Here is a 126,477-nt window from a genome sequence, read left to right on the forward strand (position 1 = left end):
TTTCCGTGCAAAATATTATAGTTTAATTTCATTTTAGGGTACCTGAGGATTACATAGAATCATATTTTTACTTGTTTTAACAAAGTTTAGCGGTAGATTTTGGATTCCTTTCTCTGCACGTTGAACGAGTGGGTTACTCAAATCGATGGTGCCTACTAAACTGACTTTTTGGGATATAAAGAAGGATTTTATCTAACAAAACAACCATGCATGTTGTAGCTGGGACCCTTTTGGATCTCAAATCAGAGGAAGATTTCAAAATGTAAGTGAATATTTAATCGCTATTTGTGATTTTATGAAGCCTGATAGTGGGTTGAACAGGCAAAATATTTTGATGTGGGGCGCCATCCTCAAACAATCGCATGGCATGCTTTCGCTGTAAAGCTTATTGTAAATCGGACAATGCAGTTAGATTAACAAGAATTTACGCTTTGAACGTTCTATGTACGTAGAACCCCAAATAACAATTTTTTCCTAAGAGTACAGTCTAGAACAGAGTAGAATAAAGTAGATTCCAGACTACTGCAGTTTTTGCAAGAGTCAAATTACATCTGGGAAGAAGCATCACACCAGAAAATAACTTATTTTATACAATTACAATGGTCTCAAAATGAATAAAAGTGCATTTCAACTGAAGACAAAACTTTAAACAGAATAAAAGGTATGCATTGAGAATCAATCAAGAACATCATCAGGAAAGTTATATTTATTATTAACAGAAAGAAGTATCCTTTCATGAAACAATAAAACAAATGTCAAAAATAAGTGTGTCTTCTTTACTCTGTTTACAGGCTTTGGTGATCCAACACAAATGTAGGTTAATATAAATTATTCCATGTGAAACAGTCCACTACTGTCATGGGATTTAAATACTCATGGGGAATGTAATCAAACACCTCAATATACAGTTAACACAAACTGTTGAGAGCTGACATTTAAGACAAATAAGTGAAATGGCATAAAGTCTTTGTCACTCGCTGTGAATGTCAAGCCTGTGAAAATGTGTTCATCTATAATACTGCGCTTAGCCATCGATAGGTTACATCTCTAAGAAAAACTCTCAGTAGAAATCCACCTGGATAACGTAAAAGCCAGGTGTCACTTTCAAATATCAGAGGCACTTTGCCACTAACTTTACATTTCTAACCATTTCAGATTGTCTTAATTTACACTTTCATACTGGCCTTTTCTTAACCTTCCCATCCCCTGGCCTATATTGCTCTGTGGATGGACTGCCTATACTGGCCCATACCTAGCTTATACTGCTCTATAGACATGGAAGCATTCTACTACCTCTAAACTTCCTTTAGGTCATTTAGACTTGTGTCAAGCCATCGTCATTTAAGCTTCTAAGGAAGAGTAGGCATATTATCAGTACAGATAACAACATTGTTAAATAATATATTAGAATTTTTGGAGCAAGACTTTTATTTTTTTCTAACAATAAAACTTCTGATAGAGGGTGAAGACCGTTCTACCATTTTAACACTGCGTTTATAACTTAATTATGGAATCAAAGTGTAGTCTATCTATTATAATATATTATTTGCCCAGTTATACCATACACAAAACAATTTGACTATTGTAGATAGTCTTTGTTTTATCTCTTAATATAATTTAATGTTAAGGACTCTTGGAAGATTAGTCCAAATGGGGACTAAAAGAGATCCTAATAAAATCAAATCAACAACATTGAGAAATATGTTGGACACTGTATCCATATTTTCTCTCAGGACCATAACATGTTCCCTATACCTCTGTCACGCCCTGACCATAGAGTGCCATAGTTTCTCTATGGTTTAGTAGGTCAGGGCGTGACTAGGGGGTGATCTAGTATACCTATGTCCATGTTGTGTTCTAGTTTATTTTTCTATGTTGGTGTTTTGTATGATTCCCAATTAGAGGCAGCTGGTAATCGTTGTCTCTAATTGGGGATCATATTTAAGTAGTTATTTTTCCCACCTGTGTTTGTGGGATCTTGTTTATGTGTAGTTGCCTGTGAGCACGCCATTGTCTTCACGTTTCGTTCATTCTTCATTGTTTTTGTGTGTTTCAGTTAATAAACATGTGGAAACCATATCACGCTGCACCTTGGTCCGAATATTCTTACGACAAACGTGACTCCCTCATAGCTGCCTGCTCAAACAGCACACCATAATACCGCCCAAAAAATTCTCTATATTTATTTTGACCCTTCAAACTACACTCTTTTGTTTGTTGATGATAAAAAAGCACATAAAAGCACTTGTAGGATTAGTTAAACTCGTGAAAAAGCAGTACACTATAGATGTAGGATCTTAATTTGATCTGTGTTGTCACAGCAAAATAATCCTGCAGCAGTCCACAATGTTGCTTGATCGGTGGTTTGGCTATCAACTGGCCAAAAGTAGGCTACATGAAAAGTGCAATACTGTTAATATAACCGTGTATTAACCTCGTTTATACCTGGTTCTAACTTGCGTAATTTGTCCTGATTTTGTCCACATTCTGATTGTGCACAAAGGACCCATGTTAGCACCAGGTGTAAACAGGCTAGAGTTGGGGTTTTCTGTGAATTTATGTAACTCACAAAGCCCATATGCATTTGCTGCAGTGCAGGAAAATTATCAGCAACAAAGGAGTGATCAAATTAGGTTAGTACATCTGTATATTGATTCTGTGGAGCTTGAGAAATAATGAATATCTAATAGCTTCCATGTACCTCCATTGTTGCCATTGTCTCTCTACATAACCCTCAGTAATGCCTGTTTTAATGTATTGATTGATCATCAGTTCTGAGGAGAGTCGCGTAACCAGCTGACATGACTTCAGATTAAAGAGTATCCTCATTCCATTCAGTCATGCTGTTCTCTTCCAGTCCACAAGGTGTCTCTAATAGGCTACAGAAAAATCTAGTTCTACTCTTTATCTAGCCTTCAAGAAAGACCAGCAGATGCCACATCATGATTCTCAAAACCAGCTGTCAGTCAGTCAACACGGGGCACATGATTTTAAACAAAATACAGAGGAGCAGTCAAGTCTTTCTGCTGCTCCTTTTGACTCTCACTGTTGTTTTTACAGTGCTCTCCCATCTTCAAGATACGACAGGTGCCTTAGCTGTGTTTTATATATCCATTTTGCCATCGGAGGATAAAATCGAGTGTTTTTCCTCTGTAGTGAGTCAGTATTGTTGTCATCAGTTCACAACAATAGATCTCTGTTCTGTTGTTGTTTCCCCCTCACTGTCTCTGACTGCCATACTGTCATGCCCTCCTCCTGTAGTCTAGAGTCCTGTGTGACTCCCTCATCATGTCTTCATCATGTCTTCTTGGCAGGGTTTAGCCTCTGGGGTTTCTGCTTGTGCAGGTGTGCCTCGATCTCGTGTCGGAAGAAGAGCATGCCCAGCTGGCCGTGCGAGGCCTCGTTCATGGCCTTGGACTGCATGCACATCCTGTACTGTTCCGGGGGCAGCTCGTCCGCGCAGCGCTTCTCATGCCACAGGTGGAAGAGGCCCCTAGATGGGGACCGCACCACCAGCAGGTTGCTGTGAAGGTATTTCCTGTAAAGGTGCACGTCCTCGCCGCCCCAGCCTTTGATGTCCACGTCGAAACCACCTGGAGGAGGGACAACATGAACTCATCAACTCACTGCACATATATAACAGAGGAGGGAGATCAGGGGTGCGGTCAGTAGGACGTTGTGGAGCGTTCATATAGAAATATGTTATGTGGAAATACAATTAAGCCTCTCTTAAATGCAGAATGTAGTAAAATAAATCATGCCGGCTCTTTTCATTACATTTCTATTTGCAACATTGCACAACAGTTTCCCACTGAACTATGCCCCTGATTGATTGATCAGGTCAAACAGGGGTCAGAGGTCAAATCCTGATGACAGGGTTCTGTTTTTGTCATGATGACAGCTTGTTAAATTAATATGTTAATGGAAACACATCCGGTTTGTTAGGATCTGTTCTACATGCATAATGTCTGGGGTCTGTTGCTATTTCACTGTAAGGTCTACTACACCTGTTGTATTCGGCGCACGTGACAAATAAACTTTGATTTGATTTGATTTATGACCGCAGAGGAGTGATGAGCTATTGGGATAGAACCTCAGGACATGTCCTAACTCAGAGAGGAAGAGGTAAAGCGGGAGGCTCTGTCCATGTGAGAAAATAGCAATAAGCAGACCAAGTGAGGATTTTCTGTATGGAGTTCTATGAGAGAGGTTCAGATTTGGTCAACAACTTTTTTTATTTCTAATTTGCTAACTGAGGCTTATTTGATCGAGTAGAAGTTAGGAAATGTTTAGATTGTTACGAATGTACTGATATAAGTGGATGCACGTGGCATCTCAGCAACTTTGAGAAAAACTATTTTATCTCGGAATTGTGTCCGTTGTTCTAATGCGTAATTGCCCTCTCATTGGCTAGAATGTTCCCATCTGATCTCACCTCTTCCCGCCTGCCTTTCCAGGTTTGTGACAACGACTCCCATTGTTAGGGCGGAGACAAGACCATTTTGTCATTATAGAGTATCTCTGTCTAAGACGACTTTCAGAGGAATTAAGATGCTGACATCAGTTCTTTCAAACCATCTGGACTACATTCTCCTCATGCCCTAGGTGACACATGTTTTGTTCATTTATGCAGGAGTGTGTTTTTCTTCCTTTTTCTCTTACTGCAGACTGCTCAGTGCTCAACCATAGACAGAAACTGCTTGTCCAATAGAAATCCCTGATCACACTTTTAGGCGATGTCATGGTGACATTAGCTAGCTAAGCTCATGCGCAGAAACAAGTCGTCGGGTCTAATGGTCGTGTAGCGCCAAACTGCGTATGTGCAGACCGTAAAATCAAATGCATCGATATAAAATAGTTTTGATGAAAATGAAAATGTGTCAATTTGTTTTTTTCACTTGGTTTTAGTGATGAGGTGTGACAAATAAAATTGGATTTGATTTGAAAGTTTCAGACACTAAAGACATCAAATCTAGTTTATGTAATCAGAAAAATAAAATGTACAGAAAATAAACAACTAAAGCCTGGCGTACACTATTTTTGATCTGATTTAGCTGTCCCAGTGCTGCTGTTACCAACGCTTGTTTAATGTGAGCGGGTCTGAAACGCAATCTGAGGACTACTGATCCCGTCTTTGAGCCTTCCCAGACGTCCTGATATTTTGAAATAGGTTTGATTTTATCGGCACAAAATCTGCAATGCTCTTGTAAATGTGAGATGTGCAATGACAAGTTTTGAGAACCATTATCAGCGATTGTTTGTATGCTGGGACCTAAAAATGTCCTCTCTGTTTGAACTCATTCTGTCTCTTCATCTCACTGGGAGAAGCAAATTGTCTATATTCCTCCCATCTTCCCCCCACCCTCTCTCTCTCTCTCTCTCTCTCTCTCTCTCTCTCTCTCTCTCTACTTTGGGTGAAAATCTCAACACATGGATCAATTATTTATTAATTACTATTCACATCTAATATGAAATCACTCAGCCAAAGAGTTGCAAGGACTATTTTACGTACATATATTATAGGTAGTTTTAGATCATGAGGTGGACAGTGATATAATGTATCTCTCTCCTGAGAGCCTAAGGTCAGACAGATGCTGTACCTCTGTCTCCCACCGCAGTAATATCAATGATTTATGTTGGGAATAAGGAAGGTCTCTGGACAGTATCTGCGTCCCAAATTACACACTATTCCTTATATAGTGCATTACTTCTCCCTATGGGCCCTGGTAACAAAAATAAGAGTGCACTATAAAGGGAATAGGGTGCCATTTGGGACAGCCAGACACGGATACAGAAAAGGTCCTTATTCCCACCATAGTTTATAGCCTCTGATTTCATCTAATGGCCTCAACTGAGGTGGAAAATCGTGTTGAGGCATAACCTGTCCTGAGAGCCAATATACCTGAATCCATAATGATATTGCTGGTGGTTTGGATATGAATGGATATACAGTGCATTCGGAAAGTATTCAGAACCCTTCCCTTTTTCCCCACGTTGTTACGTTACAGCCTTATTCTAAAATGGATTAAATAAAACATTTTCCTCATCAATCTACACACAATACCCCATAATGACAAAGTGAAAACAGGTTGAGAACTTTTTGCTAATTTATAAAAATAAAAAACAGAAATACCTTATTTATGGAAGTATTCAGACATCCAAGACAACGCAGGAGTGGCTTCGGGACAAGTCTGAATGTCCTTGAGTGGCCCAGCCAGAGCACGGACTTGAACCTGATCGAGCATATCTGGAGAGACCTGAAAATAGCTGTGCAGCAATGCTCCCTGACAAGCTTGAGAGGATCTGCAGAGAAGAATGCGAGAAACTCCCCAAATACAGGTGTGCCAAGCTCGTAACATCATACCCAAGAAGACTCAAGGCTGTATCGCTGCCAAAGGTGCTCAACAAAGTACTGAATAAAGGGTCCGAATACTTTATATAAATGTGATATTTCAGTTTTTTTTCTTTTTTTTCTTCTAAAAACCTGTTTTTATTTGTCATTATGGGGTATTGTGTGTAGATTGATGAGGGGGAAAAAAACAATTTAATCAATTTTAGAATAAGGCTGTAACGTAACAACATAATCTGAATCTGAATACTTTCCGAATGCACTGTTTATGTTTCTCTTAGCACAATTTGCATTACCATTAATATGAAGGCATAATTGACCAGCGATGAGTTAACATGGTCTTTACCTATGTTGATGAAATCTGATCGGTATTGGCATGTCATTCCGAAGCCAAAGTCTCTCCAGAATCCTGTATCCTTTTTAATGACCTATTAAACCAGAGGAATACAGCACAGGCAAATGCAATGTGAGAAAACATGCTGTTGTACCATGTATGTGGTATCTCTTAACCTTTAAGAAGAGTCATTTAGAGGACATCAGTGAAAACATGCTGTTGTACCATGTATGTGGTATCTCTTAACCTTTATGAAGAGTCATTTAGAGGACATCAGTGAAAACATGCTGTTGTACCATGTATGTGGTATCTCTTAACCTTTACGAAGAGTCATTTAGAGGACATCAGTGAAAACATGCTGTTGTACCATGTATGTGGTATCTCTTAACCTTTACGAAGAGTCATTTAGAGGACATCAGTGAAAACATGCTGTTGGACCATGTATGTGGTATCTCTTAACCTTTACGAAGAGTCATTTAGAGGACATCAGTGAAAACATGCTGTTGGACCATGTATGTGGTATCTCTTAACCTTTACGAAGAGTCATTTAGAGGACATCAGTGAAAACATGCTGTTGTACCATGTATGTGGTATCTCTTAACCTTTACGAAGAGTCATTTAGAGGACATCAGTGAAAACATGCTGTTGTACCATGTATGTGGTATCTCTTAACCTTTACGAAGAGTAATTTAGAGGACATCAGTGAAAACATGCTGTTGTACCATGTATGTGGTATCTCTTAACCTTTACGAAGAGTCATTTAGAGGACATCAGTGAAAACATGCTGTTGGACCATGTATGTGGTATCTCTTAACCTTTACGAAGAGTCATTTAGAGGACATCAGTGAAAACATGCTGTTGGACCATGTATGTGGTATCTCTTAACCTTTACGAAGAGTAATTTAGAGGACATCAGTGAAAACATGCTGTTGGACCATGTATGTGGTATCTCTTAACCTTTACGAAGAGTAATTTAGAGGACATCAGTGAAAACATGCTGTTGTACCATGTATGTGGTATCTCTTAACCTTTACGAAGAGTAATTTAGAGGACATCAGTGAAAACATGCTGTTGGACCATGTATGTGGTATCTCTTAACCTTTACGAAGAGTCATTTAGAGGACATCAGTGAAAACATGCTGTTGTACCATGTATGTGGTATCTCTTAACCTTTATGAAGAGTAATTTAGAGGACATCAGTGAAAACATGCTGTTGTACCATGTATGTGGTATCTCTTAACCTTTAAGAAGAGTCATTTAGAGGACATCAGTGAAAACATGCTGTTGTACCATGTATGTGGTATCTCTTAACCTTTACGAAGAGTCATTTAGAGGACATCAGTGAAAACATGCTGTTGTACCATGTATGTGGTATCTCTTAACCTTTATGAAGAGTCATTTAGAGGACATCAGTGAAAACATGCTGTTGTACCATGTATGTGGTATCTCTTAACCTTTATGAAGAGTCATTTAGAGGACATCAGTGAAAACATGCTGTTGTACCATGTATGTGGTATCTCTTAACCTTTACGAAGAGTCATTTAGAGAACATCAGTGAAAACATGCTGTTGGACCATGTATGTGGTATCTCTTAACCTTTACGAAGAGTCATTTAGAGGACATCAGTGAAAACATGCTGTTGTACCATGTATGTGGTATCTCTTAACCTTTATGAAGAGTAATTTAGAGGACATCAGTGAAAACATGCTGTTGTACCATGTATGTGGTATCTCTTAACCTTTACGAAGAGTCATTTAGAGGACATCAGTGAAAACATGCTGTTGTACCATGTATGTGGTATCTCTTAACCTTTACGAAGAGTCATTTAGAGGACATCAGTGAAAACATGCTGTTGTACCATGTATGTGGTATCTCTTAACCTTTACGAAGAGTCATTTAGAGGACATCAGTGAAAACATGCTGTTGTACCATGTATGTGGTATCTCTTAACCTTTACGAAGAGTCATTTAGAGGACATCAGTGAAAACATGCTGTTGGACCATGTATGTGGTATCTCTTAACCTTTACGAAGAGTCATTTAGAGGACATCAGTGAAAACATGCTGTTGTACCATGTATGTGGTATCTCTTAACCTTTACGAAGAGTCATTTAGAGGACATCAGTGAAAACAGCTTTCTTACCAGTTGCTGCTCCACTGGAGGGATGTCGTCGTGGTTACCGTAAATCAGGGTTGGGTTGTACTGGCTGAACAGAACAGGATAGAACACCTTTTTACCTACGGAAGAAAGGTATGCAAATGTTATCAAACAAATCAAAAGATTCCTGATGTATTTATTACCCATGTTAAATAAAGTTGAAGTTGAACATGTTGTTAGAGCCTCCCACTCTGAACACAGCACTGATGTGGGTTTGTTCAGTCAAGTGTAGTAACCTCACTCACCAGGTTGAGTGTTGAGTCGGCAGGTGTTGAGGAAGTCAGCGGTGAAGTAGATGTCGACATCACAGAAGAAAAGGAGAACGTTCCCTCCTTTCCACGCCCTGGCACCCACATCCAGGCCACGCCCCCGGGAGAACTCCTCATTCAGCTGGAGCAAAGTGAAGTTCTTAAAGTTGATCTCCCTGTGAGGTGGGAAAGGGAGAGATTTTATTCATTAGATTTGTGGACAATGAAAAAACTAATTTCAGCTACACGTGAATACACTGTATTTGAAATCATCAAGAATAACACAATAACGTTTAGAGATCCAATTCAGATGTTTTTATTTCAACGTCAAATTATTTCTGGGTAATAATTAAGTACCATACTGTGATTGTTTTCAATTAAAATAGTAAAAAATAAAATAAAAATAGCTTCTTAGCAAAGATACATTTCTCAAGCAAGAATTGTGCTAGGACTGTCTGGGAGTGTTCTGAGTGGGGAGGGGGAAACTGAAAACTAGCTGTTATTGGCAGAGAGGTTTGGAACACAGACACCCTCTGGAAAAATGTAACTGTCTTTGTTATTGGTCTATTAACTCATTTATCGCCTAATTCGTTAATATGGCTTAGATCCTGCTAATGGGATCGATATAACAACAGCTAGTGAAAGTGCAGGGCGCCAAATTCAAAACAACAGAAATCTCATAATTAAAATTCCTCAAACATAGAAGTATTTTACACCATTTTTAAAGATAAACTTGTTGTTAATCCCACCACAGTGTCCGATTTCAAAAAGGCTTTACGACAAACGCACACCAAATTATTATGTTAGGTCTGCACCTAGTCACAGAAAAACACAGCCATTTTTCCAGCATAAGAGAGGAGTCACAAAAAGCAGAAATAGAGATAAAATGAATCACTAACCTTTGATCACAATACATGTATGTTTTGTTCGATAAAGTTCATATTTATGTCCAAAAATCTCAGTTTACTTTTACGTTCCATAATGTTTTGCTTCCAAAAAATCTGGTGATTTTGCAGAGAGCCACATCAATTTACAGAAATACTCATAATAAACATTGGAACATGGAACTTTAGATAAACTTCTCCTTAATGCAACCGCTGTGTCAGATTTCAAAAAAGCTTTACCGAAAGAGCAATAATCTGCAATAATCTTAGTACAGCGCTCAGACAACAAAACAAGCCATACAGATATCCGCCATGTCAACAAAGTCAGAAATAGCATTATAAATATTCACTTACCTTTGATGATCTTCATCAGAATGCACTCCCAGGACCCAGTTCCACAATAAATGTTGGATTTGTTCGATAAAGTCCATCATTTATGTCCAAAAACCTTTTTTTTTTTTTGCGCGTTTAGTACACAATACAAACTCACGACGTGCGGGCAAGTCCAGGCGAAAAAGTAATATTACAGTTCGTAGAAACATGTCAAACAAAGTATAGAATCAATCTTTAGGATGTTTTTATCATAAATCTTCAATAATGTTCCAACCGGAGAATTCCTTTGTCTGTAGAAATGCAATGGAATGCAAGCTAACTCTCACGTGAGCATGCGTGATCAGCTCATGCCACTCTGGCAGACCTCTGACTCATTCAGCTCCCATTCCCCCCTCCTTCACAGTAGAAGCATCAAACAAGGTTCTAAAGACTTGTGGAAGTGGACTAGTGGAAGCCTTGGGAAGTGCAATATGACCCCATAGACACTGTATATTCGATAGGCAATGACTTGAAAAACTACAAACCTCAGATTTCCCACTTCCTGGTTGGATTTTTTCTTAGGTTTTTGCCTGCCATATGAGTTCTGTTATACTCACAGACATCATTCAAACAGTTTTAGAAACTTCAGAGTGTTTTCTATCCAAATCTACTAATGATATGCATATATTAGCAACTGGGCCTGAGTAGCAGGCAGTTTACTCTGGGCACCTTATTCATCCAAGATACTCATTACTGCCCCTGGCCATAAGAAGTTTTTAATAGACCAATAATAAAGACAGTTAATATTTTCCAGAGGGTGTCTGTGTTCCAGACCTCTCTGCCAATAACAGCACACATTTTTGACTGTATTGGACCTTTAAAAAACATATTGCTGCTGTGGTCCTCTGAGAAGAGGAGGTAGAGAAAGAGAGAAGAAAGGAGAGGGAGAGGACAAGAGAGGAGAAAAAAGAAACCCAACCCAATGGATACCAGAAAGAGGGAAACCGCATGGCTCCTCAAGAAATTGCTCAAAAAGTGAATTAGCTTATTTGGTTCAAAGTTAACTTAGTAGAGTGAATGGGACCGTCTTAATTGATCAGTGTCTAATGGGTGTTATGAGAGCAGAGAGGGCAGAGGACCCAGCTGAGCCTGGATACAGGCACTACATAAAATACACACAGCTCTGTCTTTGTACTGTACCATTAACTACAGTGCACACACACACACACACACACACACAGACACACACACACACACAGACAGACTATCCAGCATATTGTAGTGAACGTAATTTCCCCTCTGACAGCAGCAGGACTGATAAGATCAGGCTGTAAAGTGGCTACATGATGGTTGTGTCCCAAATGGATCCCTATTCCCTACATTCCTACACTACTTTTGACTAGGGCACTTACTTAGGGCTCTGGTCAAAAGTAGTGCAATATATAGGGAATAGTGTGAATTGTGAATTGTATGATGAGAAGTAAGGTTTGTTAATATATATGCTGCTCACTGTCAATGTGGCAAATGTATTTTAACATCTCAGCCTCTTTTAGGCATCATCCTCCACCCACGGTAAACATCCACTGACTGCTGTTCCTGTATTAGTGAGGGATTACTTCCCTGCTGGATAGTGTCAGCGACTGAATGGCACCTTGGGGGATCAACTCAAACACAAGCCTGCTAACTGTACAAGACCAACAGAGAGAGATAGAGAGAGACGCATGGAGAGACTGAGGTCTGCCACACACGCACACGCACACACACACTGCAGGATCCAGCAGGATAAATTATACATTAAATCCTAACCTTGGGCCTTGTACTAGGGGGAATTAGCTAGAATCTCCAAACAACATTGCAATTAATCGTTTGAGATGTGAACACTATAAAATTGCTAATGCATTATTAACAAACTCTCTCAAATGAACATAATCACAGATTCATGCCCATAATAGATCATAACACAAACTTTTTCCAGTTAAAAGGAGAACATCGTTAGTAATCTGTGACATAGTTGAACCAAGTCTGGAACCAACAGGACCCTAAACAGCTTCTAGCCTCAAGACTGCTGTAAGAGTACGCGACAACTGCTACATACTTAACCATGGACTATATGCATTGCACCTTTTTGCTATAACTGTTTTGACACATACGCTGCTGCTGTCACTGTTTATTATCTATCCCATTGCCTTATCACTTTGTCCCTACCTACACTGTATAAGTATTCCAGGTGACTACCTCATGAAGCTGGTTGAGAGAATGCCAAGAGTGTGCAAAGCTGTCACCAAGGCAAAGGGTGGCTACTTTGAAGAATCTCAAATATAAAATATATTTTTATATATTTAGCACTTTTTTGGTTACTACATGATTCCATTTGTGTTATTTCATAGTTTTGATGTCTCCACTATTATTCTACAATGTAGAAAATAGTCTAAATAAAGAAAAACCCTTGAATGAGTAGGTGTGTCCAAACTTTTGACTGGTACTGTATATCAATATAAGGCTATGGCTAGTGTGACATTGGCTGTCATTCACACTCTACAGGTTGTAGGCTCTTCCCAGTGCTGAACAGTCCTCCCATCTCCCTAGCAGCAGCTGAACCAGATGGAAGGGCTTCCTGTTGCCTCTCTGGGGACTCTGGCTCTGGAAACGATGAGCTGGGTGTTTCATTTCAGATCAATCTGTACGGAGCCTTATTTATATCTGCTGTCGGAAAGAAAATGTTGATTTAGGACCCGTATACTTGTACTTAATCCTGTTTAGACACAGATACACCCACGAATTGGCTGGTGTAGCCAAAGCATTAACACGCACCAAGAAATACAGACTGGCTGACAAACACAGACACACACAAACGCAAAAGCAAACACACAACACACACACGTCTACCATTCAATTGTACTAAAATTTATCAGAAAAGAGCCGAATGTCCTTTTAAGGGCTGCCACCAGAATTCTCAGCCTGTGGTTTTTCCAAGGTGCACAAAATCTTGGGACACGAAAACATTGCTCACCAAGACCCATGGGAGTTGTTTTGCATTGGATAAATACCTTTCAAACCACTAATTCCCACAAAAATAAGCACACACAATGTATGTGGGCCAGCAATCCTGTGGGATTCGGAGTAGTTAAAAGTAGGCAATCAGGATTTTATTTCAATCACATTAAGAGAGAGTAGGAGTGTCCTGAAACGGTCATGAAAGAACTTCATTGGACTCTATGTAAACTGGAAACCACATATCCTGAGGCTGCATTTATTGTAGCTGGGGATTTTGACAAAGCTAATCTGAAAACAAGGCTCCCTAAATTTTATCAGCATATCGAATGTGCGACCCGGGCTGGCAAAATTCTGTATCATTGCTACTCAAACTTCCGCGACGCATACAAAGCCATCCCTCGCCCTCCTTTTGACAAATCGCCCTCCTTTTGGAAAATCTGACCACGACTCCATTTTGTTGCTCCCAGCCTATAGACAGAACCTAAAACAGGAAACGCCCGTGCTCAGGTCTGTTCAACGCTGGTCCGACCAATCTGATTCCACGCTTCAAGATTGCTTAGATCACGTGGACTGGGATATGTTCCGGATCGCCTCAGACAACAACATTGATGTATACACTGATTCGGTGAGTGAGTTTATTAGCAAGTGCATCAGTGATGTTGTACCCACGGTGACTATTAAAACCTTCCCCAACCAGAAACTGTGGATTGACGGTAGCATTCGCGCAAAACTGAAAGTGCAAACCACTGCTTTTAATCATGGCAATGTGACCGGAAACATGACCGAATGCAAATAGTGTAGCTATTCCCTCCGCAAGGCAATCAAACAGGCAAGCTAAGCTTAAGTATAGAGACAAAGTAGAGTCACAATTCAACGGCTCAGACACGAGAGGTATGTGGCAGGGTCTACAGTCAATCACGGATTACAAAAAGAAAACCAGCCCCGTCGTGGACACCGATGTCTTGCTCCCAGACAAACTAAACAACTTATTTGCTCGCTGTGAGGATAGTACAGTGCCACTGACATGGCCCGCTACATAAACCTGCGGGATTTCCTTCACCGCAGCCAACGTGAGTAAAACATTTAAACGTATTAACCCCCGCAAGGCTCCTGGCCCAGATGGCATCCCTAGCCGCATCATCAGAGCATGCGCAGACCAGCTGGCTGTGTGTTTATGGACATATTTAATCAATTTCTATCCAAGTCTGCTGTTCCCACATGCTTCAAGAGGGCAGCCATTGTTCCTGTTCCCAAGAAAGCTATGGTAACTGAGTTAAACGACTATCCGTCACTTCCGTCATCATGAAGTGCTTTGAGAGACTAGTCAAGGATCATATCACCTCCACCCTACCTGACACCCTAGACCAACTCCAATTTGCTTAACGCCCCAATAGGTCCACAGGCGACACAATCGCAATCACACTGCACACTGCCCTAACCCATCTGGACAAGAGGAATACCTATGTAAGAATGCTGTTCATCGATTACAGCTCAGCATTCTATCATTAAGCTTGAGACCCGGGGTCTCGACCCCCGCCCTGTGCAACTGGGTTCTGGACTTTCTGACCGGCCACCCCCAGGTGGTGAGGGTAGGAAACAACATCTCCACCCCACTGATCCTCAACACTGGGGCCCCACAAGGGTGCATTCTCAGCCCTCTCCTGTACTCCCTGTTCACCCATGACTGCGTGGCCAAGCACGCCTCCAACTCAATCATCAAGTTTGCATACGACACCGCAGTGGTAGGCTTGATTACCAACAACGACGAGACGGCCTACAGAGAGACGGTGAGGGCCCTCGGAGTGTGGTGTCAGGATAATAACCTCACACTCAACGTCGACAAAACAAAGGAGATGATCGTGGACTTCAGGAAACAGCAGAGGGAGCACCCCCCTATCACATCGTGGAGAAGGTAGAACATTTTAAGTTCCTCGGCGTACACATCACAGACAAACTGAAATGGTCCACCCACACAGACAGCGTGGTGAAGAAGGCGCAAAAGCGCCTCTTCAACCTCAGGAGGCTGAAGAAATTTGGCTTGTCACCAAAAAAACACTTTTACAGATGCACAATCGAGAGCATCCTGTCGGGCTGTATCACCGCCTGGTATGGCAACTGTTCCGCCCACAACAATAAGGCTCTCCAGAGGGTAGTGAGTTCTGCACAACGCATCACGTTGTGGGGCAAACTACCTGTTCTCCAGGATACCTACACCACTTGATGTCACAGGAAGGCCAAAAAGATAATCAAGGACAACAACCACCCAAGCCGCTGCCTGTTCACCCGCTATCATCCAGAAGGTGAGGTCTGTACAGGTGCATCAAAGCTGTGACCGAGAGACTGAAAAACAGCTTCTATCTCAAGGCCATCAGACTGCTAAACAGCCATCACTAACATTGAGTGGCTGCTGCCAACATACTGACTCAATCTCTAGCCACTTTAATAATTAAAAATTGGATGTAATAAATGTATCACTAGTCACTATAAACAATGGCACTTTATATAAAGTTTACATACCCTACATTACTCATCTCATATGTATATACTGTACACTATACCATCTACTGAATCTTGTCTATGCCGTTCGGCCATCGCTCATCCATATATTTATATGTACATATTCTTATTCATTCCTTTACACTTGTGTGTATAAGGTAGTTGTTGTGAAATTGTTAGATTACTTGTTAGATATTACTGCACGGTCAGAACTAGAAGCACAAGCATTTCGCTACACTCGCTTTAACATCTGCTAACCATGTGTATGTGACCAATAAAATTGGATTTGATTTGATTTGAGTGGGTTTAGTTCAGGATCCAGGCAGTGATTCAAGAAGCCCCAAGACTCTGGTATTTCCTTTTGTGATCCTGTTTGCTCTAAAGGTCATGTCTATCTGGTGCAGGTCTGGGACAGCTCCCCCTCTCTCTGTCTGTCTGTCTGTCGGTCTGTCTGTCTCTCTCTTCTCTCTCTCTTCTGTCTGTCTGTCTTAGTTACTAATTATACCCTGCTGAGTCTCACTTTCTGCATTATTAACTGTTTATACCCTGATGAGTCTCACTTTCTGCATTAGTGACTGTTTATACCCTGATGAGTCTCACTTTCTGCCTTAGTGACTGTTTACACCCTGATGAGTCTCACTTTCTGCATTAGTGACTGTTTATACCCTGATGAGTCTCACTTTCTGCATTAGTGACTGTTTATACCCTGATGAGTCTCACTTTCTGCCTTAGTGACTGTTTATACCCTGATGAGTCTCACTTTCTGCATTAGTGACTGTTTATGCCCTGATGAGTCTCACTTTCTGCATTAGTGACTGTTTATACCCTGATGAGTCTCACTTTCTGCATTAGTGACTGTTTATGCCCTGATGAGTCTCACTTTCTGCATTCGTGACTGTTTATACCCTGATGAGTCTCACTTTCTGCCTTAGTGACTGTTTATACCCTGATGAGTCTCACTTTCTGCATTAGTGACTGTTTATACCCTGATGAGTCTCACTTTCTGCCTTAGTGACTGTTTATACCCTGATGAGTCTCTCTTTCTGCATTAGTGACTGTTTATACCCTGATGAGACTCACTTTCTGCATTAGTGACTGTCTATACCCTGATGAGTCTCACTTTCTGCCTTAGTGACTGTTTATACCCTGATGAGACTCACTTTCTGCATTAGTGACTGTCTATACCCTGATGAGTCTCACTTTCTGCATTAGTGACTGTTTACGCCCTGATGAGTCTCACTTTCTGCATTCGTGACTGTTTATACCCTGATGAGTCTCACTTTCTGCATTAGTGACTGTTTATACCCTGATGAGTCTCACTTTCTGCATTAGTGACTGTTTATACCCTGATGGGTCTCACTTTCTGCATTAGTGACTGTCTATACCCTGATGAGTCTCCCTTTCTGCATTAGTGACTGTTTATACCCTGATGAGTCTCACTTTCTGCATTAGTGACTGTTTATACCCTGATGAGTCTCACTTTCTGCATTAGTGACTGTTTATACCCTGATGAGTCTCACTTTCTGCATTAGTGACTGTTTACACCCTGATGAGTCTCACTTTCTGCATTAGTGACTGTTTATACCCTGATGAGTCTCACTTTCTGCCTTAGTGACTGTTTATACCCTGATGAGTCTCACTTTCTGCATTAGTGACTGTTTATACCCTGATGAGTCTCACTTTCTGCATTAGTGACTGTTTATACCCTGATGAGTCTCACTTTCTGCATTCGTGACTGTTTATACCCTGATGGGTCTCACTTTCTGCATTAGTGACTGTTTACACCCTGATGAGTCTCACTTTCTGCCTTAGTGACTGTTTATACCCTGATGAGTCTCACTTTCTGCATTAGTGACTGTTTATACCCTGATGAGACTCACTTTCTGCATTAGTGACTGTTTACGCCCTGATGAGTCTCACTTTCTGCATTCGTGACTGTTTATACCCTGATGAGTCTCACTTTCTGCCTCTAGTGTTTTAAATTACTCTGGACAGCTAGGACCTCTAGTGTTTTAGGGGACTCTGGAGTTAGGACCTCTAGTGTTTTGTAGGACTCTGGACAGCTAGGACCTCTAGTGTTTTGGAGGACTCTGGACAGTTAGGATCTCTAGTGTTTTGTAGGACTCTGGACAGTTAGGACGTCTAGTGTTTTGGAGGACTCTGGACAGTTAGGACGTCTAGTGTTTTGGAGGACTCTGGACAGTTAGGACCTCTAGTGTTTTAGAGGACTCTGGACAATTAGGACCTCTACTGGTTTAGAGGACTCTAGACAATTAGGACCTCTAGTGTTTTAGGGGACTCTAGACAGTTAGTACCTCTAGTGTTTTAGAGGACTCTAGACAGTTAGGACCTCTAGTGTTTTAGGGGTCTCTGGAGTTAGGACATCTAGTGTTTTAGGGGACTCTGGAGTTAGGACTTCTAGTGTTTTAATGTGGAAATACTGAAAGAACATGGGACACACTCTTTTCAGGCCACTTCGCTACAAAGTTATTTTCGTAGCAGGTTAAGCGAGCATTTTCACTAACCCTAACTCTTTTCCAAACCTTAACCTCAGTCTCCTAACCTGCTGCGTTAATTCTACTAACCTGCTGCGTAAGTTCTCCTAACCTGTTACGAAAAAGTTACTTCGGTATCGAAGTGGCGTGAAAAGAGTGCTTCCCAAAAGAATACACTCCGGCCAAAATGCCACACTTCGCTGTGGTGTAGGTTTTTTGACAGTAGGCAGTGCTCTGTCTGTCTGCCTGAGGAGCTGATCCATATGTGGAGATGGTGCATTGGTATTCATTGTGAGCTGGTAGCTGGTGGGCTGGTGTTTGTGCTCTGAGGGCTTCTGCCGTTCACTGGCGTTTAGCTATCACCCTGGGCTCAAAATGGTCTCCTCTCCTCTCCTCTCCTCTCCTCTCCTCTCCTCTCCTCTCCTCTCCTCTCCTCTCCTTCATCGATACTAATTATTCATGTCTATCGATTTCACCACTCTTCAAACAGCTGTGTGCCTGGTTAAAGAGTGTTGGAGATAAGTATGTTGTTGTCTGGTACAGCTCTCTAAGATACAAAATAAGGAGTTGAACTTTACTTTAACTTGCCCTGCCCATCACAGCATAAGGCAGGGTTCGTCAACTAGGTTTGACCTCCGGCCAATTTTTTTCTGAGCTAATATCCAGAACATAATTAGTATATAATATTAGCACAATTAATTGCCCTACGTTATAAATTGAACATAATTTTTAACACATCTGATTAGTACATAATAAATTCAGTGCAATGACATAATCATTTAGATCTGATGAAAATCATAATATCACCATGTCTGTATTCAGTTTTTATTTTTGTCTATTTCTCTGTGCGTTGATTGGTGGGGAAAACCAGGTCTACGTAGCCTACTGCAGTCTACACTACTTTGTCTAACGTCAACTTTCCTTCAGATCAATTAGCTTTATAGCAAGAAAAATGTCGCTCTCAAAAGGTATCAAAAGAAAGGTGGATAATGAAAATGGAAGTTTCAGCGAAGAATGTACAGAGAGAAATGTGTTCATCTTACCATATTTTCCCAATGCCAAGCCAGTGTGTCTTTATTTACAATGACAATGTCGCTGTTTGCAAATAATGAAATCTCAGACGTCCATCTCAGATTCATCTCACCCTACATCCACAATATCGTGTCCGAGGGGAAAGGCAACTTTTCCCATTGAGTAAGTAACATAGTGGCCTATATGACTGTATTTAGTAAATACTAACATTATTGCGAGTGCTTATACAGAGATGTTTAGGTCTCAAGCTGACAGTATTTTCTGATTGTTGTTTGTGAAGTCAAATAAAAATGAAAATTATTGTTGAAATTAATTACTCGACCGGTGTAGTTTTCCTCCATATGTTGCTGTGCAACACTTGCATAACAAGTTATCTATATTTTCAGAACCTGGTGCTGTTCACTTCCTATTGATTGCACTGTGGTTGCAGCTTTACGTTTCAGCAGCACCACAAAATGTTCTGCTGCCTGCTTTATTAGTTGATTGTCTCCTGCATTCTCACTCCTTATTGATGAAGTTAAAACATATCGTTTGCATTATTTAGGTAGGGTAACTTCCTTCTAGGGACATTGCATTTCGGGGTTTTTGCTTCTCATAATTCATTTGGGGGCTTTGGGAGTCCAAATAATATTTCTGGCAGGCCATGTTTGGCCCGCGGGCCGCCAGTTGGGGAACCCTGGCATAAGGAGTTGAACTTTGATTCAACTTGTCCCGTCCCTATAGTTTACTAGCTTGGATACAGTACTTGCCCTATGAATGTGAACACATACATGTACAGTGCAAAAGGGGTAAAATGCGTTTGGATATAGCATAAAAATGATCCACATGCTGTCTGCTGTTGGAAACAGATATTGACGCAGGCAGAGGCAGTCTATGTGGAGCTACAATGAGGGCAGGCAGGTTCAGGATTCAGGTCATCGACAATGGCAAAAGTCTACCCAACCCTCCCCCAATTCTCCACCGTAAATAATCCATAACCATTCAGACCAAATCAACAGAAAAAGGAAAAAGATTAGAGTTTGGATGTTGTGCTCTTTCTCTCTCTAACAGATCAGTGCTTGATTAAATGGGCTGATACTGAGTCAGATAAAACGTTAAGTAACCATGGCGATTGAATGCATTGACTCAGACTGAGCTGTTTATAAGGTAACATGAGGACAGACCAGGACACATAGATATGTTTGGTGTCATGTGAGCTCAATCCTGAAATGTAGCAGACCTGGATTGAAATAGAAATACATTGAACGGTTGATTGAGCATGCCTGGAATGCTGGACAAACGGACTAACGCAGCTAAATCAATACTATCAAATACTATTCTTAACCTGGTCTGATGTAAAGTGAGCTCAACTCTGGGACGGATCAGGACTATTATGATAATCACTGGCAATGTAATTGTGGTACAAAAAGCTAGCAAGAACAAGGGACTGTTTAGAGAGCAGATGTCAAAACATGTCTTGCTGGGCATATGCTGTGTCTAAGGTATTTGCTGGGAACAAAGTGAACGAATTCTCCAAGGCCTAACACAGTTCTTTCCCAATGCTGCAGCTTCAACCCCATGCACAGTGAGACAGGTTATTAGAGGAGGTCACTGAATGTACAAGGATATTGTCTTGTATTTCTCTCTTTCTCGCTATTCAAACCATCACAGACAAACCGCCAAGGCCATTCCCAGAGACAGCAGAGCTGTTGAGAATGAGGTGCCTTTGAGTGAAAGATGAGAGAGAACCAGAGAGAGAAAGCGGTGGCATGACATCTGAATCCAGCTCAAAGCCCAGCATGAGATCTCTCGCTCTGTCTGTCTGTCTGTCTCTTTCTCTCTCTCTCTCTCTCTCTCTCTCTTTCTCTCTCTCTCTCTCTTGATTCCCCTCTCTCCTTCTTTCTCTTTCTACCCCTGCAAACCATTCGGCCAGGTATACCTTAGGCTAAAGTGTCTCCATGGAAACCTGCCAGACAATCAGCAAAGTACCAGAGTACCATGTGAACTAATCTCACCCACAACACCATCTCAAACTGACCCTGGACCTGTAATCTTCTATGCAGGCAAGACGTCAATGTGACACTAATTTCACCGCGGCCACTATCAGCCTTGACCTGTAAAATCGAGAGAGAGAGAGAGAGAGAGAGAGAGAGAGAGAGAGAGAGAGAGAGAGAGAGAGAGAGAGAGAGAGAGAGAGAGAGAGAGAGAGAGAGAGAGAGAGAGAGAGAGAGAGAGAGAGAGAGAGAGAGAGAGAGAGAGAGAGAGAGAGAGAGAGAGAGAGAGAGAGAGAGAGAGAGAGAGAGAGAGAGAGAGAGAGAGAGAGAGAGAGAGAGAGAGAGAGAGAGAAGGAACAAGAGAGAGAGAGACCACCCACCTAGATGTGTTCTCCAGCGTGCTCCTGACTTCGTTAATTTGGTCCTTCCCAAAGTACACCACAGTTAGGTGGATACGCCCGTCCTGCCGCACACACACCTCTCTGCAACAACAAACAAACACAGATGAAGAAATAATTAATCACACAAAGCAGAGGACTCAACACATAACCCAGTGGGTAACACGGTTGATTTAATTGGTTTTCTTGACTTTAGTTGCGTTTGATGAAGCCTGCCTGTCCAAACCGATGGAATAATCCCCAAAGTGCAAACCCTGCCCACTGGGCACTGAAGGTAGCCTGAAACCAAATGTTCAAAGTATTTGATAGAAAACATATTCGGTATCAATAACAGAGGTCAGTTCAAAAGGGGTCACTTTATGTTATGTATGATGTACATTTGCTATGTACATATGTTATGTTGCTAAAGAGACACACTGTGATGACTTGGTAACAGACAGAATCCCTGAGGAGTGATCCATCTCCAGCCCTGGTGTGACATTCCAGAACTCGAGCACCAGAGGTTCTAATGGAGACATGCCAAATGTACAACGCTAATGCAGAGGAGCCGGTGGGCAGCTCCTCTCCTCCTCTTCCTCCTCCTCCTTTCCTCTACTCCTGCTCACCTCTCCTCCTCTCCTCGCCTTCTTCTCACCTCTCTTCCTCTCCTCCTCCTCACCGCTCCTCTCCTCCTTCTCACCACTCCTCGTCTCCTCTCCTTCTCCTCACCTCTCTTCCTCTCCTCCTCCTCCTCCTCTCTGCTTCTCTCTTCCTCCTCTCCTCTCCTCTACTCTTCCTCACCTCAGCCCTCCTATCCTCCTCCTCACCTCCCTTCTCCTCACCTCTTCCTATCCTCCTCCTCCTCACCTCTCCTTCTCCTCTCTGCCTCTCCTCACCTCTCCTTCTCCTAATCTCACCTCTTCCTCTCCTCCTCCTCTCACTACACACATTAGGAAGATTAATCCTCATTCAATCTCTCGAACAGTGTTGGAGACACTACTCTGAAAATATAGTTTACCAGGCAAACAATTACTTCAAACTGGAGCTACACTAAAGCTATCCTTAAGAAACATATAGTGTACTTAACTAAAGTTACATCCAAATTACTTTGTGAAAAATTACCATATCTAAATCTGAAATATCATAGACTACAAATTGCAAGAACAGATCACTCTGAAGTCAGATGTTAACATAAGGTGTAATTTAGCCTATTAAACACAAAAATGAAGTTTTGAGATATATTTGCAAAAAAAAGCTGTGTGTAATTCCAGTAGTTTGCTACCCCACTACATGGCTATAGTATGTAATTAACTAATACAAACACTACCTAGATTTGAATGTAGTTCAACTACTACCAAGCTACAACAAAATGTAATGAAATTACTAGTTAAACTACATGTAGATCCCTAGTCTCCATTATCTCTTCCTCCAGGTCTAATCTGATTACGTTTGCAGCAGACAATATTGGACAGATATGAATAATGTAAACCTACCGTTGTCGTCTTAGATGATTGGCCTTCCTTTGCCATTTAAACAGTAGAAAGTTAATAGATGCAGGGTTTGTTGGAATAAAGTGTTGTGTTTAGTGTCTGTTGCCTCCTGGCCTGGATATTGAAATGGATAGTTGTTAGGAATATATGGCTGGGAAGTTTTGATTACTTGCCTGTCATACATAATATATGTGTGTGTGTGTGTGTGTGTGTGTGTGTGTGTGTGTGTGTGTGTGCATACAGTAAACGTACACTTATCTGTGTACGTGTCATTCCTGTATACGCTGTGCTCAGTAAATGTGTCACACGGCTTCTGAAAGAAAGTTAGTCCTCCTAACATTCCTCTCCTCTCTTTGTGAAAAAACTGCACACACAAACACCCCGCCGCACCTCCACACACCTCCTCCTCCATCTACATTAATATGGATGAGACCAAAGCGTTTGCTCAGCGACTCAAGAAGACTTTGCACAGCAGGAACAGCACCACTGCAGTATATCAGTTTTATGTGCTGGTTTTAAGACTGCTACTAAGCAGGATTTGCCTTAAAAAAAAACTCAAAGCCTTGATAAGCAGCTGTGCAGGAGTGTAATAAATCACAAGAATTAAAGAGTCCATCGACGTCTCTAGCAGAGAGAGAGAGACACATACTGTCACTATCAGAGTACAAACGCAGCAATTACTTCCTTTGGTTTGAATCCTTGCTGCTGTGACAAACAGGGCATGTCAAACATGGTTAACTACAGTATTTTCTGTTTCTCATTCTGTTGGTTATGGCATGCAATCATCACAGTCACAAGTGGACATGGAACATGATTTTTTTTAATCAACCCTTGTTTGACCCTTATTCTTTAGTAAGGTCACCTGAGAACACAACAACAACCCAGTGGAAAAGTTACAAGGAAGGGGAGAATGAGCCAATAACATGCATGAATAACTGAGTGGCTCTCACTGTACCTGAAGTTGTGCATAAAGTGTCTGAACTTGTCGGCTCGTTGGGAGAGGGGCACTATGATATTGATGCGGACGTTAGCTGTGTCCACCCTCTCGTTCTTCACCTTCATCAGCGGCCCAAAGGGACGGAACAGAACCAGCTTCCTGAACTCACGGCTCTGGTCACCTTTGAAGGTGAGCTCATACACAGTGCCTTTGTCCTTCTCCGTCCGAGTGATACCTGTGGAAGGGAGACGAGTGTGTTTACCCATAGGCCACGAATGCGTGCAGGCATGTGTCACACACATACAAATGAAAAGGCACCTTCCAAATATTGAATTGCACCCCCCCCTTTTGCACTCAGAGCCGCCTCAATTCGTCAGGTCATGGACTCTACAAGGTGTCAAAAGCGTTCCACAGGGATGCTGGCCCATGTTGACTCTAATGCTTCCCACAGTTGTGTCAAGTTGGCTGGATATCCTTTGGGTGGTGGACCATTCTTGATACACACAGGAAACCCAGCAGCGTTGCGCCTGGCACCTACTACCATACCACGTTCAAAGAAACTTAAATCTTTTGTCTTGCCCATTCACCCTCTGAATTTGCACACATACACAATATATGTCTCAATTGTCTCAAGGCTTAAAAATCCTTCTTTAACCTGTCTCCTCCCCTTCATTTACACTGATTGAAGTGGATTTAACAAGTGACATCAATAAGGGATCATAGCTTTCACCTGGTCAGTCCATGTCATGCTTCTACACCTGCATTGCTTGCTGTTTGGGGTTTTAGGCTGGGTTTCTATACAGCACTTTGAGATATCAGCTGATGTACGAAGGGCTATATAAATACATTTTATTTTGATTTGATGTCATGGAAAGGCATGTTCTTAATGTTTTGTACACTCAGTGTATATACACAGACATGTACACACATTTGAAGTGCAGTTCAGTTTATTTGCCTATGTGTTTATTTGTTTGTAATTATAATGTTATAATGGTGATATATGTCCAGTAGTCCATTGGGGATCATCTTCTTGCTTTGTACACAAACACACTCAAACTCAGCCAGACTGTCCGTCGTTACTGCATTTTCACTGTCAACAATCTGTCAAATGGAGAATCAGTTCTCTACTATGCTGCCTGGATTTGTAAGTATTTTCTGACAGAGAAGGATAGCATTGGCTCTGTGGCCGTGGGAGAAAACGACAGACAGGGCATTTCAGGCCAAAGGAGAGAGGACAGACAGGTAATTTCAGAAGGACAGAAAGGGAATTGCAGGTCTCAGTAGGGGACAGCATCCCTTGCTTCTCCTCTTTGCTCCTGGCTAGTTCCCGGGGCCCTCTGCCATTATGACAGCTGAAGGAGACCAGTCACGCATAGAGATCATACTGACACTGGATTATACCTTCTCATAGAAGTTAGACGTACCCAGACATATAACTAAACAACAATACAGTAGACTCCGTTGTCCATGTTGTCTCCATTTCACAGCTGTAAACTGTGAGTCAAAACCTCTTGTTTTCTGAAGTTAAAATCAAACGTTCCAAAGACGAGTCTCAATGGACATTACTGGACTAGAGAACTACAGTGTGAGATTCAACATCATGAAAAGAAAATGATCCACGAAAGAATGATGTACTTTGTTCCCATTTCAAACATTCTACTTTTCATTTAAGAAAAAAACTCAGGATATTTTAAATAACAGCCTAGCTCCATGTCTCTTCACTCTGGGGACAGGGCAGGATGTGGCTCCGCAGCCTAGCTCCATGTCTCTTCACTCTGGGGACAGGGCAGGATGTGGCTCCGCAGCCTAGCTCCATATCTCTTCACTCTGGGGACAGGGCAGGATGTGGCTCCGTAGCCTAGCTCCATATCTCTTCACTCTGGGGACAGGGCAGGATGTGGCTCCGCAGCCTAGCTTCATATCTCTTCACTCTGGGGACAGGGCAGGATGTGGCTCCGCAGCCTAGCTCCATATCTCTTCACTCTGGGGACAGGGCAGGATGTGGCTCCGCAGCCTAGCTCCATATCTCTTCACTCTGGGGACAGGGCAGGATGTGGCTCCGTAGCCTAGCTCCATATCTCTTCACTCTGGGGACAGGGCAGGATGTGGCTCCGCAGCCTAGCTCCATGTCTCTTCACTCTGGGGACAGGGCAGGATGTGGTTCCGTAGCCTAGCTCCGTGTCTCTTCACTCTGGGGACAGGGCAGGATGTGGCTCCGCAGCCTAGCTCCATGTCTCTTCACTCTGGGGACAGGGCAGGATGTGGCTCCGTAGCCTAGCTCCATGTCTCTTCACTCTGGGGACAGGGCAGGATGTGGCTCCGCAGCCTAGCTCCATGTCTCTTCACTCTGGGGACAGGGCAGGATGTGGCTCCGTAGCCTAGCTCCATGTCTCTTCACTCTGGGGACAGGGCAGGATGTGGTTCCGTAGCCTAGCTCCATGTCTCTTCACTCTGGGGACAGGGCAGGATGTGGCTCCGTAGCCTAGCTCCATGTCTCTTCACTCTGGGGACAGGGCAGGATGTGGCTCCGTAGCCTAGCTCCATGTCTCTTCACTCTGGGGACAGGGCAGGATGTGGCTCCGTAGCCTAGCTCCATGTCTCTTCACTCTGGGGACAGGGCAGGATGTGGCTCCGCAGCCTAGCTCCATGTCTCTTCACTCTGGGGACAGGGCAGGATGTGGCTCCGTAGCCTAGCTCCATGTCTCTTCACTCTGGGGACAGGGCAGGATGTGGCTCCGTAGCCTAGCTCCATGTCTCTTCACTTTGGGGACAGGGCAGGATGTGGCTCCGCAGCCTAGCTCCATGTCTCTTCACTTTGGGGACAGGGCAGGATGTGGCTCCGCAGCCTAGCTCCATGTCTCTTCACTCTGGGGACAGGGCAGGATGTGGCTCCGTAGCCTAGCTCCACGTCTCTTCACTTTGGGGACAGGGCAGGATGTGGCTCCGCAGCCTAGCTCCATGTCTCTTCACTTTGGGGACAGGGCAGGATGTGGCTCCGCAGCCTAGCTCCATGTCTCTTCACTCTGGGGACAGGGCAGGATGTGGCTCCGTAGCCTAGCTCCATGTCTCTTCACTCTGGGGACAGGGCAGGATGTGGTTCCGTAGCCTAGCTCCATGTCTCTTCACTCTGGGGACAGGGCAGGATGTGGCTCCGTAGCCTAGCTCCATGTCTCTTCACTCTGGGGACAGGGCAGGATGTGGCTCCGTAGCCTAGCTCCATGTCTCTTCACTCTGGGGACAGGGCAGGATGTGGCTCCGTAGCCTAGCTCCATGTCTCTTCACTCTGGGGACAGGGCAGGATGTGGCTCCGTAGCCTAGCTCCATGTCTCTTCACTCTGGGGACAGGGCAGGATGTGGCTCCGTAGCCTAGCTCCATGTCTCTTCACTTTGGGGACAGGGCAGGATGTGGCTCCGCAGCCTAGCTCCATGTCTCTTCACTTTGGGGACAGGGCAGGATGTGGCTCCGCAGCCTAGCTCCATGTCTCTTCACTCTGGGGACAAGGCAGGATGTGGCTCCGTAGCCTAGCTCCATGTCTCTTCACTTTGGGGACAGGGCAGGATGTGGCTCCGCAGCCTAGCTCCATGTCTCTTCACTTTGGGGACAGGGCAGGATGTGGCTCCGCAGCCTAGCTCCATGTCTCTTCACTCTGGGGACAGGGCAGGATGTGGCTCCGTAGCCTAGCTCCATGTCTCTTCACTTTGGGGACAGGGCAGGATGTGGCTCCGCAGCCTAGCTCCATGTCTCTTCACTTTGGGGACAGGGCAGGATGTGGTTCCGTAGCCTAGCTCCATGTCTCTTCACTTTGGGGACAGGGCAGGATGTGGCTCCGCAGCCTAGCTCCATGTCTCTTCACTTTGGGGACAGGGCAGGATGTGGCTCCGCAGCCTAGCTCCATGTCTCTTCACTTTGGGGACAGGGCAGGATGTGGCTCCGCAGCCTAGCTCCATGTCTCTTCACTTTGGGGACAGGGCAGGATGTGGCTCCGCAGCCTAGCTCCATGTCTCTTCACTTTGGGGACAGGGCAGGATGTGGTTCCGTAGCCTAGCTCCATGTCTCTTCACTCTGGGGACAGGGCAGGATGTGGCTCCGCAGCCTAGCTCCATGTCTCTTCACTCTGGGGACAGGGCAGGATGTGGTTCCAGAGCCTAGCTCCATATCTCTTCACTCTGGGGACAGGGCAGGATGTGGCACCGTAGCCTAGCTCCATGTCTCTTCACTTTGGGGACAGGGCAGGATGTGGCTCCGCAGCCTAGCTCCATGTCTCTTCACTTTGGGGACAGGGCAGGATGTGGCTCCGCAGCCTAGCTCCATGTCTCTTCACTTTGGGGACAGGGCAGGATGTGGCTCCGCAGCCTAGCTCCATATCTCTTCACTTTGGGGACAGGGCAGGATGTGGCTCCGCAGCCTAGCTCCATGTCTCTTCACTTTGGGGACAGGGCAGGATGTGGCTCCGCAGCCTAGCTCCATGTCTCTTCACTTTGGGGACAGGGCAGGATGTGGCTCCGCAGCCTAGCTCCATGTCTCTTCACTTTGGGGACAGGGCAGGATGTGGCTCCGCAGCCTAGCTCCATGTCTCTTCACTTTGGGGACAGGGCAGGATGTGGCTCCGCAGCCTAGCTCCATGTCTCTTCACTTTGGGGACAGGGCAGGATGTGGTTCCGTAGCCTAGCTCCATGTCTCTTCACTTTGGGGACAGGGCAGGATGTGGCTCCGTAGCCTAGCTCCATGTCTCTTCACTCTGGGGACAGGGCAGGATGTGGCTCCGTAGCCTAGCTCCATATCTCTTCACTCTGGGGACAGGGCAGGATGTGGCTCCGCAGCCTAGCTCCATGTCTCTTCACTTTGGGGACAGGGCAGGATGTGGCTCCGCAGCCTAGCTCCATGTCTCTTCACTTTGGGGACAGGGCAGGATGTGGTTCCGTAGCCTAGCTCCATGTCTCTTCACTCTGGGGACAGGGCAGGATGTGGCTCCGCAGCCTAGCTCCATGTCTCTTCACTCTGGGGACAGGGCAGGATGTGGTTCCAGAGCCTAGCTCCATATCTCTTCACTCTGGGGACAGGGCAGGATGTGGCACCGTAGCCTAGCTCCATGTCTCTTCACTCTGGGGACAGGGCAGGATGTGGCTCCGCAGCCTAGCTCCATGTCTCTTCACTCTGGGGACAGGGCAGGATGTGGCTCCGCAGCCTAGCTCCATGTCTATTCACTCTGGGGTCAGGGTAGGATGTGGCTCCGCAGCCTAGCTCCATGTCTCCTCACTTTGGGGACAGGGCAGGATGTGGCTCCGCAGCCTAGCTCTATGTACTGTACCACATGAACATGTTTATCACTCACACAGCATACCACTCTTTTTCCACCCAAACGTCTCGTTTTTTCTCACTCTCATTCACTGTGTTGTTCTCTCTTTCACTCTCATCCTCTCTCTCTCTCTCTCTCTCTCTCTCATTCCTGTTGTCTCGTTACCTCTGTCTCATTCTTTCTGCACGACAGCTGAGCAAATCCACCCATAGCAGCTCTTGAAAAACTCCATTCAGCACAGCCAACGGGCAGCATTCACTATTTGTGTTCAGTCATGGCTCGCTAACTGAGGATTGGCAGTGCTCATAATGCTCCCTTTATAATCATCAGCATCTCAACAAGCTTCAAGTTGTCTGAGTAAATGAAAAGATACTTGTCCACTAGTACAATTAAGTTAAAAGGACAGGCGAAGGAGAGCTGCTAAGCTAAAGACAGTTGCCAGTTCATTAACTAGCCTACATGGTTAATTAAAATGTCTTAGGGATAGGGGTCCGGTCAACGGGGCAGTGGTAAATCATGCAGCGCGGTGTGTCACGATTGCAGATTTTAGAGAAACAACAAATGTCGGTAGATATAACACGGTTCATTAACTAGCCTACACGGTTCATTAACTAGCCTAACCGGTTCATTAACTAGCCTACACGGTTCATTAACTAGCCTACACGGCTCATTAACTAGCCTACACGGTTCATTAACTAGCCTACACAGCTCATTAACTAGCCTAACCGGTTCATTAACTAGCATACATGGTTCATTAACTAGCCTACACAGTTCATTAACTAGCCTACACGATTCATTAACCAGCCTACACAGTTCATTAACTAGCCTAGACGGTTCATTAACTAGCCTAACCAGTTCATTAACTAGCCTACACGTTTCATGAACTAGCCTAACCAGTTCATTAACTAGCCTACACGTTTCATGAACTAGCCTACACGGTTCACTAACTAGCCTACACAGTTCATTAACTAGCCTACGCGGTTCATTAACTAGCCTACACATTTCATTAACTAGCCTACACGGTTCATTAACTAGCCTAACCAGTTCATTAACTAGCCTACACGTTTCATTAACTAGCCTACACAGTTCATTAACTAGCCTAACCGGTTCATTAACTAGCCTACGCGGTTCATTAACTAGCCTACACGTTTCATTAACTAGCCTACACGCCTGCTTTCATCTTTGTTGTTGAACAATGGTTGTTGTTTGCTACTTGCTGCACACACGGCCAATGACAGACTAGTTTTTGTATAATTAACAAATTGGTTAACTACAGGGTGGAAGCATATTTCCTATCGGAGTGTTTAATAGCAGATACCTAAACAGGTCTTTCAAGGAAGAGGTACGTAAACACTCCTGGCTGAAATGATGTTTTCACTATATTTTCAGGATGCCCATGTCGAGTGTAAGGCCTTGCAGACACACACACACAAACAAACTCTTTCCCTCTCCCAGGTACACGTAGGTATTAGTCAGAAGTGGCCTCAGTAAAGATGTTGCCCTTTAAAAGGAAACAGCTCCTCTCTCTGAGCTTGTGGAAGGAAACAGCCCCCTCTCTGAGCTTGTAGAGATGCTACACACTGAATGGAAAGCAGCTGTGCTCCGTTCCTACTGCAGATCATGCTAGACTAGCCGGATATCCTGGCTTTGGCTCTTCAGCACCCAGCAGCAGGATCCTCTATTGTTTTGCTCTGATTCTCAGCTTTCGTCATTATGTTAATCAAACGACAAAATCCTGGAAATAACAGTTTCCCTGTTTGAAACGTGTTGGAAATGAGGCTTTGTTGTGCTGTTTGTTTTCTAAAGTTCAACTTGATTCAATTTTTATTAAAACCATGTCAATATCCAATAGTTCCACAGGTACTCAACCATGAAGATATGACATGCATTGTAAGTAGTGTGGAGCAAAGCCATGTACAGTTGAAGTTGGAAGTTTACATACACCTTAGCCAAATCCATTTAAACTCAGTTTTTTACAATTCCTGACATTAACCCTAGTAAAAGTTCCCTGACTTAGGTCAGTTAGGATCACCACTTTATTTTAAGAATGTGAAATGTCAGAATAATAGTAGAAAGAATGATTTATTTCAGATTTTCTTTCATCACATTCCTAGTAGGTCAGAAGTTTATGTACACTCAATTAGTATTTGGTAGCATTGCCTTTAAATCGTTTAACTTGGGTCAAACGTTTCGGGTAGCAAGCTTCCCACAATAAGTTGGGTGAATTTTGGCCCATTCCTTCTGACAGAGCGGGTGTAACTGAATCAGGTTGGTAGGCCTCCATTGCTCCCACACGCTATTTCAGTTCTGCCCACAAATGTTCTATAGGATTGAGGTCAGGGCTTTGTGATGGCCACTTCAATACCTTGACTTTGTTGCCAATTAGCCATTTTGCCACAACTTTGGAAGTATGCTTGGGGTCATTGTCCATTTGGAAGACCCATTTGCGACCAAGCTTTAACTTCCTGACTGATGTCTTGAGATGTTGCTTCAATACATCCACAAAATGTTTCTTTCCTCATGAAGCCATCTATTTTGTGAAGTGCACCAGTCCCTCCTGCAGCAAAGCACCCCAACAACATGATGCTGCCACCCCCCTGCTTTACAGTTGGGATGGTGTTCTTCGGCTTGCAAGCCTCCCCCTTTTTCCTCCAATGATGATGGGCATTATGGCCAAACAGTTCTATTTTTGTTTCATCAGCCCAGAGGACATTTCTCCAAAAAGTATGATCTTTGTCCCCATGTGCAGTTGCAAACCGTAGTCTGACTTTTTTATGGTGGTTTTGGAGCAGTGGCTTCTTCCTTGCTGAGCGGCCTTTCAAGTAATGTCAATATAGGACTCGTTTTACTGTGGATATAGATGATTTTGTATCTGTTTCCTCCATCATCTTCACAAGGTCCTTTGCTGTTGTTCTGGGATTGATTTCCACTTTTCGCACCAAAGTACTTTCATCTCTAAGAGACAGAACGCGTCTCCTTCCTGAGGGGTATGACGGCTGCGTGGTCCCATGGTGTTTATACTTGCATACAGATGAACGTGGTACCTTCAGGTGTTTGGAAATTGCTCCCAAGGATGAACCAGACTTGTGGAGGTCTACAAATTGTTTTCTGAGGTCTTGGCTGATTTATTTTGATTTAACCATGATGTCAATCAAAGAGGCACTGAGTTTGAAGGTAGGCCTTGAAATACATCCACAGGTACACCTCCAATTGACTAAAATGATAACATAATTTTCTGGAATTTTCCAAGCTGTTTAAAGGCACAGTCAACTTAGTGTATGTAAACTTCTGACCCACTGGAATTGTGATACAGTGAATTATAAGTGAAATAATCTGTCTGTAAACAATTGTTGGAAAAATTACTTGTGTCATGCACAAAGTAGATGTCCTCACCAACCTTTCAGAACTATAGTTTGTTAACAAGAAAGGTGTGGAGTGGTTGAAAAACAAGTTTTAATGACTCCAACCTAAGTGTAAGTAAACTTCCGACTTCAAATGTACGCAGTGCATTCGGAAAGTATTCAGAGCCCTTCCCTTTTTCCACATGTTGTTATCTTACAGCCTTATTCTAAAACAGATTAAACAAATATTTTCCCTCATCAATCTACACACAATACCCCATAATGACAAAGTGAATACAGGTTTATAGAATTTTTTCAAAATTGCATACAGATAAAAAGCAGAAATACCTTATTTACATATGTTTTCAGACCCTTTGCTATGACACTCGGAATTGAGCTCGGGTGCATCATGTATCCAATGATCATCCTTGAGCTGTTTCTACAACTTGTTTGGAGTCCACCTGTGGTAAATTCAATTAATTGGACATGATTTGGAAAGGCACACACCTGTCTATATAAGGTCCCACAGTTGACAGTGCAAGTCAGAGTAAAAACCAAGCAATGAGCTCAAGGAATTGAACGTAGAGCTCCGAGACAGTATTTTGTCAAGGCACAGATCTGGGGAAGTGTACCAAAACATTTCTGCAGCAGTGAAGGTCCCCAAGAACACATTGGCCTCATATTGGCCCGACCAAACTGAGCAATCAGAGGAGAAGTGCCGTGGTCAGGGAGGTGACCAAGAACCCAATGGTCACTCTGAAAGAGCTCCAGAAGGACAACCATCTCTGCAGCACACCAATCAGGCCTTTATGGTACAGTGGCCAGACGGAAGCCACTCCTCAGTAAAAAGGCACATGACAGCTGCTTGAAGTTTGTCAAAAGACACCTAAAGACTCTCGGATCATGAGAAATAATATTCTCTGGTCTTATGAAACCAAGATTGAACTCTTTGGCCTGAATGCCAAGAGTCATGTCTGGAGGAAATCTGGCACCATCACTACGGTGAAGCGTGGTGGTGGCAGCATCATGCTGTGTAGATGTTTTTCAGTGTCATTGAGTTTCCCGTCCAAAGCCTGGACTTGAACCCGATCTAACATCTCTGAGTAAAGGGTCTGAATTCTTACGTAAATGTGATATTTCAGTTTTTATTTGTAATAAATTTGCAAAAATGTCTAAAAACCTGTTTTTGTCATTACAGGTTATTGAATAAGTATTAGAATAAGGCTATAATGTTAAGGGGTCTGAATACTTTCCGAATGCACTGTATATATGCACTGTATATATTGTAGATATGCCATACATTTATATATAGCTGTATACATACTGTATGTTTGGCTCTGGTATTGAGCTTAATGACTCACCTTCTATGAAGTCTGATGCTGAGTAGACCTTGGTGGTGTAGCCCTTGCCTGCTCCATTGCGGGGTGTGTTGAGACTCTGCAGGGCTGTCTCTAGCGCTTCACTCAGCTCATCCCTCCGGTCCTTCCTCACAGGCTTCTCCTCAGGGTGCCTTGTCAGGCCCATCTCCAGCTGGTACACCCTCTGCAGGGTGAAGCTCTCGAAGGGCACCATGGCGTACTCACTGGGTAGTCTAGTCCCCTGGTGGACCTCCGCCCGGCCCAGCTGACTGTGGAGGAACTCCTGAAGGTCAGCGTGGCTCCTGTCGGCCCCTGGCCCTTGTCCTCCCTCCCCAAGGATACCTCCTCCTGGGGACTGGCCACCCCGGCCCCCCCCTGTCCCCCTCTCCATGGAGTCTTGAACTCCTTTCAGCTGCTCGCTGCGCTCCTGTAGCGCCTCCTTCAGCTGGGCGATTTGTTTCTTTAAACTAGTGATGTGGAACTTGTGTTGCTCCTCGCGCTCTGCAAGCATGGCTTGGTATCCATTCCGCCCAGTGGGTCCGCTCTGAGCCGCCCCCGTGCCCCCTGCTGCCCCTCCTACCCCAACCCCCATCCCGGGGCGTGGCAGGGCATGGCTCACCAGGTTGTCCTCGGAGTGGGGGCTGCAGGTCATAACGTAGAGGAGGGACAGAGAGCAGCACACTAGGACCAGCAGAACGCCCACACGGGACACCCAGGCCAGCAGACCCCTCCGCAGCATCCCGCTATCACCCAGAGGACCCAGGGAAACACACACAACTGGACACACCTTACCCTCCAGTGGTGAATACAGTCTCACCATCCACTAGAATGGAATAGTCTGTGTGATTGTTAATAATGTCTGACTAACCAGAGAAGATCAGCCAGAATGATAACTTTGCTCATTATTTGTCTCATTGTACATTGCTTATACCAATGTCTGGGTTCTTCATCCGTATGTCTGTGGTCAAGGGTGAGGCCCATTGGCCACGCCGCCTTCTCCCCTGGATGAGGCCCAGGAAGGCTCAACAGGGTCCAGAACCTGGCTACTTCTATTTCTGATCCAGTCATTGGTAGCAGACGCTATTCATCAGTGAGTCACATCACACGTGGTCCCACTACTTTCTCTGTTCACCTTGTTCATTCCTTCCTGTCTGATGCTGAGATTCCATTACAGACCCCTGAGAGAATGTCTGTCTCTCTTTGACTTGCCCTATGTTCCACTGGTCTCATGTTTAGGGATGATGACACATTTTTTGTCATGGTCGGAAATTGAGTAGACTGCAGAGAGGGGAAACCACATTCTCTAGAAGAAGGTGAATTCACAACTATGTTCACTGGCAGTTCTTTCTAGATGTGTACTTCCATGAGTCGCCTGAGAGAGAGAGAGAGAGCGAGAGAGAGAGAGAGAGAGAGAGAGAGAGAGAGAGAAGAAGGGAAAGAGAGAGAGAGAGAGTTATAACTCAGTTGGTGTTAATGTACAGTTAAGGTTTTTGAGTGTATGATATCATCATCACCATCATTATACATTTCCTAAATCTCTTTCATCTAGACATATATGCCTTGGTATATGAGAGCCTGAAGAGCTTCACTTTGTGGTAAATCTCTCCATCCTGCTGTGGTATAAATCTTTGAGGTCTTATTTGCACAGAGGGTAAACATTTTCCGAACCCTCGAGGGCTTGAGGAGGGCTTAAACCTGAAGTCTATTGTATGAGGATATAGGGACAGAAAATAGTTTCAATATCTAACTCAGGTTAGAAAACACGCCATACAATTTTGAAATGTTTATTTTAATATGAGCTAAAAGTGTGGGTTTCTACCTGGTGACATTGCCAAGCAGAGCATTTCCCAGCCCCTTTAACTGCTGAATAACAATGGGCGTGTTCAAGAGCATTAAAACAACTGCAGGCGACTGCCGACTGACTGATCTACAAATCACCTTCCATCATAAATAACAACTCATTATTATTTGTAGATCAGTCAGCCAGTCACAATTTACCCATGATACATTGTGGTTTTGATCCTCTCGAACACGGCCATTGTTGTCAGTGGTGACAGTGTGACACTATGGGGGCTATTCTGGAAACAGTATGGTTTGAAGCCATGTGTGGACATGTCTATCTGTCCTGTCCTCGCACTGTGGAATATTAGGATCGGTGGAAGTATAAACACAAAACAAGAAAAGCAAGAAAATAGGGCATTTACTCACCTACACAAACTCTCCTCTCTCCTACCTTTTTTTTCTTCCCCTTTCTCATTCACAAGCACATTTCCTTAATCAGATTAAGACTGTGTTGTGTCTTTGGCTAAACCGGATTAAGTGATATGACCTGCTATTCTATAAAATAATTTCTCTGCAATTAATATTACTTGATTAAGCTAATCAGGTAGATAATTAACTAGAAAGTCGGGGCACCGCAAAATAATGTTTATAGAGCTGTTATCTTCCGAATAAACTCTTAAGGACCTAGTAATCTTTTACATCAATAGCAGTCAATATTTAATCCTCACCTTAGTCTCATTTGAAAGTTGTAAATTCTTGGTTATCTTCACGAACCCTGGCTAACAAGTTGAATCAGTAATACAACATTTTGTTTCATTATTTATTTACTAAATACCTATCTAATCACACAGAATTACATATACACAGAATGGATCATACATTGATTACAAATTATGTCATAAAGAAAATGTCCCTGGTGGACAGAGTCGACATGACGGCTGGTTACACAAAGGAAAGGGGGTTGGGTTTGAGTGAAAGAGCGGAAAAACTGAGTAACAAAGGGAGAAGCTATGCTATCGTAAATACAGTATCTTATGCATTCTAAATTACCGCCCATTTGAAAAAGGAGAATGCAATAAAAATTTACTCTGAGCTGTGCTTCGGTAGATTGGTCGTCGATAGAAGACCGGTTTGCCCTTTATGGATCTCTGGTCCTCTGAAGACTTTCTAGTGGTGAACTGGAGCGTGGCAGAATGGATACTCTGTCTGCCCTCTCCTAGTCAACGTTTAGTGGGCGGAGAGAATAAGAGTTCAAAGTTCATACCAAGTTGCCATGCTATATGCTCATGCTATATTCTGGCTGGTATAGTCGAAATTCATCCTTCCGGTATGTAGGTCGTCACCTTCACATTGGAATTCGATGCTAATTTCGTTAGATTCTCTAAGGTTGGCTTAGTTCTGTAGGTGGTCTTTGTCCTTTCAACGTGGGGATCTCAAATCCACACGTCCTTGGAACAGCTTACTATCTGAGCCCTTTTAACGTAGGACTGTCACCCTAACGTCCTCGGAACAGAAAGTTACATTTTCGTCAAGGACTTTATATAGGAGGGGAGAGAAGGGTGTGTTTCATAGTTTATAACCAATGTCTCTTCACATGGGCGGGCCACTGAGTGAGCAGAGCTTTAACCTTATGAAAACCCAATTCTCTCATTTGGAAGCTAAAATTACATTTCATATTTTCATAAATAGTTTCATATTTAAACATTTAAATTGCACAACAATTCCATGTGAATCTGATAACGATTATGTGTAGACTTTCCAAGATACAGTGCCTAGCGAAAGTATTCGTCCCCCTTGAACTTTGCGACCTTTTGCCACATTTCAGGCTTCAAACATAAAGATATAAAACTGTATTTTTTTGTGAAGAATCAACAACAAGTGGGACACAATCATGAAGTGGAACAACATTTATTGGATATTTCAAACTTTTTTAACAAATCAAAAACTGAAAAATTGGGCGTGCAAAATTATTCAGCCAATTTACTTTCAGTGCAGCAAACTCTCTCCAGAAGTTCAGTGAGGATCTCTGAATGATCCAATGTTGACCTAAATGACTAATGATGATAAATACAATCCACCTGTGTGTAATCAAGTCTCCGTATAAATGCACCTGCACTGTGATAGTCTCAGAAGCCCGTTAAAAGCGCAGAGAGCATCGTGAAGAACAAGGAACACACCAGGCAGGTCCGAGATTCTGTTGTGAAGAAGTTTAAAGCCGGATTTGGATACAAAAAGATTTCCCAAGCTTTAAACATCCCAAGGAGCACTGTGCAAGCGATAATATTGAAATGGAAGGAGTATCAGACCACTGCAAATCTACCAAGACCTGGCCGTCCCTCTAAACTTTCAGCTCATACAAGGAGAAGACTGATCAGAGATGCAGCCAAGAGGCCCATGATCACTCTGGATGAACTGCAGAGATCTACAGCTGAGGTGGGAGACTCTGTCCATAGGACAACAATCAGTCGTATATTGCACAAATCTGTCCATTATGGAATGGCAAGAAGAAAGCCTTTTCTTAAAGATATCCATAAAAAGTGTCGTTTAAAGTTTGCCACAAGCCACCTGGGAGACACACCAAACATGTGGAAGAAGGTGCTCTGGTCAAATGAAACCAAAATTGAACTTTTTGGCAACAATGCAAAATGTTATGTTTGGCGTAAAAGCAACACAGCTGAACACACCATCCCCACTGTCAAACATGGTGGTGGCAGCATCATGGTTTGGGCCTGCTTTTCTTCAGCAGGGACAGGGAAGATGGTTACAATTGATGGGAAGATGGATGGAGCCAAATACAGGACCATTCTGGAAGAAAACCTGATGGAGTCTGCAAAAGACCTGAGACTGGGACGGAGATTTGTCTTCCAACAAGACAATGATCCAAAACATAAAGCAAAATCTACAATGGAATGGTTCAAAAATAAACATATCCAGGTGTTAGAATGGCCAAGTCAAAGTCCAGACCTGAATCCAATCGAGAATCTGTGGAAAGAACTGAAAACTGCTGTTCACAAATGCTCTCCATCCAACCTCACTGAGCTCGAGCTGTTTTGCAAGGAGGAATGGGAAAAAATGTCAGTCTCTCGATGTGCAAAACTGATAGAGACATACCCCAAGCGACTTACAGCTGTAATCGCAGCAAAAGGTGGCGCTACAAAGTATTAACTTAAAGGGGCTGAATAATTTTGCACGCCCAATTTTTCAGTTTTTGATTTGTTAAAAAAGTTTGAAATATCCAATAAATGTCGTTCCACTTCATGATTGTGTCCCACTTGTTGTTGATTCTTCACAAAAAAATACAGTTTTATATCTTTATGTTTGAAGCCTGAAATGTGGCAAAAGGTCGCAAAGTTCAAAGGGGCCGAATACTTTCGCAAGGCACTGTACAGTTTGTCATCCTATCATTAGTAAGAATGTCTCAGACGCCAACTGATCTGGCATCATATTCATTAAGTACCAACGCATATTTTCAACTGGTTCTATTACCGAAATATGGTTCCTTTCCCCCCACCTTTTGATGTTCTCAGACTCTATATGTTTAACAAAGGCTATTCAAGAGTCCTTCTGTAGAGTCAAGAGAGAGGAAAGGGAGAAAGGTATTTATGGAGGGGATCATAAACCTCACCCACAGGCCAACGTCATGACAACTGTATGGACAGAGACAGAAAAAGACTGCTTGTCTGTAGGCCTCTGTTTCCATACCTGTGTGTGCTGTGCATGATGGACACACGTACCCATGTGTGTTTGTAAATGTAGTTAGTGTGTTAGCTAGTCAAATCAAATCAAATCAATCAGTTAGTGTGTTAGCTAGTGTGACTGTATGTGTGTCTCTCTGTTAAATCACCACACAATTAGCTCTTTTATAGGCTTGGTGCAGTCCGCTCCTAATGAAAGGATCAGTTATGCCAGCACTGAATACTGGACTGTATTTAGGAGCTGTGCTGCCAGGGCTGCTCTGCTAGCTCAAACCAACATCTTAGGAAAGAGATGCATGGGCTGCTCTGCTAGCTCAAACCAACATCTTAGGAAAGAGATGCATGGGCTGCTCTGCTAGCTCAAACCAACATCTTAGGAAAGAGATGCCTGGGCTGCTCTGCTAGCTCAAACCAACATCTTAGGAAAGAGATGCCTGGGCTGCTCTGCTAGCTCAAACCAACATCTTAGGAAAGAGATGCCTGGGCTGCTCTGCTAGCTCAAACCAACATCTTAGGAAAGAGATGCCTGGGCTGCTCTGCTAGCTCAAACCAACATCTTAGGAAAGAGATGCCTGGGCTGCTCTGCTAGCTCAAACCAACATCTTAGGAAAGAGATGCCTGGGCTGCTCTGCTAGCTCAAACCAACATCTAAGAGATGCTTGGGCTGCTCTGCTAGCTTAAACCAAGTATATACCAATTATAGACTAGTATATACTATATGACTATTATATACTGTACATGACTACTATATGAGAATTATGAACTGTACATGACTACTATATGACTATTATATACTGTGTATGACTGTTATATACTGTACATTTATTTATTTATTTAACCTTTATTTTTACAGGTTTTTCTCATTTTCTCTTTTCCAAGAGAAACCTGGTCCAATAGCAGTAAAGGGAACAACGTTTCAGACAAAACAACTTACATACACTAACCCAAATTAAACAACACTATAAACACACATACATTACAGCTATTACATATTACGTTAAAAACACCAAAGTCTTGACTAAAAACAGCTGTCCTAAAGACAATTACACTCTTCTATGATATACAGTATACATTGATCAAGTGTTTAAACTCCACCAACCAAACTAGATCATCAAATTTAAAATGTTCATGAGAGAATTCCAGGCCCACGGAGCTATGTAACTAGACCTATTTCTAGTTAGACCTGTTCTAATTTTTGGTACTGTTAGAAGCAAATTTATGTTTCTTTACTGACCTGACTAAAAAAGAACAGAGAGAAAATGGCATTTTATCCAATATAGCCTTATAAATCAGTGTATACCAGTGATTAAGCCTACGCAAGGTCAATGACATCCAGCCAACAACAGCGCTAGAGATCACAATGATGTGTTAGACGTTTTTGATTTGTAATGAACCTGAGGGCTGCATGGTACACTGAATCAAGTGCTCTCAGGGTAGTGGTTGAGACCTGCGTATATAGAACATCACTAAAATCTAAAACTGCCAGTAATGTGCATTGTACCAGCTCCTTCCTTGCCTCCAAAGAAAAACAAGCCTTATACCGGTAATAAAAACCTATTCTCAGCTTGAGCTTCCTTATCAAGTTCTCTACATGCACAGTGAAGCTCAGCGTATCATCAACACACACACCCAAATATTAGTACACTTTATCTTGCTCTATAGTATGTCCAGCCAATGTAGCAATGGCATGATTAGTAACATGCCTGGCATTTGAAAATACCATGCATTTTGTTTTACCCAAATTTAGATCCAGCTTTAAATCATACAAATTCTGTTGTATGACGTTAAATGCTCTTTGGGCATTTTCAAAAGCTGAAGATAAACTACTACCACTTGAATAAAGAACAGTATCGTCTGCATAAAAATGAACATCCGCTGTTTCAATAAGATCCCCAATGTTGTTGATATACAAAATGAACAAAAGTGGGCCCAAAATAGAACCTGCGGAACACCTAAGCACACCTCTATGGACTGAGATTTACAACCATCGCCATTACACATTGTGTACGATTTGATAGATAATTAATAAACCAGATGTATAAACCAGTATATAATTCTTTATAAACCAGATCATTTACATGACTGCTATATGACGAGTATATACTATATGACTATTATATACTGTACATGACTACTATATGACTAGTATATACTGTGCATGACTATTATATACTGTACATGACCCGTAGCACACACCCACCCGTACGTAGCACATGCTCCAGCAGGTATATTTCACTGGTCACCCCCAGAGTCAATTCTTCCTTTGGCCACCTTTCCTTCCCGTTCTCTGCTGCCAATGACTGGAACGAACTGCAAAAATCCCCTAAGCTGGAGACTCATATCTCCCTCACTAACTTTATGCACCAGCTGTCAGAGCAGCTCACAGATCACTGCACCTGTACACAGCCTATGTGTAAATAGCCCATCCAACTACCTCATCCCCATATGGTTATTTATTTATTGTTTTATTTTCTCTACTTTCACATTCATCTTCTGCACATCTATCACTCCAGTGTTTAATTGCTAAATTGTCATTATTTCGCCACTTTGGCCTATTTATTGCCCTTACCTCCCTAATCGTACCTCATTTGCACACACATAGACTTTTTTTCTATTGTGTTATTTACTGTGTGTTTTGTTTATTCCATATGTAACTCTGTGATGTTGTTTGTGTCGCATTGCTTTGCTGTATTTTAATTAATTCATTTTATTTCACCTTTATTTAACCAGGTAGGCTAGTTGAGAACAAGTTCTCATTTGCAACTGCGACCTGGCCAAGATAAAGCATAGCTGTCACATTCGTCATAACGAGGAGACCAAGGCGCAGCGTGATATGAATACATTCTTCTTTATTTAAACGAAGAACACTAAACAAACTAACGTGAAGCTATAACACGAGTGCTGACATGCAACTACACATAGACAATAACCCACAAAACCAAAATGGCAACCTAAATAGGATCCCAAATCAGACACAACGATAAACAGCTGTCTCTGATTGGGAACCAATTCAGGCCACCATAGACCTACATATACCTAGACATATAAACAAAACATACAGTCAATAATTCAGTACAAAAAAAGAAAAGAAAAAGTCTATATACAGCAAGTGAAAATGAGGTAAGATAAGGGAGTTAAGGCAATACATAGGCCATGGTGGCAAAGTAATTACAATATAGCAATTAAACATTGGAATGGTAGATGTGCAGAAGAGTAATGTGCAAGTAGAGATAATGGGGTGCAAAGGAGAAAGATAAATAAATAAGTACAGTATGGGGATGAGGTAGTTGGATGGGCTGTTTACAGATGGGCTATGTATAGGTGCAGTGATCGGTGTCACCAAAGCCCCATATACTACCCTAATTTGCTCCAGGGGCGCCGTAAAACAACACATTTCGAATCAAACCAAATTGTATTTGTCACATGCTTCATAAACAACATGTGTAGACTAACATTAAAACAAGGAATAAATACACAATGAGTAACAATAACTTTGCTACTATAGACAGTACCTTCAGAAAGTACACACACCTCTTGACTTTTTCCACACTTTGTTGGTTTACAGCCTGAATTCAAAATGGATTAAATTGAGATTATGGGTCACTGGCCTACACCCAATACCCAATAATGGAGCCGAAGGAGATGGGCGCCATTTTACGATCCCGTAACCAATTGTGTTATTGTGTATGTTTTTTCGCGTTATTTGTAACTTATTTTGTACATCATGTTTCTGCTACCTTGTCTTATGCCCGAAAATAGCTTCTTGATATCAGGGCAGTGATTACTCACCCTGTACTGGAGGAATTTTTCTTCTTCAATGAGTTGGATGGGAAGGATTTACTCCAGACACCCTACAAGGCCCTCATCCCCGTCATTCACAGGAGGAAAAGACGGAGGCATCGTGGACGACACTCCGGGTGCCTTGTAAGGTTCCATCACCAAGAGGGTAACCTACCTTTACCATCGGTCCTATTAGTCAACGTACAATCAATCGATAATAAAATAGACGAACTACAAGCACGTATAGCCTACCAACGGGACATTAAAAACTGTAATATCTCTGAATCGGGGTTGAACGAGGACATGATTAACATACAGCTGGCAGGTTTTAAGCTTTTTCTGCAGGATAGAACAGCGGTCTCTGGTAAGACAAGGGGCGGTGGCCTATAAAAATTTGTTAACAACAGCTGGTACATAAAATCTAAGGAAGTCTCGAGGTTTTGTTAGTCTGAGGTAGAGTATCTCATGATAAGCTGTAGACCACACTATTAACCAAGATTTTACCATATTTTTCATAGTTGTTTACATACCAATCTGAGGTGCAGTTAACTCTAATGAACTTATCCTCTGCAACAGAAGTAACTCTGGGTCTTCCTTTCCTATGACAGTCCTCATGAGAGCCAGTTTCATCATAGTGCTTGATGGTTTTTGCGGCTGCACTTGAAGAAACTTTCAAAGTTCTTGAAATGTTCCGGATTGAGTGACCTTCATGTCTTAAAGTAATGATGGACTGTCGTTTCTCTTTGCTTATTTGAGCTGTTCTTGCCATAATATGGATTTGGTATTTTACCAAATAGGGTTATCTTCTGTATACCACCCATACCTTGTCACAACACAACTGATTTGCTCAAACGCATTAAGAAGAAAATAAATTCTACAAATTAACTTTTAAGAAAGCACACCTGTAAATTGAAATGCATTCCAGGTGACTACCTCATGAAGCTGTTTGAGAGAATGCCAAGAGTGTGAAAAGCTGTCATCAAGGCAAAGGGTGGCTACTTTGAAGAATCTCAAATGTTTAACACTTTTTTGGTTACTACATAATTACATATGTGTTAAAACCTTGTGTTAAAACCTTGTTCAGTCTGCTTTCCACTGGGAGATCAATTCACCTTTTAGCAGGACAATAACCTAAAACACAAGGCCAAATCTACACTGGAGTTGCTTACCAAGAAGACAGTGAATGTTCCTGAGTGGCCGAATTACAGTTCGGACTTAAATCTATTTGAAAACATATGGCAAGACCTGTAGATGGTTGTCTAGAAATGATCAACAACCAATTTGACAGAGCTTGAAGAACTTTGAAAATAATAATGGGCAAATGTTGCACAATCCAGGTGTGTAAAGTTCTTAGAGACTTACCCAGAAAAACTCACATCTGTAATTGCTGCCAAGGGTGCTCCTACAAATGATTGACACAGGGGTGTGAATACTTATTTAAATTAGATTTTTCTATATTACATTTTCAAAACATTTGCAGAAATCTCTAAGAACATGTTTTCACTTTGTGATTGCGATATTGTGTGTAGATGGGCAATTTTTTTTTTTATTTAATACATTTTTAAATTCAGGCTGAAACACAACAAAATGTGGAATAAGTCAAGGGATATGAATGTTTTCTGAAGTAGTCTGTACACGGGGTACCAGTACTGAGTCAAAGTGACAATAAAACATATATACAGTGCATTTGGAAAGTATTCAAACCCTTTGACTTCTTCCACATGTTGTTACGTTACAGCCTTATTCTAAAATGGATTAAATAGTTGTTTTCCCTCGTGAATCTAAACACAATAACCCATAATGACAAAGCAAAAACAGGTTTTTAGAAATTGTATCAAATCTATTAAAAATAAATAACTTAAAAATCACATTTACATAGGTATTAAAACCCTTTCATTAGTACTTTGTTGAAGCACCTTTGGCAGGGATTACAACCTCGAGTTTTCTTGGGTATGATGCTACGAGCTTGCACTGTATATATATATATTTATTTTTTATTTTTTCATTTTTTCTTTTATATGTGGCAGTGCAGTGGAAAGGAGACGAGAAGAGGATGCTACTTGTACACTATTTAAATGCACCCTATGAGTCCACAGCCTGTAACCACCAGGCCTTCTCCCAGCAGCAGAGATCCCTTCCACACAGAGCCAGAGCCAGGGACTGAGGTTGGTAGGAGAGACTGAATGAATGGGGATTCACAGCCAAACCACTGACTCTCAGTGACTGTGTCAATGGTTTGATTCACTGGTTGCCATTTGACTCCCCAGGGGAACTGAGAGGGCTGTCATACCGCAATATAAAACCTCTATATCATATTATGTGTTCTTCTCTGAAATCAATAATTACATTATGAGTCATTATTAAATTTCCCCGTCATACTGATTCTATCTACATTTAATACTGTACACAGATCCCAATATAACCCTGATGTGAAACGGAATGAAAAATACATTACAAGATACCATCTATTCCTACTTCTGAAACCAGGGCCCATATTCATAAACCGTCTCAGAGTAGGGACACTGATCCAGGATCAGTTCCACATTATTCATTATGATATTAAGGACAAAATTGACCCTAGATCAGCACTCCTACTCTGAGACGCTTTGCGAATAAGTTGGCAACTGAGCAAACCTTCAAGTCTTGTCTTAATTTTGGGTCTGAAGTGCAACAAACTGCCACTGTATTGCAGTCAGGAAATGATGTGCCTTTTTACTTTCTGGCAGGTCTCATCTCAGCGGTGATGTCATAGCCTGTCCAATACAGAGGGAAGTATTAAACTGTGGTGTTACAGTTTAGAGGAGTTTAGCCATGTTCCTGTCATCTCTGACTAATGGTGTTGTGTACGAATAGTTACGTACAACTGTGGGTTCTGTCTTGCTGTTACTGCTGTTACTGGCTAATGTTTCTGACGTTCTTCCTGTGTTCGTATAACTAAGAGGGATTAGTTTGTTCCTTTGAAGCAGTAGAGCTAGATGTAATCCATCCTACCTTACAAACGTTTATACGGAATCTTTGTTTAAGCATTTGCTAAATAGGAATCATTACGTGATCAACATGCAAATAGTGTTTATAAACACTTGTATACAAATGTAGAAGAAAAAACGAACCAGAAGGGCACCGACCAGATAAAACATATTCTGATCTGACTAAGCTATGATAAGTGGTGTATTTCCTCTTTCAGAGGACTTGCAGAAGAGGGAGCGACAGAAACGAGACAGAGCTGAGGTGGCGAGCCGGGCGGGTGATGATCAGAGGGGGACACCTCTTGTGTTAATCTCTGAGTAGCATCTGGTTGTGACATGGAAACGACTACCCCTGTGAGAAAGGCTTCCTGGCTACAGGGTATTGGTGGCTGAGCGGCATGGGGCTGTGCACTGTGTACTGTGGGTGGGAGGAGAAGGGAAGTCTGTGTCTGTGTCTGTGTCTGTGTGTGGGAGGGGGGGACAGATGGTTCGCAGGGTATCATTTATTCTAAATACTGACCCATTTCTGGCCCATTCCCAGACAGCAGTCACAGTTATGCTGGGGAAATAACATGTCCTTGTCAAACAGAGATGAGAGGGGAAGGAACAAGTTGGGGAGGTGGGGAGGTGGGGAGGGTGTGGAAAGGGCCTCTGACAGCCTTCTTTTTCTTCTCTGCAGAAGACAGTATCTTTGTGAAGTGTGAAGTATTTGAAGTTGGATTTTGTGGCATTCTCACCTGTGGCTCCGAGGTGTTGTTGGTGTGCTAAGATGTCTCTGTACGTTACTCCGTGCGGTCTGTAGACTACTCCATGCTGTCTGTGGGCTACTTCATGCTATCTGTAGACTACTCCATGCTGTCTGTAGGTTGCTCCATGTTGTCTGTATGTTACTCCATACTCTGTAGGCTACTCCATGCTGTCTGCAGACTCTATCGTGCTGTCTGTAGGTTACTCCATGCTGTCTGTAGGCTACTCCATGCTCTTTAAGTTACTCCATACTGTCCGTAGGTTACTCCATGCTGTCTGTAGACTACTCCATGCTGTCTGTAGGCTACTCCATGCTGTCTGTAGACTACTCCATGCTGTCTGTGGGCTACTTCATGCTATCTGTAGGTTACTCCATGCTGTCTGTAGGCTACTCCATGCTGTCTGTAGGTTACTCCATACTCTGTAGGTTACTCTATACTCTGTAGGTTACTCCATGCTGTCTGTAGGTTACTCCATGCTGTCTGTAGGCTACTCCATGCTGTCCGTAGGTTACTCCATGCTGTCCGTAGGTTACTCTATGCTGTCTATAGGTTACTCCATGCTGTCCGTAGGTTACTCCATGCTGTCCGTAGGTTACTCTATGCTGTCTATAGGTTACTCCATGCTGTCCGTAGGTTACTCTATGCTGTCCGTAGGTTACTCCATGCTGTCCGTAGGTTACTCCATGCTGTCCGTAGGTTACTCTATGCTGTCTATAGGTTACTCCATGCTGTCCGTAGGTTACTCCATGCTGTCCGTAGGTTACTCCATGCTGTCCGTAGGTTACTCTATGCTGTCTATAGGTTACTCCATGCTGTCCGTAGGTTACTCCATGCTGTCCGTAGGTTACTCTATGCTATCCGTAGGTTACTCCATGCTGTCTATAGGCTACTCCATGCTGTCTATAGGCTACTTCATGCTGTCTGTAGGCTACTCCATGCTGTCTGTAGGTTACTCCATGCTGTCTGCAGACTCTATCGTGCTGTCTGTAGGTTACTCCATGCTGTCCGTAGGTTACTCCATGCTGTCCGTAGGTTACTCTATGCTATCCGTAGGCTACTCCATGCTGTCTATAGGCTACTTCATGCTGTCTGTAGGCTACTCCATGCTGTCTATAGGCTACTTCATGCTCTCTGTAGGTTATTCCATGCTCTCTGTAGGTTACTCTATGCTATCCGTAGGCTACTCCATGCTGTCTATAGGCTACTTCATGCTGTCTGTAGGCTACTCCATGCTGTCTGTAGGTTACTCCATGCTGTCTATAGGTTGCTCCATGCTGTCTGTGGGCTACTCCATGCTGTCTGTAGACTAGTCCATGCTGTCTGTATGTTACTCCATGCTGTCTGTAGGTTACTTCATGCTGTCTGTAGGTTACTCCATGCTGTCTATAGGCTACTTCATGCTGTCTATAGGCTACTCCATGCTGTCTGTAGGTTACTCCATGCTGTCTGTAGGTTACTCCATACTCTGTAGGTTACTCCATGCTGTCTGTGGGCTACTCCATGCTGTCTGTAGGTTACTCCATACTCTGTAGGTTACTCCATGCTGTCTGTGGGCTACTCCATGCTGTCTGTAGGTTACTCCATACTCTGTAGGTTACTCCATGCTGTCTGTGGGCTACTCCATGCTGTCTGTAGGTTACTCCATACTCTGTAGGTTACTCCATGCTGTCTGTGGGCTACTCCATGCTGTCTGTAGGTTACCCCATGCTGTCTGTAGGCTACTCCATGCTGTCCGTAGGTTACTCCATGCTGTCTGCAGACTCTATCGTGCTGTCTGTAGGTTACTCCATGCTGTCCGTAGGTTACTCCATGCTGTCTATAGGCTACTCCATGCTGTCTATAGGTTACTCCATGCTGTCTGCAGACTCTATCGTGCTGTCTGTAGGTTACTCCATGCTGTCCGTAGGTTACTCCATGCTGTCTATAGGCTACTCCATGCTGTCTATAGGCTACTCCATGCTGTCTATAGGCTACTCCATGCTGTCTGTAGGCTACTCCATGCTGTCTATAGGCTACTCCATGCTGTCTATAGGCTACTCCATGCTGTCTATAGGCTACTCCATGCTGTCTATAGGTTACTCCATGCTGTCTATAGGTTACTCCATGCTGTCCGTAGGTTACTCCATGCTGTCTATAGGTTACTCCATGCTGTCTATAGGTTACTCCATGCTGTCTGTAGGTTACTCCATGCTGTCTATAGGCTACTCCATGCTGTCTATAGGTTACTCCATGCTGTCCGTAGGTTACTCCATGCTGTCTATAGGTTACTCCATGCTGTCTGTAGGTTACTCCATGCTGTCTATAGGCTACTCCATGCTGTCTGTAGGTTACTCCATGCTGTCTGTAGGTTACTCCATGCTGTCTATAGGCTACTCCATGCTGTCTGTAGGTTACTCCATGCTGTCTATAGGCTACTCCATGCTGTCTGTAGACTACTCCATGCTGTCTGTAGGTTACTCCATGCTGTCTATAGGCTACTCCATGCTGTCTGTAGGTTACTCCATGCTGTCTATAGGTTACTCTATGCTGTCTGTAGGTTACTCCATGCTGTCTATAGGCTACTCCATGCTGTCTGTAGACTACTCCATGCTGTCTGTAGGCTACTCCATGCTGTCTATAGGCTACTCCATGCTGTCTATAGGCTACTCCATGCTGTCTATAGGCTACTCCATGCTGTCTGTAGGCTACTCCATGCTGTCTATAGGCTACTCCATGCTGTCTATAGGTTACTCCATGCTGTCTATAGGCTACTCCATGCTGTCTATAGGTTACTCCATGCTGTCTATAGGCTACTCCATGCTGTCTATAGGCTACTCCATGCTGTCTATAGGCTACTCCATGCTGTCTATAGGCTACTCCATGCTGTCTATAGGCTACTCCATGCTGTCTGTAGGCTACTCCATGCTGTCTATAGGCTACTCCATGCTGTCTATAGGTTACTCCATGCTGTCTATAGGTTACTCCATGCTGTCTATAGGTTACTCCATGCTGTCTGTAGGTTACTCCATGCTGTCTGTAGGCTACTCCATGCTGTCTGTAGACTACTCCATGCTGTCTGTAGGCTACTCCATGCTGTCTATAGGCTACTCCATGCTGTCTATAGGCTACTCCATGCTGTCTATAGGCTACTCCATGCTGTCTATAGGCTACTCCATGCTGTCTATAGGCTACTCCATGCTGTCTGTAGGTTACTCCATGCTGTCTATAGGCTACTCCATGCTGTCTGTATGTTACTCCATGCTGTCTGTAGGTTACTTCATGCTGTCTGTAGGTTACTCCATGCTGTCTATAGGTTACTTCATGCTGTCTATAGGCTACTCCATGCTGTCTGTAGGTTACTCCATGCTGTCTATAGGCTACTCCTTGCTGTCTATAGGCTACTCCATGCTGTCTGTAGGTTACTCCATGCTGTCTATAGGCTACTCCATGCTGTCTATAGGCTACTCCATGCTGTCTGTAGGTTACTCCATGCTGTCTATAGGCTACTCCATGCTGTCTGTAGGCTACTCCATGCTGTCTATAGGCTACTCCATGCTGTCTGTAGGTTACTCCATGCTGTCTGTGGGCTACTTCATGCTGTCTGTAGGCTACTCCATGCTGTCTATAGGCTACTCCATGCTGTCTGTAGGTTACTCCATGCTGTCTATAGGCTACTCCATGCTGTCTGTAGGCTACTCCATGCTGTCTATAGGCTACTCCATGCTGTCTGTAGGTTACTCCATGCTGTCTATAGGCTACTCCATGCTGTCTGTAGGTTACTCCATGCTGTCTATAGGCTACTCCATGCTGTCTGTAGGTTACTCCATGCTGTCTATAGGCTACTCCATGCTGTCTGTAGGTTACTCCATGCTGTCTATAGGCTACTCCATGCTGTCTATAGGCTACTCCATGCTGTCTGTAGGTTACTCCATGCTGTCTATAGGCTACTCCATGCTGTCTGTAGGTTACTCCATGCTGTCTATAGGCTACTCCATGCTGTCTGTAGGCTACTCCATGCTGTCTATAGGCTACTCCATGCTGTCTGTAGGTTACTCCATGCTGTCTGTGGGCTACTTCATGCTGTCTGTAGGCTACTCCATGCTGTCTATAGGCTACTCCATGCTGTCTGTAGGTTACTCCATGCTGTCTATAGGCTACTCCATGCTGTCTGTAGGCTACTCCATGCTGTCTATAGGCTACTCCATGCTGTCTGTAGGTTACTCCATGCTGTCTATAGGCTACTCCATGCTGTCTGTAGGTTACTCCATGCTGTCTATAGGCTACTCCATGCTGTCTGTAGGTTACTCCATGCTGTCTATAGGCTACTCCATGCTGTCTGTAGGTTACTCCATGCTGTCTATAGGCTACTCCATGCTGTCTGTAGGTTACTCCATGCTGTCTATAGGCTACTCCATGCTGTCTGTAGGTTACTCCATGCTGTCTATAGGCTACTCCATGCTGTCTGTAGGTTACTCTATGCTGTCTATAGGTTACTCCATGCTGTCCGTAGGTTACTCTATGCTGTCCGTAGGTTACTCCATGCTGTCCGTAGGTTACTCCATGCTGTCCGTAGGTTACTCTATGCTGTCTATAGGTTACTCCATGCTGTCCGTAGGTTACTCCATGCTGTCCGTAGGTTACTCCATGCTGTCCGTAGGTTACTCTATGCTGTCTATAGGTTACTCCATGCTGTCCGTAGGTTACTCCATGCTGTCCGTAGGTTACTCTATGCTATCCGTAGGTTACTCCATGCTGTCTATAGGCTACTCCATGCTGTCTATAGGCTACTTCATGCTGTCTGTAGGCTACTCCATGCTGTCTGTAGGTTACTCCATGCTGTCTGCAGACTCTATCGTGCTGTCTGTAGGTTACTCCATGCTGTCCGTAGGTTACTCCATGCTGTCCGTAGGTTACTCTATGCTATCCGTAGGCTACTCCATGCTGTCTATAGGCTACTTCATGCTGTCTGTAGGCTACTCCATGCTGTCTATAGGCTACTTCATGCTCTCTGTAGGTTATTCCATGCTCTCTGTAGGTTACTCTATGCTATCCGTAGGCTACTCCATGCTGTCTATAGGCTACTTCATGCTGTCTGTAGGCTAATCCATGCTGTCTGTAGGTTACTCCATGCTGTCTATAGGTTGCTCCATGCTGTCTGTGGGCTACTCCATGCTGTCTGTAGACTAGTCCATGCTGTCTGTATGTTACTCCATGCTGTCTGTAGGTTACTTCATGCTGTCTGTAGGTTACTCCATGCTGTCTATAGGCTACTTCATGCTGTCTATAGGCTACTCCATGCTGTCTGTAGGTTACTCCATGCTGTCTGTAGGTTACTCCATACTCTGTAGGTTACTCCATGCTGTCTGTGGGCTACTCCATGCTGTCTGTAGGTTACTCCATACTCTGTAGGTTACTCCATGCTGTCTGTGGGCTACTCCATGCTGTCTGTAGGTTACTCCATACTCTGTAGGTTACTCCATGCTGTCTGTGGGCTACTCCATGCTGTCTGTAGGTTACTCCATACTCTGTAGGTTACTCCATGCTGTCTGTGGGCTACTCCATGCTGTCTGTAGGTTACCCCATGCTGTCTGTAGGCTACTCCATGCTGTCCGTAGGTTACTCCATGCTGTCTGCAGACTCTATCGTGCTGTCTGTAGGTTACTCCATGCTGTCCGTAGGTTACTCCATGCTGTCTATAGGCTACTCCATGCTGTCTATAGGTTACTCCATGCTGTCTGCAGACTCTATCGTGCTGTCTGTAGGTTACTCCATGCTGTCCGTAGGTTACTCCATGCTGTCTATAGGCTACTCCATGCTGTCTATAGGCTACTCCATGCTGTCTATAGGCTACTCCATGCTGTCTGTAGGCTACTCCATGCTGTCTATAGGCTACTCCATGCTGTCTATAGGCTACTCCATGCTGTCTATAGGCTACTCCATGCTGTCTATAGGTTACTCCATGCTGTCTATAGGTTACTCCATGCTGTCCGTAGGTTACTCCATGCTGTCTATAGGTTACTCCATGCTGTCTATAGGTTACTCCATGCTGTCTGTAGGTTACTCCATGCTGTCTATAGGCTACTCCATGCTGTCTATAGGTTACTCCATGCTGTCCGTAGGTTACTCCATGCTGTCTATAGGTTACTCCATGCTGTCTGTAGGTTACTCCATGCTGTCTATAGGCTACTCCATGCTGTCTGTAGGTTACTCCATGCTGTCTGTAGGTTACTCCATGCTGTCTATAGGCTACTCCATGCTGTCTGTAGGTTACTCCATGCTGTCTATAGGCAACTCCATGCTGTCTGTAGACTACTCCATGCTGTCTGTAGGTTACTCCATGCTGTCTATAGGCTACTCCATGCTGTCTGTAGGTTACTCCATGCTGTCTATAGGTTACTCTATGCTGTCTGTAGGTTACTCCATGCTGTCTATAGGCTACTCCATGCTGTCTGTAGACTACTCCATGCTGTCTGTAGGCTACTCCATGCTGTCTATAGGCTACTCCATGCTGTCTATAGGCTACTCCATGCTGTCTATAGGCTACTCCATGCTGTCTGTAGGCTACTCCATGCTGTCTATAGGCTACTCCATGCTGTCTATAGGTTACTCCATGCTGTCTATAGGCTACTCCATGCTGTCTATAGGTTACTCCATGCTGTCTATAGGCTACTCCATGCTGTCTATAGGCTACTCCATGCTGTCTATAGGCTACTCCATGCTGTCTATAGGCTACTCCATGCTGTCTATAGGCTACTCCATGCTGTCTGTAGGCTACTCCATGCTGTCTATAGGCTACTCCATGCTGTCTATAGGTTACTCCATGCTGTCTATAGGTTACTCCATGCTGTCTATAGGTTACTCCATGCTGTCTGTAGGTTACTCCATGCTGTCTGTAGGCTACTCCATGCTGTCTGTAGACTACTCCATGCTGTCTGTAGGCTACTCCATGCTGTCTATAGGCTACTCCATGCTGTCTATAGGCTACTCCATGCTGTCTATAGGCTACTCCATGCTGTCTATAGGCTACTCCATGCTGTCTATAGGCTACTCCATGCTGTCTGTAGGTTACTCCATGCTGTCTATAGGCTACTCCATGCTGTCTGTATGTTACTCCATGCTGTCTGTAGGTTACTTCATGCTGTCTGTAGGTTACTCCATGCTGTCTATAGGTTACTTCATGCTGTCTATAGGCTACTCCATGCTGTCTGTAGGTTACTCCATGCTGTCTATAGGCTACTCCTTGCTGTCTATAGGCTACTCCATGCTGTCTGTAGGTTACTCCATGCTGTCTATAGGCTACTCCATGCTGTCTATAGGCTACTCCATGCTGTCTGTAGGTTACTCCATGCTGTCTATAGGCTACTCCATGCTGTCTGTAGGCTACTCCATGCTGTCTATAGGCTACTCCATGCTGTCTGTAGGTTACTCCATGCTGTCTGTGGGCTACTTCATGCTGTCTGTAGGCTACTCCATGCTGTCTATAGGCTACTCCATGCTGTCTGTAGGTTACTCCATGCTGTCTATAGGCTACTCCATGCTGTCTGTAGGCTACTCCATGCTGTCTATAGGCTACTCCATGCTGTCTGTAGGTTACTCCATGCTGTCTATAGGCTACTCCATGCTGTCTGTAGGTTACTCCATGCTGTCTATAGGCTACTCCATGCTGTCTGTAGGTTACTCCATGCTGTCTATAGGCTACTCCATGCTGTCTGTAGGTTACTCCATGCTGTCTATAGGCTACTCCATGCTGTCTATAGGCTACTCCATGCTGTCTGTAGGCTACTCCATGCTGTCTATAGGCTACTCCATGCTGTCTGTAGGTTACTCCATGCTGTCTGTGGGCTACTTCATGCTGTCTGTAGGCTACTCCATGCTGTCTATAGGCTACTCCATGCTGTCTGTAGGTTACTCCATGCTGTCTATAGGCTACTCCATGCTGTCTGTAGGCTACTCCATGCTGTCTATAGGCTACTCCATGCTGTCTGTAGGTTACTCCATGCTGTCTATAGGCTACTCCATGCTGTCTGTAGGTTACTCCATGCTGTCTATAGGCTACTCCATGCTGTCTGTAGGTTACTCCATGCTGTCTATAGGCTACTCCATGCTGTCTGTAGGTTACTCCATGCTGTCTATAGGCTACTCCGTGCTGTCTGTAGGCTACTCCATGCTGTCTGTAGGTTACTCCATGCTGTCTGTAGACTAGTCCATGCTGTCTGTAGGTTACTCCATGCTGTCTGTAGGTTACTCCATGCTGTCTGTAGGTTACTCCATACCGTCTGTAGACTACTCCATGCTGTCTGTAGACTAGTCCATACCGTCTGTAGGTTACTCCATGCTGTCTGTTGGTTACTCCATGCTGTCTATAGACTACTCCATGCTGTCTGTAGGCTACTCTATGCTATCCGTAGGTTACTCCATACTGTCTGTAGGCTACTCCATGCTGTCTGTAGACTACTCCATGCTGTCTGTAGGTTACACCATGCTGTCTGTAGGTTACACCATGCTGTCTGTAGGCTACTCCATGTTGTCTGTAGGTTACTCCATACTCTGTAGGTTACTCCATACTCTGTGGGTTACTCCATGCTGTCTGTAGGTTACTCCATGTTGTCTGTAGGTTACACCATGCTGTCTGTAGGTTACACCATGCTGTTTGTAGGTCACTCCATGCTGTCTGTAGGCTACTCCATGTTGTCTGTAGGTTACTCCATACTCTGTAGGTTACTCCATGCTGTCTGTAGGTTACTCCATACTCTGTAGGTTACTCCATGCTGTCTGTAGGTTACTCCATGTTGTCTGTAGGTTACTCCATACTCTGTGGGTTACTCCATGCTTTCTGTAGGCTACTCCATAATCTGTAGGTTACTCCATGCTGTCTGTAGGTTACTCCATACTCTGTAGGTTACTCCATGCTGTCAGTAGGCTACTCCATACTCTGTAGGTTACTCCATGCTGTCTGTAGGTTACTCCATGCTGTCTGTAGGCTACTCCATACTCTGTAGGTTACTCCATGCTGTCTGTAGGCTTCTCCATACTCTGTAGGTTACTCCATGCTGTCAGTAGGCTACTCCATACTCTGTAGGTTACTCCATGCTGTCAGTAGGCTACTCCATACTCTGTAGGTTACTCCATGCTGTCTGTATGCTACTCCATGCTGTCTGTAGGCTACTCCATGCTGTCAGTAGGCTACTCCATACTCTGTAGGTTACTCCATGCTGTCAGTAGGCTACTCCATACTCTGTAGGTTACTCCATGCTGTCTGTAGGCTACTCCATGCTGTCTGTAGGCTACTCCATGCTGTCAGTAGGCTACTCCATGCTGTCAGTAGGCTACTCCATGTTGTTTGATGGTTCTATCCTTGGGATCCTGATTGTTTTCCTTCTGCCTAGATCTCTGGATGTCTATAATTGCATTTACAATTATTTCTGCATTCCAGTATGTAGCTCAATGTACAAACAGTATTACAGTGTTTGACTGTGTGTGTGTGTGTGTGTGTGTGTGTGTGTGTGTGTGTGTGTGTGTGCGTGCGTGTGTGCGTGCGTTCGTGCGTGCGTGCGTGTGTGTACGCAAGTGCGTTACTTAATACATGAAGCTAGAATGTACAAATATTTACCATACTGAGCACTGAGCAAGGTGCAGTGGTTACATACATGAACGCTAAGCAGTTGTCGGTCTGTAATGACTAAAAACAAGATCATGAACCCTATAATAAACTCAGTGATCTCTATATATCAGTTATTCCTACAGTTTCGTCCTGGTCACTGACGTGTCATTCTCTACCTGGGCTTCCCTTCGGGAATGTACAGTGGCTTTTAATGTTAATCTGTCTGAACTGGTTGTGTATAAAAAATGGAAGTTCTACTGTGACATAAAAGCTCCAGGTGAGGTTGACCCCCTGGTTTCACTGCCTCAACCTAACCCCACCATCAGGTCCATCGCTGAGAGGGAGGAGGGAGGGAGAGAGAGAGAGAGAGAGAGAGAGAGAGAGAGAGAGAGAGAGAGAGAGAGAGAGAGAGAGAGAGAGAGAGAGAGAGAGAGAGAGAGAGAGAGAGAGAGAGAGAGAGAGAGAGAGAGAGAGAGAGAGAGAGAGAGAGAGAGAGAGAGAGAGAGAGAGAGAGAGAGAGAGAGAGAGAGAGAGAGAGAGAGAGAGAGAGAGAGAGAGAGAGAGAGAGAGAGAGAGAGAGAGAGAGAGAGAGAGAGAGAGAGAGAGAGTCAGAGAGGGGGTTAGAGAAAGGGCTCTTTGATGTCCCTCTGGCCCTCAGTGATTCTCCCTCCCCTTAATTAGAGTTCCTGGGAGCTACTTTCCTCCGTGCCAGGCCCCAGCCTGATCCTACACTACCCTAGCCGCCATCTGGTCCGCTCTGCTCCTAAAAACGCTTTCTGTTCTGCTACATCACTTAATCTCAGTTACGCACTCCATTTCTCTATCTATACACAAAAGCACATTGACATACTTACCTAGACCTATACCCTACAGAACTATAATTAAATGTTTCCTTTATTTAACTAGGCAAGTCAGTTAAGAACAAATTCTTATTTTCAATGACAGCCTAGGAATATTTTTACCTTGTCAGCTCTGGGATTTGATCTTGCAACCTTTTGGTTACTAGACCAACGCTCTAACCACTAGGCTACCTGCTGCCCTAAATAATAGTGTTCTTCCTAAAACAATACATAACAAGCCACAATGCTTTCAATACAATCCATATTAGGAAGGTGTTCTTAATGTTTTGCACTCTCAGTGTATATTTTACACAGCCTATGACTGGGTTCTTAGTGTAGCAGGATCATCTCAATTATGGATTCCCTCTACCTAGATTAGATATTATACAATAATATTGTCACTCCCACTCCTGCCGGCTAATGTACCATTAGTACATCAGTACTGAGTGTGCCCTCATTTGAGCTTCACTTGCCGATGAAGGAGCTTATTCAGAGTGTGTGTTCAGATCCTCATTGCCCTGGCATCATCACCAGGTCTGAAGACTGCCAGATAACACATGAACTCATCCAGCATGACCTTCTAGCCTCAGGTTACATCTCATCTGAATGGGCGGCATGGCTGTGTGACACACACACAGACACACACTCAAAGGTTGCATACACACACACATACACACACACAGACATGCCTGCAAGATCGCACACACACACACTGGCATGCATGCACGCACACACACAAACAAAAACACACACACACTGGCGTACACACACACACATACTAGCATACACACACACAGGCATGCAAACACACCCCTTTCCCTGTTTTCTGGCTTCCCGTGAGAAACATGATGTACCGGATTTTAGGCGAATTAGAGTGCAGAATCCAGCGACCTTATCCAACAAATGGTGTAAGACTTTGGCCAGCAGCACCAGCCTCCTATTAGATCCACACACTGGAGTCCTCAAATCAAATAAAATCAAATAAAATCAAATAAAATCTGTCTTCCTGTGTGATGTCCAACAGAATGGAGTCCTCTGTCCTCCTGTGTGATGTCCAACAGAATGGAGCCCTCTGTCCTCCTGTGTGATGTCCAACAGAATGGAGCCCTCTGTCCTCCTGTGTGATGTCCAACAGAATGGAGTCCTCTCTCCTCCTGTGTGATGTCCAACAGAATGGAGCCCTTTGTCCTCCTGTGTGATGTCCAACAGAATGGAGTCCTCTGTCCTCCTGTGTGATGTCCAAATGACTGGAGTCCTCTGTCCTCCTGTGTGATGTCCAACAGAATGGAGCCCTCTGTCCTCCTGTGTGATGTCCAACAGAATGGGGCCCTCTGTCCTCCTGTGTGATGTCCAACAGACTGGAGTCCTTTGTCCTCCTGTGTGATGTCCAACAGAATGGGGCCCTCTGTCCTCCTGTGTGATGTCCAAATGACTGGAGTCCTCTGTCCTCCTGTGTGATGTCCAACAGAATGGAGCCCTCTGTCCTCCTGTGTGATGTCCAACAGAATGGAGCCCTCTGTCCTCCTGTGTGATGTCCAACAGAATGGGGCCCTCTGTCCTCCTGTGTGATGTCCAAATGACTGGAGTCCTCTGTCCTCCTGTGTGATGCCCAAAAGAATGAAGCCCTCTGTCCTCCTGTGTGATGTCCAACAGAATGGAGCCCTCTGTCCTCCTGTGTGATGTCCAACAGAATGGGGCCCTCTGTCCTCCTGTGTGATGTCCAAATGACTGGAGTCCTCTGTCCTCCTGTGTGATGTCTAACAGAATGGAGCCCTCTGTCCTCCTGTGTGATGTCCAAATGACTGGAGTCCTCTGTCCTCCTGTGTGATGTCCAACAGAATGGAGCCCTCTGTCCTCCTGTGTGATGCCCAAAAGAATGAAGCCCTCTGTCCTCCTGTGTGATGTCCAACAGAATGGAGCCCTCTGTCCTCCTGTGTGATGCCCAAAAGAATGAAGCCCTCTGTCCTCCTGTGTGATGTCCAACAGAATGGAGCCCTCTATCCAACAGACCAGTGGGCTCACACTGGAGACTAGAAGGGGTACTGATTTTGGAATGGGATCAGTGAATGGAGCCAGTGTGTATGCATGTGGACATGACTGGTAGCCAGGACTGCTGGCTTTGTAATACAGGTAGGGTTGGTTTATATGGCCAGGACACACTGTGTGTGTGTGTGTGTGTGTGTGTGTGTGTGTGTGTGTGTGTGTGTGTGTGTGTGTGTGTGTGTGTGTGTGTGTGTGTGTGTGTGTGTGTGTGTGTGTGTGTGTGTGTGTGTGTGTGTGTGTGTGTGTGTGTGTGTGTGTGTGTGTGTGTGAGTGAGTGAGTGTGTGTGTGTGTCAAGTTGCGATCGATAAGGATGACTCCTCCTCTGATGTCTGGTCATCAAGGAGAGATATCTCTGTGGAGATCACATTACTAATAATATTTAATAAAATATATGCCATTTATCATCATCATGAACACATCATGCGATAAATTGACCCTGGCTAGATGGACTCAGAGTCTTACCTCTATGTCTCTGGATGGACTGTACTTCAGACGGAGAGAGGATGACTGACACCTGATCTGTGTAACATGAGCTAAATGTCACGTCAGCACCAGCAGCCACCGGCGGGCCAGCAGAGGATTAACTAGTGAATATTCCACACATGGAAACAGGAGGACATCTAACAAACGGACATTAGACTCACACACAGATACATAATGTATTGTTGTAGTGAACATCTCACTAAGGGAAACCATATCCCCCTAAACATAAAGGATACTTGGCACCAAGTGACACACATATGTTTGGCTATTGAATAGCCATTTCACTGTTACAGAGTGGGGTCTGACTTTGCTTTTTAGAAGGAAAATAGTATCTGACAGATTTTTGACTGGCTTAAAATATACATACAATATTTGTCTAAATAATTTGTACAAAACACATTTCAAGAAATCCCAGTTGATTAATTTCTGATTTAGAAAACAAATGGATCTATTATGGCCAAATATTTTAACAGTGAGGCCAACTTTTTCACGATTGCATAAAGCAGGCTTAGAGAGTAATTTCCTGATTAAAACCAAGGCCCTGAATTAGCATGCAGTACAGTCAAGAGGACATTAGCTGCGAGTGCAGAGCTGCGGCTAGGTGTTTGGATGTTGTAATGTCTGGGGGTATTTGGCCCAACGCAAACAACCTTCTTTACTCTACGCTCTCGCAATGTTCCCAATTAACCGCTTACTGCTAATCTACCCAATTGTCATCTGAATTTTGCATGACGTCAGTCGGACTGGCTGGATGTGTGTGTGTGTGTGTGTGTGTGTGTGTGTGTGTGTGTGTGTGTGTGTGTGTGTGTGTGTGTGTGTGTGTGTGTGTGTGTGTGTGTGTGTGTGTGTGTGTGTGTGTGTGTGTGTGTGTGAGAGAGAGAGAGCCATAAAGTGAGAGAAGCAGAAAGAGAACCTGTCTTAGCAGAGTGATTCTCTGTTCACGCGAGGAAAGGCAGGAGCCTCACAACATCATGCGTCTCCTTTTAGTCACTTGGTGTGCCAGTCCGTCTCTCCCACAGAATAGAATGTGTTATCATCATCATCTCTGTCAACATGAGAGAACTGGACACACCTCTTCTCTTCACCAAACTCCTTCCATCCTATCCCTGTGGGTTATTGCTGGGGGAGTGAGACTAGGCTACTGTCTGTCATCTCATTCCAACACTACCCTCTTTCATCTCATAGACACAGTCCCATTTCCACCACAGCCTAACTCTGTTGACAATATCTCCCTCTCATCCTATCTCTATTTTCTTCACAGCCCATCTAAAAACAAACAATACTGTCACAATGAATAAAAGACACCCATATTTAAACAGTCCTCTCTCTCTCTGTTCTCTCTATTTTCTCTCTCTCACTCTCTGTTCTCTCTCTCTGTTCTCTCTATTTTCTCTCTCTCTCTCTCCTCTCTATCTTTCTGTTCTCTCTCTCTGTTCTCTCTCTCTCTACTCTCTATCTTTCTGTTCTCTCTCTCTCTACTCTCTATCTCTCTGTTCTCTCTCTCTGTTCTCTCTCTCTCTCCTCTCTATCTTTCTGTTCTCTCTCTCTCTGTTCTCTCTATCTTTCTGTTCTCTCTGTCTCTCTTTCTGTTCTCTCTCTCTCTGTTCTCTCTCTCTCTCTCTCTCTCTCTCTATCTTTCTGTTCTCTCTCTCTCTGTTCTCTCTCTCTCTCCTCTCTATCTTTCTGTTCTCTCTCTCTCTGTTCTCTCTCTCTCTCTCTCCCCTCTATCTTTCTGTTCTCTCTCTCTCTCTGTTCTCTCTATCTTTCTGTTCTCTCTCTCTCTGTTCTCTCTCTTTTTCTGTTCTCTCTCTCTCTCTGTTCTCTCTCTCTATCTCATTGGAAATTAAATGTTATTTGTCACATGCACCGAATACAACAGGTGAAATACTTACTTACTGACAAGCCCTTAACCAACAATGCAGTTTGAAGAAGAATACGTATCAGAAAGTATTTACCAAAATAAAGAAGAAACGGACAAAGCAAATCTCTCACACACACACACACACACACATACACACTCTGTATGTTCGTAATCATTTCACAATCTGATTTATTGTACAAATTGAATTGAAATGTATATATATATATATATATATATATATATGTGTGTGTGTGTGTGTGTGTGTGTGTGTGTTATATTTCATAAGGCTTAGCCTATACATTCAGCGTTATCTTCTTGATGCTGAAACAATTTCCATCGACAAATCTCATCTCACCATCTAGGAAAGAGACTAAACTTCCCTGATGTGAACAGACAGTTAATTTGGTGTTTACATGGCAACATGTCCCCGCATCAACCGCCAAATCAAACAATATTGAACACAGGCAAAGGTTATCCTACTTACCCACAGCATGACACTCTCAAACATTAGACACACAGAGAGACGATAACAATCATCATGCTTTCTCCATACCTTTCATTCAACCATTTCTCCTTATTCCAGTGGAAGATTCTCGTTGCGATACCCCGGTCTTCAAGCTCTGGACCGTAAGCACGAGTGTAAAAAGTGCGGTGAATAAAGATCATGTGTGTACTCACACAGGAAAAGGATCCTGCGATCCCAGCCCGCCACGGAGGTTTCTCCGCCTCTCCTCAACACTCACATAAAGGATGTGTTGTTACCTGATTCAGCATGCCCTTATAGCACAATAAACACTACTGGCTTTCATACATTCAAAAAGTCCTATGCCAGCAAGAAAGTAGCTTAGTCTTTGAATCTCCTAAGTGAGACATGTGGATCTGGATTCGTCTATTCCCAATTTGAGTTGTGCTGTAGTTTATATTATTTGGTCTTGTCTGGTTCTGAGATAGACTGGCAGTCCATATGAGAACATCGGGGAGATGAGATTTGAGAAACTCCCCTAACGCACAGCATGCGTAAAAAGCGCAGCACGGTTCTGTCTTTTGGTCTAGTATGAACATGTAGGCAAACAACTTTGGTGTTGAAATATCAAATGCACCATTATTGGCTAATATGAAGAGGGAAATAAATGTTAGTCTAAAAATAAATGCCAGTTTATCCCGATTGATATCCTATTTCAATTTGAACTGCGTGACCGTTATTCTAAAAAGGTGCGTCTACACTGTAAAAAAAACAACAACAAAAAAGTCTAGTTGTTTCAACGATTTAGTAACTGGTACCACAGTTTTTTTTTTGTTTACTCAATTTTTCCGTCAAAGTTGTACTTGAACTTAAACATTTTAGTTGTCCCAAACTTAACTCCAACATGAGAAAACAGACAAAAATGCAATCAACTTAAAATGACGTGTTTGCTCAATTTGTCTCATATGTTAATTCAACTAGAAATGATTAGTTAGGGAATCTTACCTAAAAAAAAGTATGTGGAACTAGTTACAGACACAGTGCTTTTAAAATACAATGTTTTCAACTGACATATTTGACACACAAGGCATGACATACATTATTACATTGTGCATATTCATTTATACACTAATTATTATTCAGCTTGTCCTCACCTGGGATTTGAATGCACAACCTCTTGGTTCATGGCCTTCCAATATTCCGCTATGCCACCATGTCTGCGTCAATGACTGATTTCACCTGTTTTGCTACTCTGCACTTCAAAATAAATCTCAGCTCTGTTAAAAATACGTCAGTTGAAAATATGTCAGTTGAAAACATTGTCTGTTAAAAGTACTGTGTGTGTAACTAGTTCCACAGGCTTTTTTTTTCAGGTATGATGCCAAAAAAATGAGACAAATTGAGCAAACATCATTTTAAGTTGACTGAACTTTTGCAGAAGTTTTCTCCTGTTTGGGCCAACAATTTTTTTTTTCAATGACAAAAGGTTGACAAATCTATAAAAAGGCTGTGGAACCAATAATATTTAGTTGAAATCAGTTGTGAAAAGGGAACCCTGTTTTCGCCTGCCGTTGGTGGTATTTTGAGTTGGGGTTTAGGCAACTGAGGTCCTCTTGTTGCAACTCTGTTCTGCGATTTAGAAGCAGAGCTGCACAGTGGTATGAAAACCACAGCCGCCCGCCAGTCTACCGTACAGTGGTTTATTCATCATGTCCACTCATTACACACATTCCCTCCAGCTGTGTCTCAAAGGAACACTGAGAACAGGTCTCAGAGCAGTGTCTGAGGTCAGACAGTTCGTTTGGGTACTTGGGAAGTCTGGCTCAAGCAGGTCCTGAGAACCTCACTAATGTTGTGTGATTGTGTGCCATGCATTCAAGCCGAGTAAAAAGTCAAACCGTTCAAACAGCCTAAGTTTTTTGTTGTTGCTCTCTTGGGACTAGTTTGCACTGGCAAAGTGTTATATAATGGTTGCATCACCAAGAAGAGCTGGAAAAAGGTATTGTGAGTTTTGTCAACCCGTTCATTGGAGTGACTTCGCCTCACAAGCCTACCTACCTCATGGTAGCCTATAGCCTTGCTGTATCCTATAGCCTCAGTTTAGCCTATAGCCTCAGTGTAGCCTATAGCCTCGGTGTAGCCTCGCTGTAGCCTATAGCCTCAGTGTAGCCTATATCCTTGCTGTAGCCTATATCCTTGGTGTAGCCTCGCTGTAGCCTGTATGAGCAAACTATGGCCACCGCCAAGAGGTCTAGACCATTATGGCACACTTGATCTATGCCACAGATGTGCACTTGCCCTGTAGTTGTAGGGTTGCTGGTTCAAGACCTCTCAATTGCTAAACTGGTGGCAGCTCTTTCAACAGGACAGCTGTTGGACCAGTGAACAAGGTGTCTTAAAGGTGTCTCTGATCACCTGTCACCATTGTCACCTTGACAATAACTGCTTTCATAAAAACCCAAATGTACATTTTTATGGTCAAGACGCTGACCTAAAGGCACTTCAGCTGAGTAAGGACAGCAAGTTTCTTCAACAGATTCTAAATAATTCACCATCATTGCATAAGTGAATTAACCAGAGGACTGAACGGCCCAGTCAGCACTGTGTAGGCAGTATTTCAGTCAGAGTCCATAACGTAATGGGAGGCAAGGAGCTGACTGAACAAGCGCTATGCCTATGGCATTTCAGAAGTTTGTTTAACACAAAATTCCTCTACTTTGTCAAGCCTCTTTTAATTCAAAGGATCATGTTCAGTTTAGCATTTGGTCAAATCCCCCTCAAACTAGTTTCCCTGTTTGACATATTGCAATAGCAACTCTCTCAAAATATTCTTAAAAGTACATTGTTTACATGAAATGCTTTCTCACAAAAGATAATAGGTGGAAAAACATAAACTCTATGGGGGAGGGAGAAGTGCTGTAGCATATAATCTCTAGCTGAGGATGCAGCCTTATAAGTGAGTCTATGTCGACATCCTGTGGTATAAAGGATATCACTGGAATAACATGCAAAGGCATTAGCGTTACCTTGTTAGTTTTTACATCCATCAAGTGGACATTATTCAATTATTTGACATCAGCATGATTTGTTATAATAACATCTCTGGAGCATTCTCTTTATGTAACTACAACAAGGGCCTTATGTAACCTAAATAACAATCAAATCTATAGAGACAAGCTTGGATGTGTGCTGACTGTTGACTATCGTAATCAAAGTCGAAGAGCTTGCCAACTTACAAGGAAAACAAAATGATTGTGTTTAAATGCAAAGAGGTGCGCAGGCAATGAAGAGTGAGACTTAGCTATGGTGAATTAACTATGGTGAAAATACTATCCTATGGGCTTTTCTTTTAGCATTCTAATAGCACACTGGGGAATGGCACTGACTCGATTGTTTCATAACATAACATCATAACACTTTACAATAACTATCAGACTGTAAACAGACAGCAAAGGATTTAATCATTATTGTGCATTTTAAGTCATATAAAACAAAATATAAAAAATTGCAAAACTCCTCAAAATATGTATTCTGAAAATATAAGCCACTCATGTCTATTCATTAGAAAAAAATACATATTGTCATTGTAGTGTAGAAGTTTAGAATATAGATATTATTACATTGTAGTGTAGAAGTCTAGAATATAGACAGTATTACATTGTAGTGTATAAGTTTAGAATATAGACAGTATTACATTGTAGTGTAGAAGTTTAGAATATAGACAGTATTACATTGTATTACACACAAAGGATTGTGTCAGTCACAGAAACCAATTATGAGAGGGATGTTGCAGGATAGCTACACACGTTTCTCATAATTGAGAAACGCGGGGAAAAGCATATACGATCAGTTCAGCCATAATGTATGTAGACATGTTTGTGTCACTAGGCTATTTACAATAACTCAAATAGGAATAGGCTACAAGAAATAAGCTAAATCCTAAGAATTTACTGTTTGTATTGATCCGTCCATGGCAGAGCCAGCCAGTCTCCGTGCATGTCATGATAATATTCCACCATATCATCACTTGACTTGTCAGAAGATATGAAAACTATTTCGAACTGTGCAGGTGGCTCGCTCTCCTCGACAAGTTCCGTGTAAAAATCGCATAGACTAGGGGTGAAATCTCGACAAGGCGGGCACCAGCCGGGAGAAAAGTATATTCCTACTACTTTATTCCTGAGAGTTTCCTCTGGATCAATAAGATCCCCTTCTTTATTGAGCAGAGTTTTCCCAACAAAAACCTCCACCATGGTCGAATCGAACAGTTCTAGTTATATACAGGTTTAGTTATACAAAAATATTTGGGACAGCCACTAACGACCTTGGCAACTGTAGTCAAAACCAGTTTAAGACGGTTACAGTTGTAGCAGTTACTCGCGGTGAACCGTTACTAACCAAGACGTGAAATCACTCGTAGAAGTGCAAAACGGTCATCATTTTCATTCTTCAATCACTGTATAGAGATAGTTACTATCACCTTACAAACTGTCATAACGAACTGTCGACTGCTGTAGAGCTGGTTACTGTTGGTTGGCTAAAATATACTGCCAGTTTGATTGACATCTCACGTGGTCAATCAGTGTCCTAAATCCTCTATGTAACTATTTAAAGGTACAATCAGTAATATTTACACAATGCAAATAGCCTTATGTCTTTATACCTGCTGAACACTGTGTATGTGACGAATACATTTGATTGAGGGGAGTGATATTCTGTACGAGAAATACCTAAGTCTGGCGTCTTTACAAGCAGAGAAACCATAAGGAAAGAAACCACCACACAACCTCACATTACGTTTTTATTTTCTCAAATGTTATAAGGATACTTACGTAACAATTATAAAAATGACAGATCTAAGTAACATGTTTTTAAATGCGTATACCCCTAAAGCAAATCAAATTAACTCTCTACATTGTTCAGAGTAATAACAAATTACCAGTTCAAATAGAATCCATTGAAGTAGATGCCAACAAACATGAAGAATCAACTATACACTGTATTTTACACGTTAGAAAAGAGCAACAGCATCTAAAAGGGACCATATACAGTAAATCATAGTTTTCAATCTTATTTTAAACTGATTTAAGAGTAACTTTGAGAAATGAAGACCCTTATATTTTCTCTTAAGTGTATATGTACATTGTTTATTCTTCTGATATGTAACTAAGATGTGCCTTTATTCTTCTGATATGTAACTAAGATGTGCCTTTATTCTTCTGATATGTAACTAAGATGTGCCTTTATTCTTCTGATATGTAACTAAGATGTGCTACCTACCTTGCACACCCCATACATACACGCACACACACACATATGTATATATACACACATATATATATATATATACACACATATACATCTCTCTCTCTCTCATATATATATATGCTGTATAAACATCCCCCTACCAATTTTATAGGGCCTTTTTCTTTGAGTTCATGTTTTCCTTGTGGCACTCAAAAGATACATAAAAAATATTTACGGACAACATTGGTATTGTATGTGAAAGATATGATCCCTCAAATGCTGTGTAACACTGGCATCATGTGGCCTTTCTATTGGCCCCTCACACAACCCCAGTGAGTTTCATCCTATAGCAGAGCAGAATCAAAAATGTAATACAAAAAATTACTTTGCTTTTCTTAAGAAATGCAGGGAAATAAGGGAAATAGGGAAATAAAGGGAAATAAAAAAGGGAGCGTCACAACAGGTAACAGAATGAAGATAACCTCATAGAAAAAGTTGACAGATGCATGTGTGTATCTCACACTAACTTCCACTTACAGTTCTACTGTTTCTGCTACTCATGCAAAAATAATGGACTATTTTCATATTCTCTTTTTTAATTTTTTATCCCAAAATGAACCAACATCAAACACAGTGTGAAATGCCAATCCATCAAACACTTTCAATTATTTTCCTGAAGGTGACATCTTGCATAAAACACAAGTCAGTTTGCGGTTTGGAATACAACAGGATACATAAGATACTTGTGTTTATTTTCTCTCAGGTTTTCATTTCTAAAGCTACCATTCAGCCATACAGTCAAAGAAAGAAAAACAGTTATAAAATGTAAAAATAAAAACTAATGGGCTTTATATGTCTCTGCAGGCACTTCAGCTGAAGATGCAGTGGTTTATCTAATCGCAAATCAGTCACAACGGCACATCTGTTCTGTTACTACACAGGCTAATGAAAATATCAGGACTATACTACCTCTTCAGAGACTGGGAATAAACACTGCTAAAGGTCAAGAAGGGCATGGAGAAAGAGTAGTAAGGCAGAGGAGTGTAGAGGAGGGGTTACAGTCACATGAACACTAAATGTTACTACAGTAATTAACAACATCTGTATGTCAGAGGTTCTAGAGTGCTCAGTAGCCCACTGTTTCTCTGACAACCATTGTAACATTCCAAAGGGGCCTACTAGGGGCATCTGTTGAATGTTGTTTTGTCACACACCCACCCACACACAGAGAAAGCCAGAAACCGCTAGCACATTTTAACTACATTATTATAAGCTTTAAATAATGGCGGGAAACAGCTCATCTCAACAAAATATGGCAAATAAAAATCTAATTGAGGCTAGTAACCTTTCCTTGAGTACAATATTACATGCACTCTATAAAGTGGGTGTTGCTTTTAAAGTTTTGAATACTTGTTGTGAATTAACAGTTGTGTGAAGATTTTAGAAACACTATAGTATTGTTGTAGTGGTACTGCTGAATTTAGAACACTTTAGTATTGTTGTAGTGGTACTGCTGAATTTAGAACACTTTTGAGGAGCTGGTTTGAAGTTTTAGTTTCCAAATACGTTGCAGCGCTTTCACCATACTGTCTTAATTTTTTTTAAAGGCATGATAAAACAGTTTACTAAAAGGTTACTATGCCAATTAAACAGAAAGTCTGTTTAACACAAAGACAGAGGTGAAGAAGATGTCTCTAAATAACATATAACAATGAAAGTAAAAAATAAACAAAAATAGAAACTATGCTTGACACCCCCCACCCCCCCAAAAAAAGGTAAACATATGACTACAGGAACGATAATAACAAACATAAGTATTATCTGAATAATTATAATAATTATTGCGGTTATTATGATTGGATCATGAATGATAAGGTTCGAGGGCTTTGGCAAGGCCTAATGAACAAACTCAGTCTCACGACTACAGATTAACGTTCTCACTGGTCAACCATTCTGAATAGTGTTTGTTGAGAATGATCAACATATAATTATTATTAAAAGGCAAAACTTATAAAGACAACTGCGTAAATGTTTTCTGAGTGGATTCTTTGAAATTAGTGCTTAAGATAAAACTGCAAATATCGGCATCAGTATTTAACTATCATTATATATGAACATACATGAAAAAGTTATTGGGAAAAAAACAAAGAAACATTTGAATTAAAACAATGGTCATGTCCCTCACAAAACTTCCAACAAATGCCTTTGCTCACTGCATATGTTGTTGTGTATCTTTTAACATTACAAACAAACAAATATAATCATAGTCAAGGATTGAACAATTCTCTGAGATGGAAACAAACCCAGATAGTAATTAACTTTAAAGGTCGCACTAAATACGCAGTGTTCAAATAACGCCGATATCTTTTTCCCGTCCCTCCCCTTACAAAGGGATCTATGTAACAAATCCTTCAGATCTTTACTCTGATAGGGGATAGCCAGTTGCAGAAACAAATAGTCTTCTCAGCCAATCGAGTGGCCAATAACTCAGTTGCACAGTGACCCCTCTCTCTCTTCTGACTAGATTCTAGAACACTAGATGCTTTAGTAGCAATCCAAAGGCTTCAGTGAAATATCCAATCTAGCTGTCCATCTGTCGCATCTCAAAGAAGCTGTTGCAGGAAACGTTCGAGATATATTTAAGAAAAGTTGGTGGATAAGGTAAGGTTCCATGTGGTGATGATGACCATCGTCTTTCCTGCATCCATCATTAACTCCCCAGACAGACCTCCTGTCCTCTAGGCCCAGAGACCCAGTGCCCTTTTCACACTACCGTGCCGACGTCAGCCAAACTGTACCACCTCTAACATATTTTCGCATAGTCTTTTCAGCTATGGTGGATGTACGTGTAACCAGGCCAGCCCAGTACAGCTCGATTCGGCTCAGTAGTGTGAAAAGGTCAAAGGGTAAAAGGTCGCCTTAGGAGGTCTTGACAAGGTCGTAGACGTAGATGTGGAAGTCGTCGTCGAACTTGATGAAGTAGACTGAGGGTTTGGCATCCACCTGGTGGATAACCATGCCAGTTCGTTTGGAGCCGTCCTCTTTGGCGTACTCCACCTGTTTCCCCACCAGACTGTCCACTACCTCCCCTGGCTCCCGCTCTGCAGGCGGAGTGTCATCTGGGGGAGAAGAAAATACATACGTTCACCAATTCATTCATTTAGCTTTATTTAACCAGGTTAGTCCACTTGAGATCAAATCAACACAGAAACAGGTTCATTGTGGCCTGTCAATGTCAGGTTAAATGAATCCCTAGACTAGCAGAAGAACTGGTGGACCGTTATAGTTTGTTCCCCTTAGGAATAAAGAGGGCTATGTAAATTAAGTTTACCATAACAATGATGATAGCTTTAATCATTAAGGGAGAACATCAAAGAGTAGGCTATGATCATTATTAAGAGAAGCCTCACCATCCGGAGAGAAATGGACCTGCAAACTTCCCACCTGTCCCTAACAGGACCCGTTCATTTCTTTGAAAGTCAATACCATACCCGATTTGGATTCGAGGTGTACCAAATCCGACCCGAAACATGTAAGAGATGAGAGAGGGCCGGGTCCAAGTACAATTGGGTCTGTATCGGACCCAAATGGATCCGAAAGATAAGAAAATGCTGCTTTATTGCCGCGCAGCCAGCAAAATTGTTTTGACTTGTCTGGCAGTGAAGTTTCACACGTAAATTTTTTGTTGTATCTAAAATAATGGATTTGTCTGGTCGACAGCTTGTATTTTCATAATGGCATCACTATAGGTAGATGGAGAATGTTATGAGGTTCTCTGAAATGTTTTCTTTATTTCCGTTGAAGGAGAATATTTTAATGTGATGTTAGCCTGTCAGTCTGAGAGCAGCACATAATTCTACCTAATATTCTGTATTATTTTATTGTGTGCACTGTGCAACATCAACATTTTGCCTATTTAAATGATTTGATAAAAATGTACTTAGACTCAAAGGTTTGACCAGCAGCAAGCTTCAAATTAAAAAAACAATTTTGAATAGGCTACGGAAAGATGGAGGCTATACAATCGAGTCTCTAATCTGCATTTCCAGATGATTTTCACATTGGGATTAGGTATTTTATTAGGATCCCCATTAGCTGTTGCATAAGCAGCAGCTACTCTTCCTGGGGTACAACTGTTAAGTATTTTAAAAATGTGCACATTGGGATTAGATCTACACTGCTTAGAATTTTATACATTTTCAGAATTTGGTTTTCGGTCTACACTACTAAGTATTTTAAACATTTTCATACTGGGATTTGGTCTACACTACTTAGTATTTTATACATTTTCACATTGAGATTTGGTCTACACTACTTAATATTTTATACATTTTCACATTGGGATTTGGTCTACACTACTTAGTATTTTATACATTTTCACATTGGGATTTGGTCTACACTACTTAGTATTTTATACATTTTCACATTGGGATTTGGTCTACACTACTTAGTATTTTATACATTTTCACATTGGGATTTGGTCTACACTACTTAGTATTTTATACATTTTCACATTGGGATTTGGTCTACACTACTTAGTATTTTATACATTTTCACATTGGGATTTGGTCTACACTACTTAGTATTTTATACATTTTCACATTGGGATTTGGTCTACACTACTTAATATTTTATACATTTTCACATTGGGATTTGGTCTACACTACTTAGTATTTTATACATTTTCACATTGGGATTTGATCTACACTACTTAGTATTTTATACATTTTCACATTGGGATTTGGTCTACACTACTTAGTATTTTATACATTTTCACATTGGGATTTGGTCTACACTACTTTGTATTTTATACATTTTCACATTGGGATTTGGTCTACACTACTTTGTATTTTATACATTTTCACATTGGGATTTGGTCTACACTATTTAGTATTTTGTTATAAGAACACTATAGTTGGATGGAGAGATCTGTTTACCTCTCAGATTTTAGTATTACCATACCTGCATAACATATTATAAGCTTCGTAATAAGACAGAGAGTCTCACACATGCTGTCGGCTTTAACCAAATTTTCACTACTCACTGGAGTCAGGCATGATCCTCAGGTCTCCCTCCTTGTAGTCGTCTAGGAGCTGGTACATGTACAGAACGGGGTCTTTCTCGTAGGTGATGAAGAACCAGGTGTTCATGATGGGGGCTCGGGCCAGAACCATGCCCCTCCACTCGTCTTTAGTCCCGTCCTCCGTCTCAAACATATGCTCTACAGCCTTCCCTATCATCGTGTCGGCCAGGTTGACGTCGCTGGCGCGCGTGGAGGCTGTAACAGGTCAACAAAAGTATGGGACAGGGATGATTGGTAATGAAGCCAACAAGCACTTCAATTACAATTCATATTTTTCTTATTTTCAATGACAGCCTAGGAACAGTGGGTTAACTGCCTGTTCAGCTCGGGGGTTTGAACTTGCAACCTTCCGGTTACTAGTCCAACGCTCTAACCACTAGGCTACCCTGCCGCCCCATTTCTAGCTCGGACAAATCTTAGAGACATTCACCTATGAACATAGAAGACCATTAGAGCACAAAAATAAGCTTGTCTATGATAGTGGTTTATCCACATTGTGTGATCACTAGTCAGTAAATCAATATGTTGAGATAACAATGTTGACACTATATATACACATTTGGAAAGAATTCAGAGCCCTTGATTTTTCCACATTTTGTTAAGTTACAGCCTTATTCTAAAATTGATGAAAATATATTTTTTCATCAATCTACACACAATAACCCAAAATGAGAAAGTGTAAAAAAAATAACTTATTTACATAAGTATTCAGAACCTTTGCTATGAGGCACGAACATGAGCTCAGGTGCATCCTGTTTCCATTGATCATCCCTGAGATGTTTCTACAACTGGATTGGAGTACACCTGTAGTAAATTCAATTGATTAGACATGATTTGGAAAGGCACACACCTTTCTATATAAAGGTACCACAGTTGACAGTGCACGTTAAAGCAAAAACCAAGCCATGAGGTCGAAGGAATTGTCTGTAGAGCTCCGAGACATGACTGTGTCGAGGTACAGATCTGGGGAAGGGTACCAAAAACATTTCTGCAGAGTTGAATGACCCCAAGAACACAGTGACCTCAATCATTCTGAAATGGAAGAAGTTTGGAACCATCAATATTCTTCCTAGAGCTGGCCACCTGGCCAAACTTTGCAATCAGGGGAGAAGGGCCTTGGTCAGGGAGGTGACCAAAAACCTAATTGTCATTCTGACAGAGCTACAGAGTTCCTCTGTGGAGATGGGATAACCTTCCAGAAGGACAACCATCTCCGCAGCACTACACCAATCAGGCCTTTATGGTAGAGTGGCCAGACGAAAGCCACTCCTCAGTAAAATGCACATGACAGTCCGCTTGGAGTTTGCCAAAAGGCACTTAAAGGACTCTCAGACAAGATTCTCTGGTCTGATGAAACCAAGATTGGTTTAATTTGATCTGAATGCCAAGCGTCACATATGGAGGAAACCTGGCACAATCGCTACGGTGAAGCATGGTGGTGGCAGCATCATGCTGTGTAGATGTTTTTCAGCGCCAGGGACTGGGAGATTAGTCAGGATCGAGGGAAAGATGAACGGAGTAAAGTACAGAGAGACCCTTGATGAAAACCTGCCCCAGAGCGCTCAGGACTTAAAACTAGGGCGAAGGTTCACCTTCCAACAGGACAACGACCCTAAGTATACAGCCAAGACAACGACCCTAAGTATACAGCCAAGACAACGCAGGAGTGGTTTCGGGACAAGTCTCTGAATGTCCTTGAGTGGCCCTGCCAGAGCCCAGAGAGACCTGAAAAAGCTGTGCAGCGACGCTCCCCATCCAACCCGAGAGAGCTTCATAGGTTCTGCAGAGAAGAATGGGTGAAACTCCCAAAATACAGGTGTGCCAAGCTTGTAACATCATACCCAAGAAGACTCAAATCTAATTTTATTGGTCACATACACATGGTTAGCAGATGTTAATGCGAGTGTAGCAAAATGCTTGAGGCTCGGGGCTGTAATCGCTGCCAAAGGAGCTTCAACAAAGTTCAACAAAGTACTAAAGGGTCTGAATACTTATGTAAATGTCATATTTCAAATGTATTTTTTGTTTTTTTTACAAATTTGCTAAAATATCTAAAAACCTGTTTTTGCTTTGTCATCATGGGGTATTGTGTGTAGATTGATGAGAGAAAAACGTAATCAATTTTAGAAAAAGGCTGTAATTATACAAAATGTGGAAAAAGTCAAAGGGTCTGAATACTGTCCGAATGCACAATAGACCAAGTCCAAACCTTGACGGTCAGGGAGCACCTCAAGTCCCTGCACCCTCTCATCTTTATGTAGCTCCAGGCCGTAGACACAGTCAAAGCCGTCGTACTTGATGAGGTAAAGCGAGGGGTTGACGGGCACCTGGTCCAGCACCATGCCTTTCCACAGCGACTGAGACGCAGTGCTCCCCTCCTTCCAGATGTGCTGGATTCGACAGCCCACCATGTTCCGGCGGGGCGCAGACGACGACACCACCTTGTTGGGGCCCATGCTGTTCTTGTGTTTCCTGTACATTTCAGATTTCAGCCAATGAGAAGAGAGGGATTGGGGAAACAAATATCCACATAGCCAATGAAAAGAAGAGGGAAAACCTTTGATAACTGGCTGTCAGTCCTTCACAGTACATTAGCTTCTAGATAAGTCTGGTATTTTTTTTTTATATTTTTTTTATTTTACCTTTATTTAACCAGGCAAGTCAGTTAAGAACAAATTCTTATTTTCAATGACGGCCTGGGAACAGTGGGTTAACTGCCTGTTCAGGGGCAGAACGACAGATTTGTACCTTGTCAGCTCGGAGGTTTGAACTCGCAACCTTCCGGTTACTAGTCCAACACTCTAACCCTGCCGCCCGTATTACAGTATATCAAATAGGATACAATTTTCAAATAATGAAATACACAATATAAACAAAAGTATGTGGACACTCCTTCAAATTAGTGGATTTGACTATTTCAGGCACACCCGTTGCTGTATAAAATCGAGCACAGACATGCAATATCCATAGGAAAAACATTGGCAGTAGAATGGCCTAACTGAAGAGCTCAGTGACTTTCAACGTGGCACCGTCATAGGATACCACCTTTCCAACAAGTCAGTTCAACAAATTTCTTCCCCGCTAGAGCTGCCCTGGTCAACTGTAAGTGCTGTTATTGTGAAGTGGAAATGTCTAGGAGCAACAACGGCTTAGCCGCGAAGTGGTAGGCCACACAAGCTCACAGAAGAGGACCACTGAATGCTGAAGCACGTAGCGCATAAAAAAGGTATGTCCTCGGTTGCAACACTCACTACCGAGTTCCAAACTGCCTCTGGAAGCAACATCAGCACAAGAACTGTTTGTCTGGAGCTTCATGAAATGGGTTTCCATGGCCAAGCAGCCGCATACAAGCCTAAGATCACCATGCGCAATGTCAAGCATCAGCTGGAGTGGTATAAAGCTTGCCGGAATTGGACTCTGGAGCAGTGGAAACGTGTTCTCTGGAGTGATAAATCATGCTTCACCATCTGGTAGTCTGACGGACAAATCTGGGTTTGGAGAATGCCAGGAGAATGCTACCTGCATGAATGTGTAGCCGATGTGAAATGGCTAGCTTGTTAGCGGTGGTGCGCAATAGTGGCGTTTCAATCAGTATCGTCACTTGCTCTGAGACCTTGAAGTAGTGGTTCCCCTTGCTCTGCAAGAGCCGCGGCTTTTGTGGAGTGATGGGTAACGATGCTTCGAGGGTGACTGTTGATGTGTGCAGAGCGTCCCTGGTTCGCGCCCAGGTCGGGACGAGGGGACGGGCGTAAAGTCTATACTGTTACATTGATGCTGTTGACCCGGATCACTGGTTGCTGCGAAAAGAGGAGGAGGTCAAAAGAGGGGTGAGTGTAGCCGATGTGAAATGGCTAGCTAGTTAGCGATGGTGCGCGTTAGTGGCGTTTCAATCGGTGACGTCACTTGCTCTGAGACCTTGAAGTAGTGGTTCCCCTTGCTCTGCAAGAGCCGCGGCTTTTGTGGACCGATAGGTAACGATGCTTCGAGGGTGACTTGACGTGTGCAGAGCGTCCCTGGTTCGCGTCCAGGTCGGGGCGAGGGGACGGACGTAAAGTCTATACTGTTACAAATGCATATTGCCAACTGTAAAGTTTGGTGGAGGAGAAATATTAGTCTTGGTCTAGGCCCCTTAGAGTTCTAACGAAGGAAAATATTAACGCTACAGCATACAATGACTTCTAGACGATTCTGTGCTTCCAACTTAGTGGCAACAGTTTGGGGAAGCCCCTTTCCTGATTCAGCATGACAATGCTCCTGTGCATAAAGTGATGTCCATACAGAAATGGTTTGTCGAGATCGGTGTGGAAGAACTTGACTGGCCTGCACAGGGCCCTGACCTCAACCCCATCGAACACCTTTGGGATGAATTGGAATGCCGACTGCGAACCTGGCCTAATCGCCCAACATCAGTGCCCAACCTCACTAATGCTTTTGTGGCTGAATGGAAGCAAGTCGCCGCAGCAATGTTCCAACATCTAGTGGAAAGACTTCCCAGAAGAGTAGAGGCTGTTATAGCAGCAAAGGGGGTACCAACTCCATATTAATGCCCATGACTTTGGAATGAGATGTTCAACAAGCATGTGTCCGCATACCTTTGGTCATGTGGTGTATGTAGGCCATTCCTTTCCTTGACCTGTTTACAGGAGTCCTTTAAATATTGTATTCTTTCAAGTGTGAATATAGCCCTGACCATGGTAGTGTCCCTACACAGCTGATACTAACCCTGACCATGGTAGAGTCCCTACACAGCTGCTACTAACCCTGTATTAACTTCAGCAGGCCACTTAAGACCAGTATCTGATATCAGGTATTCAGCATGGCACTACTAGACTTAATCATTGACTTATCTTAGCAAGCACAACTGATGTTCTCTACCTTGGACAAACTAAGCAGACAACAGATGGTTTTAGCCTAGCCTGAAACCAGCTTTAATGCAATACTACTACACAATATGTATACATTGAGAACAGTTGAATGCCTACATTGGCACAATCACAAAGGTAAGGTAAGTACAGTGCATAAGGATTCCTGGCTTACTTGTGGGAGTCCTTTTTCTTCATGTTTGAAGAAACACCTGTGTGTCCTTAGATAAAAATAAAAAACATCACAAAAAAAACATCAAACGTTCTTCTAGTGCAAATGACTGCAGTGAATGTACTCTTATCAGTAGGCTAAATGTACCGGATTATATGTGTCACCTGAAGATAACAAGATCAACAACAAAGGCTGTGTCCCCCAAATGGCAGCCTATTCCCTATAGGCCAATTAGAGCACTATGTTTGACCAGAGCCTCTAAAGGCCCTGGTCCAAAGAAGTGCACTATAAAAGGAAACAAAAGTTGTGCACTATAAAGGGAATAGGTGTCCTCCAGGTGTTTCCAACATCACCAGGCAAGCTCTATCCTGGAACCAGCAAGCCAAAAGGAAAAGAGGACGCCCTCACCAAGAGAATCGGCACGGGGTTGAACGAGCTAGAGAGGATCGTCGATGGCCTATGAGCCCAAAGGAGCGATGGGACTAATTAAGTAAGCAAGTGAGTAATAAAGGAAAAAGGGTGCCATTTGGGACGCCGACAACATCTATAAAGAGCGCAAATGGGATTTGTAGCACAAATGCTCAAATGTCAGCATGTGGAAACAGTGCCAGGGAAACTAAACCAAAGCATGGATTGCTGTCATACATAGTCCATAGACTGCTTACAGGGTACGTAAACCAATATGTAATTTTCAAATGTAGGTGTACTATCAATTTAAAGCCAAACTAACCTGCATCGGCTCTGGATCTCTGGCCGGGCGCACTCTTCCCGAATGGGGTCTTCATTCATCAGGGTATAGTGGAGCAGTCTAGCTGCCAGACTAGGGTGAAAATATCTATGGTACCAGGTCTGGGGTGTAAAAATGCCAACGTAATGAAAACATTAATGATTTATGTTATAGCCCAGAGAGATGGACGATAGCCAGGGAATACATCTGAATAGAAGAGTCCAGTCAGAGGAAGGTAACAAGTCAGAAAGTGAAAATCTATATATGGCAACCAATTCAGAAAATGGAAACAGGCAGGGAGGGGAAAAAGAAAGTGTCTACCCAGTGCAGGCAGATAACGGGGATAAGGACGGATTATCTTTGATATCCAATCCAGATTGTCCACGGTTGGTTGAGGACTGACTTCGGGGCAGGCTAATGTTTCTGTTCAGGGATGATGATCACATCAGGACTCTGGGTAGACCTGCAAACCAAAAGAAATGCTGATATACATGTGAAGATATTCAGTCACTTTAATGTCGAATTTTGCACTTAGTCTAAAAAAAATCGGAAAGCTTTGTGTTTGTTTACCTAGCCTATTTCAAACCAAAGCAGGCTCCCCAAACATTTGGGCTAAAACATCAAGATGGAAAAAATTATAAAGGAACCCCTTCCATCCCACTTGTGTGGAAATGTCAGGATTAAACTAGTCCTGTCCTGTCAGTTCTACTCATAGAATTAGAATGATTCATGAATCAGTCATGAAACATTAAATCATGAATAGAGTCGATTCATGAATAATTCTAATTCTATGCTAGACCACTATAACAGCTGGTACCTTCTCTGCACTGCAGACTAGGCCTATATACAACAACCCATTCATATGTTGCAGTCTTGTTTTAGGCCAACATGAGTATCAAATCAGCAGCGTGACTATCCGGACTGATTCCTGTAAAACCGCTCACAACACAAGCCTTTTCACAAACCACCAGATCAATAATGCCACATCTGCCATCTGTTTATAGTGGACACTGAGGGCTGTTATACTTACTCTTGGACTAAAAAGCATGATCAATGGAGGATCTCCATCTAAAAGCGTTATTTTTTTGTCTAAGAAATTGATTAGGTCTACAGTATGTTTAATCTGTAGCAGGAACAGCAACATCTAGAGGTCAGAACCTGGTAATATCAGGATGTAGGATGGGACATAAACCTAACAGCAAACAATTTGGGAACAATCTGAGTGTCGAAGTCCTCTTTCTTCTGCTTTTTGAGGTGGAACGACCCAGTAGCCAAGCTGATCTTTCTTGTTCCTCCACATTTTTTAAATGAAAGACAAAAAATGTGTGGCATTTATGGCAGTTGGGCATGTTGAGCCTGCTCTGCGAATGTTTTTACTGACAATAACCAAAATACAAAGAACTCAAGTACTGATCTTTCTGGTTCCTCTCCTATGCTGGGTGAAATGCAGGCAATACGTACAAGTGCCTTCAGAACATATTCATACCCCTTGACTTATTCCACATTTTGTTGTGTTACAGCTTGAATTCTAAATGGTTTAAATATATTTTTTCTCACCCATCAACACACAATACATAATGACAAAGTGAAAGCATGTTTTTAGAAATTGTATGCATTGAAAAATGAAACACAGAAATATCTCACTCCAAAGAGTCAATACTTTGTAGAATCACCTTTGGCAGTGATTACAGCTGTTAGTCTTTCTGGGTAAGTCTCTAAGAGCTTTCCACACCTGGATTGTGCAACAATTGCCCATTATTCAATTCAAAATTCTTCAAACTCTGCCAAATTGGATGTTGATCATTGCTAGACAACCATTATCAGGTCTTGCCATTGATTGTCAAGTATATTTAAGTCAAAACTGTAACTCTGACACTCAGGAACATTCACTGTCTTATTGGTAAGCAACTCCAGTGTTCATTTCATGCTGAAAGGTGAATCCCTCTTCAGGGGTCTGGTGGAAAACAGACTGAACCAGATTTTCTTCTAGGATTTTGCCTGTGCTAAGCTCCAATTCATGTATTTTTTATCCTGAAATACTACCCAGTACTTAATGACTACATGCATACCCATAACATGATGCAGCCACCACTATGCTTGAAAATATGGAGAGTGGTACTCGGTAATGTGTTGTATTTGGATTTGCCCAAATCATAACACTTTGTATTCAGGACATCAAGTTAATGGCATTGCTACATGTTTTTGCAGTATTACTTTAGTAACTTGTTGCAAGCAGTATGATGTTGTCTTTGCCTAACAATGTTTGTACCATGTTCGTGCTGCTTCCATGTGTCGCTACCGTGTTATTGTCATGTGTTGCTACCATGTTATTGTCATGTTGTGTTGCTACCATGTTGTGATGTCATGTTAGGACTCTCTTTATGTAGTGTTGTGGTGTCTCACGTCGTGACGTGTGCTTTGTCCTATTTTTTATGATCTCAGTCCCCATCCCTGCAGGAGGCCTTTTGCCTTTTGGTAGGGGATCAATGTAAATAAGAATTTGTTCTAAATGGACTTGCCTAGTAAAATAAAGGTTTAAATAATATTCTATATATATATATATATATATATATATATATATATATATATATATATATATATAGTAAAAATAAGTAGGTGTTCTAAAACTTTTGACCGGTAGTGTGTGTGTGTGTGTATATATATATATATATATATATACACACACACACACACACACACACACACACATATACACTCACTACCGGTCAAAAGTTTTAGAACACCTACTTATTTCTACTATTTTCTACATTGTAGAATAATAGTGAAGACATTAAAACTATGATATAACACATATGGAATCATGTAGTAACCAAAAAAGTGTTAAACAAAGTCTAAATATATTCTATATTTGAGATTCTTCAAATAGGCACTCTTTGCCTTGATGACAGCTTTGCACACTATTGGCATTCTCTCAAGCAGCTTCACCTGGAATGCTTTTCCAACAGTCTTGAAGGAGTTCCCACATATGCTGAACACTTGTTGGCTGCTTTTCCTTCACTCTGACTCATCCCAAACCATCTCAATTTAGTTGAGGTCAGGGGATTGTGGTGCCAGGTCATCTGATGCAGCACTCATCACTCTGCTTGGTAAAATAGCTCCTACACAGCCTAGAGGTGTGTTCGGTCATTGTCTTGTTGAAAAACAAATGATAGTCCCACTAAACCCAAACCAGGCGTCCCATTGCAGAATGCTGGTTAAGTATGCCTTGAATTCTAAATAAAATCACAAACTGCGTCACCAGCAAAGCACCCCCACACCATCACACCTCCTCCTCCATGTTTCATGGTGGGAAATTCACATGCAGAGATAATCCGTTCACCCACACCACGTCTGATAAGATACGGCGGTTGGAATCCAGACCAAAGGACACATTTCCACCGGTCTAATGTCCATTGCTCGTGTTTCTTGGCCCAAGCAAGTCGCTTATTATTATTGGTGTTCTTTAGTAGTGGTTCCTTTCCAGCAATTCAACCATGAAGGCTTGATTCACAGTCTCCTCTAAAGTTGATGTTGAGATGTGTCTTACTTGAACTCTGTGAAGCATTTATTTGGACTGCAATTTCTGAGGCGGGTAACTCCAATGAACTTATCCTCTGCAGCAGAGGTAACTCTGGGTCTTCCATTCCTGTGTCAGTCCTCATTCCTGTGGCGGTTTCATCATTTAGCGCTTGATGGTTTTTGCGACTGCACTTGAAGAAACTTTCAAAGTTCTTGACATTTTTCGTATTGACTGACCTTCATGTCTTAAAGTAATGATGCTGTAATTTCTCTTTGCTTACTTGAGCTGTTCTTGCCATAATATGGACTTTTACCAAATAGGGCTATCTTCTGTATACCCCACCTACCGTGTCACAACAAAACTGATTGGCTCAAACACATTAAGAAGGAAAGACATTCCACAAATTAACTTTTAAGAAGGCACACCTGATAATTGAAACGCATTCCAGGAGACTACCTAATGAAGCTGGTTGAGGGAATGACAAGAGTGTGCAAAGCTGTCATCAAGGCAAAGGGTGGCTACTTGAACAATCTCAAATACAAAGTATATTTAGATTTGTTTAACACTTTTTTGGTTACTACATGATTCCATGTGCTATTTCATTGATTTTATGTCTTCACTATTATTCTATAATGTAGAAAACAGTAAAAATAAAAAATGTACCTTGAATGAGTAGGTGTTCTAAAGCTTTTGGCCAGTAGTGTGTGTGTGTGTGTGTATGTATATATATATATATATATATATATATATATATATATATATATATATATATAAATAAATAAATACAGGCTTCCTTCAGGTTCCCCTCAGTCATTTAGGTTAGTATTGTGGAGTAACTACAATGTTGTTGATCCATCCTCAGTTCTCTTGATCACAGCCATTTAACGCCAACTATTTTAAAGTCCACATTGCCCTCATGGTGAAATCCCTGAGCAGTTTTCTTCCTCTCCAGCAACTTAGTTAGGAAGGATGCCTTAGTGTATTGAAACACCATCCAAAGTGTAATTAATAACTTCACCATACTCAAAGGGATATTCAATGTCTGTTTCTTTTTTTACCCATCTACCAATAGGTGACCTTCTTTGTGAGGCATTGGAAAATCTTCCTGGTCTTTGTGGTTGAATCTGTGATTGAAATTCACTGCTCGACTGAGGTACCAGATAATTGTATGTGTGGGGTAGAGATGAGGTAGTCATTCAAAATTCATGTTAAACACTATTATTGCATGATGTGACTTGTTAAGCACATTTTTACTCCTGAATGTATTTAGGCTTGCCATAACAAAGGGGTTGAATACTTACTGACTCAAGACATTTCAGCTTTTCATTTAAAAAAAAAAATTAATTAGTAAAAACATATAAAAACATAATTCCACTTTGACATTATTGTGTGTAGGCCAGTGACGAAAAAAAATCTATATTTAATCCATTTTAAATTCAGGCTGTTAACAACATTTTGAAAAAGTTAAGGGGTGTGAGGACTTTCTGAAGGCACTGTATATGTAATCTCCGGGCAACCAAAAAAAGACTCCCGACTTGCCCAACAGCAACTGACTTTCAGACCTTAACTTCATCCCTGAGTAGTTTCGAAAACCTGACCCAAGGCAACAGTGAATTTAAGTTTCAATCACGTAAAACCACATTGTCATAATTCATGTTTGATTAGACTAAGGCAGAATGAATGGCCTCATGCCAACTGTCATCCATTTGTGCAGATATTTTCCAAACACGGAATGGATTAGCCTAATCAACTTGTAATGCGTCTACTTCAGGGGGTCTTCAATCTTTTCTTGCCCAGGGACCTCCACCCAGGCAAACCAGCGAACCCGATTATGTTAGCAAAAAATGTTTTGTACATCTTGTCTTATCATCGGGTGAATGGCAAGGAGTAGTAATCGACTTTTTAAAATTAATAGATGTTAGATCGTTTTTTAAATGTATTATGTTACACATTATTATCGGAAGAAGTGTAAACTCTAACATAGCCCATAAGATAGAAAGGTAACTCCAAACACATTTTCACTAATAGCGCAGCTGTTCAGATGGTTAAACAAAAGGTTTGCCATGTTTTGGTCAAGAAATCTTACTTTCCGCAGCCGATACTCGCGGGTGCTTTTTCAAAGTCTATGTCAGATACTCCAGTGAGTGTAATTGACTCCATTGAGTGTAATTTGCTCAATATTAGGAGTTGAGAAATAAAGTTGACATCATAAAAACATGTGTATGCCCCTCTTCTCTACTGTAGGTATGCAATTCAAAATTAGTTTATTCTGTTGTTGCTAGTGATATTCAAATATATATATATATATATATATATATATATATATATATATATATATATATATATATCATTATTTTTTGAATATTTTCGCTGACCCCCCCCCCCCCCCCCCCTCCTTTGTAAATGCTCAACAGACTGGCATCAAATATAGGACACAAATGAACACATATGATAAATAGCTGTCAGAGTCCCCGCCCCACCTCACTTGACACTGAATTAATAGTCTGTCGGGCAGATGAGTTGATCGTGATTCATGACATTGTGCAGTCAATGTGACCTTTGCTTTGGTTGCTAGATAGGAAGCTTGGGACTGTGTCCACAGACTGAGGAACTCTGCACAATGCCGCAAGATCATTTAACAGTTGTTAGGTTGGACAGATTATGTTACAACAAACGGAAATCCTTGGTAGCTAGCTAGTTACATTGAAGTACAAAAAGTTACCACCGTTTATAAGCTAGTAAGTATCAGTTTAGTTAGCTATGTAAAGACAATTATTTGTTGTATTGCACATTTGGCATACAACACTGTTTTCAACTTGTCTTTGGCTGGGCAATCTAACGTTAGTCTTTGAAGCAGTCTAGCCAAATCTGTTGGTGAAACAGATTTTCCTTTACATTAGCTAGCTGGCTAACAAACAAACCAAACTAACTAACTAGATAGCTACCTAGCTAGTTAACTTCGTAACCAGTTCTTCTGAATCAAGTGATTGCTTCATCGATTGAAGACATCACAACACAATGTCTTGCAATGTAAGATAAATGCCGTCTGCAACCAGCACCGTACATGAGCTACACTAGTGGTCAGTGTCAGCCATATTTACTATCCCCGCAGAGAAACGGTGCAGTCGAACCAACAGGGACCATACTCTGGCTGACAAGAAACACATTTTCAAATGAGGACAAATGCCCCAAACCAGTCTCCTTTCCACTCCAGTTTTGAAGAGTCATGTTACGCGCTCGCATAGAGACCCTTTGAATTAATGTTTGTGGCTGGTTTCCTGTGTGTGAGAATAGCTGTTTGTGTTTCGGAATATCTTACCCGCTTTATTGTGAAATTATAGCAAGATATTTTCCTATCCCGCTTTCTCCCCTGTGCCTCAGTCAGTATCCGTTTGATGGCAACCCTGATTACTGCCAAAAACCATCCCCTCCCCTTCCTCTGCCAAAAAGTGTTACAGCACGATACATAATTGGTGCAATAAATTCTGTCTTCCTGCAAAATAGTGAGTCATTTTGCTTTTCCCGAACCGACAGCTCTGCGCCTGCGCATTTGTTTGACTGCGACACAGAATTAAGAATTATAATACTTTATTCATTTAATAGGATCTCTATGCTGCGACAGGGCTGGTAACAATTGGAGGACAAGAGGAAAGCTCTTTGAGTAAATTATTTAATTGACAACCAATTCTTATGCAAAGCATTTTTTTCTATATATTTTTTGGTTTAATTTGTGAGTTATCTATTCCCATACAGGGTTTGCCTAAGAAAATATCTGGTTTGCCCACATTTAGAATATAACATTCCGTCAGTTCTTTTAAAGTATGTTCATAAAAGTGTAAGCCTTCAGTGTAGGATTATTTGAAAGATGAGGGAACAGAAAGTTGTTTTATGCAGATTTGACAAGATATAATCCAACATTTTTATGAACATGATTAGGCTACATCAATCTACAACTCAGTTAATTATTCTCCTTTACAACATTTTGCTTAGACCTATCATTACCAATTTTGATATGTCCTAGGATTTTTTTAGCAACCATTCCTGAGGTTTAAACAAATGCCTTGAGTGGTGTTTTTTCTTTTGACAGTGTCAAAATTATCCCCCTGTCTCGCTAAAGATATTATGACTATCTGGCAAAAGACAACAAAAGTTAATCTTAGCTATGCACAAAATGCTAACTATTCAAACACACCCACCAGTGGAAAAACACAAATGAATGTCACATTTCCTTTTTACAGACGCTTTTGAGTTGGTCATCCTTGGAAAGTAAGCCACACCCACAAACTCCGCACGTCCAAATTGGTTGCCATGGTTACGTGTCTTTACATGCCTTTAAACTGTTGCATGATGGATAGGAGATGTTCGCTGCGTTTCTGGATGTTTCCCTGCTCCTCTTCCAGTCTCCCCTGCTCGTGCACAATCTCCTCCTTGGAAGAGAGAGGGAAAATGTATGAAAAAGGCATAAAGATCCTATTAAATTACTAGACCCTCACATTAGGAAGGATCGGCCGCGTATGGCGGCAGATTGACGAGGACAGCATTTTCGGAGCTAAACTGTCCAAGACGCACATCCAATAACACATGAAACCTAAAATATTTCTGCCCAAAAATAATTAGCAATTTTCTCAACCAGTGGCATATTAGCTTTTTAGGTGAGCACTGATGCCACCCTGTAATCACCAGTGCCCACTTTGTCAAAGGCAGGGACAGCAACATATTTATCCTGTCCATTCCCAGCACGCAGCGATCCACCAACGTTCCGTCAAAAAAAATTATCTAACATAAATCATGTAGCAGATATAGGATATTGTAGAAATAATATGTGGCATTTTCTGTAGCATAGGCTGGAGATAAAATGTATGACAATGTAATGAGAGAGACACTTTTTACATCATGATGCAGGTTTCTCCAATCAAATAGTCAGTGGTGTAAAAGGTACTCAATGTCATACTTGAGTAAAAGTAAAGATAAGTAAAAGTCTAAAAGTATTTGGTTTTAAATATACTTAAGTATCAAAAGTAAATGGAATTGCTAAAATGTACTTAAGTATCACAAGTAAAAGTAAAACTATAAACCATTTCAAATTGCTTATATTAAGCAGATAGATGGTACAATTGTATTTGTTCTATTTATTGGCGGATAGCCAGTGGTACACTCCAACACTCAAGACAATTTACAAATGAAGCATTTGTGTTTAGTGAGTCCGCCAGATTAGAGGCAGTAGGGATGAACAGGGATGTTCTCTTGATAAGTGTGTGAATTGACATTATTTTATTTAGGAATGTAGTGAAGTAAAAATATAAGTAAAGTACAGATACACCAAAAAACGACTTAAGTAATACTTTAAAGTATTTTTACACCACTGCAAATAGCCTAACCAAAATGGCGATCAATCAAATAAAAAATGTGCTGTCATGTTAATAAACAACATATCCTAAAAACGGTACAGGTCAAAGTAAAATGGACAATATGGAATGGACAATCACAGCTGTTGTCCAGGAGTTCCATCCCATTATTATGATCAGTGGTTTCAAGTTTGTATCCATACATTTTTTTACAAGCTGATCCTAGCTATTAAAAAAACATTTCAAATAGGCTCACGATAACTTCTGATAAAGTTGGGTAGTTGATATTCAGAGCTTGAATAGCCAAATTGATTAGTCAAAGACATCAGGACAAATAAAGCCAATGCAACTGCCTATTTTACAAACAGTGGGCCTACCACATGGATGGGCATTCATAAAATTCCAATGCAGGCCGACATGGTAGACTACACCCCAGTAAGCACAAGTCGGCGCAGATGCCCTTTGGACATATCATTTTTGGTGCCGTTCGGAACGGTCTTGATTTCCACATCCATAGACATTGTTTCTTTCCCACATTTTGTTGGTGTTACAAGGTGGAATTAAAATTGATTTGTTGTTTTTTTGTTAACCATCTACACAAAATACTCTGTAAATTCAAAGTGGAAGAAAAATTCTACATTTTGTAAAAATTTATGAAAAGTAAAACATATATCTTGATTACATAAGTATTCAACCCACTGAGTCAATACATGTTCTAATTACATTTGGCAGCGAAAACCAAAGGCATCAAGAAAATAACAACTTGGGTACAAAACCCGACGTGCACCACTTACAAACAAACAATACCACACAAAGACATGGGGGGAACAGAGGGTTAAATACACAACACGTAATGAGGAAATGAAAACCAGGTGAGTGGGAAAACAAGACAAAACAAATGGAAAATGAAAAATGGATCGGCGATGGCTAGAAGGCCGGTGACGTCGACCACCGAACACCGCCCGAACAAGGAGAGGAACCGACTTCGGGAGAAGTCGTGACAGTACCCCTGCCCCTTGATGCGTGGCACCAGCAGCGCGCCGACACCGGCCTCGGGGACGACCCGAAGGGCAAGGCGCAGGGCGATCGGGACGGATGACAGTGGAACTCCCGCAGCATTGACGGGACCAACACGTCCTCCACCGAAACCCAGCATCTCTCCTCCGGACCATACCCCTCCCAGTCCACGAGGTACTGTTGGCCCCTCGCCCGATGCCTCGAATCCAGAATGGAACAAACGGAGTACGCCGGGGCCCCTCGATGTCCAGAGGGGGCGAAGGAACCTCCCGCACCTCAGACTCCTGGAACGAGGGGTTAATACGGTAATCGGGGGGGAGATGTAACCTGTAATTCACCTCGTTCAGTCTCCTCATGACTTTAAATGGCCCCACAAACCACGGACCCAGCTTCCGGCAGGGCAGGCGGAGGGGCAGGTTTCGGGTCGAGAGCCAAACCTGGTCTGCGGTGATGGTCTACACTGGCTTTCTGGAGCAGCACGGCACACTGAAGGTGAACATGGGCAGCGTCCCATGTTTCCTCTGCCCAAGGAGCCAGAACCGGCTGATACCCCAGTACGGACTGGAAGGGGGAGAGGTTAGTAGAGGAGTGACGGAGCGAGTTCTGGGCCATCTCGGCCCAGGGAACGAACGCTGCCCACTCCCCCGGCCGGTCCTGGCAATAAGACCTCAGAAACCTACCCACATCCTGGTTTACTCTCTCCACCTGCCTGTTACTCTCGGGGTGAAAACCCGAGGTAAGGCTGATCGAGACCCACAGACGTTCCATGAACACCCTCCAGACCCTCGAAGTGAACTAGGGACCCCGATCAGACATTATGTCCAAAGGGCACCCCGTAGTGCCAGAAGATGTGTGTAAACAAGGCCTCCACAGTCTGTAGGGCCATAGGGAGACCAGGCAGCAGGAGGAGATGGCAGGACTTAGAGAAACGATCCACAACCAGGATCGTGGTTTTTCCCTGTGATGAGGGGAGATCGGTCAGGAAATCGATCGACAGGTGTGACCATGGCCGCTGTGGAAAGGGTAAGGGGTGTAGCTTACCTCTGGGCAGGTGCCTAGGAGCCTTACACTGGGTGCACACCGAGCAGGAGGAAACATAAACCATCAGGTCCTTAGCCAAAGTGGGCCACTAGTACTTCCCATTCAGACAGCTAACCGTCCGACCGATGCCTGGATGACCAGAGGAGGCTGATGTGTGGGCTCAATAGATCAGCCGGTCACGAACAGTAGATGGAACGTACAGACGCCCAGCGGGACACTGGAGGGGAGCGGGCTCTGCACACAACACCTGCTCAATGTCTGCGTCCAAAACCAAAACCTTGGATAAACCTCCGGTAGTAATAGGCAAACCCTTGAAACCGCTGCAGCTCCTTTACCGTGGTGGGAGTCTCACTGCCCGAAGAAGCCTAGAGATGGTGGATGGTGGATGGTTGCCTGGTATAACTCCAACTTTCAACAGGAAACCCTGGCAGCGGGCAGCCGTCCCATTGTACTCCCCGGGGAGGGTGAGGCGAATCCCACTGGAACCGGGTGCAGGGGGAGTGAGTAGTGAAGGCCCCTGTTGTGCTGGTGTAGGTGCTGGAGGAACTTTCCGTCTCTCCCAGCGGTCCATAGCTTGGATGACGCGGTCCATGGCGGCGCCGAGATTGTGGAGCATCGCTGTGTGTTCCTGGATGCGCTCCTCGATCTCCATATCAGTGGCACCTGCTCCTGCTGAATCCATATTCGGGTGTGGTATTCTGTAAGGGGTGGGTAACTGGTGGCAGGGATAGTCAGACGCAGGAGAGCAGAACTAGGTAATAGCCGGAGCAGTTTAATACCAAAACCAACATCATCAAGAAAATAAAAACTTGGGTACAAAACCCGACGCGCACCAGTCAATGTGCACAAGCACTTACAAACAAACAATACCACACAAAGACATGGGGAGAACAGAGGGTTAAGTACACAACACGTAATGAGGAAATGAAAATCAGGTGTGTGGGAAAACAAGACAAAACAAATGGAAAATGAAAAATGGATTGGCTATGGCTAGAAGACCGGTGACGTCGACCGCCGAACACCGCCCAAACAAGGAGAGGAAACGACTTCGGGAGAAGTTTTGACAGTTATTGTCCTGCTGAAAGGTAAATTTGTCTCTCTCGGTGTCTGTCGGAAAGAAAACTGAACCAGGTTTTCCTCTTGGATTTTGCCTGTGCTTAGCTCTATTCCATTTTTATTTATCTCCCCCAAAACTCCCCAGTCCTTGCCGATGACAAGCATACTTATAACATGATGCAGCCCCCACCATGCTTGAAAATATGAAGAGTGGTACTCAGTGATGTTGTATTGGATTTGCGCCAAACATAACGCTTTGTATTCAGGACATAAAGTTAATTTCTTTGCCAATATTTAGCAATTTTACTTTAGTGCCTTATTACACAGGCTTCTTTCTTTTCAGTCTGTCATTTAGGTTAGTATTGTGGAGTAACTACAATGTTGTTGATCCATCCTCAGTTTCCTCCTATCACAGCCATTAAACTCTGCAACTGTTTTAAAGTCACCATTGGCCTCACGGTGAAATCCCTTTACGGCAACTGAGTTAGGAAGGACGCCTGTATCTTTGTGGTGTCTGGGTGTATTGATACACCAGACAAAGTGTAATTAATAACTTCACCATGCTATTCAATGTCTTTTTTGTTTTCTTTTACCCATCTACCAATAAGTGCCCTTCTTTGCGAGGCATTGGAAAACCTCCCTTGGCTTTGTGGTTGAATCTGTGTTTCAAATTCACTGCTCGACTAAAGGAACCTTACAGATGTGATATGTGGGGTACAAAGATGAGGTAGTCATTCAAAAAGCATGTTAAACAGAGTCCATGCAGCGTGTTATACAACTTTTTACTCCTGAACTTATTTAGGCTTGCCATTACAAAGGGGTTGAATACTTATTGACTCACTACATTTCAGCTTTTCCTTTTTAATGAATGTGTTTAAAAAAATCTTAAAATGTAATTCTACTTTGACATTATGGGGTATTGTGTGTAGGTCAGTGACACAAAATCTAAATTTAATACATTTTAAAATCAGGTCGTAACACAACAAAATGTGGAAAAAGTCAAAGGGTGTGAATACTTTCTGAAGGCACTGTGCAGATACATTTTTCACATTTACTGTTTTACACAATATCTTATCAGAGCACTGGCTAACCATGGTGGACCAACTCCCTGACAAACATGACTGACTCTTGGACCATCATAAGAAGGTTCATCTCAGTTCTAGTATTCTAATACCTAATTATATGGAAAAAAGATGCCCTATACCTGGCTTTCAGCAGGACATTGAGTGTACACTTCAGAAAAAGCACATTGTCGTATTCATAGGTGGACGGCTACCTTTTCTGAACAGATGAGGGGTTTTCTGATAGCCTGGTGCTGAAAGGTACAACTGTCATACACTCCCCAAAAACCCATAATGTCATGTGATCGCCCACTAGAAATAAAACTGAACTGAATACAACTTCACATGTAATCTCCTACACTTCAGGAATACACTTCTAATTATACACCTGGAACTGCATGCATGTTTATGTTTGTGCTACTCTTTGTGTGTTTGTGTGTGTGCGTGTGTGTGTGTGGTTAGTAACCACTACACACCCTGAGTTTACACAGCCCCTTCCTTTCCTTGTCATTCTCCTCTGCCCGTGCACGTAGCCAGGTCTCATTCTGGGCTCTGTGTCGCTCAAGCATTTCCTGTAGTTCCTGCAACACCAAAACCACAAACAAAGCTTCCATCATTCTTCCTGGAAAACCATTATTTCATAGAATATAAATTATTCAACCACACAAAAAGGGGAACTATTGGAAAGCTACATATTTAGTGAATGAGTGAGTGAATGATAATCTTGAACTATGAGTGAGCATTTACCTCCTCCTGTTGCTGATGGTGGGCTTGGTGAGATTCTCTCTTGTACTGAAGAGCAGCTGCAGACTGAGCAAGCTCTGACCTTTCTCTACAGTAATGAATAACTTATTGAATGGATGAATGAATGAATGAATGCATGCATGAATGAATCGGTTTGTCAGTCACTCAGTCAATTAATGAAGAGTTTATTGGTCAGGAAAATGTTTGACCTGTTTGTCAAATGTGATCTGTTTGTTAAACTTTTGACCTAGATTGAAAACATAATACCTGTCAAGCTTCTGAAACTCTCCATCAAGCATGGAGAAAGCTTTATGGATCATATCCATCGCCTCATCTCGGACGGCACTGAAGTCTCTTTGGGCTGTAACCTAATGATGTAACATCAGCATGATAAACATAAAGACTACAAGTTGTTATAGAAACAGTATGTGAGCAAGTTGCTACTACCTGGATATAATAGCATGTCTTACAAGGTGGGCTTTTCTTAAGGAAAGTTTGACTTCTCTCTCTCTCAGGACTACCTGGCCTAACTACTCTTGCCTGTCCCTGTCCCCACTCCACCCAGCCATGCTACCGATCCAGTTCCGCTGTTCATGCCTGAGGCTATGGTACTCTGACCTGTTTCTCCGTACATGCTACTTTGTGCCGGACCTGCTGTTTCAACCCTTTCTCTCTCTAATTATTTTTCGGACCTTCTGTTTCCACCTCTGAATGCTCAGCTATGAAAAGACAACTGACATTTACTCCTGAGGTGTTGAACTGCTGCACCCTCTATAACAACTGTGGTGTTTATTTGACCCAGCTGGTCATCTACAAAAGGTTGAACGTCTTGAAGAACAACCGGACCATGTACTCTTATAATCTCTATCCGGCACAGCTAGAAAAGGACTGGCCACCCCTCGGATCCTGATTCCTCTCTAGGTTTCTACCAAGGTTCCTGCCTCTCTAGGGAGTTTTTCCTAATCATTGCACTTCTGCATCTGCATGTGCATTGCTTGCTCTATAAGGTTTTAGGCTGGGTCTCTGTATAGAACTGCCTGACAACTGCTGACGTAAGAACGGTTTTAAAAATACATTTGATTGATTGATTGACTGCTTTAAAATGTTCTACTAAGTTACTACATCATACAGTAACAATGCCTCTATGCAGTTTGATGAACAGTTCACTGCTTTTCATGTGACCCACCTGTGCAGAGGCAGCTGCATCCGTCCTCACAGAAAAAAGAGATGGAGACTCACTCAGCTCATACTTGACATTGGGGACCTTTGTCGGCACGAAGCTGATCAAATGAGAGCGAAAAAGCTTTGTGAAACCTGAAACCTAATTTGAATAACTGTAACTGTGTAGGTGTAGGATCTTAACTTGATCATCCTGTTGAAAAATTACTTTCCTCAAAAGCAGGAAATGTCAAACTTGTAGTGTATTTGGGGTTTAAAAAGGCTTCTACATTTTGTAATTTCCACAAAAATTCCAGACTTGATTTTCCCTTATGAAAAATATATCAACAACTACAAAAATGTAAATTCATTAAAATCCACAATAATTTGCTGCAGGACTATTTTTCTGTTGTAGGAGACTGGTTCAGATTCTACATCTGTAGGTTAACATAAAATAACACAGCCAAACCTGAAAAATAAGTCTGCAAAAAAGAGCAAAATGTTAATTGTAGTTTGAATAGGATAGCTGACATAACAAAATACTAACCCATGGCTGACTCCCTGAAGCCCAAACTCAGATAGAATCTGCTTCATCACTATTAGGAGAACAGAAAGGAAGTGCAGAACCGGCTTATCAAATTATATCAAACTCCCAGAGACACACGAATAAAGGTTGAAGAAAGATGTAAAAGTGCAACGGAATGGCAAAAAACTACCCAAGTATTGGAAATCTTTGAAATTGATCTAGGCTGTGTTACCTGGCTGTCTTTCGGATGGGTTAATCAATTTCATCACCTTCAGGTCATTGAATTCTTGTTCTTCATTTTTGCCACCAAATACATATATCTGCATAATACGAACACCAGGTCATTAAGAGATAGAAATAGAAGAAGAGATAGACAGATCACACACACGTGCGTGCACACGTATCCAAGCACGCACACACGCACACGCACACACACGCACACACACATGGCTGTGAAGGATGAAGGCTGTATGGTCATGACGGCGGGCCGGAGGAATCCCCACATAGAGAGGCACCTTCCATTTCATCTTAGCTGGAGCGGTGGAGATGGAGGGGGGGAGGGAGGGAGAGGGACCAGGGAGGGAGACAAGTTGAAGGAGGGAGGGAGACAGGAAAGAGGGAGGGAGGGAGGGAGGGAGAGGGACCAGGGAGGGAGACAAGTTGAGGGAGAGAGGGAGACAGGGAAGAGGGAGGGAGGGAGAGGGACCAGGGAGGGAGACAGGGAAGAGGGAGGGAGGGAGACAGGGAAGAGGGGAAATGTCATTACATGTCAGCTACTAGGCCTTTATCTGTAAACCTGGGATCTTTATTCAAACCGCTGAAAACAAATAATAATTGCTTGAAGGAACGAGGGATGGATTTTTGTGCAAGGACTTTTTCCACACGAGGGCAGCATACATGCAGTATTCAAATGGCCATGCTAATATAGTGGAAACCGTGACGATGCTGTTTGACTTACCAATGCTTAATTTATGAATTTCATTGGTTGATGTGACAGTTCCATCCTGACTGGTGCATTTTCCACCAAACAAGTAAATATCCTGAATTGAATAATATTCAAATAATAAGAGCATGAGTACATGAATAACACCAAAGTAGACATTCATAGTCCTATAAGGATTTATTGAGTCAAGCATTCTGTTGCCTGGCAATATCAATATCATTTGATATTTTTGGTAGGTGGTGAGGGGGCATTTAGTGTGTTGTTTATACCTTGTCATGATGTGCTGTGAGGGTCTGACCTGCACAGGCCAGGGGCGACTCCCCCTTCACACCATACCTCTGCCACACCAGGGTTTCTGAGAATGACAGGTCACTTTAGTTCACTTCAGTCCCATTCCACTGTGACATTAATAATGCACTATTGATGTCACAATGAGTTTAGAATAACAACATTACATCATAGTGGTTTTGCTGCTGGTGATTTATTCATAATGTCGGAATAGGCTGTCTGAGGATGAGGTCAGACAAGTTGAGCCCCATTCTGATAATTGCACTGTGACATCAATAATGCACTACTTATGTCACAATAAATGTAGAATTACAACATTACATCACTGTGGTTTGCTGGTAGTGAGTCATTTATGAAATCACACAACACTCTTAGAAAAAAAGGTGCTAACTAGAACCAAAAAGGGTTATTTGGCTATCCCAATAGGATAACCCTTTGAAGAACCCTTATTGGTTCCAGGTAGAACCCTTTTGGTTCCAGATAGAACCCTTTTGGGTTCCATGTAGAACCCTTTCCCCAGAGGGTTCTACATGGAACCCAAAAGAGTTCTACTTGGATCCAAAAAGGGTTCTTCTATGGGGACAGCCACAGAACCCTTTTGGAACCCTATGTGGGCTGTTTGAGGATGAGGTCACTTCAGTTCAGCATCATAGATGCAGCAAAGAGGTCAATGGACCGCAGACCATGAGGGAAAGAAGATGGAATGCCGGATTGGCGCACATACAACAAATCTGATCTAACAAAGTGGATAGTTGTCAAATCCGTCATGATTGATGTATTGAAACAGGCCCACAATGTGGTTACTGAAGTCCTATGTGGATATATTTCTCTGTTTTCGCTGCATAACATTTAGAGGTAGTCCCTTTTTAGGTTTAGAAGAAGTGACTGCTAAATGCTAACTACTGTTTGTATAAACTGGTAGCATAGCTAGCACACAGAAATTGTGAGAGGTAGTCAAAGTAGTTTTTAACTATAATGCTGTTGATTGGTGACAGTGACATGAACATGTATTGGGGTTGACCTCCATACAAGGATTATACTCAGATTTTTCCCTCAACATAGTATAAAATACACATATAAACAATAGCCTAATGTAGGCTAATTTTGATGGGTGCAATGAGGAGAATCGGGATCTTCCCCCACAGCATCTTTACCCCACTCGTTTTCATGGAAGTTCCATTGTTTTGGTAGAGTTCGATTGACCTCTTTACCTCATCTATTCTGACAATTCCAATGTGACATCAATAATGTATTATTGATGTCACAATGAGTTTAGAATAACAGCATTACAGCGGTTTGATGTCATTTATGATTCAGAATTACAAATTTGCATCACCAGTTGTTTACTGAGGTTTTGGTTTGATTAGAACATTCCCCTATTCTAATGATGTCACAATGGGTTTACTAAAATGTGTCAAATGTAAAGAATATCAGCCCATGCAAAGTCTGTAGGAGCACTAGCATTTCTTTACCCGTGTTGAGAACATGAACGTCTTTGTAGTAGCAGCCATCCTCAGCACATCCCCCAAACATGAACACCTGCTCACTGACTACAGCAAACGTGTGGTTGTATCTACAAAGACAGAACATCACAGACACAGGCAAATACTGTAGCAGGCTGCATCTGCAGGATCAGAGCATGTCAACAAGGGATATATTAGGCTACAGTGTAATCTGTCAAAACTAAAATAAGTGTACTTGTACTGACAAAAAACTGGACTGAACTGAACTACAGTGCCTTGCGAAAGTATTCGGCCCCCTTGAACTTTGCGACCTTTTGCCACATTTCAGGCTTCAAACATAAAGATATAAACTGTATTTTTTTGTGAAGAATCAACAACAAGTGGGACACAATCATGAAGTGGAACGACATTTATTGGATATTTCAAACTTTTTTAACAAATCAAAAACTGAAAAATTGGGCGTGCAAAATTATTCAGCCCCTTTACTTTCAGTGCAGCAAACTCTCTCCAGAAGTTCAGTGAGGATCTCTGAATGATCCAATGTTGACCTAAATGACTAATGATGATAAATACAATCCACCTGTGTGTAATCAAGTCTCCGTATAAATGCACCTGCACTGTGATAGTCTCAGAGGTCCGTTAAAAGCGCAGAGAGCATCATGAAGAACAAGGAACACACCAGGCAGGTCCGAGATACTGTTGTGAAGAAGTTTAAAGCCGGATTTGGATACAAAAAGATTTCCCAACCTTTAAACATCCCAAGGAGCACTGTGCAAGCGATAATATTGAAATGGAAGGAGTATCAGACCACTGCAAATCTACCAAGACCTGGCCGTCCCTCTAAACGTTCAGCTCATACAAGGAGAAGACTGATCAGAGATGCAGCCAAGAGGCCCATGATCACTCTGGATAAACTTCAGAGATCTACAGCTGAGGTGGGAGACTCTGTCCATAGGACAACAATCAGTCGTATATTATACAAATCTGGCCTTTATGGAAGAGTGGCAAGAAGAAAGCCATTTCTTAAAGATTTCCATAAAAAGTGTTGTTTAAAGTTTGCCACAAGCCACCTGGGAGACACACCAAACGTGGAAGAAGGTGCTCTGGTCAGATGAAACCAAAATTGAACTTTTTGGCAACAATGCAAAACGTTATGTTTGGCGTAAAAGCAACACAGCTGAACACACCATCCCCACTGTCAAACATGGTGGTGGCAGCATCATGGTTTGGGCCTGCTTTTCTTCAGCAGGGACAGGGAAGATGGTTAAAATTGATGGGAAGATGGATGGAGCCAAATACAGGACCATTCTGGAAGTCTGCAAAAGACCTGAGACTGGGACGGAGATTTGTCTTCCAACAAGACAATGATCCAAAACATAAAGCAAAATCTACAATGGAATGGTTCAAAAATAAACATATCCAGGTGTTAGAATGGCCAAGTCAAAGTCCAGACCTGAATCCAATCGAGAATCTGTGGAAAGAACTGAAAACTGCTGTTCACAAATGCTCTCCATCCAACCTCACTGAGCTCGAGCTGTTTTGCAAGGAGGAATGGGAAAAAATGTCAGTCTCTCGATGTGCAAAACTGATAGAGACATACCCCAAGCGACATACAGCTGTAATCGCAGCAAAAGGTGGCGCTACAAAGTATTAACTTAAGGGGGCTGAATAATTTTCCACTGCCAATTTTTCAGTTTTTGATTTGTTAAAAAAGTTTGAAATATCCAATAAATGTGGTTCCACTTCATGATTGTGTCCCACTTGTTGTTGATTCTTCACAAAAAAATACAGTTTTATATCTTTATGTTTGAAGCCTGAAATGTGGCAAAAGGTCGCAAAGTTCAAGGGGGCCGAATACTTTCGCAAGGCACTGTAAGTTCAGAACTAAAATGAAGCCAAACTTGTTGTCTATAGCCTGTTGTTGCAAGGCAAGGGCTGTGTGAATTTGGATTGGGATGAGGATGAGAGTGCCCGTACTAGACTGTTGGCCGTCCTTGGAACGGTCATGACTGAACCGTGCCAAGTACTGGGGGGCTTCAATGGAGGACAGATGGCATTCAGATATAGTTTCACATGAGGTCGTCCGTTACCCTATTGGTTGCTGTTGTCAACATACTGTGCCATGGCAACCTTTCACGCACACTCTGTGATGGAATGCAGCACAGCTAACAAACAAGTCTTCTGGCGTACAATATCAGCTAAACCCAGCAAGTGTAATGATGCATCCTTTCAACAGGAGAATCTTTAGCTAATTTCTGTAATTTGAGACCACTAGTTAGGCTTCTTATGTTTACGATGGTGTAAATTACCTTGCAGATGGCAGAGTGCCAGTGGTCTTGACTGGGGTCCAGTTCAGAGAGACTGAAATACAAGTAGTCACACTCTGAACCAAAGAGACTGAAGAGATGAATTACTCTACATGCATGAATATTTCCTCTGACCTAAATGAACCTCCACGGCAGCATTATTTATCATTTACTTCCTAATCAGTGGGTTTGACCTGACAGCAACAGGGTCACTGATTTGGATGAAAGTGTTTGCTATGCTTGTAAGTGACCATGGCTCAACCCTGGCCCATACTGACCTGTGGTGACCATGGCTCAACCCTGGCCCATACTGACCTGTGGTGACCATGGCTCAACCCTGGGCCACACTGACCTGTGTTGAACACCATGAGGTCATCAGTGGGGACACCATCTAGGAGCCCACCGTAGACATAAATGTTGTCTCCCACGGAGACGGAACTGTGTCTGATGGTTCTAAGAGACACACCCCCTGTGGCAAGCCGCTCCCACGTCAATGACACTATAGCAAATGAGACCAGAGGGCACGCTTTACTCCGTGTTAAACTGTGTAGTTTTAGTTACAATAAACTGTACAGCAAACTCAGTAATGAACATCACAATCTCACCCTAAGCATGGCATGGGTCGTGAAAATAATAAACGCTACAGCTACTACTCTTTCAAAGTTGTTGTTCTTATGGCAATGTTAGTTTGGGGGAGTTAAGCTCTTTCATCATTGACACTGGAAGTGGCAAAGAATCTGGAGTTTTAACCAATTATGTTATCTTTGAGTCGAGGCTGAGTTCCTTCTTATCATCTACACTGCTTCCCTGAAATAACCCAGGGACTCCCTGCCCTGTAATCTTACCTATGTCAAAGCAGTAGACTCCAGGAAGACATTCTCCAGCCTGCGGACTGTCCACTCCTCCAAACAGGTAGAGCTTGCCTTTAACCACACTGCGGAGGCAGGGAGAATATATCAACAGTATATATGTAAAAAATGTTAAATGTTATTTAACCTTTGTTTAACTAGGTAAGACAGTTAAGAACAAATACTTATTATCAATGACAGCCTAGGAGCAGTGAGTTAAATGCCTTGTTCAAGGGAAGAATGACAGATTTATGCATTGTTAGCTCGGGATTCAATCTAGCAACCTTTCGGTTACTGGCCCAACGCTCTAACCACTAGGAAACCTGCCGCCCCAAGGGACTTCATGCCCTATAATCTTACCTATGTCAAAGCAGTAGACTTAACAGATGTCTCAATGAATGTCTCCATGGTTGATTTGTAGACAAATAGCATACCGTATTAGTATGGTCTGAGGTTCAAATGGTAATTGAGATATCCTAATTGTTAAGATGCTGTATACAGTATATCAATTACCAAAGTGTGTGTCCTTCTCTTGCTGAGGGTACAACCCCATTCTGTGGCATCACCTCCCATGTGATGTGAGTGGCTGAAACTAGAAACATATGGCTGAAACTGAGTAATCATATGTGAGAAATGACATTATATTGCATGTTTAAGAAGGCTTGTATTATGATTAATCTAGACTGTCAATAGGGGTATTTAGTTGTAGCCTACATGTGTTTGGTTGAGCTCATTGAGTATAATTATACTGTACCTGTGAGCATGTAGAAGTCATTCAAATATACTGGCTGCTCCTCCTACAGAACAATGGGAAATACATTGTTAGGTTCATTGCAGTGTTTTAGATAGGCTTACCAATTAGTAGCATAAGTTAGTGAGATTCACCTCATGGGATATGGTGGACACCCCTCCAAACAGGAAAGCTATATTCCCAGCCACAGCTAGCGCATGGCTGTGCCTGGGAAGGTGGAGATTTGTGGAAATGGAGAAATTAAACATGTAAAAAACTATGTTGTTTTTCCATCTGCTTCTAGAGAGGCATGTTCAGCCAAGTTAAGAAAATACTGGGGACATACCTGAGGTGATGACGGGGAAAAGCTGAGCGGTCAATGAGAGAAGCACACACACACACACACACACACACACACACACACACACACACACACACACACACACACACACACACACACACACACACTTACCTGGGGCTTGGCGGTTTACCTTTCGTTTCCTTGGCAACCCAGTGTCCACTTGCTAAGGCCATTCTGTCTACAGAGACAGGCATACAAAGCTCTAAAGATGATCAATATCTTTTACTGAAAAAGTGCCAACCTGAAGTAATCCTGGTGTTAAATAATGTACCATAAATATTTTGGTGGAGAAGGAATCTGCCCCAGGCGATCCTAGAATAGTTTGCTGGTTAAGCACCGTGTCCTCTTACAGACACACCTTTGCGGTGCAGGTACTGTAAACTGAACACTCTCGTTGCCTAGTGATGACCACAAACAGACCTCATGGAGCACAAACTACCAGTAAAGCAATGACATCACATGACTTACCCACCTGGTATACACATTTGAGCATTTACCATGAACAAAAAAGGACATTGGTAGGCGGCGCTTCATTCAATTACACCTGCAAGGAAAACAGGCAATGCATAATTTTCTACTATATGTGGTCCTAAAAGCATCGGAGCAGTAATAAAATCAATGGAATCTTAATCCTATTTTTGACATGGTATTTCTGGGTAAAACACCTAGAATGCAGCATATGTTTCCTAATTTGGCCTACCAAATATTTATTTATTTAACCAGGCAAGTCAGTTAAGAACAAATTCTTATTTTCAATGACGGCCTAGGAACAGTGGGTTAACTGCCTGTTCAGGGGCAGAACGACAGCTCGGGGGTTTGAACTTGCAACCTTCCGGTTACTAGTCCAACAATCTAACCACTAGGCTACCCTGCCGCTCCATATAGCATTTTTAATATTAGAAAACAGCTCATGTTTATCAGAGTAAGCTGAGTTATGCTCTCTCTTTCAATTCAATAAAGTTAACCACAACTAAATGTTTTATTTGGACCAGAGAATAAACCACAATAGATTCGTTGTTTCCGGGTACTGCGCGTCCATCTTTCGTGGCTGCAGGAAACGGTGTTGAGCCCTAAATCTGGTCTCAGACCAGTTTTCTCAACCTTCCCCAGACATCAAGCTGATGCGTAAAACGGTGCCATAAAACCACACACTGATCCGCAGTCAGTACCTTTAGCACCATCTCTAATCTTCCATCGCTGGAGTGCGCTGTCCTCTACAGAGTGAATCTAGAGTACGTGTTGATGACGTTTGCAATATCCATTTTGTACCTGATTCGCATTTGTTGTCGATTCGGTCGGACTACTGGGTTATAAACACGTATTTTTTTACAGTTAGCCTTCCAAGGCTAAATAAGAAGGCATCCTGGAAGAAGCGGGTGAACCGAAGATCCCTACGCAGCATGGATTCTATGTAACTCCGGCAAAATGTAATGAGGAGATGACTCCGGGAGAGAAAGATCAACAGGGTACCAACCGTATAGTGTTGGTCAAGAAAATTATCATGAAAGATGGGCCCACGGTATGTGAATTAATCGTCTTTATTTCGGTAGCCTATTGCAACCGGGAATGTAACCTATAGTATTTGTGTAATGTAACAATGTAACCGATTTCACATAAACTGCAAACGGTGGAGTATCAGCTGTGAGTGCGCCTGCGGTAGCAGCAGGCAATGACACAAGCGGACATTGTGTACTCGAGATACCTTGTGAAAATGAAACGACTCTGTCAGCCTAAAGTGCGACACATTCTTGCGCTAAAGCTATTACTAATCCGTTTTGAATTGTGGATCAATGTGTTATTAGATAATCATAGATGGTTACGTTGGAACGCCTATTGGAAGGACGCGGCCGGTAATATCTCGGGGTAGCGCCTTAAGGCCTATAGCTGCGGAGGAGCTTATTGAAGCCTGTATAATATTGATATGCCGCTGACATTACATAACATCCTCCGGCTTCCCCCCAACGCAAGCTGTTTGCATGATAATTCCATAATCATGTATTCATAGACAGAATGCATTATCATGATAATGTATTGTTTTCAAATTCATATTTGGATAATAGTTGTTGTTGAGGATGCTGGCTGTGCTCTAGCCAATGGCCAGCTGTCAGGACCATGGAAGGTGTTACCATGGTGTTACCTTGGAAAGGAAGGATGACCTGGACCAAAAACACAATCACAGATGGCATAAAAACTTTTTTTTTAAAGGAAAACATTACATTTTGTACTATCCAGATGTAGGATCTTAATTGAATAACTATATATTTTGGGAGAATTACCCTACAAAGCAGGCAATGCAAACGTGTAGTGTATTCAAGGTTTAACAAGGCTTCTGTTATTAGTCTGAGCTATGCATCAAAGTGGATTGAGACATGAATTTTATATTAGGGGTTTTATTTGTAATTAACACAACTAAATGTGTTAATGACTGACTCTATTTTTCACAACATTGAAAAGCCAGCAGTGATTGAATCGCCATAAAGCCTGGCTACTGTGACGTGATTTCCACCTTGCATGACAGCGAGCTGAGATCACATCCCACTCTCCCCCAGTTCTCACTCATGCATACATATCACATATACACAGACAAACTCAGTGCACTCACTGTCATCAACACGAGGGATAGTAATAGAAGGCCCACCTTCAATCTCTACTGTCATTAAACGGCCATGTCCCAATCTTCCCAAGACTACAGGCTGCATCACTGTGCTGTAAAGTAGCTAGGGGCCTGTGCTCCCCTATCTCTGCCTTCCTTAAATACCACTGATGGACTACTTCAGAGGTCCCCACGTGGATGTCTTCAAATAGCAAAGAAAGTGACTTATTCACCTTGAAAGAGAAGTGGAGCAGTGGGATTTCTTTCTCTTATTGATTTAGATTTAGACGGATTTAATCTAGATAATCCTTTCAGACAGCATCATTAGACCATAGACTCAGTAAATGGTAGCCTTTTTGAAATGCTGTTGAAAAAATTATCACACTGTGAGAGCTGTTAATTTGGTGGATGTTTTAAAATTGGATCGAACACTGTCTAAAATGGCCACCTTTCTTTCCTGTGTGTTGCAGCCGGGCCATGGCATTGGCAGACCCAGTGTCTCCCATGCTGTTGTGGTCATCTTCCTGGAGTTCTTTGCCTGGGGTCTCCTCACCACTCCCATGCTGACAGTGAGTTCCATCTCCAGCTGGCCTGTCTGTTTTCAGATGTAGGATCTTAATTTGATCACCCTGAAGCAGGACATTTTAAAATGTTTAGTGTATTTGAGGTTTAAATGGCTCCTGAAGTTTGTAAATTCCATTTAGAAATTAGACTTGACTTTCTCTTTATGAAAAATGTATCAACCTCTATAAAATTACCATTCATTATAATTCACATAATTCAAATGTCCTGTTGCTGCAGGATTATCTATCTTATCCATTTTATTTTATCTATCTATTTTATCTATCTATTTTATCTATCTATTTTATCTATCTATGCAACATGTAAAGTGTTGGTCCCAAGTGTCATGAGCTGAAATAAAAGATCCCAGAAATGTTCCATATGCACAAATAGCTTTTTTCTCTCAAATGTTGTGCACAAATTTGTTTACAACCCTGTTAGTGAGCATTTCTCCTTTGCCAAGATAATCCATCCACCTGACAGGTGTGGCATATCAAGAAACTGTTTAAACAGCATGATCATTACATATGTGAACCTTTTGCTGGGGGACAATAAAAGGACACTCTAAAATGTGCAGTTTTGTCACACCACACCACCGATGGATGACTCAAGTTGAGGGAGTGTGCAATTGGCATGCTGACTGCAGGAATGTTCAACAGAGCAGTTGCCAGATCATTTTTATGTTAATTTCTTTACCATAAGCCGGCTCTGTTATTGTAAAGAATTTGGCAGTACGTTCAACCGGCCTCACAACGGCAGACCGGCTCATACGGCTTCTTCACCAGTGGGATCGTCTGAGGGGGTGCTGAGGAATATTTCCCTCTGTAATAAAGCCCTTTTGTGAGGAAAAACGAATTATGTTCGGCTGGGTCTGGCTCCCTAGAGGGTGGACCTATGCCCTCCAAAGCCTACCCATGGCTGTGCCCCTGCCCAGTCATGTGAAATCCATAGATTAGTGCCAAATGCATTTATTTCAATTGACTGATTTCCTTATATGGACTGTACCTCAGTAAAATCTTTGAAATTGTTGCGTTTTATATTTTTGTTCAGTATATCTCTAGCACAGCCATCAACTCTCTCTTGCTCTCTTTCTCACTCTCTCACTGCCAGTCTGTCTCTTATTTTCATCCCCATCTGTCTCTTCTAGTCTTCTCTCTGTAGGGTAGGTTTCTTGGCTTGTAAAACCGCTTGTTAAGCACACAGCTGTCTGTGTGTGTGACTATGGTTTCTTGGCAGTTGGCACCCTATCTGTGCCAGAGCCCCTTTTTAAAGATCTTTGTGGTTTCTCTGTGGTTTATTTTTGCAGGTTTTACATGAAACGTTTCCACAGCACACATTTCTGATGAATGGCCTTATTCAAGGTGTGAAGGTAAGATATCAGGCATAGAAGTAACTTAAATACAAAAATGTTGTTTGGCAGACTACGAACAGTATATCTCCAAAATTATTAACCAATTACGTAATTTATTGATCACTGCTATGAGGATCCCCGTAGAGTTGCATCCCTGAGCGATTGAACAAAAGCAGCACTCTATAATGTATTCTGGTACTCTATTTAAAAAAAATTCTAGTATCTTATTATTTTATAACAAGTGATGTATAAGTTTAATTATAGGTTTATCATATGTCATTTCAGGAGAGCAAAGGGCAGCCATTTTCTTGCTGCTACTTGATTATAATTCAGCTCACTCTCATTTACACTAAAGATCAATGAGGCTTCTCATTACGGGTTCCCGGTAACATGATGTTCTTAACAGAGGCTCCTCCCCCTCTTCACCCTCCTCCGCCACAGGGCCTCCTGTCCTTCATGAGCGCCCCTCTGATTGGTGCCCTGTCAGATGTGTGGGGCAGGCGGTCCTTCCTATTGGTCACTGTGTTCTTCACCTGTGCCCCCATCCCGCTCATGAGACTCAGTCCCTGGTAAGTCCTGCACCTCTCTTCTGACCAAGAAAAAAACACTGCTGTGATTTGGTTCAGTATTCATTGTGTCTTTTGATTTGAATTAAACAATAAGTACATGTAAACAGGGAATGTTGTGTAGTGCTGTTGTAACAGTGCTAGTTTAGATGAAAATACCATATTATCCCACCTATGTACACACTACCATATAGCTGTCTGTTTTAACAATGTCAGTCAGCCTTTCAAATTGATAAACATTTTGATGCCTGTCAATAGATCTTTAGAGTCTGTAGGAGTGTTTGTTTATTTTATTTGTCAAATATGTGGTGTGGAATGCACTGCCTTGGATGTGACTGACATAATGTTTTCTCCCTCAGGTGGTACTTTGCAGCGATTTCCATGTCAGGGGCTTTCTCTGTCACCTTCTCTGTCATCTTTGCTTATGTCTCTGACGTCACTGAGGAGCATGAAAGAAGCACAGCATACGGACTGGTAAAGAGCTAGTTAAATTTTTTATTATGACTTCAGCAGGGATGGGTAACTGATGGGAGTGTGGGCCACAAAACATCTGAACTCATCATGAGGGGCCGCAGTGGTTCATTCTTCTGCGTACCCACATCCATACCTACATATGCAGTCAGAGCCGGCCCTAGACTTTTGAGGGCCATAAGCAAAGTATTTTTTTTTTGTGGGCCCCCACCTTGCGAGCAAAATATTTTAGCAGCTCCTCCTCTTGAAAGCGGGCCGTAGAGAAAATGTTAGTTTTAAAACAAGTTTGCTGCAATTCTACACATTTTGCTATGGGGCGGAGAGGAAATTTAGCAATTTTCTAACTAATTTCATGCAATTCTACACATTTTGCAATATGGTGGATAGAAATGTTTTCAGTTTTGAATGTGATATCTGAGTGTGTGACTAACAAAATCAATGGGGCCCCCCAGGCTGGTAATTCTTAATAACTTACCAATCTAAAATATTTAGCTGACATGGGCTAATTGAGTGACTGTCAGTGACTGACATAACAAGAGAAAAACTGCTGAAGCACAACCACAGTTTGAAATTGCACCTGGTGTATTCTACTACTCTCACTCTCAACAGTAAGTTTACATGAAATTGTACCTGGTGTATTCTACTACTCTCACTCTCAACAGTAAGTTTACATGAAATTGTACCTGGTGTATTCTACTACTCTAACTCTCAACAGTAAGTTTACATGAAATTGTACCTGGTGTATTCTACTATTCTCACTCTCAACAGTAAGTTTACATGAAATTGCACCTGGTGTATTCTACTATTCTCACTCTCAACAGTAAGTTTACATGAAATTGCACCTGGTGTATTCTACTATTCTCACTCTCAACAGTAAGTTTACATGAAATTGCACCTGGTGTATTCTACTATTCTCACTCTCAACAGTAAGTTTACATGAAATTGCACCTGGTGTATTCTACTATTCTCACTCTCAACAGTAAGTTTACATGAAATTGCACCTGGTGTATTCTACTACTCTCACTCTCAACAGTAAGTTTGGCCGCCAGTTGCCCATCCCTGATGTACAGTGTTTTCCTCAGTTGATTGGAGTAAAGGGTAGTGGATAATTATATCTTGTCATCTTTCCAGTTCTATTTGACAGTTATGTGGGTGAAGATCAAGTTCTGCACTTCAATATGGGATATGCAATGTGTTCTGTTGTGTTGAATAGATAGATGTTGGTTGTGTCATGTTTTTACAATCCTTCACACAGTGATTTCAGATCTCATGCAGTCCCTTCAGTGTGTCGTATGCCATTGAATTCTCTCATCCTTTTCACTTTGTATTTTGCGTCTTGGCGTTGAATGAAGAATAGCATTTATTAACATGAATGACGTTTCCTTTGTTAAATGTGAAAAATAGCTGCATCAATTGGGTCATTGACAGCTATTGGCTCCAATACCATTAAAAAATAATAAATACACTACAGGACTTCATGGAAAACTGTGACAATTGTTGCTGAGTGGACTATCGTGATTAAACATAAATAGACCTAAAAAAAAAAAGACTAGTTTAAAACACAATTTGTCCTCTGTGTGTTTTCCTCTAGGTGTCGGCTACGTTTGCAGCCAGCCTGGTGACGAGTCCAGCCATCGGGGCATACCTGTCCGCGTGTTACGGTGACAACCTGGTGGTGTTGGTGGCTACGCTGGTGGCTCTGGCAGACATCTGCTTCATCCTGCTGGCCGTGCCTGAGTCCCTACCGGAGAAGATGAGACTCAACACCTGGGGAGCACCTATCACCTGGGAGCAGGCAGACCCCTTCCAGGTGAGTGCTACGGTATTCTATACCATGCTATGGGTCAATGAGATCGGTCTGGGATATACTATACGTACATACACGTTAGTAGGCTACCTAGCTTCATCAGTGTTTGTGGCCATTTTGAAAAGCCGTTGGTGTCTCTGTTAGTTTAAAGCCTTTGGTGTCTCTCTCTGTTAGTTTAAAGCCTTTGGTGTCTCTCTTGTTTGCAGTCGATGAGGAAAGTGGGAAAGGATCCCACAGTTCTTCTCATCTGTATAACCGTGTTCCTGTCCTACCTACCTGAGGCTGGTCAATACTCCAGTTTCTTCCTATATCTTAGACAGGTAAATATCCAACTTGTTCCTAGGGTCGTACTGTATCCAGATTTCATACCGTTCTTCTCTCACACCAGGATTTACAGTATTACTGGCTTAGTACAAAAGGGGTCTCCAAAAAAATGCCAAAAAACAATTGGGCGTCTATTACCAGAATGCTAACAAAATTAGCACAAGTAAAAGAGGATTTCCATGGAGGCTGCTAGCTAAATATGTGAACGAGTGCAAATGTAAATAAACTAATTGCAAAACATTAGGAAATCCAGCTCATAAAGTTATACATACAGGTAGGAGCATACATATATAGGTAGGAGCATACATATATAGGTAGGAGCATACATATATAGGTAGGATCATACATATACAGGTAGGAGCATACATATACAGGTAGGAGCATACATATACAGGTAGGAGCATGCATATATAGGTAGGAGCATACATATACAGGTAGGATCATACATATACAGGTAGGAGCATACATATACAGGTAGGAGCATACATATACAGGTAGGAGCATACATATACAGGTAGGAGCATACATATATAGGTAGGAGCATACATATACAGGTAGGAGCATACATATACAGGTAGGAGCATACATATACAGGTAGGAGCATACATATACAGGTAGGAGCATACATATACAGGTAGGAGCATACATATACAGGTAGGAGCATACATATACAGGTAGGAGCATACATATACAGGTAGGAGCATACATATACAGGTAGGAGCATACATATATAGGTAGGAGCATACATATACAGGTAGGAGCATACGTATACAGGTAGGAGCATACATATACAGGTAGGAGCATGCATATATAGGTAGGAGCATACATATACAGGTAGGAGCATACATATACAGGTAGGAGCATACATATACAGGTAGGAGCATACATATATATAGGTAGGAGCATACATATACAGGTAGGAGCATACATATATAGGTAGGAGCATACATATACAGGTAGGAGCATACATATACAGGTAGGAGCATACATATACAGGTAGGAGCATACATATATAGGTAGGAGCATACATATACAGGTAGGATCATACATATACAGGTAGGATCATACATATACAGGTAGGAGCATACATATACAGGTAGGAGCATACATATATAGGTAGGAGCATACATATACAGGTAGGATCATACATATACAGGTAGGATCATACATATACAGGTAGGAGCATACATATACAGGTAGGAGCATACATATACAGGTAGGAGCATACATATACAGGTAGGAGCATACATATACAGGTAGGAGCATACATATACAGGTAGGAGCATACATATACAGGTAGGATCATACATATACAGGTAGGAGCATACATATACAGGTAGGATCATACATATACAGGTAGGATCATACATATACAGGTAGGAGCATACATATACAGGTAGGAGCATACATATATAGGTAGGAGCATACATATACAGGTAGGATCATACATATACAGGTAGGATCATACATATACAGGTAGGAGCATACATATACAGGTAGGAGCATACATATACAGGTAGGAGCATACATATACAGGTAGGAGCATACATATACAGGTAGGAGCATACATATACAGGTAGGAGCATACATATACAGGTAGGGGCATACATATACAGGTAGGAGCATACATATACAGGTAGGATCATACATATACAGGTAGGATCATACATATACAGGTAGGAGCATACATATACAGGTAGGAGCATACATATACAGGTAGGAGCATACATATACAGGTAGGAGCATACATATACAGGTAGGAGCATACATATACAGGTAGGAGCATACATATACAGGTAGGAGCATACATATACAGGTAGGAGCATGCATATACAGGTAGGGGCATACATATACAGGTAGGAGCATACATATACAGGTAGGAGCATACATATACAGGTAGGGGCATACATATACAGGTAGGAGCATACATATATAGGTAGGAGCATACATATACAGGTAGGATCATACATATACAGGTAGGATCATACATATACAGGTAGGAGCATTGCACTTCTGTTGTCATCTGATGACATTGAAACTATTTTCTGCCGAATATGTTGCACTAATGTATTTTCGGTGAAGGAAAACAATAGTTACACGTCCCTGATCACTCTTGAAGCAAAAAAAACACTGACTTTCAATATAAAACGTGATCCCTGTCAATACACAGCTGACTCACCTGCTCCTGCGTTCTCCTGTTGTGCCATTTACAAACAAACACGCGACTGGCTCGACTGTGCTGGGGAACCATGGTAAACTTCATCATGTCAAATAATGTGACGGGTGAAATGAAGAACAGAATCTGCTTTATCTCCTAACAAATTGCACAAGTTGACTACAGGTATTTACTTAAAGTAGCTACAAAAAAAAAAAAGTATTGTGGTAAATAGTTTTGAGAGCCACAGGATGGTTTTTCAATACTATTTCCAAATTACCTGGTATATATGGTATACTGCCAAAGCCTAGTTGTTCCTCTACCGTAGGCAATTAAACACCTGCTCTTCATTTACCCGAGACTGATAAAAACTTCCCTTTCATTTATCTGCGCCATCTGGCAGTAAACATGAGATTGTGGTATTATTATACCCAGCTACGAGTACCCAGCCCCATGTAGACTATCTGTGTGAGTGAGACCTAGCAAACTAACCGCAATATTGTGTGCAGATTGCTAATGAAAACATCCACATAAAATTCAAAACATCAAATCATCTCAACAAGAGATGAAGAACAGTTGAGTTATTTCTGTTCAAGGTGTCGTTTACCACAGGTTCAGTTCCTTATAGCTGGGTGACTGTAATCATAGAGATTTCGTTCTTTCGCCGTTCCTTTCTCTTCTACTTGAACAGCTCACTCTCCGTTGAGCACAGTCAAGTGCTTGTCATTTAACATAGTGGCATTAATTGGCTTTAGAGTAAAGAGGGAGACTAATGCCGTTTTATGGCTTTCTCCCTCTGTCTATGGCTCTCTCTCTTTCTGTCTTTCTCCCTTTCTCTCTCTGTCTATGGCTCTCTCTCTTTCTGTCTTTCTCCCTTTCTCTCTCTGTCTATGGCTCTTTCTCGTTCTGTCTTTCTCCCTTTCTCTCTCTGTCTATGGCTCTCTGTCTTTCTGTCTTTCTCCCTTTCTCCCTCTGTCTATGGCTCTCTGTCTTTCTCTCTGTCTATGGCTCTCTCTCTTTCTGTCTTTCTCCCTTTCTCCCTCTGTCTATGGCTCTCTCTCTTTCTGTCTTTCTCCCTTTCTCCCTCTGTCTATGGCTCTCTCTCTTTCTGTCTTTCTCCCTTTCTCTCTCTGTCTCGCTCTCCATTTATTTTTATTTCTCAATCTCTCTATCTCAGGTCATTAACTTTTCATCGGCAACAATCGCAGTGTTCATCGGGGTGGTTGGAATCCTCTCCATCATAGCCCAGGTATGTATCTGGCGCAATACTCCTCCATTTAACTGTCTGTGGGAGACTGCAATGTGTTACTGAACAATCAGTTCTAATCAAGTCTTCGGTTAACAACGTGTGTCAGTTCAAATGAGTTATTGTCCTTTGGAATTGAATCAAGTTCCACGTTTAGATGTAAAGAATGCTGATTTTTTTTTTCATTAGTTAACTAGGCAAGTCAGTTAAGAACATATTCTTATTTTCAATGACAGCCTAGGAACAGTGGGTTAACTGCTTAGTTCAGGGGCAGAACGACATATTTTTACCTTGTCAGCTCGGGGATTCGATCTTGTAGCCTTTCAGTTATTAGTCCGACGCATGCCCGCTCTAAAAAGGCATTATAATGTAATGTAGCAAATTGTGTAATTCCTATGAATCCAATATTTATGTGTGACTACAAAAAATAATAAATAAATTAGCACTTTGTAAAGCACTTTGTGATGACTTCTGATTGGGCATTTTTTTTATGATAATTTTTAAAAATGTATTAATTGTTTGCTTCTTGTTGCAGACACTTATTCTCACAGTCTTGATGAGAACTATTGGAAACAAGAACACGGTCCTTCTAGGACTGGGCTTCCAGATTCTACAGCTGGCCTGGTACGGCTTCGGGTCAGAACCATGGTGGGTCACCTTCAACTCTGTCTGTTGTACTGTGGTTACCTGAGTATTATCAACAGGGCTGGCCTGTACTGTGGCTACCTGAGTAGTATCAACAGGGCTGGCCTGTACTGTGGCTACCTGAGTAGTGTCAACAGGGCTAGCCTGTACTGTGGCTACCTGAGTAGTGTCAACAGGGCTGGCCTGTACTGTGGCTACCTGAGTATTATCAACAGGGCTGGCCTGTACTGTGGCTACCTGAGTATTATCAACAGGGCTAGCCTGTACTGTGGCTACCTGAGTAGTGTCAACAGGGCTGGCCTGTACTGTGGCTACCTGAGTATTATCAACAGGGCTGGCCTGTACTGTGGCTACCTGAGTATTATCAACAGGGCTGGCCTGTACTGTGGCTACCTGAGTAGTATCAACAGGGCTGGCCTGTACTGTGGCTACCTGAGTAGTATCAACAGGGCTGGCCTGTACTGTGGCTACCTGAGTAGTATCAACAGGGCTGGCCTGTACTGTGGCTACCTGAGTAGTATCAACAGGGCTGGCCTGTACTGTGGCTACCTGAGTAGTATCAACAGGGCTGGCCTGTACTGTGGCTACCTGAGTAGTATCAACAGGGCTGGCCTGTACTGTGGCTACCTGAGTAGTATCAACAGGGCTGGCCTGTACTGTGGTTACCTGAGTCGTATCAACAGGGCTGGCCTGTACTGTGGCTACCTGAGTAGTGTCAACAGGGCTGGCCTGTACTGTGGCTACCTGAGTATTATCAACAGGGCTGGCCTGTACTGTGGCTACCTGAGTAGTATCAACAGGGCTGGCCTGTACTGTGGCTACCTGAGTAGTATCAACAGGGCTGGCCTGTACTGTGGCTACCTGAGTAGTATCAACAGGGCTGGCCTGTACTGTGGCTACCTGAGTAGTATCAACAGGGCTGGCCTGTACTGTGGCTACCTGAGTAGTATCAACAGGGCTGGCCTGTGTTGACAGTTAAGTACAGTTAGACAACAGTTTTTAATTTTTATAAATACAGAATATTACAAGTCCTTGACTGTCTACTTTATTGTTTAAAAAAATGTAATTATCTCTCTCTTGTTCAAATTAAAAATGATCTAAAAAATTTTTTAAAAAGGAAGCAAAAGTGAAGGGGAATCGTGATCAGTTTTGTCAGAGGTCACTGAGCGTGCTCAGAGGGGCTGGTCCTGAGGGTGTGGTTACTAGTTCCTATAGCTAAAATGTCTCATACTGTATGTGTCTAGCTAACCACTGTCTCCTCTCTGTGTAGGATGATGTGGGCTGCAGGTGCAGTAGCAGCCATGTCTAGTATCACCTTTCCTGCAGTGAGTGCCCTGGTGTCTCGCAGTGCAGACCCAGATAAGCAAGGTAAGACATTCCCTTTATTTCTCTTTTCTATATGTACTTCATCCGTTTGTCCTGCTCTAAAATATTCCCTTCGTGTAATCTGTCTGTTTGTCCTGCTCTAAGATATTCCCCTTTATGTAATCTGTCTGTTTGTCCTGCTCTAAAATATTCCCCTTCATGTAATCTGTCTGTTTGTCCTGCTCTAAAATATTCCCCTTCATGTAATCTGTCTGTTTGTCCTGCTCTAAGATATTCCCTTCATGTAATCTGTCTGTTTGTCCTGCTCTAAAATATTCCCCTTCGTGTAATCTGTCTGTTTGTCCTGCTCTAAGATATTCCCTTCATGTAATCTGTCTGTCCTGCTCTAAAATATTCCCCTTCATGTAATCTGTCTGTTTGTCATGCTCTAAAATATTCCCCTTCATGTAATCTGTCTGTTTGTCCTGCTCTAAAATATTCCCCTTCATGTAATCTGTCTGTTTGTCCTGCTCTAAGATATTCCCTTCATGTAATCTGTCTGTTTGTCCTGCTCTAAAATATTCCCCTTCATGTAATCTGTCTGTTTGTCATGCTCTAAAATATTCCCTTCATGTAATCTGTCTGTTTGTCCTGCTCTAAAATATTCCCTTCATGTAATCTGTCTGTTTGTCCTGCTCTAAAATATTCCCCTTCATGTAATCTGTCTGTTTGTCCTGCTCTAAGATATTCCCTTCATGTAACCTGTCTGTTTGTCCTGCTCTAAAATATTCCCCTTCATGTAATCTGTCTGTTTGTCCTGCTCTAAAATATTCCCCTTCATGTAATCTGTCTGTTTGTCCTGCTCTAAGATATTCCCTTCATGTAACCTGTCTGTTTGTCCTGCTCTAAGATATTCCCCTTCATGTAATCTGTCTGTTTGTCCTGCTCTAAAATATTCCCCTTCATGTAATCTGTCTGTTTGTCCTGCTCTAAGATATTCCCTTCATGTAACCTGTCTGTTTGTCCTGCTCTAAGATATTCCCCTTCATGTAACCTGTCTGTTTGTCCTGCTCTAAGATATTCCCTTCATGTAACCTGTCTGTTTGTCCTGCTCTAAGATATTCCCTTCATGTAACCTGTCTCTTTGTCCTGCTCTCTTCGGTACCATCTTTCTTCCTTTGCCCCTCCGTTGTCATTGAAGTAAATCAGTATGAAAAATGTGTTTCCTGACATTTTCCATTAAGACACACCACAGTATATAAAGGCATGGATGTTTTTAACTTTGACTATTTATTTCATAGCGGACGTATAGCAGAAATTTAAGGCACCCGAGTGGCTCAGCAGTCTAAGGCACTGCATCTCAGTGCTAGAGGCGTCACTACAGACCCTGGTTCTATCCCGGGCTGTATTACAGCTGGGCTGTGATTGGGAGTCCCATAATAGGACGGTGCACATTTGGCCCATCGTTGTCCGGGTTAGGGGAGGGGTAGGCCGTTATTGTAAAATAAGAATTTGTTCTTAACTGACTTGCCTAGTTAAATGAAAATATCCTATCATTTGACTTTTGTTCTTAAAACAATGTCTCATGGATGTTTATGTATCTGTATGCTGTATCCTCTGTGATGTCATGCTGTTCTGCCCGGGGACCACAGGTACTCATGGTCCCTGACAAATAAATGTATAACCTGTCTCTCCTCAGGTCTGGTTCAGGGGATGATCACTGGTATCCGAGGCCTGTGTAACGGTCTGGGCCCGGCGCTGTACGGACTTATCTTCTTCATGTTTAACGTAGAGCTGAACACAATCGATCCCATCCAGGGAGAGTACCCCATCGACCCTTTACCTGTTAACCCCCCGACTGAGGTAAATGAATCACGATCTCCAATAACATCTTCATTGTGGATCTAGTATAGGCAGACTTTATATAGCTGTATACATTTCTGTCTCATTTAGCTTTAAAACATGTTTCTTATTAAGTAGGCACTTTCAATCTTCCTGTTGCCATATTCCTTTATCGTTCTGTTACTTTATTCAGAGATGGGTTATATTCTTTGTGTTGTATGAATGTCAAATTAAGTTCCTACAGAAAAATGAAGTTCTGTATCTATAATACCGTGTCTCTCTCCATACAGAAATCCTTGATCCCCGGCCCTCCCTTCCTGCTGGGCTCATGCACGGTGGTGGTGGCCTTCCTGGTAGCCTTGTTTATCCCTGAGAACACCGAACCTCCTGTGGTGACCTGCGCTGATGCCAAGGATACCTCTATGCTAGCCGGCGTCCACATCAACACCCCGTTACCGGGCAGCGACGAGGACACGCCAGCCCCGACCAGCGACGAGGACTTTGAGCCCCTCCTGCAGGACAGCGTTGTATGATTGAGGGAGGGCAGCAGGTGGCTCCTGCAGAACAGCATTGTGTGACTGAGGGAGGATGGAGGGCAGCAGGCGGCTTTGGTATTATTACACCCATCTACGGGTACCACGCCCCCATGTAGCCTACGTATCCCCAACGGAGGAGAGGGAGAGAGGCCTAGCTAACAAACCTCAAAATTCTGTGCAACTCTGCACTGCACAACCAACCAGTCCCCGCCCCTGTCCCATAAGAACTAGTATTTACCTCTAGGACCTCTAAGTTTTAATTCTGAAGGGAGCGATAGCGAAGATGGCGGACCCAGCGGGCAAAACTGGTTACTGGTTGGTATCTGGTGCCATTTCAACCAGATTTGCCCGCTGGGTAGATTGAGTTGTTCAATAGAGGTAGAAGGGAAAGAACTTGCTGTGCCCGGCATTTTATTGCTTTAACGCATCTTCAAGCTCAGCATTTACTGTAGCCCACACCTAATGGTACCTCAACACAAGGAGGCTTGAACCCAGTCTGTGAAATGCAAGGAGATATGTGCCAGTAGTTAAAATATTTACTTAGAAGGCTTGTTCACTATGAGCAGCCATAAGATTACGACATTATAAAATGGATGAGATGTATACTGTAAGTCCGATATTTCATGGGAGCTTCTGTTCACAAGCCTTACAACAACTCATATCATTCAGAGAGCAGTTATCATATCATTGTCTTATAACCGGTGGGTAAACATGGGAGATTATGATGATAGGATATTTGACATAGGAAGATTAGATCTTAGTGTAATTTTTACTCCCAAGATCTCAACTTCTCACTTTATTGTGCAGAGTTTTGGTACTTGAACCACTGGTCCTAGAGTAACTGCTAAAAGTGTTTCTGTATAGTGAGAACTATTTAAGGTATTCACTGGATGTGGCCTCCTGTCAGTAGGAGGCAGTGTTGAGGTGTGGATGATGCCATTAGGTTATGGTTGTCAGGGTTTTATGCAGTGCTCTGCAGTTTCTGTTCAGTCTGTGAAATCTTGATTGCTACTGTACTAAAAAGGGTTTTTATCTTAAAATATATGAGGTATTTTATTTATATTATCCATACTGTAAAAATGATATTGCTAACGTTCTGCAACATATTAACAGAAATGTCTAGGCTACTCTGGTAGTAATAATAATAATAATGTATTTATTTAACTTAGAGAAACAAGTTTTTACTGGTTTTCTTTTGGTCATTTTTGGGAGAATTTTTTTTAAAATGATTATAATTTTTTTTAAAGTATAACCTTACCCTGAAATATATGATGGGGGTGGATTTTTTTCTTCTTTAGTTTTTTGTGTGTGTGTGTGGGGGTGGGGGGGGGGGGGGGGGGGGGGGGGGTGGGGGGTGACAAAATCATGACTTTCAATCATTGTTTATTTTCTTTCACTAAATATGTCCCAGTGTTGCAAGCTACCTCAGCTTTAAAAATTACTTATTTTGAAGACTGATTTTAACGCAAAACTATCGTTATCTCAAATAGTTTTCACGCCCCAAGAGTAAAACTTCACTAACCCGGGGATTATAAAATGTAAATTAAGAGAAAGCCATTTGACCTGATCAAATCCATTAGGGGCACATTTTTATTGTACATAATGATTATTTTCTGTGAGGTTGTCACAATGTGTAAATGTTCATATTTTATATGTACATACTGTATTGAATTAAAGGTATTAGCCTGTATACCTACAGGTTAGGCTTTTAAAACTAATATTTACCCCCAATGAACAACAACACCAAGTTGTTTTCCCTAATGTGAATGAGCAAGTAGTTTGTCTAGACCTACCTACAGCTGTATGTAAAGGTACTCAATACCGTGTCAAGTTGAGTATGTACTGAAGGAGATTCCTGTTTGGATGCATAATGCATGAATAGTGACTAGCTGTCCATGGACCTTTTTAAGAGTATAGTATTAGAAAGCTCACAAAATGTGTTGTACCTGGATGTGAACTTTTAAAAGTATTTATATTCCCCAAAAAGTGGCTATGGGGACAGAAAGACACAGCTACACATGTCTTCCTGTCTGTCTCTGAAATGAAACGATAAACAATATATTAGGTATACAGTTGATTGGTTATTGGTTGTGCTCAGACAGAGATTGTGAGTGCTTCTGCTTTCCCCTGATGGTTTGCCAGTCATTTCCTTGTTCTCTAAGGTACATGTACGCAGGTTCCTATCAGCGAGGGAAATGATTGAAGTGAGCAGGAGAAGGTAAAGCTTCCTATCGGTCACCTCCAACCCCAATCCTGTTGTGAAGTATTTTGACCAAGAATCCATAAATTGATGTCAGAAGGTCAACAGCTACTTTCAGTCAGTGACTGTTGTTGAATTTCCTCCAGTGTTATATTGTACCCGCCTGTAAGAGTAAAAAAGAAATGATTAGTTTTATGAATTCTATGATGAAGACTATTGTATATGTTACGGAATGGTTACCATTCATATCTCTAGGACTGCTATATTTTGGGAACATGTTTAGAACTCCGTTGCCCTGAAATGTACCTCCTGAAGTATTTTTCTAATTTTGTGTAACATGATGATGGTTTTGTTGTCATAGTTACACATCAACTTCAGAGTTTTTTGTTTGTATGATGAGGATTTATAACTGAGACAACACATTCCACCATGTGCTCTTTATGTCTGTATCTTCACCCAGCATCTCTTGAGAGGATTATTATACAAACGTGCCTAACAAGTGAACATGTTCATTTCTGAAGATAAGACAAATGACTATAGCTTTGTCTCAAACTGGCACCCTATTCCCTTATTAATGCACTCCTTTTGACCAGGATCCATTGACCTGGGCCTGTTGACCAGGGCCCCATCGGGGTTTGGTCAAAACTATTGCACTATATAGAGAATAGGATGCCATTTGGGATGCAGACTAACAGTGTCCATGAAATGGAAGTTGTTGCTCATGATAACCCAAACAAATGAAGTATACACGGGCTATGTATGTGTATGTACCTCTTAAGTCTTATTTTGCGAAAAAAAAACATTCAAAGGTTGAATTGTAATAATAAATAAACATGACCGAAGTCAAGTAATGTAACCTATTTTAATGTTATTCATATTTTGATCACATGGTGGCGGTGTTGTGCTGTGTACTTTCCCAATATAAATCAATTTGAGCTGAGCCAGCTGCAGTCAAAATTGTCTATATTGTAAAAATATATGAAAACAAACATTTTGCTTTTGTCTTAAATTTAAAATCAAAAAGCTTAAATAAGATTAGGGTTAGCATTAGGGTGGTGGAAAAAGTACTCAATTGTCATACTTGAGTAAAATTAAAGATACCTTAATAGGAAATTACTCAAGTAAAAGTGAAAGTCACCCTGTAAAATACAACTTGAGTAAAAGTCAAATATACTTAAGTATCAAAAGTATAAAACATTTCAAATTCCTTATTTTAAGCAAACCATTTTCTTCTTAAAAAAATAATTACAAAAATAAATCATTACGGCTAGCCAGGGTCACGCTCCAGCACTCAGACATAACTTACAAATGAAGCATGTGTTTAGTGAGTCAGGCAGATCAGAGGCAGTAGGGATGACCAGGGATGTTCTCTTGATAAGTGTGTGTGAATTAGACCATTTTCCTGTCCTGTTAAGCATTCAAAATGTAATGAGTGCATTTGGGAGTCAGGGAAAATGTATGGACTAAAGGACATTTCCTTTAGGAATGTAGTGAAGTAAAAGTTTGTCAAATATGAACAAGTAAAGTACAAAAAATTAATATAAAATATAAAAATACTTGAATGTACTACTTAAGTAATTTACACCACTGGTGACAGCTTTCTCTCTCTCTCTCTCTCTCTCTCTCTCTCTCCTCCCCCCTCCTCTCTCTCTATCTCTCTCTCCTCCCCCCTCTCTCTCTCTCTCTCCTCCCTCCTCTCTCTCTCTCTCTCTCCTCCCCTCTCTCTCTCCCCCTATCTCTCTCTCTCCTCCCCCCTCCTCTCTCTCTATCTCTCTCTCTCTCTCCTCCCCCCTCCTCTCTCTCTATCTCTCTCTCCTCCCCCCCTCTCTCTCTCTCTCCTCCCTCCTCTCTCTCTCTCTCTCTCTCTCTCTCTCCTCCCCTCTCTCTCTCCCCCTATCTCTCTCTCTCCTCCCCCCTCCTCTCTCTCTATCTCTCTCTCTCTCCTCCCCCCTCCTCTCTCTCTCTATCTCTCTCTCTCTCTCTCTCTCTCTCTCCCCCCTCCTCCCCCCTCCTCTCTCTCTCTCTCTCTCTATCTCTGTCTCTCTCTCTCTCTCTCCTCCCCCTCTCCTCCCCCCCTTCTCTCTCTCTCTCTCTCTCTCTCTCTCTCTCTCTCTCTCTCTCTTCACGTGTTTCCATGGTGACCACAGGTCATATAAGGCAGCAAAAGACTCTTAGCAGCTGGAAACACCCTACAGACACTTTTTCTGTCATCACTTTTTCTCTTCACAATACATCTTGAATGTTTTTATCACAATTCTTAATTCATCCTTATAGGATGTAAGAGTTAAATGCAAACACTGTAAATTAAAATGTATTTTCTGAAGGATTATAGTTAAGCAATTCTGTATTCGACCGGCAGAATAAAACTGAAGTTTAAGCATAGGGTTTGTGGTTAGGTTTAAGAACAAGGGTCAGATTAAGTTGAAGGCAAAGGCATTAAAGTTAACACGCCATTCATTTCCTGCCGGTTAAATATACAATACCTATAGTTAATACATCCAAACTTAGCATTGAACCACAACTGAATCCCTATAGGTATATGTTATCAACAATGCAGATCAATCTTCAGTGCTATGCTCTTAGAAAAGGGGTTCCATAAAGGTTCCTCGGCTGCCCCCATACGAGAACCATTTTTGGGTTCCATGTAAACTCAGCAAAAAAAAGAAACGTCCTCTCACTGTCAACTGCGTTTATTTTCAAAAAACTTAACGTGTTAATATTTGTATGAACATAAGATTCAACAACTGAGACATCAACTGAACAAGTTCCACAGACGTGACTAACAGAAATTGAATAATGTGTCCCTGAACAAAGGGGGGAGGGGGGGTCAAAATCAAAAGTATCTGGTGTGGCCACCAGCTGATTTAAGTACTGCAGTGCATCTCCTCCTCATGAACTGCACCAGAATTACCAGTTCTTGCTGTGAGATGTTACCCCACTCTTCCACCAAGGCACCTGCAAGTTCCCTGACATTTCTGGGGGAAATGGCCCTAGCCCTCACCCTCCGATCCAACAGGTCCCAGACGTGCTCAATGGGATTGAAATACGGGCTCTTCGCTGGCCATGGCAGAACACTGACATTCCTGTCTTGCAGAAAACGGACGGAGTAAACGTTGCATTGCCACATCTCTGATTCACTCACTAATTGGCTAGTCTCGAAAACCCGACCCTAGGCAACAGTTGCACTGCACTCTGCCCTCACCCACTTGGACAAAATAAATGTGTACAGTATGTGAGGATGCTGTTCGACTACAGCTCGGCCTTCAATACCATAGCGCCCTCTAAATGAATCACAAAGCTCACGACCCTGGGACTGAACTCCTCCCTATGCAACTGGGTCATGGACTTCCTGACTGGACGCCTCCAGGTGGTGAAGGTAGGCAACATTTCCTCCTCCACACTGATCCTCAACACGAGTCCCCTCCTGTACTCCCTGTATATCCACGACTAGAAACCTGTTCTCCTGTTCCCCGTCTGCCCCCCGGACTATCTACCCCCACAACGGACACTTACCCTGCCCCCACCCCTCAATGAATATTTATCATTGCTACAGTTGTAAATGTGTATATTATTATTATTATTATTAATGTCTCATTCACTTTTCTTTTTTTGACCAGCACTGTTGGAGCTCGGAGCGTTAGAATTTCAGTGTACCCTGCGATTACATCTGCGACCCTGTGCATGTGAATAATAAACTCCTATAATCTCAAATCAAACCAAATTGTGTTTGTCACATGCACCGAGGTAGACCTTACAGTGAAATGCTTACTTACAAGTCCTTAACCAACAATGCAGTTTTAAGAAAATACCTAAAAAAAAGTAAGAGATAAGAAAAACAAATAATTAAAGAGGAGCAGTAAATAACAATAGCAGGGCTATATACAGGGGGTACCGTTACCGAGGTAATTGAGGTAATATGTACATGTAGGGAGAGTTATTAAAGTGGCTATGCATAGATAAAAACAGAGAGTAGCAGCAGCTTAGAAGAGGGGGGCAATGCAAATAGTCTGGGTAGCCATTTGATTAGCTGTTCAGGAGTCATATGGCTTGGGGGGTAGAAGCTGTTTAGAAGCCTCTTGGACCTAGACTTGGCGCTCCGGTACCGCTTGCCGTGCGGTAGCAGAGAGAAGAGTCTATGACTGGGGTGGCTGGAGTCTTTCACAATTTTTAGGGGTAACCTAATGTTACAATGAGGACTCTTTAAGCATAGAGGAACTATGTCACTACTTACGCTACCGTTCAAAAGTTTCGGGTCACTTAGAAATGTCCTTGTTTTTGAAAGAAAAGCACATTTCTTGTCCATTAAAATAACATCAAATTGATCAGAAATACAGTGTAGACATTGTTAATGTGGTAAATGACTATTGTAGCTGAAAACGGCAGATGTTTTAATGGAATATCTACATAGGCGTACAGAGGCCCATTATCAGCAACCATCCAATGGCCCGTTGTGTTAGCTAATCCAAGTTTATCATTTTAAAAAGCGAATTGATCATTAGAAAACCCTTTTGCAATTATGTTAGCACAGCTGAAAACTGTAGTTCTGATTAAATAAGCAATAAAACTGGCCTTCTTTAGACTAGATGAGTATCTGGAACATCAGCATTTGTGGGTTTGATTATAGGCTCAAAATGGCCAACAGCAAAATTCTTTCTTCTGAAACTCGTCAGTCTATTGTTGGTCTGAGAAATGAAGGCTATTCCATGCGAGAATTTGCCAAGAAACTGAAGATCTCGTACAACGCCTGTGTACTACTCCCTTCACAGAACAGCGCAAACTGTCTCTAACCAGAATAGAAAGAGGAGTGGGGGGCCCCGGTGCACAACCTAGCAAGAGGACAAGTACATTAAAGTGTCTAGTTTGAGAAACAGACTCCTCACAAGTCCTCAACTGGCAGCTTCATTAAATAGTAACGGCAAAACACCAGTCTCAACGTCAACAGTGAAGAGGCGACTCCGGGATGCTGGCCTTCTAGGCAGAGTTGCAAAGAAAAAGCAATTTCTCAGACTGGCCAATTAAAACAAAAGATTAAGCTGGGCAAAATAACACAGACACTGGACAGAGGAACTCTGCCTAGAAGGCCAGCATCCCGGAGTTGCCTCTTCACTGTTGATCTTGGATTAGCTAACACAACATGCCATTGGAACACTGATAATGGGCCTCTGTACGCCTATGTAGATATTCCATTAAAACTCATCCTCATCTTATTGCTTTTAGCCGCACCCTTATTCTACTCCTCCTATGTTCCTCTGATGTAGAGGTGAATCCAGGCCCTGCAGTGCCTACCTCCACTCCTATTCCCCAGGCGCTCTCTTTTGATGACTTCTGTAACCGTAATAGCCTTGGTTTCATGCATGTTAACATTAGAAGCCTCCTCCCTAAGTTTGTTCTATTCACTGCTTTAGCACACTCTGCCAACCCGGATGTTCTAGCTGTGTCTGAATCCTGGCTTAGGAAGACCACCAAAAATTCAGACATTTTAATTCCAAACTACAACATTTTCAGACAAGATAGAACTGCCAAAGGGGGCGGTGTTGCAATCTACTGCAAAGATAGCCTGCAGAGTTCTGTCCTACTATCCAGGTCTGTACCCAAACAATTTGAACTTCTACTTTTAAAAATCCACCTCTCTAAAAACAAGTCTCTCACCGTTGCCGCCTGCTATAGACCACCCTCTGCCCCCAGCTGTGCTCTGGACACCATATGTGAACTGATTGCCCCCCATCTATCTTCAAAGCTCGTGCTGCTAGGCGACCTAAACTGGAACATGCTTAACAACCCAGCCATCCTACAATCTAAACTTGATGCCCTCAATCTCACACAAATTATCAATGAACCTACCAGGTACCTCCCCAAAGCCTTAAACACGGGCACCCTCATAGATATCATCCTAACCAACTTCCCCTCTAAATACACCTCTGCTGTCTTCAACCAAGATCTCAGCGATCACTGCCTCATTGCCTGCATCCGTAATGGGTCAGCGGTCAAACGACCTCCTCTCATCACTGTAAAACGCTCCCTGAAACACTTCAGCGAGCAGGCCTTTCTAATCGACCTGGCCGGGGTATCCTGGAAGGATATTGACCTCATCCCGTCAGTAGAGGATGCCTGGATATTTTTTTTAAATGCCTTCCTAACCATCTTAAATAAACATGCCCCATTCAAGAAATTTAGAACCAGGAACAGATATAGCCCTTGGTTCTCCCCAGACCTGACTGCCCTTAACCAACACAAAAACATCCTATGGTGTTCTGCATTAGCATCGAACAGCCCCCGTGATATGCAGCTGTTCAGGGAAGCTAGAAACCATTATACACAGGCAGTTAGAAAAGCCAAGGCTAGCTTTTTCAAGCAGAAATTTGCTTCTAAAGTCCATGGAGAATAAGAACACCTCCTCCCAGCTGCCCACTGCACTGAAGATAGGAAACACTGTCACCACTGATAAATCCACCATAATTGAAAATTTCAATAAGCATTTTTCTACTGCTGGCCATGCTTTCCACCTGGCTACTCCTACCCCTGTCAACAGCACTGCACCCCCAACAGCAACTCGCCCAAGCCTTCCCCATTTCTCCTTCTCCCAAATCCATTCAGCTGATGTTCTGAAAGAGCTGCAAAATCTGGACCCCTACAAATCAGCCGGGCTAGACAATCTGGACCCTTGCTTTCTAAAATTATCTGCCGAAATTGTTGCCACCCCTATTACTAGCCTGTTCAACCTCTCTTTCGTGTCGTCTGAGATTCCCAAAGATTGGAAAGCAGCTGCGGTCATCCCCCTCTTCAAAGGGGGGGACACTCTTGACCCAAACTGCTACAGACCTATATCTATCCTACCATGCCTTTCTAAGGTCTTCGAAAGCCAAGTCAACAAACAGATTACCGACCATTTCGAATCTCACCATACCTTCTCTGCTATGCAATCTGGTTTCAGAGCTGGTCATGGGTGCACCTCAGCCACGCTCAAGGTCCTAAACGATATCTTAACCGCCATCGATAAGAAACATTACTGTGCAGCCGTATTCATTGATCTGGTCAAGGCTTTCGACTCTGTCAATCACCACATCCTCATCGGCAGACTCAACAGCCTTGGTTTCTCAAATGATTGCCTCGCCTGGTTCACCAACTACTTCTCTGATAGAGTTCAGTGTGTCAAATCGGAGGGTCTGTTGTCCGGACCTCTGGCAGTCTCTATGGGGGTGCCACAGGGTTAAATTCTTGGACCGACTCTCTTCTCTGTATACATCAATGAGGTCGCTCTTGCTGCTGGTGAGTCTCTGATCCACCTCTACGCAGACGACACCATTCTGTATACTTCCGGCCCTTCTTTGGACACTGTGTTAACAACCCTCCAGGCAAGCTTCAATGCCATACAACTCTCCTTCCGTGGCCTCCAATTGCTCTTAAATACAAGTAAAACTAAATGCATGCTCTTCAACCGATCGCTACCTGCACCTACCCGCCTGTCCAACATCACTACTCTGGACGGCTCTGACTTAGAATACGTGGACAACTACAAATACTTAGGTGTCTGGTTAGACTGTAAACTCTCCTTCCAGACCCATATCAAACATCTCCAATCCAAAGTTAAATCTAGAATTGGCTTCCTATTTCGCAACAAAGCATCCTTCACTCATGCTGCCAAACATACCCTTGTAAAACTGACCATCCTACCAATCCTCGACTTTGGCGATGTCATTTACAAAATAGCCTCCAATACCCTACTCAACAAATTGGATGCAGTCTATCACAGTGCAATCCGTTTTGTCACCAAAGCCCCATATACTACCCACCATTGCGACCTGTACGCTCTCGTTGGCTGGCCCTCGCTTCATACTCGTCGCCAAACCCACTGGCTCCATGTCATCTACAAGACCCTGCTAGGTAAAGTCCCCCCTTATCTCAGCTCGCTGGTCACCATAGCATCTCCCACCTGTAGCACACGCTCCAGCAGGTATATCTCTCTAGTCACCCCCAAAACCAATTCTTTCTTTGGCCGCCTCTCTTTCCAGTTCTCTGCTGCCAATGACTGGAACGAGCTACAAAAATCTCTGAAACTGGAAAC

General features: G+C 42.5%; 4 protein-coding genes across 9 annotated transcripts; 1 reads left to right on the forward strand and 3 right to left on the reverse strand.

Annotated features, from left to right (window-relative positions):
* Positions 1-681: 681 nt before the first annotated feature.
* On the reverse strand, positions 682-63,178 carry LOC110537010 (chondroitin sulfate N-acetylgalactosaminyltransferase 1). Of its 2 annotated transcripts, XM_021622710.3 has the most exons (8): positions 62,406-63,178; positions 34,077-35,445; positions 24,096-24,312; positions 21,654-21,755; positions 9,085-9,263; positions 8,825-8,919; positions 6,696-6,777; positions 682-3,593 (listed from the first exon to the last, which is right to left on the reverse strand). In XM_021622710.3, exons 2-8 carry the CDS (start codon positions 34,891-34,893, stop codon positions 3,298-3,300), a joined length of 1,788 nt encoding a protein of 595 aa, XP_021478385.3. In that variant the 5' UTR covers positions 34,894-35,445; positions 62,406-63,178; the 3' UTR covers positions 682-3,297. The 2 variants fall into 2 exon arrangements, with proteins under 2 accessions (XP_021478385.3, XP_090047589.1); XM_090191463.1 differs by lacking the exon at positions 6,696-6,777.
* Positions 63,179-67,103: 3,925 nt separating this feature from the next.
* Positions 67,104-85,378, reverse strand: LOC110537014 (spindlin-Z). 4 transcript variants are annotated; one of them, XM_090191775.1, is made up of 7 exons: positions 85,246-85,378; positions 78,728-78,869; positions 78,410-78,499; positions 77,683-77,728; positions 74,855-75,117; positions 72,607-72,840; positions 67,104-70,681 (listed from the first exon to the last, which is right to left on the reverse strand). In XM_090191775.1, exons 3-7 carry the CDS (start codon positions 78,462-78,464, stop codon positions 70,482-70,484), a joined length of 798 nt encoding a protein of 265 aa, XP_090047901.1. In that variant the 5' UTR covers positions 78,465-78,499; positions 78,728-78,869; positions 85,246-85,378; the 3' UTR covers positions 67,104-70,481. The 4 variants fall into 4 exon arrangements, with proteins under 4 accessions (XP_090047901.1, XP_021478396.1, XP_090047902.1 ...); XM_021622721.3 differs by having other exon boundaries at positions 78,410-78,528; XM_090191776.1 differs by lacking the exon at positions 77,683-77,728.
* A 201-nt stretch (positions 85,379-85,579) lies between these two features.
* zmp:0000001301 (uncharacterized) lies at positions 85,580-101,206 on the reverse strand. 2 transcript variants are annotated; one of them, XM_090191777.1, is made up of 19 exons: positions 101,085-101,206; positions 100,925-100,991; positions 100,608-100,680; positions 100,477-100,519; positions 100,236-100,314; positions 99,720-99,808; positions 99,227-99,373; positions 98,878-98,929; positions 96,578-96,678; positions 95,087-95,172; positions 94,833-94,914; positions 94,321-94,406; positions 94,107-94,194; positions 93,896-93,944; positions 93,377-93,470; positions 92,458-92,558; positions 92,194-92,278; positions 91,923-92,027; positions 85,580-86,353 (listed from the first exon to the last, which is right to left on the reverse strand). In XM_090191777.1, exons 2-19 carry the CDS (start codon positions 100,984-100,986, stop codon positions 86,249-86,251), a joined length of 1,527 nt encoding a protein of 508 aa, XP_090047903.1. In that variant the 5' UTR covers positions 100,987-100,991; positions 101,085-101,206; the 3' UTR covers positions 85,580-86,248. The 2 variants fall into 2 exon arrangements, with proteins under 2 accessions (XP_090047903.1, XP_021478389.1); XM_021622714.3 differs by having other exon boundaries at positions 100,925-101,128.
* A 691-nt stretch (positions 101,207-101,897) lies between these two features.
* Positions 101,898-119,275, forward strand: LOC110537015 (solute carrier family 71 member 1). Its single transcript, XM_036936988.2, has 12 exons — positions 101,898-102,332; positions 103,877-103,975; positions 105,274-105,336; positions 105,760-105,887; positions 106,244-106,358; positions 107,947-108,165; positions 108,369-108,482; positions 111,819-111,890; positions 112,423-112,535; positions 113,803-113,900; positions 115,537-115,700; positions 115,970-119,275. Exons 1-12 carry the CDS (start codon positions 102,252-102,254, stop codon positions 116,210-116,212), a joined length of 1,509 nt encoding a protein of 502 aa, XP_036792883.1. The 5' UTR covers positions 101,898-102,251; the 3' UTR covers positions 116,213-119,275.
* The last annotated feature ends 7,202 nt before the right edge of the window (positions 119,276-126,477 follow it).

Source organism: Oncorhynchus mykiss, chromosome 12 (genome assembly GCF_057628025.1).
Source record: "Oncorhynchus mykiss isolate SJ-2025 chromosome 12, ASM5762802v1, whole genome shotgun sequence".
In the NCBI taxonomy this organism is placed as follows: domain Eukaryota; kingdom Metazoa; phylum Chordata; class Actinopteri; order Salmoniformes; family Salmonidae; genus Oncorhynchus; species Oncorhynchus mykiss.

Bases quoted from the DNA above. Each gene is read 5' to 3' on its own strand.
- LOC110537015 (XM_036936988.2), top strand. From the start codon at position 102,252: ATGACTCCGGGAGAGAAAGATCAACAGGGTACCAACCGTATAGTGTTG. The intron at 108,483-111,818 runs GTAAATATCCAA...TCTCTATCTCAG, and splicing joins TCTTCCTATATCTTAGACAG to GTCATTAACTTTTCATCGGC. The intron at 112,536-113,802 runs GTGGGTCACCTT...CTCTCTGTGTAG, and splicing joins GGCTTCGGGTCAGAACCATG to GATGATGTGGGCTGCAGGTG.
- zmp:0000001301 (XM_021622714.3), bottom strand. From the start codon at position 101,007: ATGCCTGTCTCTGTAGACAGAATGGCCTTAGCAAGTGGACACTGGGTT. The intron at 100,315-100,476 runs GTACAGTATAAT...ATATGTTTCTAG, and splicing joins TGACTTCTACATGCTCACAG to TTTCAGCCACTCACATCACA. The intron at 98,930-99,226 runs GTCAGTGTGGCC...CTTGTATTTCAG, and splicing joins CCTCATGGTGTTCAACACAG to TCTCTCTGAACTGGACCCCA.
- LOC110537014 (XM_090191775.1), bottom strand. From the start codon at position 78,464: ATGAAGACCCCATTCGGGAAGAGTGCGCCCGGCCAGAGATCCAGAGCC. The intron at 77,729-78,409 runs GTTAGTTTGGCT...TTTTTATCTAAG, and splicing joins GAGATCCAGAGCCGATGCAG to GACACACAGGTGTTTCTTCA. The intron at 75,118-77,682 runs GTAAGCCAGGAA...TGAAATGTACAG, and splicing joins AAGAAAAAGGACTCCCACAA to GAAACACAAGAACAGCATGG.
- LOC110537010 (XM_021622710.3), bottom strand. From the start codon at position 34,893: ATGGTGAGACTGTATTCACCACTGGAGGGTAAGGTGTGTCCAGTTGTG. The intron at 21,756-24,095 runs GTACAGTGAGAG...TTGTTGTTGCAG, and splicing joins CACTTTATGCACAACTTCAG to AGAGGTGTGTGTGCGGCAGG. The intron at 6,778-8,824 runs GTAAGAAAGCTG...CTGGTTTAATAG, and splicing joins CTCCAGTGGAGCAGCAACTG to GTCATTAAAAAGGATACAGG.